The 118988-nt window shown below is 47.4% G+C and overlaps 3 protein-coding genes across 7 annotated transcripts; 2 read left to right on the plus strand and 1 right to left on the minus strand.

Moving 5' to 3' along the window:
- Window positions 1-719: 719 nt before the first annotated feature.
- Window positions 720-23534, plus strand: ABR (ABR activator of RhoGEF and GTPase; the record flags this gene model as incomplete). Of its 3 annotated transcripts, none has more annotated exons than XM_082294540.1 (22): window positions 720-827; window positions 5352-5456; window positions 5932-6117; window positions 6525-6632; window positions 7259-7319; window positions 9391-9443; window positions 9575-9715; window positions 10039-10160; window positions 10248-10413; window positions 10527-10649; window positions 10723-10798; window positions 10944-11048; window positions 11501-11575; window positions 11714-11811; window positions 11924-12055; window positions 19333-19392; window positions 19486-19595; window positions 19834-19973; window positions 20437-20571; window positions 20832-20937; window positions 22585-22732; window positions 22896-23534. In XM_082294540.1, the coding sequence occupies 22 exons, from the start codon at window positions 720-722 to the stop codon at window positions 22983-22985; spliced, it is 2448 nt and encodes an 815-aa protein (XP_082150666.1). In that variant the 3' UTR covers window positions 22986-23534. The 3 variants fall into 3 exon arrangements, with proteins under 3 accessions (XP_082150666.1, XP_082150665.1, XP_082150667.1); XM_082294539.1 differs by lacking the exon at window positions 720-827 and adding an exon at window positions 3372-3672; XM_082294541.1 differs by lacking the exons at window positions 720-827; window positions 5352-5456; window positions 5932-6117; ... (10 more) ...; window positions 11714-11811; window positions 11924-12055 and adding an exon at window positions 14947-15262.
- A 2185-nt stretch (window positions 23535-25719) lies between these two features.
- TIMM22 (translocase of inner mitochondrial membrane 22) lies at window positions 25720-29930 on the minus strand. Its single transcript, XM_082294503.1, has 4 exons — window positions 29661-29930; window positions 29093-29289; window positions 28036-28108; window positions 25720-26964 (listed from the first exon to the last, which is right to left on the minus strand). Exons 1-4 carry the CDS (start codon window positions 29884-29886, stop codon window positions 26888-26890), a joined length of 573 nt encoding a protein of 190 aa, XP_082150629.1. The 5' UTR covers window positions 29887-29930; the 3' UTR covers window positions 25720-26887.
- Window positions 29931-30161: 231 nt separating this feature from the next.
- Window positions 30162-113501, plus strand: SPECC1 (sperm antigen with calponin homology and coiled-coil domains 1). 3 transcript variants are annotated; one of them, XM_082294401.1, is made up of 15 exons: window positions 30162-30234; window positions 50340-50514; window positions 52494-52629; window positions 81156-82714; window positions 84533-84740; window positions 85381-85454; window positions 85812-85990; window positions 93464-93609; window positions 93800-93900; window positions 94689-94770; window positions 97172-97322; window positions 98240-98342; window positions 111870-111986; window positions 112512-112571; window positions 113219-113501. In XM_082294401.1, the coding sequence occupies exons 2-15, from the start codon at window positions 50368-50370 to the stop codon at window positions 113306-113308; spliced, it is 3153 nt and encodes a 1050-aa protein (XP_082150527.1). In that variant the 5' UTR covers window positions 30162-30234; window positions 50340-50367; the 3' UTR covers window positions 113309-113501. The 3 variants fall into 3 exon arrangements, with proteins under 3 accessions (XP_082150527.1, XP_082150525.1, XP_082150526.1); XM_082294399.1 differs by lacking the exons at window positions 93464-93609; window positions 93800-93900; window positions 94689-94770; ... (3 more) ...; window positions 112512-112571; window positions 113219-113501 and adding exons at window positions 88070-88131; window positions 89465-89893; XM_082294400.1 differs by lacking the exons at window positions 93464-93609; window positions 93800-93900; window positions 94689-94770; ... (3 more) ...; window positions 112512-112571; window positions 113219-113501 and adding an exon at window positions 89465-89893.
- Window positions 113502-118988: the final 5487 nt, after the last annotated feature.

Raw genomic sequence — 118988 nt, forward strand, 5'->3', positions numbered from 1 at the left:
TGGGGGGTTGTGGGTCAGCGTGAGGCACCCAAAAATAGGTGCTGTTCTGGGGGGGTGGGGGCCTCATCCTGCGCTGGGAATGCAGCCCCCTTCTGACCCCCATCAGGGAGGCAACGGAGCCCTTGTGCCGGGGGGGTGGCACTGCCCTCCGTGCTGTGGATCCAGGCGGCCTGGCGCTCATTCCCACTCTCCAAGGAGTGTGTGGGCATGGGCAAGCGGGGAGGACGGCGGCTGTGGCTGCCAGCCCAGCTCATCTCTCCGCGGGGATGGCACAGGGATGGTGGCCGGCGGGCAGGCAGGGCACAGCCACTTGCATGGGGCTGGAGCGTCTGGCAGAGCAGCTGTCCCTGCGCAGACGAGGCCGGCGGCCTCTCGGTTCCGTTAATTATTCAAATATAGGGAAGTGTGTCGAGCAGAGGGTGCCTGCGGGGCCGGGGATGCTCGGTGTGCTGTCTGATGTCTTCTTGCCTGCTTGGCTGAGCAGGCAGCAAGGCTGGGCTGGGCTGTGCGGGAACGTGTGGCCCTGGGACGTGGGGTCAGCTGCCCTCGGGTAACCACAGGCTGGGCTGGGTGGCCGTGGTGCCACACGGTGACCTTGAGCCGTGCCCGGATGCTCACGGCCACCCTCTCTTACCCCGGCAGACTTCAACTATGGTGCGGACGAGTACGACGCCGAGGGCAACGAGGAGCCCAAGGCGCTGCCGGAGGGCTCGGAAACCATGCCCTACATCGATGAGTCGCCCACCATGTCCCCCCAGCTCAGCGCCCGCGGCCAGGAGAGCGGGGACGGGGTCTCGCCCACGCCCACCGATGGCCTCGGCACAGGGGTAGGTGCTGCCGGCGCGGGGCTCTGCACCGGGGGCGGGGGGCTTCGGGGCTCTGGGTGTTCAGCTCGGGTGTCAGCGGTGTTTGTGATGCTGCTCTGACCTGGGGCACTGTGTCCGGCACCTCAGTTTCCCGTGGCCGTGGCACTCTGGGCGCCGGGGAGCTGCAGTTCGGGGCGTGCCATGCCCGTGGGACATGCCGTGTCCCTGCCCCGCCGTGTCCCTGCCCCGCCGTGTCCCTGCCCCGCCGTGCCATGCAGAGCCCGCAGGGGATGGGCTGGCCGGAGAGCGGGGTCCCGGGTTGGGAGCACGGCCGGGCGTGCTGGAAGCGGGGAGTTCCCGGGTCCCCAGCTCCGGGAGCCCTTGGGGACAGGGCGCAGCGGCTCCGCCGGGCTGCCGGCTCCATCTAGTGGCACTCGGGGACCGGTCACCAGCAGGGGTGGGGACACGCGGTGCCCCCCTCGCTGTGGACAAGTTAGATGTAACCCCTGCTGTTCCCAGCGCATCCTTGGGAAGCCCTTCGGTTTTCCAAAGCAGGAGGGGTGCCCGGAGAGCTGCGGGGCGGGATCCAAAGGGAAAAAAGGGTTTTTTTCTCCGGAATGAAAGTTTCCATAAAGCCCGGGAGCAGTGGGGTCCAGGCAGGCACCTCGGCCCCTTGGGGTTGGTGCGGGGAGCAGCCGCACAGCCCCGAGCTGGGGGATCCCCTGGCGCTGCCACTGCCCGGGCTGGGGAAAGTGAAGTTTTATTTTTGTCGTGGAAAGAGTTAAGCTCCTGACCCGGATGCTGAGGCAGAAGAGGGAGAGGTGTGGCTTCCTCCCCAGGGTCGCCCTGCGCAGCATCGTCGTCCCGGCACCCAGCGCCCCTGGGGAGGGCGAGGAGGGTGCTGCCATCCCGGAGCTGGCTCTAAACCACTCGGGCCCAGGGCTCCTTGTGCCCCAGCCCAGCCCTTCGAGCCCCAGCCCTGACACTCCGGTGCCGGGGCTGTGGGCGCTGGGCTCTGACCCCGAGGCCAGCAGGGACAGCAGAGGGTGGCTCTGGGGAGCAGGGCTGGGGGTAGATGCTGGCAGAGGGGTGGCCCTGAGGGCTGGTGGGGCCCGCTGGATCTGGGCACAGGCAGGGACGTTGGCTTGGTTGTCGCTGACAGGATTGGGAAGTGTTGGAGCCCAGTGCCAGCTCTGCTTCCATCTCTTTATCTGGAGCTGCTTGTGCTGGGGCTTGGCAGAGCCGCCTCGGATACAAGCCCTGCGAGGGGCACAGGCTTGTGCTTGTGTGGCTGGTGGCACAGGGTGCCAGGTTCACCCCACTGCTCTCCTCCAGTGAGGCAGGACTGGTGTCACTGCCTTTGAGAGGGCTGGAGGAAGTTTCTGGTGGGGCATCTCATCTTGCAAGCTCCTGGGGCAGCTGGAACCATGTCTGGGGCCTGCGACTGCTGGGTGCAGACACGTCTTAACCCTCCCTCTCCCACTTGGGAAACATGGGTCATGCTGTGGAATGGCGTCCCAGCCCCTGCTTGGGTGCTGCTGGGTTTGGCACTGTGGGTAGCGTTCCCCTGGACAGGGACCATTCCCCACTGGGGTTGGGCAGGGTTGTGGTGCCCTGGCAGGGCAAAAGCTGAGCTGTGACATGGACACATGGCTGGACACGGGCTCTGGAAAGTCCCTGTGTCTGTCTCCCTGCCCACATCTCACAGCAGGAGTTTGTTGCAGGCTCAGATGGGTGCAGGGAGAAGAGATGGCTCCTGTGGGCAGAGCACATGCAGCCGCTGGTTCCCCTTTTGCTTCTGAGGAGCCTGGGGGAAACTGCTGAAACAGCTCTTGCATTGGTGTCCCTTCCTCCAGCCTGCTCTTGCCCCGTTTGCCAAGGCCCACAGTGTCCCCATGTCCATTGCTGGTGTCCCCATGTCCTGGCTGCCCCGGGTTTGGTCAGGCTGGGGCAGCGGTGATATGTGCGGCAGATATGCGTGAACACACACGGCTCAGCTGTGTGACACTGCCCCGAGTCCCCTCTGGGGCAGGGAGAGGTCTGATACCTTCTGGGGGTGCAGAGCCAGGTCCCCATGTGGGACCTGGTGATGCTGCTGCCCTCCAAGGTCACTTCTCGCCGGTGGCAATCCCCATGGTCCGACTCCGCCTTCCCTCGGGACACGGGGCTCCAGAGGGCTACAACAGACGGGATGCTCTCCCACTGCCGGGTGAGAGCGCGGGGGGCCTGGCAGGGGACCCCTCCCCGCGGCTCTTGCTGGACACACGTCGGGAAAGCCGGCCGGGGAAGGCGGCTGCCGCTCGCCCCAGCCTTGACCACAGCCGGGCTGCGGCGGCGGAGCAGCCCCACCTCCATCGCCGAGGAGCATTTCCTGTAGCAGCGCGCAGGGCGGAGCGGCGGGGCCGGCTGGGGCGCAGGGCGCGGGCAGCGGCCCCTGCACCGCCCGCGGCCCCGGGGCCGAGCGGAGCCGGCCGGGAGCGGGGCTGGCCCCGTGCTTGCGGCGCTGCCGAGCCCGGAGCCGCCGCCGCCGCTCGCAGGCGGCCCCGCAGCCGCGCCGGGAGCGCCCGGGCCGCCGGGGACTGGGAGGCCGGAGCTGGGTCAGGCTGGAGCACCGGGGATCCCATAATGGCTCCTTTCATCCCGCGCTGGTGGCCGGCGTCCAGAGCTGAGTCAGGCTGGGACAGCTCAGCCGCGTGAGCCCCTTGCCTGGAGCCTTGTGGGGTCCCCTCTGCGCCCCGCTGCCCGGCCGGCCATGGAGGAGGAAGAGGAGGCCATAGGGTACCTGGATAAAGTGCTGGAGGACGAAGATGACTCTGAGCCAGGAACTCCCACCAGCCCCGTGTCTCCGTTTTCGGCCGGCGAGAAGGTGGGCAGCGGGGGGACCCTGCTCCCGTGCTGGGCAGTGGGTGTGGGACAAGGGGCATCCTGCTGGTGCAGGTGATGCCCAGGTGTTGGTGCAGCTCCTGGGGCAATGCGGTGGGTGCTGACGAGGGGCAGAGCTGGGGGCAACGGGAGCATCACTGCGGCCCCACCACTCCCCCAGGAGTGTGGCCAGGGGCACAAGGCAGGGCTGTGCCAGGCTCCAGGTGTGAAGGGTTCGGAGTGGGGTGACCACCCAGCTGTCCTCCCAGGGGGGAGTAGGGCCACACGTGCTGCTGGTGGGGGCTGCGTGGCTCAGCAGAGCTGGCACCGGATGCTCAGGAAGGGGCTGGTTTCACACTCTGCCCCACTGCTCGGCCACCAGAAACTCCTCAACAGTCCCAAAACAGAGCTGGGGAGTGGACCTGGAGAGACCCCTGTGCTGGCAGGTGTAGCTCAGCATCCTTCTCACGCCTACCCTGCCACGGTGCTGGAAGAGGGCTCCGGCCCTGCTCTTCTTGGGGTCTCCTGCATGGGGCAGCCGCAGAGCCCTGAGTAAGAGTCACTGCTCTGGGTCACGGGGGTCCAGTTGACATCGTCCCCGTGGGGTGTGCGGGCCCCGGCCGTGGGTGGGCCCCTTATCTTCTGAGCCCCTGCACAGGGCCCAGGCTGGGGGAAGCAGGAAGAGCCCGTGACTAATCTGTGGCAAAGAGCCCACGAGCTCCCAGTGAATAAAAGTGGCCCCCCCGCACACCCTCCTGCTGCGCTGGTCACCATGGCCCAGCCTTAATGGGGCAGCGTGGCAGCTTGGACACCCTGGTTGTCACAGCAGTGCCCAGGGCCGGCTGATGGACACGAGAGTGGGGTGGGGAGATGCTGATCCTCAGCCATGCCCACTCTGGGGCTGTGCCCCCCCCAGGTGTTTGCAGCTGCCACCTCCCCTGGCACAACAGCCAGGGCTGTCATGGGCAGAGGTGAGACAGGACCAATGTCCCCCCCTAAACCATCCTGAATGGCCTAGAGTGGTGCTCTCATGGCTCTGCTTGGTCCCTGTCTGGGTGGCAAAGCCTGGTCCTCAAGTGTGATTTTTAAGGGGAGGGGCCAAGGCGTGACCAAGGATGGTCCAGGGGCTGGGGTGTCCGTGCCTGGGCACTGGCAGATCCTTGCCGAGGGTCCCAGAGCCCCCCAGCCCAGCCATCCCCCTGCCATGAGGGTCATGCCACCGGAGCACCAGCGCTGCAGCAGACCTGGGCACTGGGACCTGCCCCAGTGCCACTGGGCAGTGCCTGCTGGGGTGGCACTTTCCAGGGGAAACCTCAGCCGAGGGAAAGGGTGGTGCCGCGTCACGTGGCAGCACCATCCAGCGCCAAGCATGATTTCACTGGGCGTCTCTGGACTCTGCCCTGGGAGAGTCCTGCCATGCTGTGCGCCATCCTGGAGCGCTGCCAGCGGCGCCGGGCTCGTGGCCAGCCTGGAGCAGGGAGGGGAGAGAAGCCAGCGCAGCTCGTTGCTTTCCCAGCTGGCTCCTGATGGGCTCTGCTGCCCATCAGGCACATGCCATGGAGCTTCCCTGACACTGGCAGGGAGATGTGGCCATGTGGGGATGCCAGGAATGGGTTGGTGGGATGAGGGGTCTCCTCCTGTGCCATTTGCTGGCTCAGCCAGGCTCCTTGCTGTGTTCCACAGGGCGAGCGGGATGCTGGCAAAGGCCTGGAGATGAGGAAGTTGGTGCTCTCTGGTTTCCTGGCCAGTGAAGAGATCTACATCAACCAGCTGGAGGCCCTCTTATTGGTGAGCACAGCCCCCAGACTGGACACCCCCAGCAGGGATGGATGGATGGATGGATGGATGGATGGATGGATGGACAGACGGACGGACGGACGGATGGATGGATGGATGGATGGATGGATGGAGTAATTTCTTCCTGGACAGCTTCTCCCAGCCACATCAGCCTGGGTGGGAGCAAAGCTCCAGAAGCCACACCACAGCCAGCTTTGCTCTGTCCTGGCTACCCCCATCTCACCTCCCCTGCTGCCCATGTCCCTGTCCCTGCTGGGGACATATTTATAGCCCTGCTTCCTCTTGTGGACTAGTTGACCTTCATGGCGAGACGCTGTTGCACAACACAGGGTCACCACCGCCACGGGGAAGTCCGGGGATGCATGAGCCCGGAGTGCCCCTTGGTCCATCTGTCCCAGCCTCAGATCCTCCTCATCCCCAGCCTTCCTCTCTTAGCCTTCATCTCAAACTCTCCCTTCTTTGGCAGCCCATGAAGCCACTGAAGGCCACGGCCACCACGTCGCAGCCTGTCCTCACCCTCCAGCAGATCGAGACGATTTTCTACAAGATCCAGGATATCTATGAGATCCACAAGGAGTTCTACGACAGCCTGTGCCCGAAGGTGCAGCAGTGGGACAGCAACGTCACCATGGGCCACCTCTTCCAGAAGCTGGTACGCACCTTCCCCAGGTCTTGCTCCACTTGGAAGAGGAGAAGGGCTGGAGCTGTGATGAGTTTGGAATTGCAGTGCCAGCAGGGGCTGTGCCCATGGATGCCATGACCATGCTGGGGAGAGGAGAAGGAGAGGCCAGGTTGAAGTGCTGTAGCTTCAGCTTCTGCTGTCCAGGCACTTGTTATCTCTCTGCTGGATTTCGGAGGTTTATGGAGGCACAGGGCTGGGCAGGAGCTCCACCATCCTGCCCTGAGCAGGAGCCAAGCATGTGACCCCCAGCTGGCTGAGTGTCCTGCCAGGAGTGGACAGCTCTGGGCAGTGTCACCTCAAAGGCTGCCTGAGCCCTTGGGTGCAGTGGGGGGCTTCAGCACCCTGCTGGTGCCCAGCTAACCCCCCACTCCCCACAGGCCAGCCAGCTGGGGGTCTACAAGGCCTTTGTGGATAACTACAAAATCGCCCTGGAGACTGCAGAGAAGTGCAGCCAGAGCAACTACCAGTTCCAGAAGATCTCGGAGGTAAGCTGGGATGTGGCTGTGCCAGTGGGACAGGGCTGTGCCTGGGCTGTGCCACACAGGGCAGAGAACACTGTCCTCGTGGCTGAGCTGACCATGTCTGCCCCGCAGAGATGCTCTCCTTGCCCTGGGGACTCGCAGGGACTGTCCCCAAGGGCTGGGCCACAGGGGGCTCTGCTGGAGGGCCATGGTCTTTGGGCATTGCACAAGTTTGTCCCCACCTTGTGTAAGCTCAGGTTGGGCTTGTCCCGTGCTGTCACCACCCCATCCAGTGTCAGTGGGTGCTGGGCACCTGTGGCTCATCTCCTGCTGCCTGCATCTCCATGCCTGGATCCCCTACAGAAATGGGGACCTCCGTGGCTACAACCTGCCCCCCCTTGTCCTGTTCAGCTTGGTGGCATCACCACCATGCCCCAGCTGCTGGGCACAGCCAGAGCTGCTCCCAGCCAGGCAGCATCCCCCACTCCTCCACCCAGCACCCGTGTGTGGCCTCCAGCACGGCCAGGCTGGGCCCGGGGGGAGATAGCAGGGTGCAGGAAGGCTGGGGGGGACCCCATGACCTTGAGCCATGACCTTCCCCCCCTCCCCAGCCCCCCGCGGGCTGCGCTGATGGCCCTTTCCCTCCGTAGGAGCTGAAGGTGAAGGGCCCCAAGGACTCGAAGGAGAGCCACACGTCCGTCACCATGGAGGGTACGGCGGGCGTGGGGAAGGGGACGCAGCCTTTTGTGTGCACGGCATCGGCGTGGGTGAATTGCTGAGCCCTTTTTGTGCCCGGAGCCGGCGGGGAGGGAGGGTCGCGGCTCTTTAGGATGCTGGGGGCGTGAGGCAGCCCCCCAGCCCCTGCCCACCGCTCCTCCCCGCCCGCGGCCGTACCGGGAGCCGTGCGGAGGGGCCGGAGCTGTGCCGCAGCCGGGCTGAGCTGCTGCGGGGCGGCAGCGATGGCTGCGCGGACACGGGGCTGCCATGGAAATCCTCGTCATTGTCCGGCTCTGCTGTAACTGCACCTATGGTGAGGCGAGGGGGGCGGCTCCGCTTTGGGGTGCCGGTGGGGAGTGATGCCGCGGGGTCTTTGCCGGGGGGGTGGAGGCTGCGTCGTGCTCTGCAGGCTGAAGTTGGGAGCGTCTTTGTTCCAGGCTCGATTGAATCATCTTGGCTCCGGCACACGCAGCCACGCGCCCGCCGTCCCCGCCGGGCAGGGGCTCGTGCCGGTGATGGGACAGAAGGAGCTGGGGTGGGCAGGGGGATCCTGGGCTGGGGGACCCCCTCTGCCCGCGCTGTGCCGTGTGGGTGGTGATGGGGAGGGGTCCCTATTTGCCCCAGCATCGTGGGGGCTGGAATGTCCATCTCTCCATGGCTGGGAGGAGAGGCACCAGACGTCCCTGCCTGCTGCTGCCCGTGGGTCCCAGGCTGGTGCGACTGTGTGCACAAGGAGCCCGTTGCTCCTCGCTTGTGCTGGGACAACCCCTCCCGGGGCTCCCCGGAGCTTTGTGTGTGCCTGTGGTGTTGGCAGCAGGAGAGTCCATCCTTCCTGTGGGTCTAGGGTGGTGGAAAAGGGGGGATACCCTGGCTGCCCCGCTTTATCCCAGAGCAGGGTTCTTGCTGGCTGTCACAGGGAGCAGGGCTCTTGTTTTACCCTCTGGTGTGGAGTTGTGGGGGTGCAGCCTCTGGTTAGGGTTCAGGCTGGCATCCTCACCTCCTGAGCAGAGACCCCTTGCTCACCCTCTCTCAGAACCGGGTGCTGTGAGGCAGCACCCTCTGGGATAAAGGGGATGGGAGCTCCCCACGACTCAGCCCAGGATGAGGAGGTAGCATGTTTCCCTTCTCTCCCATGGCCTGAAACCTGGCTCCTCTCAGCCCTGGCAGTTTAGGGAAGTGCTCCAAAGTGAAGGGAAAACACAGAGGCATCAGCCTGGCTGGAAGCAGCCTGGGAAGACATGAATGTGGCCAGGCACAGGGAGCAGCACTGTGAGTGGGCTCCGTGCCTTTTCCTGCCCAAAGAGCTGGGGAGGAGGAGAAGGGTCTGTCTGCTTCCACTGAAATGTGCCTCTGAAGAGCCTCTGGGGCTGTTTCCTGCTGGGAAGGTGCATGGCAGGAGAAAGGGCTTGTCTGTACCCTGTGTGTGAGGCAACTCTGCTCCCCTGGCCGGAGTGGGGCCTCATGTGCGGTCATGGGGGGCTGTGGGGAGGGACACGGTGTTGGGATGATGCCTTGGCCCCCGTGTTTTCTGTAGGTGGGAGTTTTGCTGCTGCTGGAGCAGCCTGGCTCCCCTTTGCACCCAGGGCTGGCTGGGGTGGTGCACAGAGGTGGGTACAGGGTGTCCCGTGGGGTGGCAGAGCACGGTGAGGGACGGGACCCAGCGCTGAGCCAAAAGGGAAACTGAAAAAGCTGCTGAGGGTGATGAGAGGCTCTTCCGCTCCTCAACCACTGCACAGCAAGCGTGGGTGCACCCCTCCCACGGAGGCCCTGCCCTCCTCCTGCAGTGCCAGTGGTGTTCACCACCCACAACCACACACCAGCCTGGCTGTGGTTCCTCGTGCCTCCAGCACAGCAGGACACGGGGCTCTGGCACTGGTGGCTCCCCACTGCTCCTGGCACTACCATGACTGTTGATCCCAGATGCTCGTCCAGAGCTCTGTGCAGACCAGGGGGGCTCTCTGGGCATCTGGGCTCCCCTCCTTGCCCCTGTGCTGTCTGTGACAGGTGGGAGAGGGGCCAGGGCTCCAGCCACAGGTGGCTGCTGACACCTTCTCTCTCCCCTCAGCGCTGCTGTACAAACCCATCGACCGGGTGACACGGAGCACCCTCGTCCTGCATGTGAGTGTGATGCCAGTCCTTGGGGGATGGTGGTGAGCTCTGTCTCTGCTGCTCCTGGGGATCTGCAGTTGATGAGGGGGTCTCTAGGGTGGGTGCTTTCGAGCTGCTCACCTGTGCCTGTCTCCTTCCAGGACCTCCTCAAGCACACCCCAGCTGACCACCCTGACTACCCGCTGCTCCAGGATGCCCTCCGCATCTCCCAGAACTTCCTCTCCAGCATCAATGAGGACATCGATCCCCGGAGGACAGCGGTCACCACCCCCAAGGGCGAGGTGAGCCCGCAGGGTGGGCAGTGGCTGGGCACAGGGTGAGGGCTGAGCTCTCTGCCAGCCCCTGGCCGGTGTCTCCATCCTGAAGAGCTCCATGGTGCCTGGGTAGGGCTTGGAGGGGTTCCTCCAGATACAGTTCTAGGTACAAGATTAGGGCTCTACCTGGTCCTTGCTGCTTGCTGGTACCTTATTAAACATAGAGGACATGGACCTTTCTATGCTCCTGGTGGCTGAGCCACAGACAGGGACAGGATTGTCGGCCTTTCCCCATGGATTGCTGGCCTTTGCTCCCTGCCTGCTCTCACAGCAGCCCCTCTGCCCCACAGACCCGGCAGCTTGTCAAGGATGGCTTCCTGGTGGAGCTGTCGGAGGGCTCGCGGAAGCTGCGGCATGTCTTCCTCTTCACTGACGTGCTGCTCTGTGCCAAGCTGAAGAAGACAGCGGTGGGGTAAGGAGAGTGCTGGGCCCTCAGTGGGCCAGGGGCTGTGCCAGGGAGGGTGTCAGGCATCAGTCAGCATCCGTGCCCTGCCTGCAGGAAGCACCAGCAGTACGACTGCAAGTGGTACGTGCCCCTGGCCGACCTGGTGTTCCCCTCGCCGGAGGAGTCGGAGCACTGCCCGCAGGTCCACGTCATCCCCGACCATGAGCTGGAGGACATGAAGATGAAGATCTCAGCCATCAAGAGCGAGGTGCAGAAGGAGGTGAGAGAAGGGTGTGGGACTTGCTGTCGGAGTGGGTGCCTTGCTCGGGATCAGGGATGGGACATGGGGGACAGGGGCACCTGTGGAAGGTCCTCTCTGCTCCCCGTCTGCAGAAAGCCAACAAGGGGCAGAGCCGGGCCATCGAGCGCCTCAAGAAGAAGATGTTTGAGAACGAATTCTGGCTGCTCCTCAACTCACCTGCCATTCCCTTCCGCATCCACAACCGCAACGGGAAGGTGAGGAGGGTGGGCTGGGGCTGGGCTCAGCCCTCCCTGCACACAGCCTGCCACATCCCCCTCTCTCTTATAGAGCTACCTCTTCCTGCTCTCCTCCGACTACGAGCGGTCTGAGTGGAGGGAGGCCATCCAGAGACTGCAGAAAAAGGGTGAGTTTGGGGCTGCCAAGGCCCCCTTGGGCCTCCTGGCCCTCCCAGAGGTCACAGGGAGGTCCTGTAGGATCCCAGTCTGGTGCTCTCCAGTCTCCGTGACCAGCACTGGCTGTGTTCCTCTGAAGTTTCTGTCCTCTCCCAGACCTCCAGGCCTTTGTCCTGAGCTCAGTGGAGCTGCAGGTGCTCACGGGATCCTGCTTCAAGCTACGCACTGTCCACAACATCCCGGTCACCAGCAACAAGGACGGTGAGTGACCACTGGGCTGGTGGGTCCTGCTTTGCTCAGGATGATGCTGGGCAGGAGCTGTGGGGTCCCTGGGCTGGAGCGGGGACCCTGCTGTGCAGGGAACAGCTTCCCACCAGGTGGCACTGCTAGAGCAGCGTCGGGCTCCCAGACAGCACAATCCCGGCTGCAGCATGGGGCTGCTGTTGGGCTCTCTCCAGCACCCCCGTGGGCTGGGCAGGACCAGTGTCCCCAGGGTGAGACCCAGCCAGCCCCACTGGGAACCTCCCCCAGGACTGTCCAGCAGCAGGAGAGCTTGGGATATCTGTCAGTGGGGGATACAGAATTTAGGGATGTCCCTCCAGGGGGTTGGGGGCATTTGGGTACCACTGCAGGCACCATGCTTGCTGTGGCAAAGGTGGCCTCGGGGGTGGCCAGCCCCAGGCCCTGACACAGCCTCTGCTCTCCTGCCACAGATGACGAGTCCCCAGGGCTTTATGGGTTCCTGCACGTCATCGTCCACTCTGCCAAGGGCTTCAAGCAGTCAGCCAGTAAGTCTGGGTGCCCACCCTGCTTGGAGTGGGCTCAGAAGAGTTGGGGTCCAGCACGTGACCCCGCTCTGGCCACAGTGATCCCCTGGGAGATGGTGGGGATGTTCCTGGGGTGCTGAGCAATGTCTGCTCCCCCAGACCTCTACTGCACGCTGGAGGTGGACTCCTTTGGCTACTTTGTCAGCAAAGCCAAGACCAGGGTGTTCCGAGACACCACGGAGCCGCAGTGGAATGAGGTGAGGGAAGGTGGGATGCGGGGAGGGGGCTGTGCTCCCCATTTCCCTTCAACCCCTGTTCTGGAGCTGCTCTGGGGTGCTGGGGTTGAGACACCCTCCCTCCACACCCCAGGAGTTTGAGATCGAGCTGGAGGGCTCCCAGTCCCTGCGCATCCTTTGCTACGAGAAGTGCTATGACAAGACCAAACTCAACAAGGACAACAATGAAATTGTGGACAAGATCATGGGCAAGGGGCAGATCCAGGTATGCACTGGGACTTTTGGGCATCTTCTCACCTGAAGGTGGACCCCTTAGGGCCTGGCAGCTGGGCTGGGAGGGTTTTCCTGGAGTGATGCCTGGGATAGAGAGCTCTGGTTTTGGGAGCAGGGTACAGCAATTGTGGGGTTGAAGGCAGTGAGGTGGGTGGGCATCAGGCATGGGGGGGATGGTCCTGGGGTCCAGTGGCTGCAGGAGAAGGTGGGACAAAGTGAGAGGGGCCTTGTGGAGATGGCAGAGCCAGACCTACCCCGCAGAGGTGCATCCAGCCCCAGCTGGAAGTGTTTCCATTCCGCTGCTCTCTGTGCCATGGCCCCAGGGGGCTGCAGGGAGGGGCTGACAGCTGCCCCAGGGAGGGCTCTGCATGTGCAGCCCCCCGTCCCTCCTGTGTCCCCCTCTGCCACCATCTGCCTTCCCTGTGCTTCCATCCGCTGCTGTTATGGCAACAGGGGTTTCCAGGGCAACAGCTGAGCCGCCTCTGATTGGCGGTTGCCAGGCAGGGAGGATGGAGGCCTGGGCTGCCCTGAGATGCTCTCAGGTGAGCAGGACCAGGAGGATGGAGCAGGGGGCAGGCAGCCCCCAGACCCCACAGTCCCCCTGCACCCACCTTGGCCAGGCTGCAGGGAAGCCTAGGGCAGGGGGACGCAGTTTGGAATGGGGGTGTCCCTGTGTTTTCCTGGTGGGCACCACAGCCTGGCTGCCCTCCTGGCAGTACTGGGGATGGGGCATGCCTGGGACACAGCCCTCGACCCAGGGCCACTTCAAAGGGCCCATCATGGCTGCCTGCTCCGTGGGAAAGCAACTGAGGGCAGGTCCCAGGGGAGCAGAGAGCAGCATGGAAATGCTGCTGGGAAGGGGATGCTGTGGGGAAACAGCACTGGAGGGGGGCACAGGGAGGGAGGTGGGGGCTCAGCTTCACCAGTGGCTTGTTCATACCTGGAATCACCCGTCTGTTGCTGTCTCCCCCAGGAAACAGTGGCGTGGGGGTGGCATTGGGCCAAGTGGGAAGGCCAGGGCAGGGAAGGGGCTCGGTGTCCCGCGGGGATCAGTCCAGCTGCAGTCTCGGAAATAGCCTGGATCAACAAACATGAGTCATGCTGGGAGATGCAGGGGTCGGGACAGGGACAGCACAGCTCGTACCCGCTGTGCAAAAGTTGTGGGGGAAGAAAGGGAGAGGAGAGGGCCCTGGGGCTGCTTATCCCAAGGAGGATCTGGATGGATGGAAGAGTGTCAGGGTTGGGGCTGTCCTGCTGTTGCCCAGAGCCACAGCTTGGCCTTTGCCCCAGGGGTGGGCTGGGCGACAGGGCAGGACAGGATGGGCAGTGGATTGTAGTCAAGCCCCAGAGCTGCCCCCCTTCTTGTCCTTGATCTGTTTAGGCAGAGATGCTGCCTTGGATGTTCCTCACCCCAGCTGGTCCCTGGGCTCATCATGAGCTGCTGCTGGTTCCACATAGCAGCACTGGCTGCTCAGTGGAAAGGTGTGACTCCTGGTTGGCATTAACCCTGCTTTGTTGTTGTTAACCCCATTTTGTCTGCAGTTTTTAAAGCTGGAACATGCTGTGGACAGGGCTGCCACGTTTGGCTTGTGTCCCCATGAGGGTCTTGTGTCCCCTGCGCTGCAGGGCTCAGCTCTGAGCTGTCCCAGTTGCTCCCAGCAGCTGGGCCATGTCTGCTGGGTGCTGGCAGGGGTGCGTGGTGCTGTGCCAGGACGGCAGGCAGATGTTGTGGTGGGCAAAGCAGGCTGTGAGTGCTTGTGCTCACATTGCAGAGGACAGAGGATGGATCTGGCCCCCATGCCCTGGGGCACATGAGGAGACAGGCAGTGGGTGCATGAAGGGGGTTTCAGGAACCCCTTCCTCAGCTCATTTGATGCACAGGAGGGCTGTGGCTGTTGGAGCAGAGCCTGTGTTGTCATGGGCATGGTGCCTGCTGTACTCTCAGGTAATAGCTGCCTGTCTGTCTGTCCGCTTCCCTGGGCTGGCAGAGACTCTGGATGGGGGGATTTGTGATGTTGGGGCACCCCAGAGCTGCAGGGAGTCATAGTGACCCATGTGGACTCCAGGGGCTGCTGAGGGATGGACTGGGGGGCAGTGCAAGTCCCCCCAAGCCAACGCCTCACCATGTCCCTGCCTGTCAGGAGAAGCAGCAGGCAGGGACCCTTCCAGGGCTTCCCTGCCCACATCACCCCCTGGCAGCGGGGCTGACAAGGGCCAGGATGCACAGAGGGGTCATGGGGGTCCCCAGCTGTCCCTAGGCATGACAACAGACCCCAAAAGCCTCATCCCCGTGCCCCTTGCTGAGAGCAGGAGAGCCAGCCTGGCTCCTGCGCCGAGCCAGGAACGCTGCAGCCGCCAGCGGCGGTGCCTCGGGGCCGCGGCTGCCGCTGGCGCGGCGAGGCGGATAACGGCAGAGGGATAGCGGCGGATAACGGTGGATAACGGCAGAGGGATAACAGCGGATAACGGCAGAGGGATAGCGGCGGATAACGGCAGAGGGATAGCGGCGGATAGCGGCAGAGGGATAGCGGCGGATAACGGCAGAGGGATAGCGGCGGATAGCGGCAGAGGGATAGCGGCGGATAGCGGCGGATAACGGCAGAGGGATAGCGGCGGATAACGGTGGATAACGGCAGAGGGATAGCGGCGGATAGCGGCGGATAGCGGCAGAGGGATAGCGGCGGATAGCGGCGGATAACGGCGGCGGGGAGCCCGGGCACCCCCCCAGCGCTCCCGAGCGGCGGCGGGCGGCAGGGCGAGAGTTAAACGCGTGGGGGCCGCCGGCGGGGGGGGGCTGCCTTTGAGTCACTTCCTCGCAGGGGGAGGGAGGTTTTTGGGGCTGCCTCGCCGCCTCGCCAGCCTGGCTCACACCCTGAAGATGAGCCCTGCCCGCTCGCCGCCCCGCCGCCCCAGTAGGGCTCCCCTGGCCGGCCCCCGCTGACCTCTCCCCGCCGGCAGAAGGGATGCGGGTGCTGTGCTGACCCAGCCGCGGGGACGCTCCCGGCCAGCCTCGCGTCGCCTGCCCGGAGCCGAAGCGATCGTGGCGATGACGGAGGTGTTGGTGCAGCCGGAGGGCAGCCCCGGCCCCGGGGGCGAGCAGCAGCCGGAGCGCGGCGTGGAGGAGCCCGAGGGGAAGCGGCCCCCGAACACGGGCGCCCGGCTCTGGGGCAGGGTGCGCAGCAAACTGCTCCGGCAGAAGGTGCTCCGGGTGCGGGGGGTGGCTGCAGGGGACGGTGCTGGGCTCTGGGATGGCTCCGCCGGGCTCTGCTGTGCGTGGTGACCGTGGCTTTTTGGTGGGGGGGCTCTGATACGGGCGGCTGTGTTGTTTGAGTGGAGAGTGAGTGCTCTGGAGTCTGTGCACGGAGCAGGGAGGCTGTTTGGGTGCTTCAGGAGCTCTTCGATGCAGTTGGCAGCCTGTGAGGTGTTCGTTTTCCTCCTTCCCTCTCCCTCTGTGTGCAGACAGGATCGGGGAGGCTGAGCTGTTTGCACCGGCGGGTCCTGCACAGGCAGGGCAGGGAAGCCCCTGCCCAGCCCTGGAGCTTGCCCAGGGGGCAGTGATGCTTCTGGGCTGGCTGGGGCCGTGTTCCTGGGGTGCCACAACACCCAGTGCCTGCGTCCCCCCTCCTGCAACCCGGGTCGATCCAGGCTTTCCCCAGCTCACAGCTGTGTCGCAGCCACATCAGCCAGTGCTGCCCGTCTCCGTGGGAGCACAGAGTGCAGGGATGTGTGACAGAGGTGACAAAGGAGGGGGACAGCGCCCTTGCAGGCTGTCCCAAAAGCCCTATGGGGGACTCTGGGGGTTTCCCTCGGTGGCGTCCCCCTGCGCAGGGAGCTGCTGGCTCGGGGCTCAGCTGTGGCCGCGGGCAGGAGCTGCCTGGGCCCGTGGGGGTTCGGTTTGGCAGCGGCGGGGCCGCGTGTGACGCAGCGGCATTAACCTCGATTCTGTGCCACCGCTCCGCACAGGGGATTAAGGGGCAGCTAGGCCTCTGTGGGGAGGCTGCCCGGCCGCTGTTGCTGGGTCAAAACATGAAGGGGTTTCATCTCCCGTGCCCATTGCGGCCGCTGGCTTCCCTGCCCACTGCTGCCCGGGAGCCCTGGGGCTGCAGGGCAGGATGTGGCCCCCGCAGGTCTGTGTGGGGTCCTGGTGGGCTGTGGGTGCTGCTGCTGCTCCTCGGGTCGCTCTCAGTCGGGTCTGTGAATTACTGCTTTTTTGGGGGGCTGTGCTTTGCTACTGGCAGCATTTGGTGGTGTGGGGGCTGCTCTGTCCCATGGCGCCAGGGGCTCGGGCACTGGCTGTTCCCTGGGGAGGGAGCTGCTGGCATGGAGGTCTGGTGAGGGATCTGCTTGCCTGGGCAGCCACAGGAGGCCAGGCTGGGGAGTCTGTGGGTGCCACACTGATGGGAAGCAATGCTGGCTGTAGCAGCTCCTCCGGGATCCCGCTCCCCAGGGCCCTGGCAGAGATGACCTCGCTGATTGAGTCACCAGTGTGCTCCTGATGGCTTCACCCAGGCTGATGGTTGGCTGACCTCATGGGTCTGAGACATGAGGAAGGGACGTGCCCAGCCTGGCAGCCCCTGCCCCCCACCACAGCATCCCAGTGTTTGGGGCCCTGAGGAGCCACCATAAAGATTTCGAGCCCTTTCAGCTCCTCACCTTGGACCTCTGCCTGGGTCTGTCACAGTGCCATGACCTGGAGGTGTCTTGAGGACAAAATTCCAGGACATGGCCTCATCACCTTAAGTCTGGAGCTGTCCCGTGGACAAGACAAGCAGTAGGAGAGGGGGTCAGCACCAGCCGGATCTCCCCAAGACACACAAAGTGCTGCAGGACTGCCAGGATGTTTGTCGTCTGTTCCTCCACATCCCAGGGCTTTGTCCTACAAGTAAACACCTTAAGATAATTCAGGAAACCAGGATGATGGCACATCCCTGTGGCAACAAACAGAGGGTGTTTCACCTCGCCATGAATGAGCGTGGCACCGCAGCGGGCATGGATACCACCATGGCTGAGAGTCCCTGAGACACAGGAGGGAGCAGCCTGGAGACGCGACCTGGCTGAGATGTTTCCCCAGGCACAGGCTGGTGTTTGAAGCCATCTGACCTTCCAAAGAAGAGCTGACAGCTCATCCTGTACAGTGCTGCCTCGGGGGCTGTTCCCCAGGGCTCCCAGCCCAGGAGTTCCCTGTTGACCTGGGATGTCCCTGCGTCCTGCTGGAGCAAGGCAGCTCCCTTCGGAGGAGAAGATGGTGCTGGGAGCTGGGTGTTTCCCAGCACTGTGTGGGCAGGAGCTGCCTCTGGCTCTGTGGGTGGATGCTCCCATCCATCCTCCCACACCTGGAGACGCGGCTTTGCTTAAACTGGGGAGTGGCAGCATTGTGTGCTGCTGCTGCTGCTGCACAGGGTGCTGGCCAGGAGGGTTAGAGAACACCAGGGCCAGGCCACAGTGAGTGCCCCAGAGGGGCACAGGGACCTGCCCCAGCTGCAAGGGGGCTCAGGCCCATGGTGCCAGCAGAACTAGCCCAAATTCGGGCCCTGCTGGCTGCTGTGGGATGGTTCTGCCCATGCAGGGGGAAGGGGCTGTGGGGAAGTGACGTGCTCAGGGTAAGGTCTGCGGCACTGGCGGCAGCCAACCTGGCTTTCATTAAAGCTTTCTTCAGAGCTCTGCTAAAGCCCTTCCAGATGTGAGCTGCCAGGGCCATCAGAGCTGGAGGGACCCAAGGGATGGGGATGGGAAAGGGGAAGGATGTGGTGGCTGCAGTTTAAATCGCATTGTGGAGCAGGGAGGCTCCTGAGCTGGCTGGGGGACGCAGGGGCTTCGCTGCAGTGAGTGGGACAGGGATGGATGAAAGTCCCTGGGACAGGTGGCATTGGCCGTGGTGGCTGCATGGCAGCACCGTGGGGGATGCGGTGCTGGGGGGGAACACAGAGGAGCTGGAGCAGCAGGACCGGGGTTGGCTGTGGTCTGGCTGCAGTCTTGTGATCTCAGTGTCCAGACCTGCTGCACGGTCCCATGGGAACCCAGGGCAGCTGCAGCCTTCCTTTTCCTGCTCTCCAGCAGCCGCAGGGCTGGCACGGAGGAAGCAGCGTGGCACTCTCCGGGCTCTTGCATGTGCTGGGCTGGAGCATCAGGGAGGGCTCCGTGTCAGGAGCCATTCCTGGGCTGTGCTGGAGACAGCAGCATTTCTGTCTTGCTGGGGACCACAATTTTCCCATGGCTGTGGAGCTGCTCGGGCTCACTGTGACACAGGGCTGGGCATGTGGCAGTGCCACCGTGCTGGGTCTGTGCCAAGAGCCAGGGTAGCTCGAGCCTGTCCGTGGGACTGTGGGGTCTTGGTGTGCAAGAAGGGACATGAGGGACCCCAGAGTGCCCCCCATCATGACATGCAGTGACTTTATGGGCAGGGGAACAGCAGCTCCGTGGCTGGAGCAGCAGCTCTGGACATCTTTACACTCGCCCAGAGCATCTCCTGACCCAGCAGCTGCAGGAAACTCCTGTGTCCTTGCGGAGTGACCCCGTGTGCCTGGCGCAAGTGTGGCCTGGCAGCTGCATGTCCCCAGCCCTGGGAGCCCCCACCAGCTCCCACATCCCCTCCCCTTCCCCAAGGGGACATTAGTGCCTGGCTGCCCGCCCCGTGCATTACACGGATCAATGGGGCCGGATCGATACCACCAGCTGGGGACCAAAAAGCCCCAAAAGGCAACTGCACCCGCCTCTGCCCAGCCCTGGAGCCCGGAACCCACCACGGCACGTGCCGGAGCCTTGGGAATGCCAGCACCTCACCGCGGCACCCGGGCGCCGGGGCAGCGTCACCGAGTCCCCCGCTAGCCCCAAAGCCAGAAATAGCAGAGCCTGTCATTCCCAGGGGTTATAAATAGCCTTGGCTATGGGGAGATGTTGTTTTTCTGCATGGAAAATGCTGCCCTAGTTCTGTTTCATCAATCTGCCGCCAGAAATAGTCCTAATTTCTTGGAAGTTTCTTGCTTCTTGGGTGTGGGTTAAAGCACTGCCTTGCAGGGGCTCTGGGGAGAGGGCAGGACAGGGGGGCTGAGCCCATCTGGCTTCAGGGCACAGCCAGAGTGACCCCAGACCCCAAAGGGGAACGAACCTCTCCACCCTCGGGTCATGAGCAGCACGTTGCCCAGGAAAAGCATGTCCTGTGCCCTACATCATCTGCAGATCAGGGGCTTTGGGGGCCACCAGGTTGGGATGACAGCGGGGCTGGCATGGGGCTGTGTCCCCACAGAAATCACAGACCATCTCTCCCCACAGCTGGACCCACAGGCCGTGCAGACAAAAAACTGGCACATGGACGTGATTGAGATGAATGGGGTAAGCAGGGCCGGGGGACCCACAGCCCCTCGCTGTGAAGGCAGCCCCTTCTTGCCTTCAGGCCAGCCAGGACTCACCCCCTGTCTCCCACAGATCAAGGTGGAGTTCTCCATGAAGTTCACAAGCAGGGACATGAGCCTGAAGAGGACCCCATCCAAAAAGCAGACTGGTGTCTTCGGGGTCAAGATCAGCGTTGTGACAAAGTAAGCGCAGGGCTGTGGGGGCTGATGTGCTCTGTGGGTGTGGGGTTGCACTGAGTCCCCTTGCTCCCGCCAACACCGGGGAGCTTGGCCTTTGCTGGGGACCTGCCCGTTCCCTTCACCATCCCCATCCTTCCCACCTGCATGCCCATCCTGCTGCTGGCCTGGGGTTTGCAGGGCTGGGCTGGCTGCCACGGGTTCCCCTGGGAATCTTTGCTGAGGGCTCCTCTCCCCGAGCCAGGCGCGAGCGCTCCAAGGTGCCTTACATCGTGCGCCAGTGCATCGAGGAGGTGGAGAAGAGGGGCATCGAGGAGGTTGGCATCTACAGGATCTCTGGAGTCGCCACTGACATCCAGGCGTTGAAAGCTGTCTTTGATGCGAGTGAGTGTCCTGGGGGAGCTTGATGTTCCCATGGGAGGGTTCACAGGCACCGAGACCCCCCAGCCCTCTGCAAGGCCAGGGTTTGGTTATTGCACTGAACAGATGAGCTGCTGTGTCCAGGGAGGGGCTGGGGGTGAGGAGGGACAGAAACACCCAGAGATCCCAGCCCTGTTTGTGCCTCGATGCCTCTGAGCTGCCGCCGCTCCTGGCTGGCTCCTGGGAGACACTGAGTCAGGGAAATGTTGCAAATGCATTTGCAAATCGTTCCACGTCCTGTTGCCCAGCCAGGCGGGAACCACTCGGCTTTTCCCAGCCTCAGCCTGGCTAATGGGGCTGTGATCCCAGCAGTGCTGTCCCTGCCCTCCAGCTGGCAGCCTGTCTGGATAGCTGCAGTGACACAGAGGGTAGAGACCCAGAGGGGAAGGAGGGCAGGAGGTTTCACATGTGGGTGCTCTCTGGACAGATAACAAGGACATCCTGGTGATGCTGAGTGACATGGACATCAATGCCATCGCTGGCACGCTGAAGCTGTACTTCCGTGAGCTGCCCGAGCCCCTCCTCACTGACAGACTCTACCCCGCCTTCATGGAGGGGATAGGTAAGGACTTGGGGATGGGGAAGGCATTGATGCACAAACGTGGCTTTGTTTGGCATTGCCTGCTCTGGGATGGGAGACTCCCAAGGGTCCTTCCCAGCTCAGCCCACTCGGTCCTGGCTGTTCTTGCCACCTCCAGGCCAGCTCAGAGCTCGTGGTGCTGCTCCCCAGTGCTCACACACTGGCTGCCAGGAGATATCTGGCCATGGTGGGTCCTGCTGCTGCACCAGATCCTGCCCTGAGCCCTCTCTCCTTGCCTCCAGCCCTCTCGGATCCTGCTGCCAAGGAGAACTGCATGATGCACCTTCTCCGCTCGCTGCCTGACCCCAACCTCATCACCTTCCTCTTCCTGCTGGAGCACTTGAAAAGGTAATGGCTCAGGGGCTGCCTGGGATGGTTGGGAGGTGCAGGATGGGTCTGTCTCACTGCTTTGCTGTGGGGATGGGACATGAATGGAGTTAGAGCTGCTGTTTGATTCCTGTGGTGCCTGCACAGCTGCAGGCTGATCTCAGACTGGAGGCAGATGGTGCTGTGCTGGTGCAGAGCAGGGCTGTGGGCAGCAGCCAGGGCCAGCAACAGCAGCTCAGTGTTGGGCAGGCACAGAGGGGTCCTTTCCCAGGCATTCCAAGAGGGTACAGCTCCAGGTGTGTCCCACTTGCCCTGTCTCCCTGGGCTCTGGCACATTCCCCAGGGTCCTGCCAGGCTGCAGCTTGTTCAGACCCTTCGCCTGATGTCGGTGTTGGCTTTCCACATCTCCTCTCCTTGGGCCCTGTGGGATGCTGGGGGGATCCTGGAGCCATTCTGCCCCTCCAGAGTAGCCCCTGGTGTCCCAGGACCACTGGCCATGGTACCAGGAGGGTCTGTGCCGTGCCTGGCCAGTGATCCGGGTCAGCTCTGCAGGGAGCACACGACCTCTGGAAACATGGAACTCTTGGCTGCTGCAGCCTGTGTGCAGCTGGTTGGATGAGCTCTGCAGGGAGCAGCTGGCCTCGGCACAGGATGGGAATCAACTGGGAGCTGTGCAGTGTCCCCCTTAGCAGGAAAACAGCTCTGTGTCCCTCCCCACCAGCCCAGCAATAGCCCTTGCAAAACAAGGTGCAACAATGCCTGTCACTTGTCAGCAGCGGGTGGCCAAGAACCAAGGATAGTCAGCTCTGTGGACGTGTCCCAGAGCTGCAGGTGACACCCCATGTCACCTGTCCCAGAGTGAGTGCAGCAGTGTGTGGTTTGACAGGCTTTGTCTTGGCCCACATGAGGCACATCTGAACCTGGGGACTCATGGACTGGGGCTCTCTGGGGGGCCCAAAACCCGTGGAAGGCACAGGGCTATGGGAGGGCAGCAGAGCAGCACACAGAGCCTGGCCAGAGCTTGGGACTGGGGCTCACAGCTCATGTTACTTGCATCATGAAACTTTTTTTTTTTGTTCCTCTGGTTTGGCTAAAACCAAACAGAAAAAGTGATTGATGCTGGGGGATGGAGAAGGAAAAATCCATTTCCATCCTGAGAACCGGGCACAGCCAGTTCCCACATCTGCTCCCCTGGCCGGGGCTCAAGCGAGCAGCCTGTGCCGGGGAGCACAGCTGCCTCCTAACATGGCAATGTTGTGGTCCTGGTTCCCTCGGTGCTGGCAGGGCTCCCACAGGGTTGTCGGGGCAGGGAGCCTCGAGGGGAGTGGGTGCAGGGGGCACGGGCTGGTGCAGAGTTCCCCGTACCCTGCAGGCTCGGGAAGGGTGGAGGCCCTGCAGCTCAGAAGCGAGCGAGGGCTTGGTTGCTGCCACATCACACCCAGGGCTCCCGGCCAGGCCCGGCGGCTCCAGCGGAGGCCGTGAAGGGGGCAGAGCTCCCTGCCCTGCACCTGGGTTTTCTGAGGGCTGCAAAGGGCAGTGGAAAGCTGGAGGTGCCGTGCTGCTGCTGGGAGAAGGGAGAGCAGCCCTTGCCCCCCACTTCACCCCATTGCTGCCCCGCTCCTGAACAGCGTTAGGGGCTGACACTGCCTTTCTCCCTGTACCCCACAGGGTGGCTGAAAAGGAGCCTATCAACAAAATGTCTCTCCACAATCTGGCCACGGTCTTTGGGCCAACACTGCTGAGACCCTCAGAGGGGGAGAGCAAGGCACACCTCACCTTGGCCTCTGACATCTGGTCCCACGATGTGATGGCCCAGGTAAGAGCTGGGTAATGGAGGGGTTCACCTGCCTGTATGGGTAGACTTGTTACTCTTTGCTGGATGGGACAAGCTGGAAGGTGGCTTTACAAGCTGTTACTCCAGAAAGGGAAAGCTCTTTCTTTCCCTTTCTGGAGTAACACCCCCCATTTCCCTTCTACAGGTCCAGGTCCTTCTCTACTACCTGCAGCACCCTCCCATCTCCTTCACCGAGCTGAAACGCAACACACTTTACTTCTCCACGGATGTGTAGCCTGCAGGCAGAAGGCACCAGCTGCAAACACTCCAGCTCCCTGCTGGGGGACACGGACTGGATCACAGCCCCCCAGGGAGACCAGCCCAGACCCAGGACGGTGCCGCCTGCAGCTCCTGTACAATCGCGTTCCAGTGGCCCGGTCCCACCAGGTGCCAGGCCCTCTCTGTAAAGTAGTCGTGTCTTATGTCCCTTCTTGTGTTCAAGAATTGTTTTTATGTATATTTGCTCAACGGAAGAGGTAGTGACTGACAAGGGCTGTGGACACAGGCTTCCCCCTTGGCTAGTTTTCTCCTGGACTCCTTTCCACCCACTCACTCCTACCAGGCACCCCTTGCCTGAAGCCTGCAGTGCCCCACGAGTGCCTGTTTGCTGCCCAGCTCCCCTGCCCACGCCTGCATGTGCAGCACCGGCTCGCTCCAAGGCCGGCAGCTCGCGGGCCTCCCTCCCCGGTGACGGTGACGACCAGCTCTGCTTTGGCTTTGCTGCCTGTGCAAACATTGGACCCTGTGCCTGGATCCTGCTCTGGCCCGAGCAAACCCGCGACCACGAGAGCAGAGGAGCTGCTTCCTCCCTGCCATGGCTCTTCTGGGTGTTTTCAGGCCAGTCCCCTCTCCAGCCCCAGCCCTGTGCTTTGCCTGTGTGTGTGTGGCATGGCGGTTCCTCCCCTTGCTGGATTTCGCCTCCGAGTACGTTTTGGGGTAACCCCTCACACAAGGCTGGACCCAGAGGTGCTGTGCTGGTCCTGATCCACAGCAGGCTGAAGGGACGGCCAGCCAGGCAGGTCTGCTTCCATCACCATGGGCTGACCCCACATCTACTCTGGCACTGATGGGGTCCCAAATTTCCCCAGTTTGGAAATTTGGTGGGGAGGTCCCTGCTGTACAGTTCTCTCTGCCATGGTGAGGTACTCACACCCCTGCCAGCCCAGCACTGCCATGCACCCCGTGGCAGAGCCTGCCAGGGCACCAGCATTTCTGCCATGGCCATGGGGACAAGGAGGGGTTTTGTCCCTCCTTGGCCTTCTCTGCTGCACTGGGCACATGGCAGCACATGGCCCTGCCTCGGTGGCAGCCTGTCTGCCAGAGGCAAGTGCTCTGCAGCAGCTGGATGGTCACCCAGCCTGGGAACCAGCACAGAAGGATGGGAGGAGGAAAGCCTTCATGGCCCTCATGATTGAAGGCAGAAATGCTTCGTTCTGTCTTTCTCCCAAAGCAGTTGCTGCTGGATTAGCCGTGCCCGGCCAGCTCAGGTCTGTTTCTTAGTGGCTCCAGTTCTTGACCCCTCCCAAGCTGATGGCTGGAGTTACCACGCCATGTCCCAAGGCAGGACAGGCTGCCCGAGTCCCCGGTTCCCCAGGCATCCCCCACACTCCCACGTAGGTGTTGGTACCTGTTGGGACACGAAACCTTTCGCTCTGTGAGCGGAGTCCGTGTTCTTGTGGGAACAGCCCCCCACCTCCCGAACTGCGTTGGCCCTGCACTCTCCTGTGCCAAACAGAGATGGATGAGAAGTGACCAAGCGTGTCCCTCACAGCGGCGTTGCCTTTACCCTCCCAACTATGGACTGTTCCAGGTAGAGCCCGGCCACCGATGCACCAGGTATGTCCTCAGCCACCTCCCTGGGGAAGGCAGCACCTGCCAGCCCTGCACCAGCAAAGCAACCAAGGAGGGGTGGTCTCAGTCCCCCTCCAAAGGGCTCACACTCCAGACCCTGCTCCTCTTGACTACCAGCTAAACAGAAGGGAAACAGCATTGCAGAAAATAACCAGGTGTCTGTCTTGGCCCTGGACCCAGTAAGGAGGCCGAGCTTTAGATCTGACTGCACAACAGACCCCTGTGTGTGTCTGATTTGTTACATGTGTCCAAGTCTCTGTCCACGACACTGTCATTCCAGATGGAGACTCTGTACAGCCAAATCTCCCCCCACGACGGTGGCTGGAGGCCCGGTCCCCACAGCCCAGCACAACAGGCTGTGGCTGACCCCATGACTGGCTTCTGCTTGTCCCTACAGGAAGGAAAAGAGGGGGGTGGACTCTTGCAGCTACAGGTAGAATAGAACTGTTAATTAATATTTGACTTTCAAAAGTTGTTAAGGATATATTTTTGTTTGTGTTCTGTTTCAATTTCTGTAGATTATAAACTTTAAATGGCTGTAAAACCTCGTGAGGAGAAAAAAAAATGTTAATAAAAATGCAAAGCCCCGATATTTGCACAAAAGAAGCCCTGTGGTGTTGCTGTTTGCACTAACTGATCACCTTGGCAGAACAGCTTCCTCTCTTTCTGTCGTGGAATTCTTGCTAGTTGCACTTCAAGCCAGTGGTATAAGCACAGGCATTATGCCAGGCAATCTTTGAAGAGACTTCTTATGGTTTGGGCTACATCCTTGCATTTTGGAGGAAAAAAACCTGGACTGTCTGGAGCCAGCCTGTTTAATCAGCCTAGAATTACTCAAGCTTAAAATTCAGCTGACTTGCACAGCTTCTGGCCTGAGGATACTGAACAGGCACGGCAAGGGACATCAGGAGATCTGGAAACCTCATCTGATAGATCACATGGTGCTATCTCCCCACTTTTTTCCATGTGGGAATGGGAGCCAGCGTGCCTCCAAACTGACCACTGACCACCCTATCAGCCAAAACACACTGCTAGTACTGCTCTTCCAGGTAAACAAGGGCTGTCACTGTTCTGGGATGTCAAACTGGGAACGCAAAGGAGGGGAGGTGGGTGGGAGAACCCCTATTGGGTGTGTGCACTGCATCTGAAATCCCACTGCCTCAAAGAGATGAGAGGGAGTGCTTGCCTTTATGGAATGGTTCAATGAAGGTTAAAAATGAGCCTCTGAGGTCTGAGAACAGAGCTTGGTTAGAAGAGCAGGAGGGCAGATAGGAACAGCGATCGAAGATGCAGCAGCTCCTTGAGCTAACAAACAGATGTGTTGATTTCAGCACCAATGTAGTGCAGAAATAACACTTCACTTGCCCCTGTGTAACGCTGGGGCATGTGGTGGCACAGGGACACGATGGGAAGCAGGCTGTATGCTGAGTGAATGCCCAGTTATCTGTCAAACACTGGTTTATTTTCACAACTCTGCTTTCTAAGTCTCCTATCAAACTGCTGGAACTAATGGGGTGAGCCTGGGGCAGTTAAAGCAGTAGCAAGATTTTTTGTACTCCCACAGTGAGGTTACATCAGGCTAGCCAAGTGGCTACAGAGAATTATACTTCAGCAACAACCTCTTTTTCCCTTAAAACTGTTTTGTTCATCTGCCAGTAACCACACAGCTCTAAGGCTAAGGATTCCTTTCTGCTTTTCCCTTTAAAACATGGTAAAGAAATCTGGCGCTCATCTCTGTACTTGAAATAAGACAAGTTGTACAGATGGTGGTTTGTCTTCAGATGGTATTTTAAGAAAAGCCTGGAACAAACTTATTTCTCCACAGGATCTTACCTCTCCCCAACAAAGTAGCAAGCTGCAAACTGGTGACTGTTAGAACACTTGCAGCACCTTCAAATATGTGGTAACCTAAATCGGTGCGTTTCTCTTTGAAGATTGTCCTCCTGCCTTCTTTTGATGCCAGCAACAGACTTAATCAAAATCAGCCCCAAAGGATCGAAAGAGCTCAGAGTCCAGGCGTGTTTCCTGGAAACTGACAGTCAGCTGATCCGTCCTGGAGATGCTGCTCTGTGCCTGGCTCCATCCTCCCGTGCTCCCACAAGCCTGCCTGGAGCAGCTTGCCAGGGCTCGGAGCCAGATTGCTGTTAGTCATTCAGAAAGCGGCCAGCGCCGCTCCGCTCGCACTGACCAGGACTCCAGAGGCAGTGGAAAGGTAAGCCTGATGGTTGTGCCGTGATGCAGGCTCTCAGCAGCAGCAGGGAATGTTGCTCCCGAGGGATCCGGCTGTTACCGGAGGTAGTAATCGACCGCAGCGGAGAAAGCGGCGAACCCTCCGCAGCCGATCACCCCGGCCTTCAACCCAGCTGCAAGGCAAGGGTGGGAAACAATGAGACAAAGTAGGAAATTAATTCTTTTTCCCACTAACTTGTGCTGGCTCAAAGAGCTCACACCAGCAGGAACCTGGCAGTGCCCTCCCAGGGAACTCTGGCACTGCCACTGCCTGACGTACAACCCTCGGCAGGGCCGGCAGGATTTGCTCTCTGGGTGCTGTGTCCTCAGCCTCACCCACGGGACAGAAGAGAACCCTCCAGTGGCCACTGCTGATTTCAGTGTGCTCTGATCTGAGCCCTACAAGTGGCTTGGTGGGACTAGGGAGGGATAGGAAGAGCAGCCACTGCTCTGACAACTCTAAGAGGATTAGGTCGAGGACAGACACAACTTAACAAGCTCAATTAGATGCACTTGCAAGAGCTTTCTTTTCTTTTATGCTCCATGGACAAGTTTTTTTCTTAAGGAGAGGTGAGAGAAATTTGATATTTCTGATGAGCAGAGCAGCTCTCTCCTACCTGGGGATTTTCCCAGATGCTGTTATCACTAAAGGAAAGTCCCCACTAGTGCTGCTGGACCAAAACCCCCGTGCTCCTTCTCTTTCACATGTAAGTAGAATTGTCTGTTTGAACTGATACATGAGAAAGGAGAAAAGCATTTTACACATGGTACAAAAGAAGAAAGTAGAGTTCTTTAGTCCTAATTTCAAAGGAGAGTAGCAGAGACAGTGAAATGGTAGAGCTAAGTAGACCTCTGCTAACACAAGAGCTTCTCAGTTGCTCTGTATTTTTGGCTCTCTCCCATGACACCACAGAAGAGTGTGGACAGCCACCACCATCTGATTTTTCTTTCAAGTGAATTTTGCTAATTTTCCTCCAATCTCACTGTCTTGTATGACCAACCCTTCCTTATCCACATTCATCCTTGGAGCTGACAGGAAAGCGAGGGTGCAGTTCTGCCAGTCTGAAGCGGGCTCCCACATTCACCACAACCCCATGCAAAGAGGTTTGCAGTGTGTGTTCCTCTAAGAACATTGTGTGCTCCATAACCAAATTCAAGGTTTATCACAGTTACCACAGAAACAGTTCCCAGCAGGCACCACCAACCTCTGAAGCCGATGGCTCCTCCTGTGATGCAGCCACTGATAACGCTGTTCTTCCAGTCTGACTTCCCACGATACTGTGGAATTGGAAATCAGAGTCAACAAGTAAACACGGAATAACCACTCAGTATCTGTGCTAACAGCAACGACCTTCTATCCCCTTCTCAGCTGAGGATGTTCTTCCCTCTGCTCTCAGCAGATGGCCCTGCACTCCCAAACTTGCAGGCCCAGGAGGCGAGGAAGGAGCAGGTAAGTGGGAGAGGTAAGACAAAACCATATGGTGCAATGCAGTGCTGTGGGAAGGATCCTCAGGTGAGCCAGCACAGCCCACAGAACACAGCCCTGAGTTTAAAAGGGCAATAACTACATGAGAGCAGCCCTGAGCCCAGCCAGGCAGCTGGTCCTTGGCCCAGGTGAGAGTCACAGCACCTGCTGACAAAGATGGACTATTTCCATAGCCAGGACACACTGGATTTTCACCAGTGCAGAGATCTCTTTGTTCTGCTCCATTGTGCAAGCAGATGCACTTTTCTTCTAGATGAGTTAAGAAGTAATTGTGACTTTCAATTAAAAGGCAGGACTCAAATTCATAACAGGGTAATTTTCCTATTTTAAAAAAGCAGATGATAGATTTACCACTGAGCTGCACAAGGTCATTTCTGGCTGTAGGGGACAGATGAAAACTGGTCTGTTACTCAAGAACTTTCATCAAACGATCCCTTTCTGCGTGTGGAACTTTTGCCATGTTGCAACTCACAGTGTGACGTTTTACACAAGCACTTGTAGCTAGGGTTTTAAAAAGTAATGCCTCTGCTTGCCAATACATTCAGGACTTAAAGTGAAAAGGACTTTGCTATTGCAAAAGAGATCTTCATTCTGTCAGAGAACAGCAGCTCTGAAGACAGATCCCAAAGCCGAAAAGCTTTGCTAGCCAAAAAAGAACAAAGTAGCCTATTCCATTGCCCTATTGCAAAGGGGATATACGTACTTACTTGGATCTAGTAAAGATTTTTAAAGAGTACAAGAAAACATTTCTTAATGGTTGAGAGGTTTCCACTCACCGACTCTACCACGCATTCTGTGCAGGAGAACATGGCACCCACGATGGCGAAGTTCTTGGCATAGGAGATGCCTCGCTGCCCCATGTCCTTGAGCACCTCTTTAGCCGTGGGAGTGCGATAGGGATCCTTGGGATCAAACCCCACGTTGGTGTCAATACCAGCTGTGAAGATACCAAATGCACCTCCCAGAACAAATCCTGCAAAAGATAAACAGTATGAAATGAACTTGGCTGGATTGGAGCAGCACATTCCCTGAAGGCAATGAAGCGGCTCTGCTCCCGTCCCGCTGCCTGGGAGCGCTGCACCGTGACAGGGGCAGGAATCGCTTGGTACTATGGACACTTCTGACAGCCTGGGCTGTGCTGAGGAAAGGCCATGAGCACCTGTGCCTCTCCAAGGAAGGCAGACAGAGATCGCTCCCTGGGACACGTCACAGGCACCGGAGGAGGCTTAGAAGGAAAATCAAACACGGGGGCTGCAGCCTCTCCTCCATCCGCCCCTTTCCCGACTCCAGAGGGACCCCCGAACCATCCCACAGCTGCCCGCCCCGTCCTTCCAGCCGCCGCACCTCCCACGCAAGCCAGCGCCGCCTTGAAGGGGCAACTCTCCATGACCCGCTCCACCATCTTCTGCTCCTCGCTCTTGGGCGGGCAGGGGATGCCGCCGAGGGCGGCGGGGTCCCAGACGCGGGGCTGCCGCTTGTCGCCCACGAGGTGCTGCAGCAGGAGGCTGTACTGCAGCGGCGGCGGCGGCGGCGCCGGCTCTCCCGGGGCTGAAGGCGGTGGGGCCGCCATGCCGGGCTCGCACACCCACAGGCGCTCGGCGCCGCGTCCGGGCCCGCTCCAGCTGCCGCGGCGGGAGGGCACGGGAGTTGTAGTTCCGCAGCGGCGAGACGCCGGTCGCGCACCGCAGCGCTGTGACTACATCTCCTAGAATGCCTCGCGGCGGCGCCGTCGGGGAGAACTACCACTCCCGGCATGCTCCGCGGCGCGTAGCGTGGATTGGCCGTCCGGAGCAGCCCGGGGACTACATTACCCGGCGTGCCGTGCGCCAGCCCCCTGGCGGCCGGTGCGGCCGGTGCAGGTGAGGTGAGAGCTCCGGCTGCGCAGCATCCCCGAGCGCGGCGGCAGAGGCGGCTGCAGGTGAGCGCCGGGAGGCGAGGGGCAGCGCGGGGGGACCGGCTGGGCTGGGGAAAACCGGCAGCCTCGCGCGGGCCAGCCCCGTGCTGGGGGAGCGCTGAGGTGCCGCAGTGCGGGACCGAGTCCCTGTGCCCTGGCTGAGGTGCGAGGAGGGAGCGGGAAGCTCTGATGTGTCGCGGTGTCGCCGCCGTGTCCCCGCAGCCTCCCCACGGCTGGCTCCGGCCCCGCGCCGGTGTCTGAGGGCAACAGGTCCCGCACGGGCGCTGCCGGTGCCCGCAGCGTCCCGCCGGAGCCGAGCCCGGCAGGCGCAGCCCCCGCGGGGCTCTGAGGGCAGCGGGAGGACGGGCGGGTCGTGCCCGCAGCTCCGGACAGCCCAGGGCACCCGAGGCTCGCAGAGGTGTCCCCGCTGTGCCACGGGCCGGGCGGACACAGCGGAGCAGCGGCTCATCCCCGGCTGCCTCCCTGGGGAGAGCTCGCTCTCTTCTGGCGTAGAGCAGCGGTGTTACTTCAGGACGTGCGTAGCTCAAAAGGGCTCTGACAATATCCACAATCGGGTTTTCCGTCGCAAAAGGCAAACTTGGCTCGTGTCAAATCGTGCAGGAGCCTTGGCTCTGGAAAGCTTGTAGTGTTTGGTGATAAGGTGAGAAATGTTGCTTTTCCCTTTGGTAACCAAGGCACAGTGCGCATTAAAAATCTACATTCCTTGCTTGTGTTGCTTTTTTTCTTCACCTGTTTTACTTTCTTGTTCTTGTGGACTAGAACCAGTTTTCATCTTCACAAGTGACGATAGGTCTGCCTTAAAAATACCTCTCTTCTTATTTGATGTTTTTCTATTTTATTTTTAAGTTCCCATAGGTTTTTAAACCCGTGAGAAACAGCCGTGTTGGTTTCAATAGGATGCGTGGAATTGTTGTATTTCAATAATGGAAAATTGCTTAAAAATTTGAACACATGATGCGTTGGTACGAAATCTTCCTGATATCCTGAAACACAGCTTTTTAGAGATCCCAAAATAATACATTTTCTTTCTTACTCTTGTCCTTCGCTCTCTGTCCTGCTTATGTCTTAGTGTAGGTAGGTTCAAATAAAGATTTAAATGGATGGTTTTATCACTTCAAATACTTCACTAGACGAAGTTGAACAACTTTCCTCTAAATCCCACTGCCCTCTACTGGCTGCACCAGCGGGGCCCACCTGCCCGCTGCTATTCCCTCTTTTTTTATGTCCTTGGGTTTTTTTTAATTGATTGTTTAGGGGTGTTCCGCCCCCCCCCCCCTTTTTTTTTTTTTGGTCAAAACCCGTGAAAAAGCACTTCATTTAAATCTACTACCGCAGAATCTTTACAAGGTAGGGGAGGTTGCTGGCAGGATGATCTCCCTAAGGAACCCTGAATTTAAGATTTCAATCTTCTCCTTGATCCAAAATAACCTTGCTGGGCTGATCTCGAAGTCACACAGCAAAGCCTAATTTCCGAAGGCCTAAGGGGAAAAAACCATATATGTTGGATTGGCAATTTCAGCAGTGAGAGTTTATATGTATAGTTGAAATATTGCTTTGACTTTCTTTCCCTTTTTCCTGAGTTTTGGAGAAAATACTGGGTTACTATTTGTTCGTAAATAAAATATTTTAATAAATATTTTGTAAATATGATTATATAAAATATACTTATTTATAGATGTTAGTATGGAATTACGTGTTATTCCCCCCCTTAGATATTTAATAGTTTCCTCCTTTTCCCATTCACGCTGTTCTGTGTTCTACATACGAACAAATTCTTGTGCCTGAGTATTTGAACAATCTCATCTGCCTGAACAGATTTTTCGTGTGGGTGAAATCAGATGGAGGATTAAGGATTTGTGAGGGAATATGAGAGTTCAACACATCTTTGATAAACAAGTTGTTCAAATGAAACTTTCAGCTGTTTCTTTTTCACAAGCCTGTGAACCTTCATGACCGCAGAGTGCGCAGCCCATGCGTCCGATCCTCTTCCTTCTCCAGTCCCTGGCTGCTGTCCCTGAAGCCGCTCTTTTCTCCTGGAGCTGTTCAGTCCAGTGCAAGAGCTTAGGTTATTTTTAACCTTGCCTAGCCCCATGAAATGAAACATTTTGAATTCGGCTGAGTGTGACGGCAGCAGCGGGTGCAGATGATCCCGAGCTTTTGTGCTGCTCCAAGGAGCTCGGTGTCTGTTTTCAGCAGAGGGCAGCACATGGCGACGCTGAATAATTGCGTTTCACTTGACCTTTACAGTGACTCAGTGACTCCCACACTTCAGTATTCTCCAGACAGGGTAAATCTTGGAAATAATGCGGGTTTTGTCAGAAATCCTGGTTTTGCATATTGTCTCAGTTTTAGAGTTCCCAGGTTTTGAAGACACTCTAGCAGTGCTATTAAAAAATTAAAATAAGTTTTCACAGTCCTCAACTTTATTTTGTCAAACTGCCAGTTCCAGAGTCTTTTCTGAAATTATACAATTGGGCAGGAAGTGGCTGAAGGTGGAAGTCAACAAGAATTAAATAAAGTCCATTCTTTTTCACTCATTCCCACCTTTTTTTCCTTATCAGAACTGTCATAATGTAGGGGTGAATGAGAAGAAGAGGAGATAAATTAGTGGATATTTTAATGACAAAAGGAAAAGCTTTCAATTACCACAAGCAGAAGAACGTGTGGCTGCTTTGCAGGTGGTCACACTGCTGATCTCACCTGTTGTGTACAAAGAGGTTTCCAGTGGCTGCAAAAGGAAAGGTGCTGGGACCTGCTGAGCTTTGTTTCCACCCTATGGTATTTTCATCTATACATTAAATGTGATCCTTTCCTACTTCACTCTGAGCTTGTGAATGTAGTGCTTTGTCTTTTTTTCTTTAAAGACTTCAGGTTTGAAAGCACACTGGAGAAGTGCTTTGTGAAATAGATCTAAAATCGGTGAAGGAAAGCTGCTTCAGCTTCTATACTTTTCTTGGCTTTTGGGTTTAACAAACTTATTTAAGTGTGCAGTTGGGTTTTTTTCTTCTAAGGTAGCTTTCAGTGTTGGAGAATACTGTCACTACCATGGCAAACAGCTAAAGTACTAAAAAAAAGGTTAGATCGTAGGTAGGCGGCAGGTATATTGGAGTTAAAACTCAAAAGACATCCTGACTCACTGATTTCTCATGGTTTTTTGGGGTTTTTTTAATGCTTTAGGCCAATATAAAATAGATTGCAGAGAGAGATCTTTGGCTAAAATCCCCTGTTAGGATCAGCAGACTTGTTCCTTGTGACTGTGCTCTGTAATTCAGAGAAAAGGAACAGGATGTGGCTTTTCAAGATGAGTGTTTGATCCTGTCTGCTCTCCTTAATGTCTTAGATATCAAAGTCTGCACCCCTTTTGAAAGTAAGGTGGTTTCGTTGTGTTTGTTCCACTTCAGCAAGGTACTCCTTCTCCTCTTCACAGTTTGCCCAATATTACACATTTGTTTTCACCTATAAAATTTGAAACACACTTGTGTGGTCTAAAAAAAGATCCGGGTAAAGTTTCAGGCATCATCATCTCTCAGGGCTTTCTGCTGTTGCTATAGAAGCCTAAATTCTCTTTGAGAGACCTTTCCAGTATAAAGAAGTTGATACTGCAGGAAAGTTGTCATGGAAATATGCAGTAAAAAGAGGAAGGAGATCTTGGTTTGATGACTCTTACACAGGCTTAGGCAAGCTGGTGAAGTGGCTCCCTATCTGGAGATCTGATTCTGCAGATTCTCTTAGTTGTGCTCCAGTGGATTGGAACGCTGTGGACTAGAACCTAAAGAAATGAATTCTTTAACGTTTATATGACTAAACATACCTCTTCAACTCAGAGAGCTTTATCCAGATTCGAGTTTCCATCGAGTGATGGCAGACCAGGAGATTCCCAGCAGCCTGGTTCTAATGGGGGATGGAGCTGTGGTACAGCTATTTGTTGTATTTCTGGCAATGACCACTCTGAAAGGATTTATTGAAGTACCACTATTGAAATGAGGCTTTCAGAACCATTTCTTAAATGACCAACTAAAAATAGTTTATTCTGCAAGCTTTAGTGCCATTCCAGATTTGAACAGCAGCCCTTTGTGTCCAGCTAAATGATGGGATAAGCAGATCCCTCCCCATAAATTTCTTATACCATCACCAAGCCTGGTTGGCTCCCTGGTTTCAAGCTTTTTGTGCCTCTCTTACTAAAGCCTCCTGATATCTAATAGATGTGATTATGAGTGAGTTGCCTTTAAATATCTATTACCAGTGTCACCATGGTAACTGCTGTAAGAGTTTCTTGCTGGTAAGAGGTTTCCAGCTCCCCAAGATACAGCAGGGCAAAATGCTTAGGCTGTTGTTTTCACGGTTTGGATGAGATCAAAGAGGACAAAATAACATATTTCTGATTTTAACAGCAGTGCATATTAGTGGAACTGAAAGGAATAAGATTGGTTTGGAGCCTGTCCTCAGACCAGGGAATAGAGGACAGTTACACAGGCAGGGACAGCCCAGGCTTTCCTTGGACAGCAGGCTCCTGCAGGAGTGGGAAGACGTCACTCCCTCTGACTGAGCCAACACTTGGCCTTTCTTTCAATACTGTCACCAAGAGAACTAATTAACCCTAATGAAGGATGCAAAATTGTGATATTCCACCTACCACAGGAGCAGGCAGAGTTGCTGAGTGATTCAATGTGAAGTAGAAAGAACAGAACTGGCTTGTGCGTTTTCTTCTTTCTTGGTTTTCTCAAACTGCTCCTTCTTTTTCCTCTTGGCCTTCAGCTGCTGTATACCAGGGCAGTGGTGTTAGTGGGCGATATTCAGGGTGACTTCCCTGCTGTCCTGATTTCCAAATCTTCCTCTTCCCTTCTCTCACATCTGCTTTCTTTCCCACGTTCCTGTTGTGTGGCCAATCAATCCTTTGCTCTGCAATGACAGTTGTTTTATCAGCTTCCACGTGACAGAGTCACTGATGTCCCTCATGTAAACTCTGTCACCTCAGGGGGTTGTTTTGCTTTCATTTATTTATTTACTTATGGTAAACAGGTCATAAACTCCATAGGGCACTTCTTCCTTTTCATGCAGTCTGTTCTCTTGCTTCATTGCCCTCCTACTTTAATATCTGCTGGAGATTTTAAATTATCACTTGCTTTTATAGAAACATGGAAAGCTGAGCACCTATTCCTGCTGCTTTCCCACTTCATTGCCTGTGCCTCCTGCTTCTGGCATTTAGGCCTTTTGGTGAGGGAGGCTTCTGCTCTGGTAATGAGCTGTTTGGTGTGGCTGTGCTGCACGAGAAAGTGAGACCTTGAGGAGAGGAGCAATTTGCATCCACTTTCTGTGTGTGTGGGGACAACTGGCACAGCAGAGCCAGCACGAGTGGCACTGAGCACGTTTGATGGGAAGATTGTGCCTGCAGGATGAGCTCATGCTGGTGGTGTTGATATTTGTCCTTACCTGCCTCGTAGGCAATGTGAGCCACATACCAGGATTTATTTTGCTGAGCTTAAAGATGCTTATAGTTCATTTTAGTTATAAGGTTTATTGAATGCCAGATTTGCACTGAGGGTTTAAAATCTGAAGTGATTAGGCTAGCCAACCAAGAGATCCAAGGAAATAATTTCCTAAGAAGTCTTGAAAGCAGAACCTGGGTCTCAGAATGGAATTTGCCTGCATTATACCACTACTTGTTTCTTAATGGTTCTTCTGTAGCATTGTGGTTAACGCTGGGAGGATCTCTGTGTTTGGGCACTTCAGATTTCAGCTGCATGGTTCAATTTCTCAGGTCTGCTAAGCTGATTTAAAAGTTTAAGGGGTAGCAGACATGTTTGTTCATACAAGCTGTCTAGAAGAAAGGAATTGTTGAACTTTAATTTAGATTCTCCCTTTTTTCTGGATTTGATTACATCATCAAAGCCAAATTTCTATGCTGAGTTTCTGGGTGCCTCTGTATCACAGTGTGCATGTCTGTCAAAACTGCTGATTTATATGGGAGTTAAAATCGATGGGCACTGTAGACCCTTGCTAATTTGTGATATTTGGTCAGTAATTTAGGTGTTTTCATTTGCTGACCTGTAAAATAGATGAGTTATTAAGCCACTGCAATGATCAAGTGTCTGTAAAAGACGCCGAGAGGAAACACGAGATGGGAACTCCAAGGCATCGCTGTGTGGGGAATCAAACCTTGCCAAAAGCCTTCTTTTTTAAATCCTGATCTGCGTTAGAGGGCTTGTTCCTCTCCTGGGACTTGAACTCCTCGTGCTTCCTGAGTGCCCTCTGTGAATGTGTCCTGGTTTGGTTGCTGCTGGGCTCCCCGTGATGCTCCGTGTGGGTCTGGGCAGATCCCACAGCTCCTCTCCCGCTCCGGCTGTCGGCACTTCCAGCGTGAATCCCTCGGAAACAAAGCCGATACCTCAGGTCTCTCGTTTGCATCCCCCTGAAACGCACCAAGAAGTTCAAAGCAGTGGGGCATTGCTCCAGAATCCCGTTGGGGTTTTTAATTCCAAGGCAGCCTCCAGCACACATCCTCTCCAGTGCTTAATTTTGGTGTGCAGCTCTGCATTGTCAGTGATTTCATAGAATGTTTTTCTGTTCAGGGTTCCTTGGAGTGCCGAACCTTTTGGGATTCCTTTCCCATTAGGTGATAAAATGCCAGCTTTTCCAGCATGAGATCCCTCTGGGACAATAAGTAAAGGGAGCAAGTAGGGTTGTGCAGTATTTTGCCTGGCTAGGTAGTAAAAACTTGCTGTGCTACTTGAATATGGTAATTCTCTATGAATTGTTAATGAGTGCCACATTATAACCTATCTATCAGAAAACTAACAGCGAGGAATAATAAAATAGAAAGTTGCTCCCTTTCCCTTAAGTCTTTCTTTCCTTTAATCAGTGAAATAAAAAAAAATCAGTTAGTAAAAAAGAACAGTGTAAGTGTTATCTTCCTCTTTCAGGGAAGAGCACTGACTATTGCCTTTCTTGCACGTTTCGATTTATCCACATTTTGAATAGCAGGGTGACTGCAGGAAAGCTGTCCTTGGTTTGTTGATGATGCCTAAGGAAGTAGAGACATTTGAAAACTGCAAAGAATAATAAACTTCACATAAATGTGTGCAAAAGTGATCAGTGATTTTCATTTAAGTATATGAAATATGATGAGTGTTCCTTTGGTACATAGATTTCCTTTCTCATTTTGCCTTTTTCTGTGGGTTGGCTTTTATTTTTGGTAGATAAATGTGTGTTAACTCTTGAGTGTTCTTCTCGGAAATGACAGAAATACTGAAAAATGCTGGCACATCTGACAGACTCTTACTTTTGAAACAGTCAGTTTCCTAATTCTATTTTTGACTGACTCAGTGGCTGTTCCCTTGGAAATTCTCAAGTTGTTGTCTGGTCTTCTGAAATTTTGGCAATAGGCACCAGAGGAAGCTGTTCTTCTTGTCTCCTATAGCACTCCATGTTCCATAAAACATTATCTGCCTTCCCCCTGCTCCCCCCAGTTTAATTATTCTAGTCTCTTCCAGCAACAAGCATTTCCTCCAGTTGCAGGTCAAAGATGGTAGCCACAGGCTGAGCCCCTCAGGTGTTGAGTAAGAACATGAAACCGTGAGTATTCTCTTAAGAACAGGGAAGAAAAAATAAATCCCAGTTCTCCAAGCCAGCACACACAGCTTGCTTGTGCTGGTGGAGGCTTTTTGGCAGCAGTTGCAGGAGTTCCATCCACCCATTCGATCAGCAGCAGCTCGTTGACTTGAGCAGCAGTTGTTTTTGTCAAAATGGAAAGTGGTGCCCCGTGATTCACTCTGCAAACGTCCACCAGCGGAGTGAACTTCCTGACATCTGCACTGCAACTGAGAAAATAAAGAAGTTTGTACCAGTTATGTCCAAAAAGGAAGACAGCACAGAGTAAATGCTGTCCCAAAGCCATGGCCTGACTCCACTAATACCCACTGTCTGATGCAGGCTTGCCTTTGTAATTACTTTTGGTTTTATAACTCCAGACAGCAATGTTCCAAGCCTTATAGCTCAGTTAGAGACTTGCTTTAAAAAGACATTGTTATTGACATAATAGCCTTGTTTATGGAATTTCTCTCCTTTGTAATTAAGATTGTTTCATGCACAAAAGCAGTTAAATATGGCATAAATATCTGTAAATGCAAAGATATTTTAAGCCTTGTTCCTTATGTGAGCCTTTTTTCCACATTATGCATTTGCTTCTCAAATGAGCTGTGCCACTCAAAATTCTGCCCTTTGCCAATTTCATTAAGTTCTCATCCATATTTGTTCTTGTGGAATTGTACCATTACTGCAGTTTGCAACATAAAGCCTTTAAATTCCTCAAATGCAGTATTTTGAAGGTGTATTAATGGTGAGGTTTGATCTTATTCTCTCATACCTTGTTGGGAAGTTGTGGGAGCAAGTGCATGGAGCAGAATGCAGGCAATATGTTCACTGTTATTTTGTCTGTCAACCAATTTTACCAGCTGGGTGAGAACCTGGCAGATACTTGAAAAAAGTTTATATTGCTACTTGGAATTGTTTTCTCACCCTGGCTGTGTGAAAGTAATTATGGTTAAGGCCCTGGCTTTCTTTGAGCCTGGCCAACTCATTTTAGCTGTTTGTTTCTGAGCTGTTTTTTCATTAAACAGAAAGGCAATTTATCAATTCAGAAGGTTTTATGCTGAATAATTCTTTGGTCTAACTAAAGAGATCAGATAATTATAGCCATAACTGCTACCAGAAAACCTCTAAATAAACAAATACACTGTCTGGTCTTTTTGGGTTTGGGGAAGTTCTCCACCACTATTCCAGGCTGTCTACCCAAGCTGAAGTATGTAAATGTTGTGACTGTCTCCTTACAGCCAAGCATTTCATTTTTAGGTTTCGGTCAAGTTATATTTATCAAACATATCCCAAGGATATTTGAGAGTGCAATACAGTAGCTCATCTTGCCTCCCCACTCCCTCATTTCAGTTCTTTATTTCTCTTGGCTGAAGGACAGGAAAACCTATCAAGCTGCCAACACTGCTGTGTCCTTCTGAGCCCAAACAAACTCACCAGCAATGGCAGAGGGGCAGCACGCTGCAGTCCAAAAAGGGTTTGTTTTCTTCAGACAAAGAAGCTTCTCAGCAAGGTGTCTGCACATCATGTCCCCTTCATTTGTGAGCTCAGGGTCCAGGCACCTGCAGCTGTTTGCCCTGAGCTGGTATTTTTGTGCTGCATCTGTTTGGTTTTGAAGATGGTCCATACTCAGAGCAGAAGGAGTGAGTTGCAGTCCCTCCCCTGGCTACCTAAGTGACTTTATTGCCTATGCATGCATCATGTGTGGGGTCACTTCCTCAGGGAGGAGGAACACTGCATTCAGATCAAGTATCTACAGGAACTTCCTCCTTATCTGAGCTGTGAATAATCTCAAGAACTCTAAATGTGGAAAAATACAGAATGGGTGAGTTCTACCAGTGGGCACACAGCCTGTCCTTGGGTATTGAAGAAGCTGTCAAAGTGGGCTGGACAGAAGGATTGGTACATTGTGGATGCTGGCACAGTTGGAATTGCACCTGACTGAAGGTTTAGGGACTTCAATAATGTCTGCTTGAGACCTGCCAAACACAGAGCTTTGTCATGTGCTAAATAAGTCATGGTGTGCTCTTTTGTCTTGTTCTGGCATTTTAAGATAAGGCAAGAGTTTGTTACTCTCAAGAATATCATAAAGTTGGATCCCAAATCTATAATTTTCAGAGGCAATTTGGCTTGCACTCAATCTGTTTTTAAGGTTTGGTTACTCTGTGATAACAGTAGTGGTGCCAACACTGAACTGAAACATAAATTTACTCTTGGCATAACATCGGCTTCTTTCAGGCCCCTTTGGCACCTGGAGTAAGGAGGGTGCAATAATGTTGGACTATTCAGATCCAGCAACACATTTCAAATATTAAAAATCTTCCCTATTTCTCTACTAGAAACTTCTCCTGTAGTATCAACATGACTTATATATCAGGTTTCTGCTGTTGGGAGGGAGAATTCCTGATCTGTAGTCACAGTCTGAATGTCTTTGGTCAAAGACACCAGAGGTGATCAGACCCTCTCTAGACAGAATTGGACAAAAACCCCTGTTTTAAACATGTTCGTTTTCTGTTTGAAATTTGGATTTCATGTCTTTGCATCCCCTCTGTCTCCCTCAACTTGATACTATCTTTGCTTGCTTTAACTCTGTTAAGACCTCTGGCCTTTTTCTTCCTGTTTTCAAACACGAAATTCTTTTCAAAAATCTTAAAGAGGGATGTTCTCAAGCATTTGTTCACTCTTGTCCTTTATTTGCTCTCTTCTAAATAAAGAACAGATTGACCCTTCTTGGGCAGCTCGAGTCACTCAGGACTGATTCTGGTGTTTTGTAAAAGCTTCTGTCTTAGTGCATATTCCTTCCCTACACCCACTTTTCCACTTTGTTGAAGCAATGATGGAGGCAAGGGAAATGTCATAAGGTGTCCTGGCTGTGACTGCTGGCACTCTGGGGGATGTGTTATTGTGGAATATAAAAGCTTCTGAAAGCTGCTTCTGTGTTTTCCTCTGAAAATGCCTTTTTTCTATGCCACCTCCTTGCCCTTTCTCCATGGTCTGCGCTGCATGTTTTTGCTTGATTGGATCACCCAGACCAATCTGGGGTTTTTGCTCTGCCCAGTGTCCAGTTCTGCTCTTGGGGATGATGGGACCCTGAAAGAAGCTCTTCCTCTGCTTTAAGGATTGAAGCATCTCAGTGTTTTGGACGTAGGCTACAAATTGCTTTCTTGCATAAATCCTCCTTGCTTTGATGAAAATATAATATTTGTCATTCCCCTGAGTAAGCGAGTGCCTGTGTGTGTGCTGAATGCCGAGGCGCCGGTGGAGCCAGCTCGCTTCCGTGTGTGAATCATTTCTCAAGCAGCTCTCTGTGTCTCTCTGCAATGTGGTTTTCCTCTCAGGGAAGCACTCAAGCCCTGAATTTTCAGTCTGGCTTGCACATGCTGTCAGAAGCTAGTGGGAGACACTTTTCTTTTTAACGCAGAAAAGAGAACAAGCTTTTACTGTAAGTATTTTATTATTTTATTTATTTTTTTTAAATGTGGGAACTGTGTTATCTCTAGAAGGATTCTTGGGTCAGTAATGTATTCACTAAACGAATGAACCTGCTTTGCTCAGCAGCACTTTTTTCATAGTATCTCAATGTAAAACTAAATTGAATTAATAAAAAGTATAGTGTAAACAGGTCTGTGTTAGCTGAAAATGGGCTGGGGGTGGTCTAAAAGCCATTGCAACCACAGAAAGAAATCCCCCTCCCTGTGAGAGCTGGCTACTGTATTTTCTGCTCAGCTACATACATTTAGAGACAGAAGGGGTGAAGCTGTTTCTGTTCCTGCTTTCTCCTCTGGCAATTTACGGTTGTTCCCCGTCAGTGAAACAAAGCAGGAGCACAAGCAGAGTTTCCTCTGCTACTGCATGTGCACAGTCCAGTCAAGGAAGGGCAGAAGGGAATGGGCTGCTAAGCCAAGAGCTTTGGCAGCTCCTGTCTGTGGGAATCAGGGAAAGCATTGGGGCACTCGAGCAGGTACCTCTTACAGCCCCACAGCACAGAGCTGGTCAGGTTCTCAGCAGGACCCTTTCATTATAGCACCTCGACTGTTGTCCTTAAAATTGTGTTGTGGATGAAGATTGGTCATAATAACAATTGTAATAATACCAGCATTTATGGAGTGGGTAATATGGCAAAGTTGTAGAGATGTTAATTAAGCCCTGTGTGTGTAGCAGTAAAGGATTAGTGGTAGAACTGGTTTGAAAACAGGGATTCTCTACCTTTTCTCTTGTGTACAGTTCTAGATATCCCCTACTGATCCTTTCTGGTTTGCATATTTCATTCTAAATTGAAGTGTTCTTAGCCCCTGTAACCTCAGCAGCAGAGAGGATACTTGATTTGCTGAAACAGTGTTGTTTGCACAATTTGACACGTAACTACCACAGAAATTCCTCATCCTAACGTGCACGTGGGTATGTGCTACCCCTTCCCTTTCTTGTGCAGTTCTAAACCAATTTAATTTCATTATGTAGCCCACCAAGGTGGGTCATTAAGTCCATCAGTGGCCCCCAAAGTCACAACTGCAAACTGTTGGCACTGTTGCTTAGGTCTGTTCTGTTCCTGTTCGTTATGAATATTTTTAAAATGCAGAAGTCCTCTGGTTTCTCCTGCAGCTTTGGAGTTATGGCCTCATCTTTGCAAAGAGCCCTTTCTGTCAGAAGTTCACACTGTCACTCATAAACGCTCAGAAGTTCCCAGTTTATTAACTTCAAGTGAGCTATTCTGCACTTTAATGGGAGATAAATATCTCCTTAAGGGATAGCTTCCAAATCTCAATTATTTCTCTGCACTGTGATGGATGGAAAACGGGAGTCAGGGAAACATCCCAGCATGTGGCAATCTGTGAGGCTGCTCGCTTGCGTGCTGCGTGACAGATGTTGATTTATCTAATTTTTGCTTTCTTTTCTGTGGGGTTCCTGTGCAAGGCAAACGAATGAGTCCATCTTCATAAATATCCTATTTAGCAAGCAATTATTATCCCATTTTTACAAATAGAAAAACTAAGGCATAGGAAGATTGCATGGCTGAGGGGGTGTGATGACTCTGTGCTGAAGCTGAGGATGGAATCAGGTGGAATTCCACGGAATGTGTTGCCTGTGGTATCATCCCTCCATGCTCTGAGGGGACAGGGAAGCTGCCAGTCTCTGCACTAGACAGGACCACCCTCTATCCACATGCTGTGCATCTCTGATTTTCCAAAAAACATCATCATTCCTTTTCCTTCTTGTAGTTGTATCTACCCTCTATGCTACAGAAAAACATAATGACAGGTAATTATCAGGCAAACCACTTGTAATTATTCTTAATTTCTTCAGCAATTATATAGCTCTTTCTGTATCTGAAATGAAGCCTCCTTTTCTTCCTTCTTGTGGGTTGGCAAAACATGAAGTGACCGTATGTGTCACTTGCTTTGTGCTGTATTCACTGGGACAGTAGTTCAAAGAACCAGGATTAATGAGCAATAGCTGCCTTGAAATGGCTCTAAAATGTTTTTGTTCTCCACCTGCAATATACTGAACATGAATTAAACCCATCTATTTGGGACAGAGTCATATTGGGTAAAGGCCAGGGTGACCTAATTCTTCATGATTATAACATGGTTGTAACTTCAAAAAGGGAGTTTGGAATCAATGCATCATTTTTAGCCTTCCTGAATCTTCCTGTGCATCCTTCAGTAACATGATGTTTGTGATTCAGAATTGCCACATCATTGCTAATGGGTAGAAAATTACAGCTGGGCTGGGATTTTTGTTTCTTTATCCTCACGTTTATAAGATCAGGGGTCATAAGGAGGTAGCAGAGTTTCTCTTCTGAGCTGTGTGATGGTGACTGGTTAGATAATCAATGTAAGGAAGGAGGAGGAGGAGGAGATGGAGAATCCGTGTACAAACAGTGTAATTCAAACTACAGGATGAGCATGTTCCCAGACATCTCCAAGTACAGCTTTGGCTCGGTTTTCCAGCATCAGTCACTGTGCTGGATGACAGTAAAGATATCTGTATTTTCCTGCCTCATTAATGGCCAGTAGCATGGAACAAGGACAAGGGAAATGCAGCCCAACCAATTCCTTGTCCATGTGTACACATGAGGATTTTGTTGTGATTTCTGCATTTTTCTCATGTGATCTAACGATGAGTGAAAGACTGACAAATCCAAAACTCCACGGAGAGCTTCTGTGGAGGAGGGTGGGCAGAAGGTTTTGCAGTGCTCTCCACGCCTGGAAAAGTCATCAATGACTCTAATGGTTGCTGTGGGAAGAGGATTTTATTTTGAATGATGTTGAGACATGGAGTTTTGCAGTTGCTGACCTGGCCTCTGGCAGCCTTGTTGGGATGGTTTTGGAGGCTGAGTTGATGGCTGTCACATGTGGCTGCCTGGACCTGTCCTTGCCTAGGCCATGTCTGATGTACTTCAGACATCCTTGGAACCTTTTAGTACATTTATGTACTACTTAATAAATACCAATTGTAGAGAATTATTGAAAACACACTGAGGAAAAAAGCAAGAAAAGCCTTAACACAAAAATGTGAGCTGATCACATTATCTGTAACCACAGATAAACTTTGTCTATGGGAAGTTCAAGGGAGTTTCCATTATCTGTTTCCATCTGACACCATGGGGGGAAGGAAAGGAACTGACTCTGCAATAATTGATTATAGAGGAGAGGTAGAGCCATATCCCCTGGAAAGAAAATTCTCATCTGATGCCACAGTGGAAGTGCTCTTTTGATGTTTAGGAGTTCTACAGAAGAATCATTAAAACAAAATGCAAAGCAAACTACAACACGAAAGAGTGACTGGATGAATGACCTTGGGAATGTCTATTTCTTAATTTCTGTGTAGTTCTGTATCTAAAGCTTAACAGCATTTTTAACTTCTTGCAAAATCACTTGTATCCTACAGCTGCCTAGCTGTTTTATTGTAGTACATTTTTCTTCACTCTTGAAAGCTGAAAAATAATAGTAACACTAAAACCACCTTTGCTTGAGGCATGAATAAAACCAGCAGAATCTGCCCTGCTGTCTGGACATGAAAATTTCCAAGTGATGTCTTGTCTCCGGGTCCTCTACCAGCAAACCACGAAAATTCAGCTGCAAATGAGACTGGAAAGTGAGTCTGCTGAGGTAGACCAGAGGAAACAGTGAAGTGTCTGGGGTCAGGTTTATAATGGATTCTTTCTGGGCAGCAAAAGCAAGAGGAGCCTTAGAGATGAAGTTTTGGGAAATGGGTGGTTTTTTTGTCTGAGTTGTGTTAGGGTGGAAGCAGGTGTTCTGGCTTGGGGGTTTTTTGTGGGCTTTTTCATCCAATTCTAATTAAAGATGAGCTTTGTACTAGCAAGAATCCAGCAAGTGTCTGCTTGGAGGAGTGATGGAGGAAGGTTGCACTGAGAGCCTCAAATACACCAAAACCAAGGTAATAGAAATTAAAGCAAAGAGAGAATGAATAGTCACAGAAATACTACTGAGAGAAAAGGAGCAGATGCCTGAGGAAAGCTGCTAGAGGTGACAAAAAGAGTAAGGAGTTTGTTTTTATTTGTTAGCTTGATCTTATTTCCAAATGGATTTTTGTTCATGCTATCTATCTCCAAGTTACCAATTCCTGTATTTGGACTATCAGCTTCCCTGGTTTGATTCCTAATATCAGTTAAGAAATCAAGATGAGTCATATGGAAGCATCTGTCAAGCCTAAAAATTTTTGTTTAAAGTTAATTGATGTGAAAGGCAGAAAAGAATTCTATTTCAGCCCAGCTGTCTATCCTGCCATAGAGCTTCCTACGTGCCACTAGAAAATGCTTTACAGTTTACTGAACTTGTTAGATATTTCTGTGTTCCAGTTGATACTTTGTCTGAAAATAGCAGAAGCTGATTAGAAGGAAAATAGTAGAAGCATGATGCAGATTTAACCAAAAAAAATGTAAAAAAAAATAAAAGAAATCAGTGCTTTGAATTCGTGAGTGTGTGTAAAAAAGCTTCTGGAATAGTCTGACCTTTGGATGTAATGAAAAGTAACTGAATTACAGGGAAATGGCACTGGGGACTGTGTGGTTTAACCCACCAAAGTCACACTTGTGTCCTTTGAGAGCCTTAAGCTGCAGAGTTGGGACTTCGGCCTCATTCTTCAGAACTGCTGGGCATTCCCAAGTCCTGATGAAGCTACCATCTGGCACATTCCTGCCCAGATTCAGTAATGAGTTTTCATAATTCTTTATTTCACTCCTTTTCCCAAAGCATCTTTGTTGCATGACTCTGCTTTAGTTTGAGTCTCCTGCTTAGTCCTGACACACAGACAGGGGCACCAAAACCTACATTGTGTAAAGTATGTGGGGCACAGATCATTTCCATCCCCCATCAGGGATTTTCCTGTGTAATTTCATTTCTGCAGATATGCTGATAATTTTTATTTATTTAACAGTATAACTTCTAGGTTTCTTGAGTGTGAAATAATATTGCTCATCATCACTCAAACCAACCTATTTATTATTTTTAGTTATTCAGAATAAAATAGCCTTTAGTAGTCAGCAGAATTCGTATCCTAGAAGTTTATTCCAGAGAACTGGTGAATTCCTCCTTTGATCCACAGCCAAGTTTGAAGATCCTGGAGCCCTGGTGTTGTTTCTGCTGATGCTGACTGCCTGTGAGTTAGGATAAATTCTTAATCCAGTTTTTCTAGCTGTAAAATGGGAATCATTCTAGGCTGGTTCTAAAGACTTTTATTAATAAATGCATGTGGACTGACTAATAAAGAAATGTCTGGATTCTCAGCCTTTAATAAAACAGTAAAATTTCAAGTAAAATGGTCTGCAGAACTTCTGCCAACTGCCAAAATAGTCCTCATCAAAATATTCCAAATACCCTTTAAAAATACCAGTAAGAAAGCATGAACTGTATAGCATGGCCTGAATTTTTAAAGGCTGATGCCTGCAGGGAATTCTGAGGATTACTGAGAGAAAAAGCTCTGTCAGGACCAGCTTTACATTTTTGGTAAACTTCCTGATTATCATTTGCAGCACCTGTTTCAGGGTAGAAGTGTATTCAGACATCACTTTTGGGTGTAAAAGGTTTTTAAAAAACCAACCCCAAACCCCTGCAGTCTGGAAGTGCCTGGCAATAGAACCAATTTTGCTGCTCTGATGTTCCATCTTGCTGAGTCCTCATTTATTTCAGCATGGGGTTGCTTCCTCATGTTTTCAGAGTACAGCTCCAAGCAGGGCATGCTACAGGGATTTAGTTTGTCCAGCTGAGTGCCCTGCTCTGCCTGATGCCAAAGAAAGACTTTGAATCTCAGGATGGCACTAATTCTGTTTGCTTCTGAAGGAAAATTCCCTGTGAGATATGAAAAAATGAAAAATAAAACCACAGAGCTCCAGGCATTGCTTAAAGCGAGTCATTTTCCCATGAGAGTGGACAGAAGCAGCTCTCATCTGAAACTGCTGGAACAGAATGGGTGTAAAACAAGTGATTTGTGTCACTGTGTGCGCAGAAACAGCTTGGTTGTGTCTCTTGTGGAAAGCTGCTTCTCTTTCAAGTCTCCTTGTGTGGGTAGCCTAGAGATCAAATCAATCTCTCTGGGGTCCTTGTGGAAGGAAAGGCTGATATTTACTGAAAATACAGTAGAGTTACTTCTAAGACAAGTAGATAAGAGCTGGATCTGATGTTTTTTATAAATGTGCTGTTTCTACACCAGGATTAGAGAAACCTCCTTGCCAGTGTTTGCTGTCCTGATTGCTGCGGACATTTGGGATAGCTAAGTTAATCGTTTTTGTTCCCTGCTACCATGAGCTCCTTCCACGAGCAATTTTATGATGCTGAACTGCAGAGTTTTCTGTTGTCCCTACTGCTCACCACTTCCACGGAGCTTTTTTTTTTGTTTTGTTTGTTTCACTGTAATGCAATAAATTGCATTTGGGGAAGGGGGAAAGCTGATGTTGACTCTGAGAATGGATTTTCTGCTCTCATCGAAGAACAGCAGGACTTTTTTATTTCACTTTTTTCTTCTTTTTTTCTTTTTTTAACATAGTTTTATCTTGCACTATTCCTGAAGCAGTACTTCTAATAACTCAAATATGTGTCACCTACTTAGGAATGAAAGCAGCTTAGGATGTGTGCAACCTGGCTTGATCCTTTGAAGTCCATATAAGGTTTGTGGAAAGTCTTGGAATCCCACTTCAGAGATAGAAATCTTTATCTACAAGGCAAATTCAGGTTAGCCAAATACCTGAGAAATCTTAACTCCATCTTTTACAAATGCCAGTTCTCTTATAAATACATGGAAAACTAATAATAAACACTAATAAATCTAGGTATTTCTTCTCAATTTTAGTTTCATCTGCTTGGTGCAGTAAAATGTTATTGAATCCGCATGGTGAATAATTCAGCTCTCTTTACATGAAAAAGCCAGTTTGCCTCAGGCTACTGGCTGGATTTCTTGAGCTGTGGTTTGGGTTTGTTTTTTTTTAAAGTACCTCTTCCTTTTACCCCTAACATCATGGTCTAATGAGCCTATCAGTCCACTGCAACTTTAAAATGTCATGGATGACTCAAAATTAAATTCCTTTGGATATCAAGACAGCATCTGTACAGCTTAAGGCAGGAAAATGAGGTGCAGTTATGAAGAAAACCGGAGGGTATAATAAAGCAATGTATGTGCAACCACTGGATCTGCAAAAAACCAAAATCTGCATAATTCGGAGATCTAATCAGCAAGAGAGTTTGCATGTGTAGTTGCCTGTTCACCCATATAAATACAGTGAATGTCAAAAGCCTGTTAAAAGGATTAAGAGCCTGTTAAAAAATAGGTTTTTAAATACTGTAAAGCACCAAAGCTTGCTAAGGTGGATCATGAGCTGTGGGAATGCTAAATAATATTATCTATTGTAATATAGTTTACATATCTGTCAGGGCTTTAAAACAGTGATCAGCATAATCATCACCAAAGATTCTTAATGAGATCAGTGGATGGCTCCTCACTGGATGCGTTAAGAATTTTAATGGAGTAACGACTATGCTTAGCAACAACTAGTAACTTTTTTATTCCTTTATTTAGGAGCTGCTAGGTTGCTGCTGTGGAGAGAGTAAACAGCCCTCCCTGCAAGAGGCACCAAGGACGAACAGAGGCAATGTCACTCGCTGGCTTTGTTCTCTCCAGAACAGCAGCAGAGCACTTGACATCGCCTTTGCCTCTGTGCAGAAACATTCCCTGAACAGACCGTGGTGGCACCTGGAGGCTGCTGTCACTGTCAAATCCACCTTGGCCCCAGACAGATCTGTGTCCTGGGAGTTCAGTGAATGTTCTTACTTATGAATGTGAAATCAGGTACAAAGCAAATTATGAGATGTAAAATGTGACCAGAGCCACTCCTGACTCAGCCAGGAATAAATTGCTTCGGTGTCTCTGTCAAAGTGATGTTGTCCAAGTTCACTCTTCCTCTGTGAGCACATTGCTGAGGCACTGGGCTGATCCCTGTGGATATTCTGGTTACCTGTTTAACAGACACGGAGCAAGTTACCCTCTGCCTACACAAGGCTGAGCCACAGCTACATCCTGTGTCTATTTTGGAAAGTGAAGAAAAGTGTTGCTCATACTAAGTGGAGGAGGACAGGAGATATCAGGCCACCTCCCCTCCCTCACATTCCCAGCCCAGCAGGCTGATGAGACTTTGAAAAAATATCCAAATAATTCCTTTATTCTGCTCATGGTTTGGATTGGGCAATGGCTGGTGAAAATAAATGGGTTTAAATCTCCAGGAGTTGAGGGAGTTGTTTAATTGGCAGCTGTCAGCCTACTGAGAGAGACAGGCTAGTTGTTCCTGCTGGCAGCTGAAATGTGTTCAGCTACGTCCAAAAAAAGGAAATCACGTCTATTTGCTGATTCCTGGCAGGATTTCTCTCTTGCATAAGCTTATCTCTGAGGAATAGTGGATCTGGATCTTTGTTTGCAAGGAAGTTGGTATTTTTTTTCTAGGTTTTGTGAATCTCGGTGTTGTGAAACATCTTTTTATCACTGTGGCAACATCAACTGCTGCTCCTCTATAAGACTCTGATAAGTTAAAGATATCTTTTAAATCCATCTGAGGAAACTTGCTTCTCATGTGACTTTCTAAAAGTGAGTGTTATTTTGGTTGAAGACGCTGGATCTAACGGTAAAATAAGTAATTTTCTTTTTATCCCAAGGTTGCTTGAAATTGCTGTGGACTTCAGTGTTCTCAGTTCCTCTTTCATTGTGCTTCAGCATTCACAGGTGTTCTGCTGTGCCTGAGAGAGGTTTTTGGACTTAAACAGTCCCTGGAAAAGTTAATGTTCCTTCTGTGGTGTTCTGTTGGTACAAAAAATAAAAGTGGCTGTAGCCTGCTCTGAAGGTTTCTCTGGGCTGAGTTCTGATGTGTCTGAGAGAGGGAATCAAGTTTACCACAGCCTTTTCAGCCCTTCAAACTTGTGCCAGATATCTCTGTTGCCCTTTCAGGTCACATAAAGACAACTTATATTTTTGTGAGAGTGTATAAATACATATAAACATTTTTTTTTTTTTTTTTTTTGGAGTCTGTAGACGGAGTTACTTGAGAAGAAAATGAAGAGTAGTGCCAGGCCTTGGAGCACAATAGCAAAGCAAGGGAGCCATGGGGTTGACAGAGTAAAATCTCTTTCCACCACCTCCACAGGAATGAAGACATCCAAGTCCTCCACTTCCCTTGCCTTTGAATCCCGGCTCAGCAAGGTACTAATCCATGGAGATTGTTCAAGCATTCCAGTCTTGTTGCAGGTCAAAGATTTGGTTTAGTCCTCAGACTACTACATCCACTGTATTAAGTGTAGGGAGACCTAAATTTTGTTGTATGTTAGATTAATACACATTTCTGGAAGTGTTTTGCATGTACTGGGGGAGACACTGCTTCTGTACACTCTGTGGGGGAGGGAATTGCCTACACTTTGAAGATGGAGAAAAACAAATGGCAAATTCTTAGTTCAGCTGATAGTTACACATGTAAAGAAATTCAAAGAGATTTATTAATGAATTTCCAGCATTCCTAAAAGCCTGTGCCTCTCCCTTCAAGGTAAAAAACGTATTAACAGCAGATATTGCAATGTAACAAATGCATTTTATGAATCCTATTTTTCTATACAGATATATTTTAAAAATAGCAGAAACTTCTGTCCAAGTAATGTTTTTAAGGAAATGGAGTAATACACCTGAAATGCTGCTGCATCTGCACCCTTGCAGCCAGCAAACAGAAATAACCTGGTCATCCAAATCCAGACCAAGGTTGTAACCGTTCCTAGTAACAAAGTTTAGTGAACAGCACGTAGCAGGGTACAGCATTTAGATCTCCTCTTGATTAAATCTTCATTAATTGTCACAGTTTTTCAAGGAAAGGATTAATTTATTTAACTTGCTGTGTAGACTCCCAGATGCACTCATTAATAGGGTGTTTCACTCTGGTGCTCCAGGCAGGTTGTGCAGTGTGGTTGAGGCAGCATTTCTGAAGGAATGCTGCTGAGGAGACTAATCAGGAAATCTGATACGATTGATTTGTTAAATTTAGTGTTAATTGTGGAGAGATTTCTTCCTAATGACAGCTAATACCTTCAAATTGTCGTCCAGCTGCAAATTCCAAATCATCAAAGTGGCTTTCTTGAAGAAAGGGAGTAGAAAAGACACCATAGTTGCTGCTATAGGAAAGAACACATTGAAGAAATTACTTCAGAGAGACTGCAGAATTCTCTAAAGGTCAGAAAGTCAGGTTGTTCCATTCTCCTCCTCAGAGTGAGCTGACAAAACCTCTGCCAGAAGGCAAAACGTTCATTGTTTGGTATCCTGGAGCACATCAACACTTCAGCTATTGAAACTTATGGGCTCACAGGGTCCAGGAAACCACAGACTCTGAGTCAGAGGAGGAGATGAAAAGGAGAAGGAATTAGAGTTGAAAGATTTCATTTTGCTTAAATGTTTCACATTCAGGAACCACTAAATAGGAACAGTGCTTGTTGTGTGCTCTCTTTTCTCTTAACCCAGAAGTGGTTTTCAGCCTGTGGTTCAGGGACCCCCGGGTGTCACTGGACAGCTTCAAAGAAAGTGACTTTCATTTGAGAAAACACTTTAGGTGTCCACAAACTCAAAAGTACAGAAAAACTACTGCTCTAGGGATACTCTACAAAGCTTTGGTTTTAAAATACTTTAAGTTTTTTTCCTGAAATTAATTAGAGGCTGTTACTAGAGGCACACAAATGGGAAATCAGCTGACCAAAGTTCTGAGATAAACTACAACTTCTGCTTGCTGAAGCAAGATAATTTCAGTGTTTCTCCTTGAATCTTACCTTGTACTTGTGTTCCATGAGTTTCCTGAGTAGGCACTTAGAGCAGACTTGTGTCACCAGAGATTCCTTTCCAAAAAGTTGCCAGTTGCCAGTAGACTACTCCTGTAAACTATTTTCTCCTTGCTTTCTAATTATTTGCATTTTTGAACAGTCTTTCCTATTTTCATTCTTCATCGTTGGAACAGTGTTTTATCTCTTAACCCACTTCACAAAAACCTGGAATGCAAAGCAAATACAAAAATTATGTAGTCCAGTTATCAAGGCAATATTCCCATGGGGTTACGTTATGGAAATGTTAATTTTTTTCCAAGGAATCTTGCATTTTGAACTAACTGATGGGAATATTCAGGGTCCTGACCTGTTCCACCCTCTGTGTTGCAGCTGAAGCGGGCGAGCAGTGAGGACACGCTCACAAAACCTGGGGCAGCAGCAGCTTCGGGAGTCTCCAGGCTGAAGAAGACCATCACAACTGGAGCCATTTCTGAGCTTGCTGAGAGTCGGCTGAAGCCCAGCCCAGGTAGGCACAAAGACTCTGGAGGACAGACCCGTGCTCTGAGTGTCACTTGGTGTGCCAAGGTCCCTGCAGTGTTCCCTATCCCCCGTGCAGCACAGCCGTGCCTTTCCCTCTGTCGCAGGACGCTGTGCCTTGCACCCTACACCCCATGAGCCAGCGAAATGAGCTTCAAAGGGAGGCGCTGGATGGTTTTAGGAGCCTGGGCAGCCCCAGTAGCCAGGCGGTGGCGCCGGTGGCCCGCGCTCGTCCCGGCTGTGGGTCCGGGCTGGGCCGGGGCGCGGTGGACCCAGCCCAGCCCCCCGTCTCCAGAGCAGTAGTGCAATGGAGAGCTTGCTCTCTGAAGTTTTCCCTATTTATTAACAGCATTCTCTCTTCTCCCTCTACTGAGTGAGCAGAGCTGGTTCCCCGCTCGCTGCTCCTGGGACACGGCAGAGGCGTGAGAGCAAAGAGCCAGCCCTGGGCATCCTCATGTGCAGCCCGAGCTACCCCGGGGCACGCTCTCCCCAGCAGCCTCAGCCCCATCAGCTAATTCCCATAGGTTTCAGACCTAAGCCTGTTTCGAGAGGCAGTGACACCATCTGCATACCAAGGGCTTCAGTGCAAACGCTCTGCTGTCCCCCAGGAGCTCAGCAAATGCTTGCTTTTGTCTGCTCCCTGGTGGCATTTCCAAGGGAATGTGAGCTCTTATTAAATTTGACCATGACCTCCCTATTTGTCACAGCCTCTGCAGGTTTTGGCTGTGTGACAGAACAATGTTACTCTCAGAGAGAGATTTCTTTAAGAAAAGAAAGTATAAAAACCTTTATATACCCCTGGAAGAAAATGATGTGTCTTGTAACAGCACAAATGTTTCATAGTAACCCAAGGACAGACCCCATTCTGCTGTTAATCAGTGTGTAAATCCTCTAGTTTAAAGACTAGCTGTATCCGAAGGAATTTGGGATTCACAAGCCAATAAAGAGGCATGATGCTTGGGAGGAGCCACGCAGGGAGAAGAAAACCTGTACAGATGATGGAGCACAGGATCCTGGGAATGCAGCCAGGGAAACAGCACTGCAGGGATTCCAGAATGGAATACGTATGTCAGATACCAAAACACAAGCACTGGAATAGAGAGCCCTCTTCTGCATGCAGCTATAATAACTGGGATTGGAGGAGGGAGATTTATGATGATGACTACTTTAAATACAAAGCCTGAAATGGTTTATGGAGGTCAAGTTACATCTGGGTATTGCTTTGCCACTTTAAATTGCATCATTGGATATAACATCATCTATTGCTTGGCATCAGCATTTCTAGAAGTATGAATGGGAATATTAACACAGAATGAAAAGAGTACAAGTGTGTAGATAAACACTAAGAATGTATGTGCTACCCCTCTAAAATTTTTTTTAACTTAGAACTGTCCCAGCTCTTATGGGGATTATTATAAGTAGGTGTACAGTGCCTTACATGTCTGTTTTTACAGTGGTTCCATAGTTTAAAAGAGTGCTTGGAAATCCAGCTGTATTCTGAGAATGTGTCACTGTCAGGGCCACTGGAAGGTGCTTGATCTTAGTAAGCAAGGTTACAAGCTAAATACTTTGTCACACTGAAAAAAATACCAATAGTCCCACTAAAATGGTATATTGTTGCTAAGAGAACTAACAGTGAGTATGACAGAGGGCACAGCGTGTTCCAGAGAACAGAAGGAGGAAAGGAGAGAACATTTTCAGCTGCTATATTTTATTGCAATGGCATCCCAAATAGTCTGATTGTGATCAAGATGCAATGCTGACTGTAGAGCTAATCCAAGTGAGAATGTTCCAGTAGCTGGGAAATGCAGATGTTTGTGTACGTAGCCAAATGTGTAAATCTAGAAATTTATTCTGAAACCACTTTCTTTGGTTTCTTTGACGGCCTTCATCTGTTCTGTGTTTTCATTTCATGTCCTGGCTGCAGGCATTATTTCTCCCCTTTCTTTGTGCTTTAGGTTGGGCTCTCTTTGTCTGTTACTCAAGTGAGTGAATTGATTATTTTGCTGAAATGATATTCTGTTAGTTCCAGCCACTCTGGAACGAATAGAATACTGATACTCTGGTGGTACTCAATTGGTATTATAGTCTCATGTGAGAGAAATTAAAGGGAAAAAGGTATGGAAATAAAAAAGCTTAGGTTTCTTTCTTCTTTAGGTGTGGCTGTCCACCATTTCTGTGTTGACCTTGAGCAATAACACATGTGCCAAATGCTGCAGATAATAAATAATTGACCTCAAGAGTGGTTGTTTAAATAGAGCTGTTTCTACGCTGCCCTTGGTGGAGTTTCAGTTATTTATTCCAGCCTTTTATTGATGGAATTACCCCTGTCTGTCCTGTTGGGAGCTAACACAGTAAATCATAAACAACCTAAAGGGGGATGAGGCCAAGCCCACGTATCCATCCTTGGCGAGTGGAGTTGAGCAAATGGAGCTGGAGACTGATTCTGGCTGGAAGTTCTGTGCTGTGATGTTTGGTTTTGTAACTCCTTGGCAGTTTTGAAATCCCAGGCAGTGGGAAATGACACACAGGGAGAAATAAATGTCTTGTATTCAGCTTCCTTATCTTCAGTGTAATGTCTTCCCATGTGCTGTCCTGAAGTAGCCATTTGGGTTTGTTAAAACTAAGCTTACAGGGCTCTGGCATTGTTTTTAGTGTCTCAGTAGATGAAAAAGAGCTGTGAAAATTGTGAAACAGGAGGAAGAGTTCACTGATCTTGGAGAATATTGATTTTAATGCATGCACTTGTAAAGCCATCCAGGCTATGAAGCCGTATAGTAAAGAAATGATTGTGAAATGTATAAATAGAGAAGTTTGTATTTTCATGAGAAACTAGGACTCTCTTCTCCTAAGGTTCAGGGTTGTAGGAAATCAATGACTTCAGATTCTGCTCCCTTGAGGTCTGCAAGCCAAATAACCTTAAAAAATGCAATTTCACAGAGAATTTCAAAGCTTCTTATGTGATCATATACCTCTCAGGAAGAGCACTGCATGGCAGGACTGGTATGCAAATGGAAAATTTGAGGTTCAGGCAGGTGAAATTACTTTCTCAATGGAGCCTGGAAGTCATTCCAAATCCTTGCTCTGTCATTCAGTCCCTACAAACTCCCAGTTCAAGCACTTTATGAAAACTTCCCTGGAGGCTGTCTGGTTTAATCATGTTCCTGTGCTGCTTTGATGTGATTTCAGTGACAGCTGCTATTATCTGTCAGGTTGGACAGGAACCAAAAGGAGTCTTATGCTGGACATCAGAAAAGAGAGAGAGCCAGGATGTGGGCATGGCACAGTCCAGTCACACATCATCCAAAAGCACTGAGAATATTTCAGCCATTCCCATTTCTCAGAAATATATTGATTTTTATATCGAGTGCTGCCAGCTCCAATATGAGGTATCAATTATCCTTGAAATGTAATTAAGAGATAGCTGTACTTTGTTTTCTCAGGCTGCTTCATCAGCTTATTTTTTAAAGCTAAATAAAGGCTAAATCTCTATAGACAGCTTGATTTTTGCCTCAGAAACAATAGGAAACTGTCAGTAACAATGCTATTATCACCTACCTCAGTATTTTCAGAAATTCTGGTTGTTTTGCTGACAAGCTCAGGTTCTCTCTAAAGCCCAGACCAGGAGACAGGTGCCACACCTTCCCACAGTGACAGTGGGATGTGTTACATCTTTGGAGGCTGGGAGGAGCCAAGATGCCAGCAGGACTGTGAGGGGTGGCCTGCTGTGTCACCCCCTGCTCCATCAGAAATTACCATTTATTTTAATGCATAAAATGGGAAAAATCAATACTTGGCCTGAGTTTTCAGCCAAAATAACAAAAGCCTGTTGCTTTCTGTGTGTTCCTGCTGAGTTGATCCACATCCAAGGCTGGAGATGGTGCCAATCCAGGAGCATAGGGGAGGGGAGCTCAAAGATATTAAGAGTTTCAATTATCTCCTCAGCATCTCACGTCAAGGCTCTGAACTCTGCAGGTTACCTGGACAAAAGCTGCTAATCCCAGAAAGGAACATTGCCAGCATTGGAAATGAAGCTGCTGTGCAACACAGGCTCTTGTAATAAACCCAGCAAATTAAACAGGGAAACAAAAGTATCGAGAAATGTGGCGTAATCAGTGCAAGCTATAGAAGGGCCTGAAGGTTATATTGGGTTGAACAATCTTCAGCTGCAATAAGGAGGGGCTCTGTTTTGATGAGTTTTTCTGTGATTTGTCATCCACATTCCTGCCCAAGAATCAGAGTTAATGTCCCAGTGACTAAATATGATACCTGTGTATTTTCAATTCCTTCCTAGTGCTAGTAGAGCACATGCCATGACTCCATTTGTCCATCATTGTTTGCTTTTCATGTAGTTTATGTGAAAAGTCTTGATTTCCCTCTAAAACAGCTGCTTGCAGCTTTTCTGTGTAGATAGTGCTGATATTCAGAAAAGAAAGGCTTTAGCTAAATGAGGCCAACTGGCCCCTGCCAGCACTGCTGTCAGTGCTGGGAAAGCTTGAATATCACTGGTGAGACTTGTTCACCTGTGGCTGATTCCAGAGGGGAGACTGGTGTATGTTTTATTGCACACAGCTCATTAGATATGCTTCTTTCCCAGCAAAATTGAAAATGTGGCTCACTGCAGGTTTCAGAGCTTCATGCACATTCATAGAATTGTCATTTTCATCTTGCTATTTGATAGTAATATATGGACTTCATCAAATTTACTGTCTTCTTTCAGCTAACTTCCCTGCTTGGTGAGTGTGTGCCACTTTCTGATGTAGGGTAAAAATTCAGATTAATTTGAAGCTAATCCAGACCAGAAGCTGTCCCTCTGCAGCCAGAAAATGCAAGAAATTATCTTTTAAATAAAAGCTTTCTTTAAAAAAAAAAAAAAATCAGAGGAAAAAAAATCTAACTCACAATTTAGTAGTTCCTAAGATGCTAATGCACCCCAATTAGGACAGGAAAAAGGAAAGTGATTGCTTTTGAAGGACAGCTCTCTGACCTTGGGGCCTTTTTACTCTGCCATACATCAGCTTTTGACAGCGCCTGCTTTTTGTGATCTGTCACATCAAAGCACTGCTATAGGTTTGGGAGAGGTTGCTGCACTTTGCATTGAGGCTCGTTACTGTCTCATTTTTCTTGTGAACGATAGTGCCAAGTGTGAGGGACGTTAATGAGATCGGTATGTTCTGTTCCACCAGGCTTCACTGCAACCAAATGGCTGAGCTCATCTGGGCTTTCCCAGGAGCTGTAAATATGCTTCAAAACCTCATCTGGAAAGCTATTTGCATTTTGCCCCCCCTTCCAGGTACAAGACACAGATCTTGCATAATTATTCTTTCTTACAAAGAGATTCTAGCTCCAAAAGTTGTATAAAAAGGAAAGGAAGACTCAAAATATTGCTTTGTCAGGCTGGCATTCATATTGGCAAGAAGTGCATCAGGAATTGAACAGGCAAAGGAATGGAAATGTGTCTGCATTTACATCCACAGCTCTACATGCAGCTGGATATGCATATTGACATCTACACACACCTCTCAATATCTGCAAGGATGTTTTAACATATTGCTACAAACATAAACCTGAACCTCCCCGACATTCCTTAGCAAAATGTTTCCTCTCTGTGTGATTCCCCAGGTGTCAAGTAGTCCGACTGAGTTTCAGCACCAGTTTAGAAGATTTCACTCACTATCCTCCAAAGGGAAAGCTCAAGATTTGAGGTATATCAAATTTGGCATTCCAGATTTAGGTTATGGCTGCTACTTGTCAAGTTTCTCTTAGTTCTTCTCACAAGGATTTTTTTCTTGCCATAGCCTGCAAATACAGTTGTTGATTGCTGATGCCTTTGCTGAAAAAGTTCCTGTATGTTTTTGTTTTTCATGTTCTTTGAAGCTTTGCTCTTTCCTTCCCTAAGCCATGGATAGTTCTGCATCCCAGAATGGCTGGGAGTGGGGCTGTTTCACATGACTGTTCTTCAGGCATCTTTTTCCTCTTTGATAACTGGGAGTGTAGTGAGACCAGTGCATTTTAGAGGCTGTCTGGTAGGATTTCTGATACCTGATCCTGTTATGGATAACAGGCTTTTTGAGAGGCATTCACAGGCTGGCTGCAGTCATCTTGCATTATTAAACAAGTAGGAATTAACTTCTGCTGACAACACTGTCTGCAGAATGTACCTTTTTCAGTTTTCTTGCTGTCCTAATCTACTGCAGAATTTACATTTCCTGTGCTGAATCTTTATTAACACATTCCAAGATTCTGCAGCCAGCTTCTTGTTAAAACCACCTGTGACAGAGACACTTTCCTCTGTGTATTCCCCTGAGAATGACTTTGTTGGCACACGTGGGCCCCTCTGGGACCTGAGCCAGTTAAGAGGATTCAGTGTGTGGTAGGGATACTGAAATGCTAAATCTTGAAGGCTGTAACGACTTAACTCATTAAATTGTTGACAGTTAATTGGCTCAAGCCAACATGTATAGGGAGGATCCATTACAGATGTAAGGGAACTGTGGTGATCCCAAAAGCCTTGTTAGGGACACCTAAACAGAGAGGGGAGTATGCCTGGATGCTCCAGGAATAGCACAAATCTAGGCTCTCTCAGCTTGTTTTCATTTCTTTTCAGGCTTCTTTACTGAAGTTGTTCAGCAAAGTCAACACAACCTTGCTCTGACCACCTGCCCTAGGTTAATTATCAGCTTTCCTTCAGCTGGTTTGAAGAGAAATGATCCTTAACACAAATTCTCTGGGCCTGAATGTATTGCAGCCAGAATGCCTTGGCAGAGAGCCATTGTGTTTGCACTTAAAGAATGGGAGGGAGAAGGAAAGGAGTGCAAAGCTGGCCTGGTCTGACAAGTATGCAGATCGGGGAGGGCTTGGCATTTCTTGTAGTATTTTTTTTTTCCCACTGTTTTCTTTTCAGCAGCTTTTGGCTTACATTAGATTTTAATACTGTAAAGCAAGAGGAGAGGGATTGACGGCTTCATCTCAGATGGGTTTCTAGAAGGCTGTTGGTCTGTGCCATGAACTGTGACCTCACCAAATATCTTCACTACAAAAAATTTGTTTCTAGCATGGTTAAAAAAAGCTATTGCTCATCTGGGATTCAGCTCTAGATGTTATATTCCTAATCTTTTGGGGTCCACTACTGGGAATGATACACAAATTCTGTAGATTTATTTTCCCTGCTACTTAAGTACTTGGTGCTCGTAAAATCTTTAGCATCAGTGGAAGAAGGAGAGTGTGATAGTGTGAACTTTGGTGTTCATGGTGCCCATGCTTAGGGCCCATTCTGTTTACTCCAGCATCAGTATCTGTAACTTGTTTAGACCTCAGCCTTCTGGAGAGACTGTCAGCTACCTGGCCACTCCAAATCTGAGATTTGGTGGCATATTCACACTTGTTCTTGTGAGCATGGATTACAGTTTGAACAGAAGTTACACTCATTCATTTGCTGTGTTGTGAGTAGGATGCAAAGAGAGGTTATGCCTGGTAAGTAAGTCCTGTCATTTGACCAGAGAGATGAAAGAATTATGTATGTCACACCTTCAGTAATTCATTCCTATTCTCACTATATAGGAAAGGAGTGTTTGTGAAGTTTTATTGGCAGTTCAACAAAGTGCAAAGGGATGAGTCAAGCTTCACGCCTAGGAAGAGACCAGCTAATCTGCATTATAGGGATGAAATTCATTCATTCATTCATTTTTATACCTTTATTACTGAAGAGGAAGGGAAAGTAATGTAAAATGTTCAGGTAACAAATAGTTGCCTAAAGATTTAGCCATGCATCTCTTGTAATTGATTACCTAGTCCCCATGCCATGCTTGCTGTTCCTCCTTTTTCTTTTTCCTCAGCTTGAGCTGCAAGTTCCCTAAGCAGTAATCTCTTATCCATGCCTTCTGCTCATGCTGTACCTGTATTTAAAAATTTGTGCTTTACCTTTCATTATGGACCTGGGCTACAAGTCTTTGGCCTGACATCATTCTCCCTATCATGGTGTTAGAATGTTCTGACTTATGTTTTGTGCCACTGTCAAAAGTAACAGATTGGTTCTTGCAGTCCTGACTCTTCTACAGTGCTCAGATTTCAGGTGTGTTTGCTCTGACTCAGTGATTATATTTTATAATTACTCCAGGCTTGCACCAGTGCTGCACGGGGACCTTGTTAGACTATTCCCTTTTGTGATTACAGAAATAGAAAGCAGGTGATGAAGTAATAAATGCTCAGCTTCAGGATTTATCAGCCCAACAGACTCCCTCAGCTAATGCAGCCTCTCAGGTGAGTCCTGTTGAAGAAAAGCAGAAGTCTATAATGGAAGAAAATCTCTGTGGGAGATACTTTCAACAGCAGTTGGAGGATGTTTGCATCTGTACCTTGGAAAGGGCAGACTCAGTACCCACCACAGTAAGATATAAGACTTAAGAGGTCATAAGACGACTTTTAGAGAAAGAATGAAGTATCACTGTTTCCTTTTCCTAGAACTTTGATGGCTTATTCATTAAACAAAGCATTTTGTGTTTGACATGTCATAAGACAGCAGCAGACAGGAGTTGTTTAATGTCATCCAAATATAGACAGCTGTATGAAAACTTTTCACTTCATCCATAAAGTGTCAGAAGAAGAACAATGGAAAGCTTAAGACTGACAATGAGCTCATCCTATTACACTGAAATATTAGCAAAATTCTGCTTCTATCATATTGAAAGGTCCCCAGATATTTTATTTGAAGTGATGGATTCACAACTAGATTAATTCTCCATGTTTTATTTTCAGGATGTTTTGAGTCTGGGAGACACATTAGTTTATTATTTCTGAATTTGTTTTTAACCCTCTTGTTTTTCAACAAGCCTCAAGATGTTTCTGTTAATTATCCACATAGTGGAAACTGATCACTGGAGTCATTCAGTATCCTAGTTCCCCATGTACATCAGGGCTCCATGAGTGTGGAGCACCCTGATTTTTTTTGAAAGATGGGCTGTTGTCCAGGCTCTGGGTGGGCTTGTCCTGTGCAGCTGCTCTTGCAGTGCCAGTCACAGGCAAAAATATTGATGATAGAGATATGATATGAAATCTGCTCCTCTTTGTGGCTGTAGGTCTAGATGTAGTAGTGGCTGTCAGGTTTGATTGTTGTTTTATTAGTGCTTGTATGAAGCAAGTAAACAAGAAGTGCTTGCTTACTAGTATGAAGGGAAATTCGGAAATTACTTCAATAAAGAGCAATAGGCTTTAGTAGTATCCAGTGTATCCTGTATATTGTTTAATATAATAGAGATGTGAACCTGCTGTGCTGTTCTCAGCACCAGTGGAGGCTGAGAGCAGCTGAGAGTGCTGGGCTGACCCAGGCATAGCCCCAGAGGATACCAGAGCAGATCTGATAGATGGGACTTGTCAGAAAGGGCTCATGCTCACAGTCACGGTCAGGTTTTCAGAGGAGTCCAGTCTTCATTTCAGCATCCTTTGGGTATCTATGTTTTCACAAGATGCTGAGCATTTCTGAAACTGGGTCCCCTCATTTTTGTGACGGTTAAGAGCTGTCCTTGCCCAGACATGTCAGTGCTGTGCTCAGCAGTGCAGTTAGATCTGTGGGCAGGGTCTGTTTGCTCCATCGTAAGCATGCTTCGGGTGGTGGAATTGTGGAAAATTAATGTTGGTTTTGCTTTGGAGGCATTTGGCCGCTCAGGTCTCTGCAGAGGGTCCCTCTGCCCTCCTTCACTCCCAGCCGCATTTCAGCCTTTTGCTTAGAAATATCCTTCTGTATCGCCCGGAACGGGCTCTGTGCGATCCCCCCGTCCGCCACGGCTGTTCCAGGGCAGGCAAGCTCCGCTCAATCCGGTGCCGGAGCGTCGCTCCCGGCTCGGAGCCCGGGGACCGCGGCTGCAGCGGCGCTGGGCGATCCCCGCGCCCCGGCCGGAGCGCTGCAGTTCCCGCGGCGGCCGCTGGGTGTCCGCCGGCGCTGCCCCGCTCCGCCCGCTCCCTGCCCAGCCCGGCCCGCCGAGCGCGAGGTTGGAATGAGGGAGGAGGCGGAGGCGCAGCTGCCTCGGCGGGGGCCGCAGCGCGGCTCTGCCGCCAGCTCCTAGCGAGGCGCTGCCTGCCGCGCCCCGCTGGAGTTGGCTGGAGCAGGGGCAGAGGGAGAAGGCAGGTCCGCGCTGGTACCGGGCATGAGCGGGGCGCCGGGGGCCTGAAGGAGCTCGGGAGGAGCCCGGCGGCCACCGGAGATGGGCAACCAGCCGGGCAGAGCGGAGGAGCACGAGCAAGGTGCGTGCGAGCGGCGGGGGGCGGCGGCAGCCGCGGGGATGGCGTTTTGTTCTCGGGGGCTGAGCCCGGCGCCCGCTGAGCCGGCACAGGGCTGTTGTCACAGCGAACGCTGGTGGCTTCCAGCCTGCTGGGGACACTGCTGCTGTTTGCCTTGTAAATGCGCTTTACTGCCGTTCCGTACCTGAGATCACAGCACCGTCCTTAGGGAAGCTTTTCTGAAAGGAGTCCTTTGGAACAGAACGCCTGCAAGGGAGGGACCCTGTTCGCTGTCAGATTTTTTTTTTTTTTTGCATAGTCTGCACGATGCAGCTAAAAAGTCCAAAGCCGATGTAGTGATATACACAGAACTTGTCAGGATCTGCTGCTTGGCTGTGTTAGCCTTCACCATTGTTCGTGGCCTGAGGCCTGAAATTTTCCAGGCCTTAGAATTTAAAATGATGCCTTTGTGGAAGGTCTCCCACCATTGTCCTTTCAGAAGTGTAGTGTTCTGCATGTTAATCAGGAGCAGATTTCATAGAAAGCTGAGAGCTGGTATCAGGTAGATCGCATTCCCCGTGTGCCAAATGTCTGCTCCGTACCCCAGCACGGCTGCTAATTTGTTCCTGATGCCGAAGTGCTGCTTTGGTTGCCTTCTGGTTTATTTTGCTTGTTTCTCAAATGCTGAATGAAGGGGGAAACCCCGTGGGTCCACTGATTTCTGCTGCTTATTTCTTAGTTTCTTTCCGAATTTAGAACCCTCTAACACACATAAAACCGCAATCGGTTGTATTTCCTGGCACTCTGTTTCTTGCTGTTGCCATGGGAATTTCATTCACAAAATCCCGTTAAAGTTGTTATTGCTTGGTCAGGGGTTTCTATGACTTCGGGTAGATATGTAGGTATTAAGAGTAAATACAAATGTACCTGATCTCTGGTATTGTTAGCTAGGGCCGCATTGCTGCTCAGGGATCTCTCACAATAGATCTGCCAGCGAGTGCTGGAACAGCAGTGAGGTGTAGTGAGAACTCTCTAGCACTATGTTAATCACCGCACTAATGAAGAACACAAAAGCTGCCAGTATCCAGTCACCAGAAGAAATGCTGCCCTAAGGGAAAGTTAAACTTCAGGCTGAAAAGTGTGGCTGCCTACATCCCCAGTCCCCGAAATCCGCTGGCCACTGCCAGCTAGCGAAGTTTTGCTGGAGCTAAACGTGTTAATGTCATTTAGGAGGGGTACTACTGATAATTAACTAAGGGAGAGCTGGATAAATAGCCCGGCAGATACACTGCTAACTTCTGATCAGTTGGAGCAAACAGCCTCTGATTTCACAGGGCCATTTGGACAGCTTATTGCTATTAACACGGATGATAAATGAGTGTGCAGACCCCCTGTGGGTTTGAAAAATCTCTTTCATCCTTTGTTTTTTCTTGATTTATTTTTTTATTGAAGAGGAAAGAGTTATACTTCTGCTGCACCTAAGCAGTTTTTAAACTATTCTGGTTTTAAGTGTAGGCTGCACTAAGTCCTGTGTTAACATCCTCAATGTTCACAAGGTATGAACAGGACTGAAGAGCAGTGTTTTGTATTGAACTACATGTTCAAAACTCTGATGTTTAACCATGAAAAAGTGTCAGGAACTTTCCTGCTGACAAAAAAAAATTCTGACAACATACTCCTTATAGTGTGTCAGAGCTCTGGCTTTGGAACTCAGAGTTTGTGTTGGTTTTTGACAGCTAGGATACGAAAACCTGCTTCTCACACCAGAATGTGATACGTCGTAGTATCTCTGAGTTTTGTTTCTGCTTGAGTGAACTTAATTCAGCTCTCATTCAGGAACACCAACATTTTGAACAACTGTGGTACTCCTAAGCTCGTGTTTTGGAATAACCAGGCTAAGCCTCAGGAATGGGTTGCTTCGTTGATCTAGCTCATGAACCAGCTTTAGCGACAGACAACCAAATTGCCCTGTTTCCCTGAGCTCGACATTCATCTTGTTTATCTGCCCTCTTAGGAAACTTTATGGACATCTTATGGCTCCTCTCTTTTACCCCAAACTTACCATCTTGGGGTACTGGGGACAGCTTTGTTCCTCCTCTTGGTGTCAGTGGGCACTGAAGTCTTTAAAAATCTGATCCTGTTACGATACAGGTTATAATTTAAAGTAAAATACTTACTTTCACTTATTTATGAGAGTATTACATACTTTAATGGGTTTTCCTATTAAGTGTAAATTCTGGGTGGGCTGGTCAGTGCTGTCCAGGAACAGGAAGGAAATTGTTGCCTCCAAACTGAGCAGTTGAAAGTAACGCATTAATACAAAGAAATGGGACTGCCTGAACAAGGGACTGTGGAAAAGGGAAGACAGAGGAAAGAAATCCACTGCTGGTGTCCGATGGGAATGTTTTGAACAGAAGGCAAGACTCTAACAGCCCAGTATCATCTCAAATTAATCTCTGTCTTCCTAAGAGTGAAAGAGTGTCTAACAAGGATTTGAGACGATTGCTTGTAATAATATTATATTCTATAGGCTTTTCCTGGCTTCTAATTTAAAACTTATTTTAAACAGCTCTTACAATCATTTGTGAGAACTTTGTGGGGTGTGACCCAAGTTTGCATCACTTGTTTGCCAAAACTCTGCTTCTTGCAAGTGGTTGGTGTTCCTGCTATACCCCAGTGCTCTGAATATTCTTATTTTTAAAACCAGTGGAGGTTTTAGAATGAAAACACTTATAAAGTAGTGTAGAAAATGACGTGAAACAAGAGTGAATATTGCAGCAGTTTGTCAGCAGAATTAGTTTTCTGCTTTTGAAGCTGGCTGCCCAAGCTAGAGGAAGTATTAGTGTATACAAACACAGGCCAGAGCACCTGTGGAATAGCTGGAACATTTCCTGGGAGCTGTACGGAAGAATCCAGCATTATCCAGTGCACTGTATTTGTTGGGAGAAAGCCTTTCAAACATAGTTTGCCTTGGAAACAGGGAGGCCTCCTGTTATTTCTGAACAGGAGCACTGACATTCTTTGACACTGGTTGACACGGTGATGGGGGGTGTTTATCCTCTAAACATCTGCAGGTGATGGATGATTAATATCTTTGGGAAGAGGTGGAAAAAAAATGACTCAATACCCACAAAAACTTGGGTGAAAGAATCGCTTGAATGGGAAATGTTAACTTCTCTTGTTGGAACAAGGTGATGGGTGGGGTTATCCAAGGGTTAGGCTTTTTTTGGAATTGTGTTTATTTGTAAAACATGCTTACATGGCTTGGATGAGAATATCAAGTGTCAGTGCATGCACTGAGTCAGTATTGATCTGTTTTCTTATGTCTGTTTCGTCCTGGCCCAGGGGTGGCTTCGTTTGAGGAAGGGATTTTTCAGTGTGAAACATAGAAGAATTTCAAGATAAATGCTATTGTAGAAATACATGTTCTTGTCCTTTCTGTTCTTTGTTTTCAGGGTGTGCAGTCAGATCTTTCCTGGGTGCTCTCTTTAGTCTCCCTCATCTGCCTCCCTCCCTTTCTCTCAAACATGGGAGCCGTTCATTTTAACTCTGTTGGATGTCAGAACACCATTTCTGCCAAGAAGGAGCTCAAGAGACCAGATGAGTTTAATGATGGTGTTGGGGGGAAGGGAGGGAGGAGAGAGGGGCCAGCAAAGCTAATGAATCACGTTACAGCTTTCATGGAAATACCGACAGCAAGTCATGTCCTCTTGGAGCTCGGGCAGCGAGCCATAGACCTTTTGTTCCCAGTGGAGCCAGCAAACCACAATTTGCTCTCCACTGGATAGTTTAATTCCTTAGTCACCTCTTCCTCCCACAAGTCATTCTTGCATGGGGGGGTTTACAGATGCTCTCATTTTTCAGAGTAGTAACACACTGCTGATTAAACTGGTATTGAAGAAGTTTATTTTCCCCTGGAGGGTAATTTTTACTTGACTTAAGCTTTTTTTCCAAGACCAGTGAGGGCTGGCTCTGTTGATTGGTCTTGTGTGGTGACTTGACAGGACTGACATGATTAAATCATTTCAGAAGGACTGACAAACACCTCAGTCAGGGGCAGAGTCTCCTCTGCTCCCAGGCCAGCGAAACGGGAACAGCCAGACACTGTCACAGTCTGGACTGGCCTCTTAGAAGAATTTAGTCATGAGTGTGAATAATTTACCTCTGAAATTATCTGAGGCAGCGTTAAGTGATAATCTGAGGCCCCCTGATTCCAAGTTGAAAGGCTAATGAATGCTAAATTAATGGAAAAGATCATCAATAAGTTCTGCTATGCTACAGGGCCTTCCCAGCAGTTTTCTGCATTGGCTGGGAGGATGTGCTGAGTGGGAGTACTTTCTCCATGGGCAGGACGACAGCTTTTACAAGAAGAACTTTTAGGGCATGGCAGGCAGCAGGATGTGGTTTATGCATTTTGTGTGAGATTAATTTCCATCAGCAAAACAAGGCCATTTTTGGATGAAGGCAGAGAGATTCTGGGAATTCTGCTGAATGAGCTGGTCAGCAAGAACTTGTCCTGTGAGTCCAGAGCTGTGGACTGTGCTTTGCCCCAGTGCTGATGGTGTTTTAGGACCTACCAGTGGTAGATCTAACATGATAGTAAATGTAAAAGCTAATTTTCTTGATGATTGTTTCATTAGTTTAGTTAATGTGCTTGACAGCTGCAGAGTGATGAGGAAACAGCCAGGGGATAGTTGTGATTGTGTTGGTTCTGACACAGTATTAAATTACTTGAAAGAGGGGAAAGGGTGAAAGGAGAAGGGAATAATGCTTTTTGGAGAAAAAGAGAAGCTTGCTTCTTTTTATTTGGGCTGTATTTGGCTCCTCAAGATCTTACAGTTGTAGAGCTGGCCAAAGAAATTTGAGCAAGTATTGTCCCTTGGTCTTCCTGCTGAAACCTGTCAGAGCTCTGGAGGTACTGAGGAGTTTATTCAGAAGCAGTCCTGTGTTCTGGACCTTCTACCAGTATTTCAGCAAAGTAATCGATCTTATTTTTTTCTCTTTTCAATTCTTCCCCAATTTTACTAATTTACTCTTCATAAAATCTGATTTCCACAGGGAATGTAGTTTTCAGCACACCATGAGGCTGTACAACTGAGGCAGAGTACTTCTCTGTTTTCATTCGTACTGCACTGCTTGAGGAGAACTTAATTTGACTTTTCTGTGATTGTCGCAGACTGACACTAGAAGATTGACAAATACTTGATATTTTCATTATTTTCTGATACTTTCCCATTCTGTATCTCCAAACAGTTTGAGCATGGTGATTGAAGATGATCTAAAACTACTATCTCTGATGATGGTAATAGACACTGTTAGATTTTCCATGCATCAACTTTTTTCTTCCTGTAATCCAAAGTAGGCGTGTGTTCACAGGTCTCTTTGGAATGTTCCATCTATTGTATTTCATCCAATGTTTTTCCACAAGCATCAATAGATATGGATTGCATGTTCTGGGGCAGAGCACTCTGTCCTCGTGTGCTGTGTGATCATCGGTCGGTTCTCTCAGGCTATAAATTACATCAGAGCTGCAGCTTTCTGCCCTTTTCATCAGGCTCTGTAGCACACAGCTAACAAGCTCTATGTTTTTCTCAACAGCAAAATTTACATTTGAAGTTCTTACAGGCAAATTTGGTATTCATCACTGGAAAAATGCACTCTTGGGAAAGCACAGGGCTAACAGGAGTTTGCAGGGTTCAGTTCTGAGCATGTGTAGGGGATGTGTTGGCTGAAACAGGGATGTATATTTTCCATTTGTTACCAGCTCTGTAGGTTTTGTATCTTGACTGGAATTTGTTCAGTTGCTTAGGAAAGCTATGAGGAGCAAAGCAAATGTGTCCATATCCCATGAGCAGAGTTATGTTCCTCTCACATTCCTGTCCTGGTGGATGCTTTGGTGCTAAGTGTTAAAAATCATTGCTACTCAGGCAAGGAAGAATTTTACCAGTAACTCCAATGGAATCATATTTATTAATGTATGGGATGAAAATGGCTCTAGGGACGGGGTGCAGTTAATCCTTTGACACATTTTACTTACGTTGGATGACTTTTCTTTCTTCCCCAACTGAATTAAGGAATCCCATCCCTGTACTAAGGATAGAAAGCTGTTTTAATTAGTCTGAACAATGTAGAATACAAAGGTGGCTTCTTCCCTGCATCTGGAGGATATTCTTTTGTATTTTTCACATCCCAAAGGTCTTCTTCATTTTGCCATTGCAGAAATGTAGAAATCCTTGTGATAGCAAATAATTATGCTCATATAATCACTTTTATAGGGGTTGTTTCCACAAAGGTGTGGATAATGATACATTTGTTGGCAGGAACTGAGTTCTCTGCAATACGGGAAAGTCCTTTGAAAGTATCACTGAATACTTACTCTCATAGACAAAAATGGTTGTGATTCTTGAAATAAAACAGAGGTAATTCCCTGTGCTCGTGCAGAGCAGAACCAACTCAGCAGAAGGTTCATTAGTCATAATTAACAGCTGGTAAGTGAGGATGACTGAGTTTCCATGAATAGGAGTCATTCCAGGGACTGGTATTCTCTGCTTGGAAAGCTTCTCCAGAGTGCAACAGCCCTGGTGTTGTCTATCTCCAGTAAAGTGAAATAGTCACTGAAGTGCAGCCTGTAGAGAACATGTTGCATTTTACTTATTTAAGGATAAATCCTGGATTTTTTCTAAATCCTGGATTTTTTTTTTTTCAGAAAAGAAAAAGCATTAAAAAATTCTGTGACCAAAGGGAAGTGGTTCACAGTCTTGTTCCCCAGAGCATGTAGTGTCAGCAGTAATGCTGGGAGGGGATAAGGTGGTGGTGTCATGTCCATCCCTGTCTGGAAACATTCTTTGAATGGAAAGAGTGTTCCAGAAAAGTGATGCAATTCATTTAAACCTTCAAAGGCTTTTCAGCCTTTGTCTAGTGGAAGGCTGTGTGCTCAGTACAGCCTGTTTTCAGCTGACTAGAGCAGTGTACAGAAATATTTCAAGTTATGTTGTTCAGAAATATTTCAAGTCAAGTTTCCAGGCCTGCTAAAGTCCATGGCAATAACTTTGCTTAACCCAAAGCCATGGGTCCTAGGATTACAATCTATCTTGCCACAAGGTGGGAGGCACAGAGCTCTCATAGTTTATTTCCAGGCTTTTCCAGTGTGAAAGCTGATGAAGATGGAGGTGTCAGAGGGGAAGAGCCCCTTTTTGAGGGGCTGGGGATATTTCCACAATCCTTATCTTCTAGATCTTGAGAAATGCTTTTATAAAACCTTGTTGAGTTTGAAGAATGGACTAATCATGTTAAAAATGACTCTCAGCCTCCTCCACACATAGTTTCTTTGAGGCTGCTTGACTGTGGAAAATCTTTGACTGATCTTTTAATTAAAAGCTCTTTTTTTTTTAACCAAGGAGTTGAAGCTCTTCCTGCTTTGAAGTGGGCAATGTTTTATAGATAAACATCTCATTATGTTATGAGCTTTCTCCTCTCCCCTTCTGTCTCATTTCTTTTCCTGATGTGTCTCATCCTGTGTTGATAGTTCTAATTATTTCAGCCCAGTTCCCAGTATTGGCTGTTCCAGCTCCCTTAGTGCTGTGCTGGGCTGAGCTGAAGCTCTGGATGAGCTGTGGAGACTAAATCAGAGTCCTCTCCCCACCCCCTCACAGAAGCAGGCTGGAAGTGACAATAAAACTGGGTTTATGGTGTGGTCATCACATTTCAGTAAACAAAAGGAAGTTGTAACACCGAGGCAATGCAAACTGGTTATTAAGCATTAAGCAAACAATTTAGAAAGAAAAAGTCTGTAGCTTTTAAGTTCTGCCCTTTTAGGGAAGGAGGAGGAACCTCTTTTCGTGTTTCCATTCTTGATCCCTTTCCCCTCCAGTCTTTCTGGATTAGCAGGGTTTGGGAATTCATGAGGAAAGAAGTTATTTTGGCTCGGTCAGCGCTGGCCTTTTGGCCGAGTGTGGGGCAGCATTCCCGAACTGAAGGTTGGGATCATGGATTCCTGACACAAAGCATTCCACAGCAGTGCTTGGAGAGGCATTTTCAGCTTCTTTTCCTCAGTGATGGCTCTGCTCCCTCAGTGGGAAGGACAATGAATTAGAGCAGGATCCACCTTTAACAAAGTAAGCAAAAGGGTGATAAAGCCTCATGCAGGTATCTCTATCAGTTCTGTGATTCAGTCCATAGCATGGGCTCCTGAACAGTTAAAGGCTGAGTAAATGACCCTTGTAATTGTGAAAATATTGATATTAAGCATTTCCCCTCTTAAAATCTACTTTTGGTTATCCTTTGTGCTTGTGGACAGATGTCAGGTGTATTTGGATGGTTAGAGGAGTGATCCACAGCACCTGGCTTGTCTGGAAGGAGCAGGGTTCTCATTGTTCCTTCCATTTGGATTCTTGGAGTGGGAGGTTTTAGGCAACTCCTTCATTAACTTGAACCACAGATCACATTCAGTTGTAAAAACCACTGTACATGGAGAAACACATCTGCTGATGGCCACTGTCAAGTGAGTTGGTAAGGTTAGATTTAGGACTGGTTAGTTTTGTTTGCTTTTTAATTTCCTGTACTTCTCGAAATACTCAACACTAGTATTTTATCCCTTATAGTTGTATTTTCCAGAAATGGAAGTGCAGATGTTTTATCACCACTGTTAACCCAGCAATGGCTGAATGAAGAACTTCTGGGCTAGATTAGCTGGGAAGCTGCTGTGTGCGCTGAGGAGAATTAGCTCCTTGTCTGCAAGCTAGAATCAAGGAAAATCCTGGGATTCTTACTCTAGCTAGTGGTCATTTATCTCAGGAATATTCCTAGTACAGCCATAGGAGTTGACAAATGAGTTCTCTGCTTTATCTTGGAGGAAATCCCTGCTTTTTCTGAACAGCACGTTCTGTTAGTAACTCCAAGGATGTTCCCCACAGTAGTTGCTGAACACCTTCTGGACAGCTGAAGCCTCAGAGCTAACAGGTAGGAAGACAAAGGAAACGCCAAACTAACCAACCAGATCAAACAGAAAATCCCTTACTGCAGTGAAACAGCAGTGATTTTGTCCATCTTCACAGAAAAGTTCACATTCGTCAATATTTTTCTCAAGATTTTTAAACAATTGTTGTCTAAAAAACCACCAGAATAGAGTCTGGCTTAAAATTGATTTTGCTTTAGGTATGAGATGATTCTACCTGATTCTGTCTTGTTTTTACAGGTGCATAGGCAGGAAATGTTCCAGAACAAACAAAATCAGGAAGTGTCATAGTACACAGAAATCCCAATAATTTTGGTGTGCTAATGTCACAAGTATATAGAGTCAAGGCCCCCCTAAGGAATATAAAAATTATGTATTTTTTTTTTAATAATGAGCTATGATGGTTGTGGAAATTACAAATTTGCATTAAAACCAACAAGTAAGAGTACTTCATTTTAGAAAGGGAAAATTCTCTATTTCTGTAACTTTCACCAGATAAATTTGGAGATAATGCTATGTATTGAAAGTTTCAGTCATTCTTTTGTGGGGGTAGACAAGGGGTACAACTTGTAGATGACTAAAGATTTTGGCAGGCCCAGTGGTATTAACAGTTCCAAAAAAAGTAGTGTTGAGTTTACCATAGGGATATTCCAGCAAGTGTGGGATATAGAGTTTCCCTGAACATTTGCTTTGGGTGGCTCAGTGTTTGTTATGCCAGGTTGCTGGGTACTCCAGAAATCCAAAGCAGCTCAGGGGTAGATTCCATCCCACTTGGGACCTGCACCCATGTTGGCAATGTGGGTTTGTATCCCTCACTTTGGGGGTGAGCACAGCAGCACCCTCATGATTCCCTTGGTGCCAGAGCCTTGTGGAGCCCTGGAGCCCCTTGGATGCTTCTTGACTCTTGAGCAGATTGGAAAGGGAGGTTTGTATTTGTGGGAGCAAAGGTTGGGCATGCACTGAGCAGTTCTTGTCTCTTAACTCAGCCAATGCACTTTCCAGATGTATCTTTGGATTTGGGAGCTAAAGTTCCCTCTTTTACAGTAGAGCCTGCACTGCTTTTGTACTTCTGGGTTTAAAGTTTTATTCAAAGCAGAGATATCCAGGCTTGAGTTTTCATTTGAGACTTTAAAAACTTGCAGGAAACTCAAGTAAATAGCATCAGAAATGGTCAGAGGGACTCTTTTGTGTGGACACTGGCAAGTCTCTCAGGGTAAAGAGATTTTAACTACTCGTGCTGTTTTTCAGAGAGGAATTGTATGTGAACAGGCCCATAAAGAGCAGAGAAAGTCAGCTGAAATTCACAATGAGACTTTGTGAACAGGGTTTTGATCAGATCTCGTCTCATTTACCTTCTGAATGCGACCTTGTTTCCACTGTAACAGAATTGAGCTGTGGCAAAGTGAACTTGAAATTCAGTTGTTGTGGCTGTGCTGAGCTTGGAACTACCAGATACTGAGTAGAGCTGACCTCTTTCTATTTTCATTTTAACACTTTTCTGGAAGAGTTAAATGTGACTTTCTGTGCAAGGATAAGATGACAGAGTTATTTATCAGGTGAATCCAACAAGCTGAAAATAAAACATGTGTGATCATTCCTTAATTGTGAGCAGACATTTTTCTCTTCTAAAACCAATATGAAACTTACTGGGGGCTTTTCTGGATCTTGAGTACTTGTTTAGATGCTAAAATTTGAACTAAATGAAGATGCTTCAACTATAAGGTCATCTCTACTATTGGATTACATTCCTGCCATGGGAGAGTCTCTTGTGGTGGCCACCCTTGAAAAGAATGTCCTACCAATAGTTCATCTGCAGATTTAAACCATTGACAAGTAGTTTGATCATGACTTAATCTTTAAGTTACCAAAAGTGCCTTTTCTTGTGTGTTTTTTGCACTCCAGATTTCTAGACTCATATTTCTAACTAAAAAAATCATCCAACCTTTACCAAGTGTTCAGCTCAAATGTCAGGGGTCTCTGTAAGTCTTAAATTAGGAATTACTCAAATCAAGATGCTCATTGCTGCTTTTTCATTTTCTTTGCTAGTGTACCTTTTTCAGTACAGTCATCTGTTGTTCCCTAATACTTTGTAATATAATTTTTATTTCTTTTCAGTCTCTTACTCTTTTCCTCCATCTCAAATCTCAGTCCCTGAATTGCTTTCCTACACTCTCCACAATGATTACATAGATCAAAATCTTTGCATTAAGCCTTTTAGCTCTTTCCTCCTGTTGCATATTGTGCCTGTTCCACAGACAGTGCAATCAGGGAGGCCAGACAGTCCAACAAGCCATTAAAATAATTCAGAAAAAAAAGTTAATGTTTTAATTACTCTTAGTCTGTGTTGCTAAGTGAGTAAAAGGCCCTTTTTGAGCAGAAGCTTCTATATATAATTAGTGCTGGATTATCAAAACCACATTTGTTGTTCTGGAGCCATCTCCTTGTCTTTTTTTAAAGCTAGGTGGAGTACAAGTGAACCTTCCCAAGGAGTTGCTGACCTGTGAAGGTGTTGCCTCTGTGACTAACACTCTGCAAACACACTGATTAGTTCAGAACCACCATGACTGGCCAAGCCTTGGTTTGCTTTGTTTGCTGCAGAGAGCACTGTCTTTCTGTAGGACAGCCCTAAAAGAGATGGAAAACTGTGTGCTCCTCTGAGTTTTTGAGGTTTATCTGAAGGAGTATCCAGTGCTGTTGTCGTGGAAGAATGCTGACATCGATCCCGTTCAGCTCGTTCCCTTTGTGTTTCAAGCAGATCAAGCCGTGATAGTTTGCCACAGTACAATAGTGTCATTCTTTATCCTGACTTTTGCCTGAGCCGATGGTGGAGCAGAAGTTTCAGCCATTTCACTCTCAAATATGAAGTTCTAAACAGCTTAAGCAGTTTTGAAAATATTAGTAGGTGCTGGTTGGTGTCTCTTTGCAAATCCAGCCTTTTGCATCCAGTGCCACTCACATTTCAGCCCCCGGAAGCTCTCAGGACTGATTCAGATCTTCCTCATGGCTTGGTTTAGTTGTGTGCATCCCTGAAGTGTTTGTTACCAAGCTGTCTTACCATTCCCAGAGGTTTAAGGATAGGAGCATTAAGCAGGGTGGCAGAATGTGTGCAGGGATTTTGTCTCTGTAGGTTTGCTATGAAGTAGCCCAGCACTGCAGGTAAGGGCTGCTGTTATATCTGCCCTACTTCTCAATGTTTGCTTTTCCTCATGCCACCGTGAAATGTGTCATCTCTGGTCAGCAGGGAAGTTGTTTTTTAACTGTTTCATTTGCTTTAAACAAAGTTTTAAAAAAGGCAGTAGATAATAGGGTGTTGCAATAAAAGAGATGTGTGCTGAAACCTTTTAATGAAAAAGTACTTTAAAGAAGTCCAGTGTACAACAATCCTTCCTCTGTGCTTTACAGTCACCATTTCCCAAAGGACATCCCTAGCTGACTCTTAATCAGTCTCAGTATCAATCTCAGGATCAATGCTGGAACAGAGTGAAAGGGATCTGCCAAGTCCCCTGGGCTTTCAGTTAAGCTTCGAGGTCTTAGTGGCTTATCTGCTTTTGAAAAATGGATTTTAAACACCAAGTTAATTAGGTTCTTGAAAACTTTACTCTGAGTTGACAAAAGAAGTCAGAAAACAGGTCCAGGCTCCCTGTAACATGTGCTGCTTTATCATAGGGAGTCAACAGAGAGTGTGGTGACTCCAAACTAATGCCAGCTTTTGTGACTTGGCTGTGACTCCATTCAGATCGATGATGTCATGAATCCCATATTAATCCATTGTGTTAAATGGTTCCTTGTGTGGCTGGAAATCAGCTAAAGACTGCTTGGGTACTGGAGGAATTCTGAATATAGCACAAAAAAAGCTGCTGTTGTCTGCCTCCTAACATCAGTTTGTAAATCTGTTGTGAAAGTCTGAGTGTTCAGTTTGATGTCTGGTGGCACCTAAGGTGTCTTCAGACATCCCAGTTGCTCTGTCTGCCTCTGGAGGAGGGGACACATCTCCCTCAGGTGCCGTCAAATCTTTCAGTGCAGTGAAACTATTTTAAATATACCTAAAGGTCATCTGAAATGGCACTAGACAGCTGTATTTTGGTGTCCTAGACCAGGTGTCATAAACCAGGTGGAATTAAGATGCTCCTGTGACTCTGGTTTGTTTTACTGAGAAACTAAAAGCAGTGACAGGACCTTTCCCAGGCAAAGCTGAGCACAGGGTACCTGCCTGCCTTGCAGGGCTGTCACTGTCTGTTCCTGGTGCTGCTCTGGATTCTCAGCACATCCTGGCAAAGCCTGAGGAAGTGCTCTCATGCCGAGTCCAGGATCTACTGGAGTCACAGCCAGAGGATGAGCTGAAAACCAGAATTGATAAGAAGGACATATTTCAGCTAAACCACAAGTGCTAGAGCACAGTAAAAGTGTGTGGGGTGGTTAAAAAATTCTTTTTATTTGCTGAACAAGCGTGGGCTGTTAATATTCCATTTACTTAGCCATGGTGCTAAGTGCTTCCAGCCCACTTGATTCAGGCTGACCTTTTCCTCAAGGAACCCCTTCTCTATCTGAGGCTCAGGAGTTCTGTTCAGATGGGAAATTGTATTAAAACATCATGGTGTGTGAGAAGAGAATTCCAGAATGACAGAGCCACCCCAGTCTTCTGTTGCCAGGGAGGCTGTGAGTTAGTCCTTAATTTCTTGTTGCAATCTCTTGCTGCACTGTCTTTTCTGAGGTGGATTTAGGGATGACAGACACGGGACAGTGAAATTGCTGATCTGTTACAAGAGCAGGAGCTGGAATAACAAAGCTGTAACATCCCTCATGAGAGGCCAAACTTGTCTGCAGGCAACAGTTTGCCTTTCTGAAATGTATGACTCGAACATTGCAGAGTGCTATGAATAGCTTTCTTTTATTTCTTGTTAGTTATCCTGCTCTTGCAATTCAAATAAGGTATCCATTGTTTAAAAGCATCACAACACGGCTGCATCTGTCTCCATGCTTTAGTCTTACATGACTGAAATGCTTTGTGAGATGACTCCGTGATCAGTGCTTAAATTACCTAGATGGGCTCTGCATGCAGGAGGCTTAGTACCTGCTTAAACTATGGAACAATGAATTACTGACGTGGAATTTTGATCATGTTGAAGGAAAAAATGTGTTTTTATTGTTGTTTGCTTAAGAGATGACAGGATTAAAATTGAGGAATAAGGTACTAAATGGAACATTCCCTGTTAACTCCACTGTGGAACAGCAGAAGGCCATGGCATTAACCTTTGGGTTATTAATATGTTGATGGAGGGAAGGATTAAGAAAAGGGCAGGTTGTGGGATACAAATGGGACAAAGGCCAGAGGCAAATAATTTTGTATTGACTCCAGTTCTAAAAAATAGATTCAAGGCAGGAATTAGAACATTTTCAAAGATGTTTATGTAGTCAAATGTTGTCACTTCCCAAGTGAGATTCTTCCTCTGCTCTGGGACTGAGGAAGCAGGTGTTTGAACTGTTAGTATAATTAAGGGTCAAGTAAAATAAATGTAAATTCAAGGCTGGTGCTTTACTGCAGTGATATGTGCTATCTCAGAGCACATGGAATGTAAAGGCAGACGAATGAATTGAATCTTCGTTCCAAGGTGTCACATGTGTCCCCCTGTGACTGGTAAAATGTTTGTCTCCTACTCCCCCTTACCCTGCTATCACTGTAATTACATTGGCTATACTGCCTGGATGTTACTTCTGGTCAAGAATCCTGTGTGTTTCACCTTGGAGGATTGGGAAATGTTCCCTTCTATTCCACAGTCCATTTTCTCCTGGTTGTGGATGTCCCTATGGAAGCAGCTAAGAGCTCAGATCAAAAATACATCATAATGTGTAAAAACTGAAGAGTAATCCTGATCCTTCTGTGAGAACCATCGTAGTTGTGTTGAAAATGGGATTAAAATGTCGAAAGATCATCTCTAGGGGTCAACTTTTATCTCATTAAAGTGATACTTTAGCTTTTGATGCCAGTGGGAAGTCAGGAGTGCTCCCTAGCAGCAAGTGATGTATGGAAAGCTGCACAGCAGGGCATGAGCCCTGGTCCTAATCCTGATTTAGTGTGCCCTTGGGTGAGGTGTTTCATTTCTCTCTGCTTCCCTGTCCCGCAACCTAAACTTAATTATGTGTTTCAGAGGATTTGAGTTAAATAGCTGTTAATTTTAAAGCACTTGGAAAATTATAAGCTCTATCTCTTGTTATGGTTTAATGCCTCACACCTGAAAAGTACAGCTGAAAATGGAGAAGCTCTTACTGGGCACCCAGGTGGGAACATGGTGATGAGGTGACCTCCACTGAGATTCAGGGCTGGTTGTTTTTCTCTGCCCTGCTCAAAAGCAGCAGTGAAGTTCTGCATGATTCCAGCCACCTAAAGCAGCAGCATAAATCAGGGCTGTATTGGATTCAGCAGCCTGGGGGGCACGAGTCTGTCTGGAGTCTCCCACAGCCCATCCCAGTTAATCAGGTCACCAGGGGGACTTGCACCGAGTTCCTGCCTATGGAGCCTCGGGCTGTGGGGTTGGCAGTCATTGGCAACTGCTACACTGCTCAATTCCAAGGTCATTCAGAGGGGGGTTGCCCATAAAATAGACTTTAAAGTAGTGTTTGTACTTGATTTGGTGTTTTGTGATCAACATACGCACTTAGAACTGGGGTTTTTTTTTGGGCTCCTTGTGACTTTTTAGTACTGTGTGGTGCTGGTGGAGAGTGGAGTGAGGAAAATGTGTAGGTCTTTCTACATCATGAAAAAACCAGGTTGGTTAATGGTTATTGGTGAATAGCAGAGGCTCTGTGATTTATGACAGAGCAAGTCAGCAGAGCATGGAGTCTTGCAAAACACGAGGCACATTGAGTAAGCTCAAAGCCTGCAGTGGTTGGCAAACTGGTGGAGTACAGATAATCCCAGTTAAATATCATTAATTGTTATCCTTATGTATATGCCTTCCATTGCTCAGGATCATGTTGCAGTTGTCATCTGGTGCTGATTAGAAACACGCTGGCATTTCTACAAGTGCTGCATATCTCCTAGGAAAAGGTGGCTTCCTTAGTGCCAAGCGATTTGTACTAATGTGTGATTGCCTCACTGTTTCTTGTAATGTACAGAATACCACCCACTGTATATAGAATACTGTGTAGTCATGTACTGACCAGTTCACAGTCATGTTATTGAACTGGCTTGGGCATTAAAAAAGTTTTTAGAGCACTTCGTTTGTCATAAAATTTTGTGTGAAGGGTAGAAAAGCCTCTTGGATCAAATAAAAGCCCAGGACATAGAGAAGGCTTTAAATCACCTCTTAGACTCCATTGAAGAGCATCTCTGACCATTTGTAATGTGGATTTTACATCTTAAAACTGTAGTAGGGTTACAGCTTGTGTGAAAACTGCTTCTGTACTCTGGACACTCATCCTACTCCATGGTCAAGATGCATTCAAGTGCTCTCCCACCTGGACACCTGCCTTTGCCTAAGCTGGGATTTCTCTGCTGGAAGTCACATCACATTGTGGTCCTTTCAGTGTTCCGCATGTCCTTCATCTCACAGCGTTGGCTGCATGAGCACCAGGAGCTTTGCTCGTGTGCTGAGCTCACTCTGAGTACCTTTTACGGGTGCCAGATCCTGGTTTGGGAAGGGGATGATCCATGAGCTGGGGCCTCCGGATCTGACAAGCAGGAGAATTCCCATCTCCGCTCGCGTGGTGCTTTCCACCAGAGATCCCGGAGCTGTGCTGTCCCCTCCAGCTGTAGGTGACTGAATGAAGCTGCGTGGGCCTGGCTGTCCCTGTAGCTCTTCCCAAAAACACTGGAGCCTTTGTCTCTGGCCTCACCGTGCCCCTGCCGTGACAGAGGCTCTCTGTGCTCTCCTGCCAGCGCTGCGCTGGGTTCAGGGGGCTTTTCTTCAGCTGCTCTTTGTCTCGGGGTGTTTATTGTGCTGCTGCAGAGAGTGTGTGTTTGGGGGGGAGGAGGAGGGGCTCCTGTTTGTGTGGGCTTTATAAACCCAGTGCATTCTTCAAAAGAGATGCTGAGCAAACGGGGTGGTGTTAATGTTAACCCTTCCGTGCCCTGCGTCGCGGAGAAGGCTGTGGGAGGGTGATGAGGTTGCTGTGTAAGGTGGGGGATCTGCTCCCCCTTTGCTCTTAATGCCTTTTGATTTTCTGTGAGCACTGCACATGTGTGTCGGCAAAGAGCCTCCCGAATGTGGGGAGATGGAATTCATTCTAGGATTTCCCCCCAGAGTCCTTCTGGAACTTGTTTTTATTGCAAACACTGGCTCACAAGCCCTTTCTGTTTGCATAACTCGTTCTTGCATCCTGTTTATGTGGCTACATTGGACAACATCTCCTCATTGTGCCATATCCCCACACTTTATTCCTGTACTTCAGGGCTTTTCTTTTTGAATAAGATCCTGAAAGCAGGATTTTCTTAAATTCACAGTGTTGTCACTTGCAGTGGCATGTCATACCTTCCTTTTGAACCAGCTTCTTCTCTTTAACCAGCTTGTTACAACTTCCATGGTTCAGATGTCTCTTATTGTTTCTTCAATGCCTGGGGTCCTGTATTTCAAGAGAACTTTGAAAGATGAAAATCAGCAACTCATAAACTTCATTTCCCTTGTAATCACATAATGCTTTGCATTGTTTGGTGGGGAAAAAGCCCAACCAATGACCAAACAGAACAGCATCAACTCTCTAAGCTCCTTTTGCTCTCCTTCCATAAGAGGATGGGAATTTATAACATGGAAAATCTCTCATCCATCTCTGCAAGAAGCTGCAGCAACACAATTGTCTTAGTGTTGGAAGTGCCAGAAGAGTTTTATATTTCACTGAATCTGTGCTCAGCATAAATGTTTCAGTCCTCCTTTTGTGATGGTCTGCCTAAATAGAGAATAATGCAAATAGTTTTGTGTGTGATAAAAATACATTTTTTTCAAAGACAGTGTCTTTTCTTAAGTTACTGAACTTTTCCCCAGAAGTGATTAGAATTAGATCCAGCATTTCACAAAGTAGTGTGAAGAACTTTTACTTTCAAATAATTAATAACCTTATATCTTTACATCAATTTAATTAATAGGGGGTTGTAGTTCATGTATTGCAGCATTTACGTATTACATTATTACACTGGGAAAAAGTTCACCAGGCTGTGTTCCTTTGCAGGGGGTGGGAAAGGAAGAAATGCAGAATAATACAAGCCTTTGAAACATGAATCCACACACTCAGTCATGACTAAACCTATTCAAACACTCAGGTGTTTTTTTCCAGGACTGCTCTAGGCTCCAGTATTGTTGTTGTGAGACTAGTTTTCTTCATGCACTAACTCAAATTCACTTCATCCCTCGTTTTTGAAGGAACAGTTTCGGCTGCGAAGCGCACAGGGATCCCAGCACCCCGGGAATTGTCCTCCTCCGTGTCCAGGGAGAGAGCTGTGCTGCGTGGTCAAGCCAACACCAGGAAAACACAGCCCAGCCCCACCTCTTCTGGTGCACCAACTCCTACCAAACACGTGCGCCCCACCAGCAAGTCCAAGCAAGAGAATGAAACTGGTGACAAGGCTGTTCTGGAATCTCAGGTTAAAGAACTCCTGGCAGAAGCAAAGACGAAAGATTCGGAAATTACCAAACTTCGTTGTGAGTTGAAGAAATGCAAAGAGAAAGGGTCACTGAATGCTGAAGGAATGGGTGCTTCCAACCAAAATTTAGAATCAGTATCACCTGCTGACATAGATCCATTAATAAGGACCCTTCAGGAAAAAAACAGGACTTTCCAAAAAGAGCTTGCTAGCCTGGGAGAAGAAAACCGTGCTTTGAAAGAGAAATTGCTTTATCTGGAGAACTCTCCTCTCTCAGACACAACCACAAGCAGTGGGGGTGACAGCAGCCTCCCAACCCCAACTACCCAAGAGTCCAGTTTTGGAAGCCCATCCAAGAATGTGTCGAGGGGTGAAGTGGAGGAGCACAGGCAGCACGTGAACGGGGGTGCCCTGCGCAATTCCGGTTCTTCCAGCAGCGATGTCACCAAAGCCTCCCTGTCCCCCGATGCATCCGACTTTGAACACATAGCAGATGTACCTTCCAGGCCAACATCTGCCAGCAGCAACCACTTCAAAGGCTCCAAGTGCTCCACTGCAGGAAGCTCTCCAAACAACATCAGCGACCTCTCTGTTGCATCTCTTACAGAGAGAATACAAAAGATGGAGGAGAATCACCACAGCACGGCAGAAGAACTGCAGGCCACTTTGCAGGAGCTGTCGGATCAGCAGCAAATGGTGCAGGAGCTGACAACAGAAAATGAGAAGCTGGTGGAAGAGAAAGCTCTCCTGGAGACTTCCTTCCGTCAGCACAGAGATAGAGCTGAGCAGCTGAGCCAGGAAAATGAGAAGCTCATGACTCTCCTCCAAGAGAGATCCAAGAATGAAGCTCAAGAGGGGAAGGTCCTCGAGCTGGAACAGAAATGTGCAGAAGTGCTTGAAAAAGCACAATTTGAAAGAGAGAAACTGCTCAACATTCAGCAACAGTTAACCAGCAGCCTGCGAAGCTTAGAAAGGGAGCATCAGGATGCCCAGCAGGTGATTAAAAGCCTGAGAGAAGAAAATGAGAAGCTGCTTAAACTTCTAGAAGTGGAACAGCAGAGCAACAGCACAGTGACAAAAAGTCTGGAGGACTGTAAAATTGCCTTGGAAGGTCTGAAAATCGAGAACGGCTCTCTCAAAACTCAGCTGGAGAACGAGAAACAAAAGGCTGCAGAAATCAACGTGATGGGCTGCACCTCTGACAACTCCGAGGTGCAGGAGATGCTCAAAGTAGCCCATGCAGAAAAGGCTCAGTTAGAAGCCTCTTGCACTGAGCTGAAACAAGAGCTGCTGAAGGCAAACAGTGAACTGAAGCACATCCAGGGGCTGCTCTCTAAGGTAAAGCAGTAACAGCTCTAAAATAAAGTGGCTGTTTCTGTCCTTCCATAAATAGGTTGGTCTTTACATTGTTGTTGAGCCATTGATTATAAGATTTAAATTGTATGATTAACTTTGAATAGAAGCTGGGGTTATATGGTTATATTGTCTCAGTTTCTGCTGCTATATCCGTATTTTCTCAGAAATAACTATTAGCATAGCTGTGTTTATAAATTCATAACTATTTTGTCCCAATACCTTCTGTAGAAAATTACTCTTTTAATCAATAGAGTTGTGTCTGTCAATTGGAGCAAAGAGCAGATCAGTAAAAAATTACTTGGATATTATGTGAACAAATAGTGTAAATCACTTGCTAATCAGATGGAGAGAAGGGCGTGAATAGTTAGCTGTGAATACTAAATTCTGAATAATTAATCATAATTAATTGGCAGTGAATTATAGGTGTCATTGGTCCTGAGACCACAAGGACATGAGTTAATGCTCAGAGAAGCTGATAGTTGCCAGCAACGTGGCTAATGATGAACAGTCAAGCTTCAGATGAGATAATTCTCATAAAACAAATACTTCTACAAAAAAGAGAAATACTCTGTTTTGGGATAGGTAAAGTAATGGGAAAAAAAAATGTTTTAGAACAATTTACCTCATTTGTGAGTTCATAGCTTTGCTGCCAACAAGCTTAAGCAAGTTACTGTCCCTATTTTCTGTGTGAACCTGGATATTCAGAGGAACTGCAGTGTGAGGCATCATGCAACAAGTGTTAATAAAGCACAAGCAGTGATAATGTCCCAGGGCTGCAGAAGGAGTGAGAGTGTGCAGCCTTTCCTGTATGGGGAAGGGAGCATGAGAAGAATGATAAAATTGGCTGCAGAGGAAGAGAGCATTGCCAAAAAGCACCTCCATGGTTTGAGTGATTTAGAAAATCCAGATGTCCTTTCAGCTAAAATAGGTGACCACAGCAAATGGAGTTAGTAGGGGAAGCTCCCAAATGCTTTCTGGAGCTGCAGCTCATGAAGAATAAATGAAAAACTGCTGACTCTGAACCAAACTTTTTATTGCTTGGTTTGGAAACCACAGATTTCCGTCTTTTTACTCTTCCCTTCCCTTGAATTAAGCTGTTTTGAATCACTGGCTATTTGTGACACCCAAACAAGACCACAGGCTTCTGTAAGGCTGCCCTTTGGTGAGGCTGTGCCAGTGCTGCTCACTGAGTTGGCAGCCTGCACCTTTTCCATAACTTGTTCATACTCAGAGAGCTCCCCCCAAACCTGGAAGCATTGATCAGTGGGCTGAGCCAGCAGACTGAAGTGCAGCAGATTCCCCCTTCAGTAATTCCAGATGTCCCATATCCAGAAATACACTTATCTGCAGTAGCTGGCTCTGTTGTGTGTGTTTTCACAGTCCATTGAAAATGCACATGGTAAAAGCAGCAAAATGTTAATGTGGATGAGCTGATCATCATCCTGGCCCTAAGGCAGTGATATCACTTTCATAATGTGAATCAGAAATAGATGTGGAGCTTTCTGGGTATATAATTCTTCTCCCTTCATTAACTGCAGAGATTGGTTTGGAATTGTGGTCATCATATAGAAAATTTCATTTCCTTTGCAGCATGTATTATCTTTATTGCCAGGAAAGAAAACTGACATTCATAGCTCATCTCTGCTTCCTCAGACTCTCATTGGCATTGAAACTGGGTGTACACAATGCTTAGAACACAGGTTCAGCTCTTAAATCCATGAGGTGCCCAGTGAAATCTCTAATGAGTGAGATCTCCTAAGAAATAAGGACAAACTTGCAGCTTTCTTTCCTCCCTCCCAGGCTGAGAACGAGTATGGTCAGCTGAAGGAGGTGTGTGACCGACAGGCCGAGCAACTGAGCAGAACCAGCCAGAAGCTGCAGGAGAAAACATCAGAGAATGAAGCAGATATCAAAAACCTGAAAGAGACCATTTTCGAGTTGGAAGACCAGGTGGAACAACATCGTGCTATAAAACTCCACAATAACCAGCTCATCAGTGACCTAGAAAGTAGGTGGAGCTGGAAAAAGGGATTTTAGTGAACTTATTTGGAGGGCTCAGTATGGCTGCAACAGGGAGGAGGCCTGCCCTTTACAAATATTCCAGTTTGGGATATTCCCTTCTGTTCATGCACAGAAGTGCTACTTACACAGATAGTGCTAGAGATGGAATATTGGAGACAGTCTCCAAGCCTCATTCTTCAGTGAAGGAAGTATTGCCCATTCTAGAAACTGGAATCATTGCTCTTTTAAAGAGCTTTTAGGGCAAAGCACTGGGAAGGGCAGTAAAGCTGAGGTTGCTGTGGATGGGGAGCTGCCACCTGGTGGAACCAGTGGCTGTTCTGCACATCAGTGATCCCTCGGGATGTGTGTGCTGAGTAAGTGAATCTACGTGGGATTCTCTAAATTTCAGTCTGGTTTAATACCTGAAAATAACAGGATGTATTTTGGAGATGTTTGAGTTCTGCTGTTGGTTCCATTCCTGATCATTCAGTTTAGTCCATATTAATGGCTTTGCTAAATTTCTGTTTAGTCTGTTTTAGTGGCATTACCAGAAGCAAAACCAAATCAGCTGCTCTGCCCTCCCATTTTCACTTTCACTGTCGCCCTCATGTGTTTAATAATCTTTTCACATTTTTTATCATTCCTAGGTAAAGCAATGAAGCTGGAAGAACAAAAACAAGATACAGAGAGGCAGCTGAAGGCTCTGACTAAGCAGATGAAGGTAAGGTTTAAGGTCCAAGACAAAGCTAAGCTGATCTTTTATTGCAATACTGGGTTTGAGAGAGGCATTGTGTTTTCCTAGAACAAATGTGGAAATTCTTTCTGCACCCTTTAAGTCTTCATTCTCTTCACTTTGGACTTCTTGGCAGTACTGGAGTGGAAAGCTTAGCATAAGTTTCTTTGGCAATGTTTTTGGTACTATAAAGAGGCAAGTGTTTAGTTTGACCCCAGCACCACCTTAAAATTGTGGGGAAATCTTGGTTGCTTGTGATCTCTGCAATAGAGACCAATAACTAAGTGCTCAGCTCGAGTGGGTGCATTTTTACAGCTGTTTGGGGTTGTAATTGCTCCCTTCCAGGAGGACACAGAGGAGTGGAGGCGTTTCCAGGCTGACCTGCAGACTGCAGTGGTTGTGGCCAATGACATTAAGTGTGAAGCTCAGCAGGAGCTCCGTGTGGTGAAGAGGAAGCTGCAGGAGGAGGAAGAGAAGAGTGCCAGACTACAGAAGGAGCTGGATGAAGTGAAGGGCAGCAACAGGTTGGTTGTTTATCATTTACCAAGGCCAGGAGTCGATCTGTGTGCCTGCTAACACGCATGCAAACAGTGCTTTGTCAGTAACTGTTCACTGCCTTGGATGTGCATCTTGTCTGTTTGTAACTCTTCTGGCAGATTTTGTTGTCTCTTATTCTGAGAGGTTTCTGTTCTTTTTCTTTTTGGCAATCTAGTTCTGTCAACTAAGCCACGAAGGTTTTAATCAGCAAATATTAAGTAGTAACGATTGCCAATATCCTCTGATAGCTTTGCTCTCAATATGGTGATGCCTTCATAACTCTGTGCAGCTGTATTAAACCATCTGTGGAAAGGTTGGTTGGGTACAGATATTCCATGGGACATCCAGAAGAGAACTTCTAACCTGAGGAGAGTCAACGAAGAAAGCCAAAGTAACACAAGCAGTCATCTTTTCATCAGAAATGCATGTCAAATTAATTTTGCTCCCCTGGATTTTGCCATTTAATCTCTCTCCTGGTAAATCCATGGCCATTGGCAGAATGGCCACAGGAACAGTGTGAATCCTGTCATTTCTTTCAGGTGAAGTAGCAGTCTGGCTCTACATTGCACTTACTTGCTCAGTGTTTTCCACTGAGGAGTTTCCACAGCAGCTGTACAGTACATGGGACTAAAAACATGGGAGAGCTTTTTTGTGGAGGTGCATGGATCAGAATTCCTGGATTGAACAAACAGAAAAACTTGAGAAAATAAAGGAATGTTTTTAGGCTCTAGTTTACTTAGAAGAGTCCCAAGTGGATGCACAGAAAAGCTATTACAGACTATGTACTCAGACAAAATGATTACCAGACAGTATTTAAGTTCTGGGCTCTGTTTCCATTCCTAATTTGTTCTTAATGAAATTTCTCTTGTTGAAAGCAGGGTTCCTATATGAGGGTGGGGAATCATATTCTTATAGTTTCCCCTCTGTATTATTTTGGCTTTTGAGGTATGTTTGATAGTACTTGAATAGAAGATGACCTGCTAATTTGCAAACAGGAATATTTATCTTCCATATAGAAGGAGCGTTATCAGCTCTCTGCTATAAGAAGCGTGAGCTGCAAATAGTCCTTTTTAAATTGGAACCCCAGAATCCATACAGCTGTAGTTCCAGGACGAGGTGTTCAGATGTGTGTTTAATGAAGTCAGTTTTGGCATTTGTGTCTCCCTCTGTCACACACACACACGGATTTGTCTGTCTCTGTCATGTTGACTCTCTGTGTGGCTTGCTTTGAGTATTGCCTTGGTCATGGAGCCAGATATGCTGTCTGCAGTGGGCAATATTGATTCTCTTTCAAAGGCAGGTAATGAAACCAAATTTTGCATCTGTCAGGATAATTAATTTGACTCTCAGAGTGTGCAAAATGTCTGTACTGAGTGGTATGGGGAACATAATGAAGCTTGTTGAAGTCGCTGTCTAAACAAACCAGTGATCAGCAGCTAAACACTGGAATTCTAAAACTCTGCTGACCTATGAAACAAATTCCTGAAGTCGCCAAAGCTCCTGCTGAGAGGCAGTTCTACACTCCCAGATATTTTTGCATTCCTGAGGTCTCTGTCTTCCCCACCACCTCAGCTTCTTTCACCCAGGAAATGCTGGGGATATTCTCATTGTCACTTTGTCGGCTTTCACAACTGCCACTGCTCAGAATCAGCAGTAGATTCTGGTACCTGTGGTGATTTTGATGTGTGCTCAGCACTGGTGGAAGCAGTTTGTAGCATGATACCTTAGCAGAATCTATAAAGTATTCCTCATGTTTGCTAATGCTGAGCAGCTGCATGCTCAGCTGAATGTCTGACAGTCCCTAGTGAAAGCTTCCTGTCTGATTTTTAAGCTCTTATTGGAAAATGTACCTTCCAAAGAGCTTGCTACTCAAAGGTTTTTGGCAAAATCTCAGCCATCTCTTGAGGGTCATTAGGCTCCACCTCATAAATTCATCTTGAAGCCAATTTATCTCCTGCGACATCCTGCCATTTTAATGTTTGCCTGTGGCTGCCTGAGTTCCTGCATCCAAGTTTGATTTCACCGTTACGTTCTTCTAATCAGACAAAAAGTCATTTTTGGTTTAGGAACAGCCAAAGAACTTGCAGAAAAAATCCTGATGAGGTCATCAGAGTTCAACTGAATGAAGGTAAGAGCCTCCCAAAGGCATCTTTAACACGGATTAAATGTCTAGTTCTATGACTAAGAATGTTGGGGAGGAGGTTGGACAAGCATCAACCAAATGGAGTAAGGGAAAAAGGAGTTAACTTGTCCCAAGTTTAGGACTGGTTGAAGCTACAAATTGATTAATCCATGCTTCAGGCAGTCTTCTATGGTATTTTACATCCTAATTAATGTTATTTCTCTGCAGTAAAATGCAGAAGCTTACAGTCCACTGTTGTGTAACTGTATCCTCACAGGTAGTGGAAGTTGAAGTTAAATAGTCTCCATCCTTGGAGATTTTCAAGACCAGACAGGATAAGATCCTGAGTAAAAGTTTCAAGGTCTTGCTTTGACTCTTTGGCTTCAAATTTTCAAAATTATTTTGGCACTAAAACGTTATGTGCCTTGGACCAAGAACATGGAGGGAAGACAGTTGGGCCAGGAGTAGTACTTAGAGAAATTAAACCTGTAATTAAATGAACGACTTCTTAGAATAATAAAAAAATTAACCAGCTCTTCAAACGGAAGCCTAAACTGAACATTGTGATGCATTCCACTAATTTGCTTCTGTTCTTCCTCCTAAAGTCTCAAATGCCACAGCATGGCAGTGTCACATGCTTTTCTCCTGGAAATGAGCTTGTACTCTGTGTATTAAACCCCGCTGTCAGTCTGTATGTGCTGATGTGCTGCTCATTTGTGCCTGTGTTTGCAGCTGTTCTGTCGCACAGAGGTTTCATAGTTCACCCTGCTCTCACAGCAAGCAAAGGAAGATGGCAGAGCAGGGCCCTCAAAGCAGGGTTTGTTGGCTCAGTTTGCTCCTCAGAGTTGTTTGGTGTGGGGGTTTGGGTTTGTTAGGGAGTTTTTGGTGGGTTTTTTTTACACTGGGTGAGGTTATTCCATCCCCTTTAGTGCAAGGACCCTGAAACTCTGGCTGAGGTAGAGCAACTCAGCTGCCTGGATGGGTTTATGTACTCCTTTTGAATGAATAGTCTGAAATGACCAGAGGAGAGGAAAGCAGGAATACTACCATCCCTGTCCCCTACATTGATTCCCTGGCTTTAAATAATTAATTTCTTCTGATCTGAGCAACATAGATTTTTTTTTTTTTTAATTTTGTATTTTCTACTGTTGTTGCTCATCACGTCTCAAAACCAAATTAGTGGAGTGTTAAGGCATTCCTTTAACTGTTCTAGCCACACCACTGGCATTTCCCCCTTAATTTAGAGATGATGGGATGATGTAAAAGAGAGAGCTGTACCTCAGGGTGGGCACTGTGTGGCTTTTCATAACCTCCCCGACTGCTGTCTGTCTCTCCACAGGTGCCTGATCTCTGCCAGCTAACACAGCCCTGAAAGGAGGCACAGCCAGGCCTGTGAGACACTGCAGGACTTGCCTTCAACTCCCAGCTGAAAAAGGGAAGTTTCAATTCAAGAAAGCATCTTGGGTTTTTTTATTATCCTGCAAAATTCAAGTGTATTGCAAAGTGTGAATGCTCAGGTCCACCTCTTCCCCATGGGCAAGAGCTTCTCTCTTTGTTTCAGAAGGCTTTTCTCTTCAGAAGACACCAGGAGGCAGAAGAAGTTCTGAATTATTCTAAAGCCAGCTAAGCCATAAGAAGTAATCAGAGATTTGGGGATCTGAAATAACTGAGAGCTTTTTTTTTTTTTTTGAGGGATGGGGCTATTTTCCTCAAAACAACCATTCAAACACTCTACTTTAAGCTTAAACAAGAACAAAACTGAGTGTGTATGTCTGATTTGTAAAATTTAATGGCATATACATGAATTCTCCATACAGTATTATATTTTATGATCTATCTCTGTGTGTCTAAATACGTGTAAGAGAACAGATGGTTTGTACAGACACACGAACTTGGTGATAGGTCACTGAAATCCACCAGCAAAACTGAGTAGAAACACGGATTTCCTGCCTCATTCTCAGCTGCCCTGCTGGTTTCAGATTTTCACTCCTGCACTGACGAGGCGCTCGCCACTGGGTGGCACGGCCGACCCGGTGGTGTTGGGAAGGGACAGCCACGGAGCGTGTCCTGCTGTGACCTTCCCGGAGAAAGTTCCCTGCGAGGTTTCTCCTCCTGTAAGAACTGCAGATGGAGAGAACAGAAGGAAAAGGAACGAACATATCAAGCCCTTAGTAAACCCCCTCTCAGAAAGGAGTCGTTCTCATGCCTTTAACTCAGGTGAAGTATATGATGATCAGGGAGAACTTGAAGTTCAGCTCTGCAGCCGGAGACGCCTGGAGAGAGCTTTCCATGGATGCTGAGGAAAAACTCAGAGATCACCATCTTTACCAGGAGATTCCCACGATCTGGTCCAGGACTGGAATTCTGTGTTTTGGCTGTGGGATTTCTGTGCTTTTCTTCGGGATGTGAAGACCTAGCAAGGGCCTGGTGTGGGAGCAGGCTGAGCTAGTGGAGAATTCCACAGGATGTCCTGGCTTTGGCATGGCCCCCACCTTTGTGCCGTGCTACTGGAGTGTTTGCCTATATGCACACTTGTGTTGCCTTTCTTCGCTGTGCTGACAGCTGCTGAATGTTGTTTTTTATGTTTAAGAAATATACATTGAAGTGCCAAATAAATGTTTAAGTGTTTGGAATTGTCTGCTGCCTGCCCTTGGCCTCTCTTCTGTTCTGTGCATTTGTAGCTGTGTGTTCCTACTTTGTGTGCCTTGGAGTTCAGGAGGAGTCACAATGACAGGAACTGGGAGAAACGAGACTGGGGAGTCATTATTTCTGAAAATGTGGTCCTGTGGCCTTAGGCCTCCTGTAACAGTCATCAGAGCAGTTTAGAAATGTTACAAGCATGAGAAGGCTGAGTTTGCCAAAAATCAAAACATTAGGCACAGGAAGACTTGCACCCTGTTGTCAGTCAGTTGTCCACATATTTCAAACCTAGAAAACAAGGAGACTCGCTCTTAGAGAAAAGCTCACTGCATCTACTTCTCTCACCAGTGTATGAATGAAACTCGGTGGTTTTGTGAAAGGGACTGCACAATTTAATTCCTTTGTGGCTCCAGTGCTCTGCTTCCTCCTGGAGCTGCTCCACTTCAGCCCAGCTGCACGTGCAGCATTTATCTGTGTGAACCATTCATTCTTGTTTCCAGGAAAGCATACAGCAGTTGGTGACATTTTGTTCAAATCCCCCATTTTTGTAGCAGAGCTTGTGTAGTCTCTTGGATGGCCTAAGCTGTGCTGAGCTGAAGAAATTCTGTGCATAAGGAGGAGTCATTTTGGGTTTGGAGTTATGGCTTGTCATTAATCTTTCTAATTTGTGCTCTGTACTTTACTCCTGAATTAGCTACTGCAAGTTAAGCTCTTGCTCTTCTGCTTCTCTGTTAAGAAGCCCATCTCTGTACACACATGTGCATTCCTCTATCATACAGATTGTTCTTTTTAAGGTTGGAAAGTGCTCACCAGTTTCATCTCTCCATTGCTTGTTGGCTGGCACATGTTGTTTTAGTTGAAGCAAGTGGCTCTCTGGACTATTATTCTTCCCTTTTATGCCAAGGTTTGCAGCATGGGAGGCCTCAGTTTTCTGTTGGGATTGTGTTTAATCAAGGAGGTTGTTTCAGGCTGCCTATTACAAACATACAGATGGAAGATTACAGGAAGCATCCTAAAAAAAATTGAAACTGGTTGTAGCTCCAGCACTTGAATCTCCATAAAGACAGAATAATGGCACCTGATTCTCAGTGGACTCTTCTGTGGCACAGGGACTGGTCTAGTTACTCTGTTTAACGTGTTTGCATCCTTTTGCAGTCAAAGGCTAGACTGAAAGTGTAATAGTTTGCACTGGGTGGTTTGGGATCTTGAGGTAGAAATTTATCCTTCCTCTGTACTTTGCTAGAAGCAGGACTCCTTTAGCTTTTGTGGTTTGTGTAACTCAGGTGCAGATGCTGTCACCTAATCCTTTGTTGTTTATGAACCGCAGAACGAAAAGTCAAGGCTGGAACTTAAAGCTAGCAAAACACTGGCTTGCTCAGAGCTCAGTGAATCTTATCCAATCTGCCTTTCCTCCTTATTGGATTAAATAAGAACGGAACTGAAATGGCTTTTCCTCCAGCCATCTGCCTCTGGCTCCCCTGGCACACACGGAGCTTCCATGAATTAGCAAAGAAATAGCAAAAGTCTGCTTAAAGAAAGCACCTCCTTAAGCTCTGCCAGAAATAGAAACTTGAGTCACTCTTATTCTCTTACTCACTGACACCCTTTAGCCTCTTTCATTTTCTAATGGCTGAAGGGAAAGGAAAAGGCTCTGACTTCTATTTTTAGCTCACAGAAGTTGTTCAACCCCATAGGCACTTTCTGGATGGAGTCCTTCAGACACCTTATGAAATAATTTCTGGTTTTGTGTTCATGTAACTCTTAGTGTGTATCAGACATTGTAAATATCAGCAGCTCCTGTGCAGGTTCTGAGCAGGTGGGAGAGGTACAAATAATCTCTTTTTACATGACTAGAGTTTATTTGCTTGCAGCTTTCCTAAAGTAAAGCTAGGTAGTTGCACTCCAAATCTACCTGAGAAATACAGGTAAGTGTCTAAAAAAATCATATTAAATACTTGACCAGAAGTAACAGTATGTACATAACTGTATGATTGTGTTGATGTTTAACACAGCTCTGGGCTTTCCTGTAAGTCCAGCACCTGACCTTGACTTCAGAATTTCTTTTCGAAGGAGTAACTTAATATCTGTCCTGTTAAAATATGAAACCCTTTCTGTTTGGTTTGTCTGTCTTCCTTCCAGCCATTGGATTTTGGCATTCTTGTGTCTGCTATGGTGAAGCATGTAACAGTTTGATTCCCTTATAAGTCCTTATGGATTGTGATTGAGGGTTCATTTATTCAGCAGATGTCTCTGTTGATAAGGTGTAAGTGTTGAGTTTTTACTCTGAAGTGTATTTGCTTTTTGGTTGCTTTCTTCATTATAAACTGAGAGCCACAGTAGCCTCTTGGCACCTGTGCTGTATGGAAAGCCCATCTTCAGGTGATTGATGAGACTTTTGAGTAATCATCAGTAAACTGCTTTGCTTTTTTTTCCCTATGAAAATCCTCCTTCCTGTGTGAGGATTGGGAATGGGGATGAAATGTTTAACAGTGCAGAAAAGTTTGTTAGACTTGGTGATTTAGTGTTTGCCAGGCACTGCAAGAAAAGAACCTGAATATTCTAAGAGTGAGTGGTCCCTGTTTTGGGCATTGCAGAAAAACCTGCACATTGTTGGATTTGCCTCGCTGCCTGTGAAGACATTTAATCTCTGCTTGCACTTCCTGTTGGCCCTGACTTTGCTGTGGTTTGTGCTTTGCAGGCTGGCAGCTGAAGAGGTGGATTCTCTGGAGTCAGACACAGCCAACCGCTGGCAAGGGGTCTGCCTCAGCAGAGCATCCCCCACGCCCCCAGAATCTGCAGCCACTGTGAAGTCACTGATAAAGTCATTTGACTTGGGATGCTCAGGTATTTGAACATTGTAGTTTGTCATAAAAAGTTTTCTAGCAGTGAGCAGGCTCTGCTTGTTGCTTCTGAATGGGTGTTTTCTGTCAGTGCTTGGTGCATAAATACCTGTGGAGTATCACTACACAGTGGTTCCCTGTTCTGACGAGAGTTTGGTCTGAAATCCAGATGTTTCCATGTTATTTCCTTGCAGGTAGCAGTGGACAAAATATCCCTGTTCACAAGGTGCCCAGGAGCCCTCTCAGTGGAATTCCAGTGAGGACAGCCCCAGCAGCTGCTGTTTCCCCAATGCAGGTACAAGGAGCTCTTTCTGTCCTTGTAGAATCAAAAGAGGTGGACACAGTGCTGTCTCCAGCATCTGCTGACAGGGGGAAGGGGAAACTCATCTGTTTGTTTGCTGTGGAACATCAAATGCTGTGGTCCTAACAAAGAGGATCAAAGTGAGTTTGTCCTGACTTCAGCTTAGAGGTCTCAGTGGATGGATGTGAACTCTGTGGAATACAGTTCTGACCTTTTCTCACCATGGACCAGAAAAGAGGTTTCAGTTATTGGGAGTGAGATTCGAGAAATGTCACAGTGAAGAAAGGAGCTGGCATGTGAGTTGGGAGACATGGGATTGAAGTTCCAAGATGTGTGTTCCCAATTATCCAGTAAGATCTGGGAACTTTGTATTAATGCCTGATGATGGGACATTAATGTGAAAACTGGTGCTGGGGCCGCAGAGACAAGAATCCTCCTGACATACAACTCAAGGTGTAGGGAACAGAGTCAGGGTTGAGCACAGGCATCCTTACTTTTGGTTTGTGACACTAAATTGTGTTTGACAAGAGAAAAAATTGTACAAATAGAAGTGTGAAATGGTTCAGGAGCAAATGTAGTACCAGGTAAAATATCGTCCCTTTGTCCTTTTACTTTTCATGATTATTTACCCAGCTCTAGGTCTAGCTGATACCCTGCTGAAAGGTTTTCATGTCTCTCCACGTGCTTTGTGATCTTGAGATAGCAGAAACTTCTTTCTGCTCACCTATTTCAGCATGATGGCCAGTACTTCTTTAATTACCTTTTGTGCCTTTGTTTCACAGAGACATTCTGTGTATAACAATGCCAAGCCAGCCAGCAAGGGCATTGCCAGACATGCAGATCTGTCAGACCTCCCTCTGGCAGGTAAGTTGTGATAAATATACAGATACTACCTCTTTTTGTTAATTAAACTTGTTATTAACTGTTGGCCTCTGCCTGAGCCATTTTTCCTTTTCTTACATGGTCAGAGGGAACCTGGAAAGTGTCTTTGTTTTACAGACCTTATTAATTTTGTTGTGCTTCTGTTCCCATCTTGATCATAACTAAAAAATAGCTGATTTATTGTGGTTTGCCAACACAAACTCGCCTTCTTTCTTCCAAAGTATCCACGGCACCTCTCTAATCCACACTGTGGAACTGGAGAGGGTTGGATTTTGTTCAACATGTATGTCTCTGGAACAAGCCCAAAGCACTGTCTTTTGAGGGTTTATTTGTTTTTAAATTGAGCTTCATTTGAAATACATCAAACATTTCAGATACCGATGTGAGTCTTTTAGGAGCAGTCATATTTGGGCTGGAAATAATTTGTTTTAAGAGTTCTCAAGAGATGATTTTGTTTTCATTTCACACTTTGCTTTTGTTCTCTTGTCATTTAATATTCTTTTCTACCAGTGTTTGTTTCCCATTTTCTCCAGGGCCCTTTATTTTGATTATCTGGTCCTGAATGTAGTTGTTGCATTGGAATCAAAGCTAGCAACAACAGGTTCTTGAACTTTTAAGGACAGATGAAATATTATATTCCTGTCGTGAAACTGCAGGGATGGACAAAAAAAAAAAATCAGTCACAATTTCTTGATTGGTAGCCCGGATTTTCTGCAATTGTTTGCTAATACAGGGGAGAAATTAGAACCTGGCTTCATTTTTAGACTCTTCAGATGTTCTGCCAAGGCTCCACTTCCATCACTCAGAGATGGAGAACAGCAAAACAGATTATAGGGTAGATGGCAGCATAAACAAGTAACATCTTGTATGTGTTACTGGCTTCTCCTGCAGGAGCAAATACTAAGCAAGCAGAAGTGTCTGCTTCTGTCTAGGGGAATGGATAGGGTTTATTTACTTGTATCAGTTGGTTTCCAGGAAGTATTGCATGAGTGTATAGATCCCAAACACAACATAAGACCTTTTTAATCTCTACCAGTTTACTGTAGAGTGAAATAATTTATCAGCTGTGTAATATAATGCCAGTCCTTGACAATAAATATCCCACTCTGGGCCATGGATAATTTCTGTTATTACCCATAGACAGTTGTTCTGTGAAAATCTGTTAAAATCAACATATATTTTATAAGCCATTGTATGGTAAAAATTTATGGTTGCTTATCTAACAAGTTCCTGTATTTACAGCTTCTCTTTGTACCTGGATTTAATTTAGTTCCAATAATCCATAGCAAAGGCTTACTCACTGTAAAGCTATAATAGCTCTGGTTCCAATCTAAATAATCATAGAAGGCAGTTGATCCAAGCCCTATGCAAACAACACTGAATCAAAAATTATCCCCAAGGAAATTCAGAGTGAAGTAGTCTCCATAATAAAAATCTTCTGGCTGATTCCATCTGACCAGTGTCACAGCAGGGTTCTGTGATGTCCCTAATATGACCCAAATGTTACATAGTTGGAGAGGAGCATGGATTACTTCACCCAGAGCTGGTCTTTGGCTGTGATCTTTGAGAGTCAGAGGTTTACTGGCTCCATCTGAAATTTCTAGCACCCAGAAGTAAGTCAAAGGGAGCTGAAGCTAAGAGGGAATTCACACCTTGGTGATATGGCATTAATTGATAATTATTATAGGGAGGTGACTGAAAAAGAGAAGAAGAAGTGGTGTCCCATATTCAGCTAATTTCTGACAACATGGTGTGCAGTCCTGGCTTCTTACATCACCTCATGTATTGATGGGCAGTGATTTCCTTTTGACTGTATTACAATATGTATCATAAATACTGTCTGTAAATATACATAATGTGTGTAAGAAAAATACAGATGCATCTGATGGGGATATATTGAACCTTCCCAAAGTTTTGTCAGAGTGGATGCCAGACACCATGTGGAATAAGTGCCTTTCCCTGGGTTGTATTCAGGAGACAAGAGGCTTTCTTGTTACAAGTCTGCTAATGGCAGAAAAGAAATCATTGTGCTAGGGCTGTTCAGTCATCTGGTGAAGATATCTGGTGCTCAGCTTTTGAACCTTGAGGACTGTAGATTTTGGTATTTCCCTTCATTCACCTGAGGCCCCTACCCCCCAGCAGGAGTATCAATCACAGGAAACCAGGCAGCCTGTACTGTTGAAATCATCAAAGCCATTCCTTGTTGTGGTCACCTCTAATCTGCTCAAGGTTTCCTAGCCCCATGTGTGTTTAATGAACAAATGAGTACATTTGTTTAGAATCAAAACAACAGACTACATATTGTGTGCTGGGGTGGCAGCACAGTGATTAATCAAATTCCTCAGGCTGCAAACTGACAGCTGTTTTTTTTTAATTCCCACAGACCTTCTGAAGGGGAGAAATGAAGAGCTGAAACCAGACCATTACCTCCGCAAAAGCCCCTCCCTGGAATCCCTGAGCAAACCCCCAATGGCCTTCAGCAGCAGGATGCTTTCCTCTACTCCCAGCTGCTTGAAACCCCAAAGCAAACTCAGGTACCAGCCCAGTTTCCTGGGAAAAACAGCAAAGACCAACAGCATTACCTTGTCACCAAGATAAATATTTTAATCTGGAGGATCCTGTCTCCAGAGCAGACTCTGCTGGCTGGTTTTTGGGAATTACCAGGTTCTGTCAGATCTAGATAGCAAAATTCAGATTGTAATGATCACAGTTATCTGTAAGATGAGAAATGAGGAAATGAGGATAGCAAGCTTTCAGGAGCTACTGAGTTGTACACAGGAATTCCATCGTGTACATGTGGTCGGCCCTCATTATCTTACTGTCATTTTTCATGTTGTGGTGAGCTAAAATCCAAAGGCTCTGAGGGCTGGAGGAAATTGGACACATAATTTTCATCTCTCCTGAGAAAAAACATATATTTTCCTCGTGATCTCCACCATTATTTCCACCAGTAGAAGCTGTAGAGTGGAGACAATTGTGGGTGTTTTGATTGTTGGCCTTCAACTGTCCTCAGCTTTCACATTTTTCATTTTCTTCAAGAACTTGTTCTGCAGCAGCTCTATTGGGTGTGACCTTGCTGTTACAGATTCTTTAGGCAGTTTCTTTCAATTTCACACCCTAAATCCTAGTTTTCAATATATAAAATAAAGAGATTACTTGAAAATTGTACAAGTAAAGCTGATGAAAATAAGAGCAGAAATGTTTGGTTAACACACACCACTGGATATCCACAGGTTCTGTTTTTTCAGCTCTTTGTGTGCAGTGACATCACCTGAATTTGCCTTGTGTAAAGGAAAATACTAAATGCAAGCTCCAAAAGCTAATTCAGTCTGGTTTATGTTCATGTTCTGTGCTGCCATTCTGCTTTGTCATACAGATATTATTTACTCACTGGTAAAAATGAAGAGATTTCAAATGTATTTATTGTTTTCTCCCTTCTTCCCTGGTTTAGTGTGGAGAGGAAGGACCCTTTGGCAGCCCTGGCTCGGGAGTATGGGGGTTCCAAGAGGAATGCTTTGTTGAAATGGTGCCAAAAGAAGACTGAAGGTTACCAGGTAAGGGAATAGGTACCTTTCTACTTAAATCACTTTCCTACAGGTGTGCAGTAAGCAATGTCACTTCAAAGAAATATGAATATTACTGTGTGTTGGTTTTTGCATGTTTAGTTCCATGGGGTGTTTCCATCCTCTTCCTTCAGATTTCTTTGACACTGCAGTCCCCAAAACTGCCTTGTCATAAGTAATTTGTGTACAGCCACCAAAATATTTACTGCACCAAAGGTTGCTGATGGTGAGAAGCAGAGTGTGTATGTGCAGCAGCCTCAATTTGGCATCAGTTTTTGAAAGTACATCCTAATATTTTTTCTATAGGTTTCTGTGGGCAATACATTACTGTGTGAGTTTGTTCTTTAGTCCTGTCTGCAAAGCCAAAGAAATATTTCATTGTGTGGCCTTGACCAAATGAAGTTTGCACCTTGATTTTACAAAGACTGCCTGAGGCTGTCTCATTTCTTTGCAGAGTGATTTTCACTGTTCAGCAGCAATAATGGTTTGTCCAGGTCTTGCGTGGCCATTGCTGTGCTTGCCTGGCTCGTGTTGGTGTGCAGTTGAGTTAAGCCTTTGGTTCTGCAAGGAAGGCAATTACAGACAATATTCCATCCTGTGGTAGGTGCTGGGTGTGCAGGGAAGTCTTGGTTTGGTATAATGTTGGGAGGTTTTTTCCTGAATAATAATATTGTTTGTTACTTGGAGCAGAAGACAAAAGCAGTTATCACCACGTGATGTGCACCCTGGAGCAAGTCTCTAATAAAAGCAGACTCCATCTTTTAAAGTCAATAATAAAATATTTTTTTTCTTCCCAGCCAGCTCTTTGTGAGGCATTAGCTGCAGGGTGCAGGAGTTTGGAAGAGAAGACAGTAGCTTTCCTTTCAGTTGTTTCTTAGCACTGGTGGGTTCATCTGGCTTGCAGCAGTTCCCCAGAAGGACAGGTACTGGAGAAAGCTCTTGACTTTAGACCCAGCTTCGAAAGAATAAGGCCAGGGTGAGAGTTTAGCCTCCAGTTCTGTGATACTGCCTCAAAGGCTACAGTGCTGATTGTGTGTTCTACGCTGCGATGATTTATTTTGTCTCCTCTACTCAAATTCTCCTGGGCTTGGATTTGAAAGTATGTGGGAACATTCCCATGCAGTCCTCAGAAAACAATTAATGAAATACAACTTTTCCAAGTCTAATTTCTCTTAAGCCAGCAAACCCTTCTCTCAAATAACACTTTCTCCTGGCAGTGTTGCCCTTTTTTGTTTGAAATGGCACCCGTGGTGAGCTGCTTCCACTCTCTTAAAACAATCTAACTCTGATGAGTTCACTGTTAGAAGTGTTCTCTGAGCATCAGCCTGTAGGTTTCTTACTCTGCTTTACACCCAAGTTCGACTAAATGAATTTAGTCAATTAGAAATAATTGACTTTAGAAATAATGATGTGGCTTTGCAAATATAGAGGCCCATGTGACATCTCAGGGTAGATATTAAAGGCAGAAGAACCAAGGCCCAATCACAGTTTATTTATGGTGAGAATTTTGCCTCTCTACCTTCACTGCTTTGTTTAGAGGGATTCTCTCTTGGACATTCTTCCTCAGCTTCTCATTGCCATTGCACTCCTTGCTGTGCATTCACTAACTCGTCATGAACTTGCTTTTCCCAGACCCTTGCCTTCCCATGATAAGGCTGATGTTAAGCTCCACAGGGAGTTTTTATCATCCTTGTGTACAAGAAGTGGAGTAAAGAACGTCATCCTCCTTCCTGCCTCAGCCAGTGCAAGGGTGGAATGAGGTAATGAGCTGCACAGAGCAGAACCCCGATGACGTGCATGACTTCTTTCCCAGAGATAACACCCCTGTCTGTGAGGCATCATCTGTGCAAATTCCAGGATTTGTACATTACAATTACATTTGTCATGTAATTCCTCACATGAAGCCCAGAACCAGGGAGAAGTTTGGATGCAAACTCTTTTCAGCCCTGTGACACAGTAGAATGAGAGCATAAAAAGCTTTCTGCTTGGCTGCCTAACTTCTGTTTTCAGTGGCAAAATGTGTGATAGCAGTTCCTCATCTGAGCTGAGGGGGAAGAGGGGGGATTCCTTTCTGTTTAAATTACGATTTCATTAAGCAGTATGAGCAAAATGGATTAGAGTAACTGATACTTTCATTCCCCATGTCCCAGATTCCCTGAGGAAAGCTGAATTAGGGACCTAGGAAGGTATCTGGGGATGAGACCTAGGGACCAGCACACTTTTTAAACGCTTTAATTCACACAAAACTTATGCTGTAGATAGAAATTGTCATCCTGCTCCTGGCAAACATAGAATCATTTAGTTTAATTTAGTTTAAGATTGAGTCCAGCCATAAAGTGTCCTTGCATGGACTACAGTGGGAACATTCCCTGGCTTTGAACTTCAGCGTGTTCCCCAGGAGGCAATCTTGTAAAACAAACCAGGGACACTGGGGTGAGTTGGGAGAAGTGCAACACAAATTAGCAGTGGCCTGGAGGGTTTTGTTTGCTTTTTAAAAAAAGAAATTGCATGAGTTTACAGTAACTGAAGGGAAACATTGAAAGCAGCTATGTTTCTGTAACTGGCTATGTCAATTCTAAGATCCCTGTTTAAACAGGGATTTGATATCAAAAATGTATGCATACTAAGGAGAAAGAGTATTGGAAGCATGAAAACAGAATCACTAGAGTGAAAATAAAGTGGAAATTCAATTTAATGACTGGGAGAAAAGAATATGAAAGTGGGATTGCATAAACTGGGGTATGATCCATCATGTTGTTTCAATTGTCATGTTTTGGTGCCCAGATGAATATTATCTGGCATTTTGGCCACTGATTCTGAGTAACTATGCGGGGGAGGTGCTAAAAAAGTCTCAGTAGTAACAAGAATTGTGGTGAAATCAGGCTTTGGGCTCAGTGTCTTTGTGCAAAACTTCCTGGTGGAAAATCTCCACCTTAAGGAACTAATCTAACCTATGGTTCCCTATAAGAATATGGCACAGGCTCTCTTTTGCCAGCCATACACAGGCTGTTCCTTCTGCCTCTCTGAGTTTGTTGACATTATGGTGTGTAATGTAGGGCCATGAGGTGACCAGGCTTGAGAAATGCTTTTGTGGCTCTGAAAGTCATTTACCACAAGTCCTTTAAACCACAAAGCCTGCTGAGAGTATGCTATTTGTGTTAAAATAGCTTTTTCTCTGTTGTCTTGTGGGTTTTTTTTCATCTGTTTAAAAAGATGATACATCCCAGAAGCAGTGTGAAGTAGGAATTGGATGCCTCTTTTCTAACAGGCTCAGTTCCTGTGAGCTGGAACTCCTGGAAGCTGCTGAGAGTCATTCTTGTTGCATTATCACCTTCCATAATCATGTCATTAGTGACTGTGGTGTCATTTAAGTGCCCTGATTCTCTCTGTGGAGACCATCTGTCAAGGGGCCAAACCTCTCTAGATTAAAGTCTATTGCTATTCACAGATGTATTGCGAAAACACAGAACTTTAAGAGGCACTTAACCCATGATCATTAGAATTGAGGATTATTGTTTCTGCCACACACACTCTCTCCAGAGGGGAAGGAATTGCTACCATGTTAATGAATATGGTTTGCTTAAAAGAACTATTTTCATGCTCTTTCCAACCACTACACACCCTTCCTGTGGCACAGAGGAAAAGAGGATCTGAGACTGGCTCTTCCCTCCCATGCATTTTCATGGTTATTCTTTTGTTCCAAGTTACATTTGGTTTAACAGGACCTATTTGGGATCCACCACTGGTTGAAGATCCACCATCTCTTGCAGTAAAGCTCTGTGGTTATTTCAGGTAGAAAAATGATAAATAGGAGCAGACAAGGAGTGTCCTAGACTGATAAAGGGAAGTGCCAGCTGTAGCTCTGAAGGTGTTTGTGTTTCATGTATTCTTGAGCTGTGCTTTCAAGCCATTGCACTGTATCACCTCCCTATGGCAGTGTCAGTGCCCCAGCTGTGGATCAAGGCAGCTCTTCATGGAGCAGAGATACAAAAGCTTAGGAAGGAAAATAAAGCTGTTGCAGTATTTGCTGTTTGTCGAGCAACTATAGCAAGAGACTGCTCGACTGATGGTTTGGCAGTGGGTGTAATATAAAGCTCTTTATCCTTTTGTGTTCAGTTTAAGACTAATACCAGCTTTTTGTTTACGAATTTGTGGCTTGCTTTTTCTCACAGGAATTCACATTCCTTTTCTTTTTATGCTAGGCAGTATTTCCTCCAAAGCCTCCTTGTTCTCAAGCCCTATTCCATGTTGTTAGCCCCTGCTTTTTCTGATGCTTTTTTTCCTTGTTTGCTGCCTGGATGAGATCCAGCACGGATTAAGCGTGACCCAAAGATGCACAAAGATGGACATAACATATTCCCTCTGGTCAGGTGGTCATGGGACCATTCTCCTTTGGGAGATGGACTCTGCTGGGTCACACAGCCAGGATGGGAATTTTTGGACTGCTCATGCATCAAGCAGGTGCATTCCTGGGGCTGCACTTTGTGAGGACCTGCTTTATAGGCGATCCCAGCTGATCTCAAAAGATCCTCCTTCATGGCCAGTTGTACTTCAACACATCCATGTTTGAAGATTTCTTCTTTATTCTGGAAAATAAGGGTTATATTTAGAAACAAGAAGTCTGTTACGTCTTTGTACGTCATTAGTGTGAGGAGTTGACATTCTCTGTGTACTTGGGCATTAATCTTTCCTAGCTGTCAGCTGAGCATTCTGCCTCACAGGCATCATCTTGGGCTGCAGAGAGTGAACAGAGCTGTGTAAATAATGTAAATATATATATATAAGTATATGTATATATATATATATAAAATATATAAATGCTACCACAATCCTCAGGGTTGGTGATCAGGCTGGTGGTTCCAGCAGAGTTGATTCTTCACCAGAATTAGAGCTGAGTGAGACAAAACCCAGGATCAACCCTCTGAACCTGGTCAGAATGTAGTTCCTGGGACTTGGCTCGCACAAACACTTCCTTTGACACCAGTATAATGGAGCTTAGTTTTAAAGCCTTGAGAATCCCAGCACAGCTGTGCCCTGTCCTAAGGAAATACAGAAGAGAACTCAGTGGTTTCTTAATCACCAGACGTGCACGTTCTACATTACATTTTGTATTCCTGTCAACAAGTAGCCTAAAACTGTTTCAGTGCATTTCCAAATTGTATCAACCTCTCTCTCAGGTTTCTGTCTAAACTAAACAGGTTTCTATCTAAATTCAGCAGCAACACTGAGGAACACATGAACAGGTTCACTTTTCTAAGCAAGGAGCTAAATCCCATCTGCTGTTCTGCACAGTTTATGTGCAGCCTGGAAAGGCTGGAATTCCCACAGTACTGTGGTCTTGTGAAGATTAACAGCAAAACAAATAACTCCTGGGCTGTATGATGTGGGTGAAGAAAAACACCTGCACAGAACCCCCCTCCAGACTGGCATGACAGCCATCCATTCATTCTCAGGTCATGGCAAAGTCTCTGTTCTGGGCAGAGCTGGAGAGATTCCGCTTGTACCACACCAACCTGTGTGCCTGAGATTAGAGCCTGCTGAGCTAGCAGGAAAAAGCATTGAGTCACACCAGTGACACAGCCTTGTTTGGTGCACAGTGACACGTCCCCTGAAGTCCCAGTGCCAGCCCTTCTGTTCTGAGAGGCTGCACAAGCTTCCAGAGCTCTGTGTCCACAGCACTTGTCCACAGCACTTGTCCACAGCACTTGTCGCATTTTAACATTTAGAAGCAGGATATGCGAGCAATGGGTTTTTCCCAGGAAGTTATTAGTATATTCTGGGAGCTTCTGAGAAGTGGATGAAGTTTCTGGCTCTCTCTGTGTTTCTCTGATCTTTGATGAAGAGGAGGATGTTGACTTTTCCTATCTGTACAAAAGTTGAAAGGAGTTTTGCTAATAGCTCTTGAGATAGGAGAGATTTTCCTGTGTTTAAATAAAAATTGACAATACATTGGTGAGGAATTCTGCTCCCAAGTCTCCTATGGACCATCTTTGTGACCTTGGTATTCTTATATTATAGCATTGCCTTGATCTTCCTAGCAGTTAAAATATAGATCATAGAACCATATAACTGGATGTAAACTGCAGTAATATTTGGAAAGATGCTCTCTGATAGAAAGGGCAATCTTGAAAGATTTTAATTCATGAAAATACAGGCTGAAAACATCAAGATAGTCCCATTTTTTTTTCCAGAATCAGAGGCTGCTGGCCAGAGCCTGCTGAGCAAGCAAAAAAAAGTGTTCTTTTCCTAAATAAAAATACTTATGGCTGGATGTGTACATGCAGTTTATCTGTATGTCCCAGCTGGACCCAGGGTTGGTGTCTGGAATTAAAATGCAGCAGCCAAATCTTGGCATGTTGGGAATAACCAGGCTGATGACCAATGTGCAAACCCCCTTCTCAGTGATGCCAGTGCACAAACGTGCTTCCCTACGGTAGCCAAATAACTTGAGCCAAGTTCTGCCTTTTTTCACACAGAGGGCTTTATCCTGTAAATGAAGGCTCTTGATTGGAGGGATAAAATAAATGCAGCTCTCTCATGTGTAACTTTCTGTCCTGCTGGGTGATTTTAAAAATAGCATTTACATTCTGTCCATCCCAAAGTCCAAGACGCTTCCCTTGTGTTGCCTGGATGCACGGACAATCAGTGAAAACACTGAACTGATTGGTCACCAGCTGGAACAGCTCCAAACTGGGAATTCAACTGGCAGACAGCTGGGCCCTGCTGCTGGTCCACCAGTAACCTTTGCTGGTGGGACCTCTCCCCACCTTGTTTCCATCCTCTACCCTGAGCCTGCTACAGTCTGCAGCCTGCCCCTTGGCCCAGGAATTCCAGGACATGCCTAATCTCTGAATTCTCAATACAGATAATTAGAAAGGGCTGTGGGAGCAGCCAGTGTGGTCATTAGCAATTCTGCACCAGGGCTCCAGGCAGGAAGTAGCTGTGTTGCTGTCTTGGACACAGAGTGGAGCTAATTCCTCCCTCCCTCTCTCCCTCCCCTCCTCCCCAGAGTATCTGTGTGGTCCTTGGAGCTGTGCTGCTGCATCTTCACTGCTGCAGCCTTGGGAATGAAGGGGCTCAGCCCAGCCTGTTTCTTCTCCGTGGCATTCAGCAGCGGTGTCATTTATAGGAGCTGGTGAGAAAACTGGTGGAAGTGGCAGTTGTGTGGCAAGCAGGGAGTTGCCTTTCAGCATCACAAGGGTCATTTAGGCTGAAGAGCACAAGAGACATGCAGAGCAAAACCCAGAGCTCATCAGTATCTAATGGGATTGTTGCAAGAGGGAGAACTCTTTAGCCCCTGGTCTTGCTGTGTAATCCACCTCTGCCTCTCCAGACAGAACTGACTCTTGCTCTGCCTTTTCACGGAATGTGAGTGGTGGAAATTACAGAAATACCAGTCACACTTGATAAATATCTTTTGTCACCATTACCTCATCTCTGAAATGACCCAGACACATCCATAAAATCGCTTCTGCTTAGACCAGCTCTCATTTGGTCCTGTATGTTTGTGCAACAACCAACCAGCTCCCTGTAAATCAGTTTTATACATTTTCTCTCTCTCTCTCTCGTGCAAAGCAATACATTGAGACCCAAACTGAGGAATATGTACAAACCCCTGTAACTTTACTAACCTTTAGTGAGACCTTTGAAGTAGGTGTCTTCTAGTAATGAGGATGTTGTCACGGGGTTATTTACATTCAAAACAACTCACATTATTTGCTAGGAAAGGTCCAAATTCATCCACTGTGTGTTATATGCTGTGCCAGCAGCTACTCTCAATCCTTGTTCACTAGAACTTGTTTTCATTATAAAAAGTCAGTCTTTATATATAAAAATGCAAATAAAAAGGAGCAATAGACCTGAAGGCACAAATAGAGCTGTTTGGTTACTCACTGCATGGTTGCAGGGATGGTTTCAGTGTCAGCAGGATCTTGCCTTGCAAGCAAAGGAAATGGGAGGTTCCAGAATTACTTTATCACTATTACCTTAACTGTCTCCCATTTGCTACTACTTTCACTTTTTAGTCTCATGAAAATTTCAGCTATTTCAGCACCACCTCTCTTTTGTAACCACAATAACCAGAACTAAGCTGCCTTGGAGAGGTCCTGAACCACAGGAAGAAGGAGCTGAGTTTGAAGAGTGCACAGATCATTTTACAATTCACTCTGAATCGTGTCTGTAGGACAATTCCTGTCCAGATAACCTCGTTCTAAACACAGAATTTTAGAGAGCATCATTCCACCTATTCTTGCCAGTCTGCCTCAAGTAGGAAAGTTGATGTAAGAAAATTGGATCTGCCTGACTTTTTGGTGTCTTCTCTGGCTTTTGAGACTGAAATAGTTGGGAGCTGAAACATATTTGTGTAGGATGCATAATATCCTTTTAAAATTTCCTCTATTTAAGTGTCTCTGCTCTATGTGAATTCTGTAGCAAATGGATGTTTGATGCTTTTGCAAAAAAAAAAAAATACAGCCATAAATCCTCTAATATCTTGTCTGTGCTAAAGGGCTCATTAATTCACTCTTACTGAAGCAAATGATGAGTGGTAAACCCAAAGCAGCACCTGTGGCAGCAGTGGAGGAAGGAGCAAACAGAGCCTAGAATGTGATGGGAAGCAGGGATTCTTTATAAAAAGAAATGTAGTAAATGGCATGACTTTTAAAGAGCTGGCATCAGTTCCTTTTCAGTTCATAGTGCTGTTATTACGTGATTTAACTGCATTTTCAGAGAGCATTTTGTGATCTGAGCTCGGTTGTTCCATGCCTATGTAATCAGCAATAAGATGCATGGCTTACTGACATGCTGAGAGAAGCATTAGAAATATGGATTATGGGATGGAAACACAAAGTTTCAAAGACATTTAGAGCAATTCTTATGGAGACTGCAGTTGCCTGAACCATTTGAGCCAGGGATATTAATACAGGCTGGAGGATAGGAGGTCACCTGGCTTCCTTCCCAGTCTTGGCTACCCACTTAATCTTCATACAAAACACAGCACTGCTGTTTTGATTTCTTTTAATCAAAAGGCATTACTTTATCCTGTATTCCATTTAAAAGAAAAAGATTGGTAAGAGAATTCAGAAAGGTTCCTGGCATAAGATGGACTCAGTGTGATATGCAAATCACTTCAGACTTGCAGCTCCCCATTGAGAAGAGCTGTGTGCAATTGTCATCTGAGTGCAGCCTGCAATTACACAAGAATCCAGGCAGCCTTTAATTTCAGGCATTCATGCCTTTCCTCCCTGTTAACCAGACCTTACCACACTTCTCATTCACCCATATTTCCAGTAGATTGCCCAGATGTTTCATATCTTTGCTGAAGCATTTCTGATGAACAAGAGTGTTTTGTTTGTTCAGAAGGCTCGGTCATGCTAAAAGGAGCCATCCTTCCCTCATGTTGTTTCTTAGGAAGTGTTTAGAACTTTTCTACTCAGAGCCTGAAGATTCCTATGAATGGAACCTCTTTGGCTGAACCCTATTAACATGGCCCCAGCCAGTTAGGGTGTAATAAATCAGATCTGCAGTTTCGTGCAGCTGTTGTTAAAGATGGGTAGGTTTGGGTCCTCTTTGGAAGTTGCCTTTCAAGGTACCTTGATCCATTTTGCATTAGAGAGGTCAGATGTGCAGAGCTGTGGCTCCTGTTCAGACATGTGTTTAAATATATCCACTTAAAAACACTGAGCTGTTCAAGAGGAGTTGTGGGGGTGTGGATTTTGATGAGCTGGAGGGACAGCAGGAAGCTGAGCCACTTGAGGGAGAGCTGCTATTAAAAACAAGGCAATTCTCTTTTATTTATTCAACATACTTATTTTAAAGTATTTAAGTTTATATTCTGCATGGGCTGAACCTCCATGATCAGCCACCCTGGCAGGTTCCTGGTGTGCTATTCCATACCAGTGACTTGGGAGAGGCAGGAGGGGATGTTGGATGCTGAGGGGAGGGTGGGAATAATGATGCTCAAGTCATATTTATTGGAGGCTTTCTTCCACAGAGTTCCAGGCCAGCTTCAAGCTGATTCATGTCTGTAATTGATAATTTTGAGTCTCAGGGAGAAAATTATGACTCAGAGAGCCATTGCTGTGGGCACAGTAACATGTGCATAGTGGGAATATCTTGTGTCGGGATTGTAACGTACTCAGACTGTAATGAGGAGTGCATGATGTCACTGTTGCTTTTTGCTTGGAGTCGAAGATCGAGTGAAATCTAATGGGGTGGTGGTTTTTTTCTCAGACAAACAAGGAATTGTTTTTAATGAGAACAGATCACACAGATTTCCCTGGGTGTCTTTACCATGGCTCTCTGAGGGCTCTGTTATCTGCAGGCAAAGGTCCTGTTCCCAGGATGGGGGGCTAAGGTCAATCACTTCCAGGTGTTTTGTGTCTTTTAGGCTTGACCTGACACTAATATCCTAGATTGTACATTTGTTGTCTAAACAACATTGCCTGGATATTCTTTTTTAAATTTAGTTTATGTTCATAGAAACAAACCGTACTGGGCACTTTGGAGCCGTGCTTCCAGATTCCAGTCTCTGAACATTCCCAGTGCATGTAGAGGAGTTCACTTGTGAGCTTGAAGAGAATTAAGTGTTTTCACTGATTGGTAACACTGCAGGTGTGCTGAGGACAGACCCTGGAGTACCAGTGACCACAGGATGTACTGTAGCCATATGACAGCAAATTTTTCTCCCCTTCCTGGTGAATGCTGCAACTCAGTTTGATCTGAATCCCTACTCCATTTTCCCATTTCTCCCTGCACTCGTTCTGATGGTGCATCTTCCTCCTGAGTGGTGCCATCCTTTCTGGGTGTCTCAGGAGAAGCCACGTGTTGTTTTTCAGAGCTCAGGGTAGGGGTTCTGCTGTGAGCACACTGGGACACAGAAATCACCCTCTTGCAGCTTGGGCTTGTGCATTAACAACCAGCATGGACACAAATAGCTCCCATATATTCTGGGACTGTGTTGAGGAATAGGGAGAGAGGTGTGGCAGCAAGACTGAGACGGGTTCCACTGCCAAAGTAATCAAGAGAAGGGAATAGTTTCCGAGGTGTTCATTCCCTAAATTGTTTTCCTTTTTTTTTTTTTTTTAAATGGCTTCAGGAGAGCCAGAGATCTTCCGAGAAATCAGAGTTGGCTCTATTTTGACTTAATTCCTCTTGGTGTGGTGGAGTGGGAGGTATTACAAATAAAGCTGCAGTGTAGCAAAACACAGATCACTTTGCATTTACCATGTCCTTATATCCCAAACCAAAAAGTATCTAAGAAGCCGAGGTGAAGTGCCAGGGAGAGGGGTTTATACTGTGTATGAAATGAAAATGCCTTTGTTTAGAGAAAAAAAAACCCCAAAAAACGAAATTCATTGATTCTTGCTAGATGTAAAAATGGAACTAAGAGGGCTTGAGTATGCCTAGGTATTTTTTGTTGTACTGTGAACTGAACAGTTGAGCTGAACCTTTGAACGTTCGTTTTGGGTTTGCATTTAGGACAAAAATTCAGATTTGAGTTCGTTTTGGCTGTTGATTATGGCAAACCACTTTGCAGCAGATTTCATCTGTGGTTCAGATATGGTCTGCAGAACCCCATCCTTGAACTTTTGCTTGTTTGTAAGACTTAGCTACAAAAGTTTCTGAGGATGACTGACTGTACAATGCTGTTGGGGAGGTGAGGATTTTTGGACCTAGTTCTGACTTCCGTAGACATTAACACTTTGTAGATACTGTGATTTGGGAAGAGGAGAAGAGTTTTAGGTGGATTTAAAATTACAAAGGTAAGTAAAATTATTAAACTGATGCTGGGATAGTGAAACGCTGTGTGAAGGAGCAGTTTTGTATCTCACATGTCCCCTAATAGCATCGTGAAAATGAGGATAGATAAAACGTTCCCGCACAAACAAGCCTTGCCTTTTTGTCTAGTCCTATTGCTTAACTAAGGCTCTGTTTGTTCCTGTTTCCATGGCCTTTGGCAGAGGGGAGGAACAACCTCCATTTTCCATTTCTATCCTACAATATAAAATGAGAATATTGGCATTTGATGATAGGCTATTTGCTGATAAAACATACTGGCCTCAGTAAAAACACTTCTGTAACTTGGCAGTCAATCCTTTCCCACTAACTGCAGATTGATAAATAGAAAGGAACTTGTTTGTCTGAAACTTCAAGAAAGCAGAATAATCCAGCTTCAGCCAATTCCATACACAACAAAGATGGGCTTCCATGGTGCAGCTTTATGGAACAGGCAGTGCCAAAGCAGCTTCAGAGCAGATTATTTTTTTATCTTGTGATGGTGTTCAAGCCAGTGCCTCATTTTTGTATTATCTCCACTGATAGATGTTAACAGAGCCCAGTACAGCATGGTGGCTGGTGCAGTGTGGGGATGTCAGCTGCTTTCTGAGCCCATTAGAGTTGTACGTTTATTACAGCCAGAGTATTGTAACCTGAAATATTCTGTACTGCTTCAATTTGAGTCATGTTTGGTTATGGACATTTATTACTAATTTGAAATCCTGTCTGACTGGATCAAGTCCAGGTTGGACAATTAATCAGGGAGGCATTAGAAGCGAGGAGCACATGCTGAAATAATTCCTGTCTGGGCTTTAGTGTATCTGCATCAGCTGTTGTACGGGAGATGCAGTAAAAGCCTTGTCTTTGGGGGAGTCTTGAAAGAAACCAGGAAATAGCCACATAAAGAAAATGGAGGGGCAGGGGGTGTGAAGGGAAGCTGAGCAGACAGGAGGAGGTGGCTGCTGAGAAGGGTTGGAGGTGACTGCACACCTGCTGTAGTGTGGGAGATGGTGCAGCTCCATCGTGTCCCGGAGCCTCCCTGCTCCAGCAGCTCTTGCTCTTCTGAGCTGTGTCAGTTCACTGTTTCATTTTTAGCTGGCATTTGGAACTAAAGCTGCTACTCCAGCAGTGAGACTGGGCCGTGGGAATTCCTTAGTGTGCTGGTGTGGCCAGTCAGGGCAAACAGGAGCATCAGAAAGGTCACCTTGTTCACAGGAGCAGGACTGGGCCACGGGCCTGTTTTAACTGCAGCTGTGCCCCATGAGAGCATCCCAGGGAAGAACCCCGAGTGCAGTCTGTACCCCCAGAAATATCTTGTGTTTTAAAGGAGTTCTCTGCAGATGGGCTGACTTTAAAATACCATTTTCTGTTTCTGTAGTCACTGTAACCCCCATGGTTCTGGACCTCAGCTGTCACGGGCAGGGAAACTGGGCTTGCTCTGTGCACCTGAGCGCAGCTTTGTAGTAAGATATGTGGCTGGCAAAGAACAATCCAAGTGTCTAGAAAGAAGGGGAGGAATGTATTTTTTTGTCCATATAAACTCCCAACTGTAATAGACTATTTCTTTCCAAATTTTTCTTCTTCACCTCCCTCCTTTTGGAGCTGGCAGTGGTGGTCGCCACAGATGTTTCTAGCTCAGCTCTGGGGTTTTTGTTCCATGGCTGCATAAAAACTATTGTTTGGAGAATTTTTTGTTGTTGTTGTGTAGCACTGTTCAAGGGTGGCTTATGTTTTCTCTTACAGAATATTGATATCACCAACTTCAGCAGCAGCTGGAGTGACGGGCTGGCCTTCTGTGCTCTCCTGCACACGTATTTGCCTGCACATATTCCTTACCAGGAGCTCAACAGCCAGGACAAAGTGAGTTGTGTTGTACATTTGCAGAGTTCACAGTGAACAGGGTGAATGGAAAGGGGAAGGAAACCAACAGTGAACTCCCAGAGAGAAATGCAGGGTGAGAAGTCAGTGACAAGTTGCCTGAGTCCAGCAACTGCTGCAGATAAACACAAAGTATCTGTTACATTAAGAATTACATGATGTACAGGAATGCCTTGTATTAGTTAACACCTCTGCAGAAACCTTTTGCTCATAGTAAAGACAGAACTTCAGTGGGTTTTTTTCCCAGTTGTAATCAGATTCACAACAACCTCTTTGTCAAAGACAAACAGAGGGTGTCATCCAGACAGAAGAAGATGAGCTATTCAAAGACAAAGAACTTGTGAGTGTGCCTGACTAATCCAAAAAAGAGTCTGTGTGCAAGTATGGAATCCAGTAGTTTAGTTTTCAAATATCCCTGCTCATTTAAACTTACTGATTAACCAGATGCAAGGAAAGATTCAGGAATAGTGCTTTGATATTAATCCTTTTGGACTTTTATTTCTACAGAAGAGAAATCTGCTGTTGGCATTTCAAGCTGCTGAAAGTGTGGGCATCAAACCCAGTCTGGTGAGTAACCTTTTAGCAAGGGAGCATTTACTGCACGCACCATTCCCACACCTTTCCTTGCTGCCATGTGGCCAGTCAGTGACCTTGCCCTCAAAGTGTCACACAGTGCTGGGGAAGGCTGCACCACCATCAGAAAGTTCACAGTGTTAGGAGAACTTCCAGAAAGAGTTTGTAGAATCACAGAATTAATATAATTGGAAGGAACTGCTGAAGGTCATCCAGTATTAAAATGAGGATATGGATTATGTCCTTCTCTTGTTTTAGTGCTTTAAGAAACAGAAAGATAATTTGTTTGTTGAACTGTTCAAAAAAACCTTTTCCAAAATTAACTGTATGACAAGGGAGAGAGAATTTTAATATGAAGGGAAAACTCTTATGGGGTTCATGAGCTAGATACAGAAGCAAAGAAGCAGCAACTTAAATGAAGTTACATAGAGAACTGATCTTTGCAGAGGGCAGAAGTCTTTTAGATTGTAGAACGCATTAACAAATTCCAGAATTGCACTTGACCAGTGGATCATTCCAATGGCCCTTTAAGTACATGGCTTTAGAGGGCTCTGGAGTAGAAACAGAAGAGTTCAGTGGGCTCAGCTGCTCTCAGAGGAGCCGTGGTGGGCTTGCCTGAGCGTGGTGCTGTGTCTGTGCAGGAGCTCAGCGAGATGATGTACACGGACCGGCCCGACTGGCAGAGCGTGATGCAGTACGTGGCCCAGATTTACAAGTACTTCGAGACCTGAGCTGCAGAGCAAGAGCTGGACAGAAGTGGGGAAGAGAACAAAGAATGCTACAGATGCACTCGATCACTTTAAAAACCCGCTTGCTCCTCTTCCACAACCAGCCCAAGCTCTTAGTGTGAAAGGAAGCTCTTCCGTAGTTTTGATTCCATCTGGAACTGCAACCAAGTAACTCCCTGTTGTCCATCTTTGCAAACCAAATCCATTGGTAAGTTTACTCCCACATGGAAATTGCAAAGCGTTTTCAAGCACACATGGGATATTTCTGAAGAGGATCCCTTGGGCTAACAACGTTTGCCTCGACAGGAGACCTACAACACAATGAAGTTCTAAGTCAATGTGGACTATGCTGGCACTCAAGGGAGGCTGGGAGATTCATATTAATACAAACGTTCACAAAAATGCTCTTCTTGCCAAAATATGCTTAACTCATCCCAAGTACATGTTGTTTTCTTGCCTCCATATATTTTATAAAACACCTTGACAGATGCACTTAAGTTGTAGAACCTTAACTGAGTTATTCTCACACATCTCACCCAATAACTGCACTAATTTACTCGTAGCATAACCAGCAGGATGGTAACAGGATCATTTGTAACTCAGAAACCACCCTCTGTTCATCACTAGTTAGTGAAATAACTCTGAAAGATCCTGTTAGGTGCTGGGACTTCATTTCAGCTCAAACAGAAGTAATCTCTATGAGGAAAAATAGGTTTATTACTCCAACTTCATTACTTGATTACTCTGGGAAGCCAGAGCTCAGTTTCCCAGCTGACTGTGCAGGCACAGTTATCACAGGAACATTGCAAATGCAATTTAATAGCTTTAGTTTAGAAGGTTCCAGTAATCAGGTGAGCAGTACAGTGACATCTCATATTTTTTGTGGAGTGAGTGGAGTAACTTCTTCCTTCTGTATTGCTGCTGTCTAGTCAGCACAGCTATGTCACTGGTGCCTAGAGGCAGGAATCCAGAGACAGCCTGTGCCCTGGGCCATGAAATACAGTCCGTAGGGCACTGCTACATGCTTGGAAATGATGTTATCCTGCAGAGAAACACAGTCATATATCAGTACCAATGGAAGTTGCAACTTCACTCCACAAATTACAAACAGCATAACTGGAACCCGTCTCTGTGTCTCTGTAATCAGGCGCCAGAGAGTGGCTTCCCACCTCAGTAATACTCTTAGGAAAATGTCTGATAGACACTGTTAAATGTCCATTATCTGTTTCTCTTATTTCACCTGATGAAGTTAATTTTTGTGTTTGTCTCCAAGGATGGCAGGATCCAACAGGCTGCTGGATTTGTTCTAGGAGCAGGGCTGGGAGAGCGTGTAAAGGCTGCCTGGCTGCTTTGGGGCATGCTGGTAGAAGAAGGTTGAATTTAGTTACTGTGTTTAACCCTGATGCTTTGTGGACATTAGGCCTAGGGAGCTAGGGATCATTTCTCTCTTACAGAAAATACTAGTGCTCACTGCTCCTACCTCCTGGAAAAAGGTTCATGAAATGGAAACAAGAGATTTTCACAGAACAAGATTGGTTTCAGGCTTTCAGGGGCTTTGCAGGTGGCTGATTCAGGCTCTGTCCACCCCATAGTGCTTTGTTGTTTGATTTGATTTTACTTTGTAATGCTATTTCATTAATAAACAACGTATTTCAGACTTTGACTTTCTCACAGCAAAATACAGGATTCAGGAATAGATGGTAGAGCCCACGGCCAGTGAGTGCACTGAACAGAGAGGATGCTGGAGGAAGGCAGTGTGTGCCTGTTCTGGAGGAGGACAAAATCATCACTTGCTCTTGGTTTTAATCTGAAGTATATTCTAATCCATTGCATCTGGGAAAGTCCAATTCCAATCTTTGGAGAGGCTGTGTGATAAAAATGGACAGGGGAGTGCACTGACAGTGCCCCTGCACACTGGGTATCATCCTGTACTGTGAGAAAGCAGCTGTGAAATGCTGCCACAGGCAGGGGAGTCCTTTCTAGATGGGATTCACTCTCCAGGATTTCTCAGCACACTCTGCTCTCCATAGAGAGCCCAGAATGAGTTGCTCTCCATGTTCTCAAATACTGGATGAGATGGAAGAGGAGAATTCTGCTGAGCAGAGTTCCTTGAGGCACTTACACTGCAGAGCTCCATTGCCTCATGGATGCAGCAGCTCTTTTTCCCTGGAGGTGTTCCTTGGCAGGGATCCCAGTTCTCCCCAACGAGCTGTAGTTCAAAGCTGTAGTGAAGTCAGCACAGAAAATTCCATATTCCTCAGTGAGCTTTGAATCGGGCACTTGCAGGGATGAGAAAAACACTTTTAATTCCCAGGGTCTGGTAAACACCTCAAAGTCAGAGTAAATGATGTAAAACAAGGGAATCTTAACCCTGTGGTCACTGGAAGGGTGTCCAGTGTGGCTCAGTGTCCACTGGCTGTGTGTTACTTCCTGGGTCAGCATCCTCTGCTCTGTGGGCTCCAGCAGTTGGGTTTTTTTCCAAATGGTTTGTGCAAAGCAATGTTTCTGTCATCTCTTTGCAGCTTGCTCTCCCATGCCCCCCAGCAGCATAGACCAAACACTAATTCTATCCAATTCTAGTGGTGTATTCCTAAATTTTTTACTTTGCTAGGAGTTAGAACACAGAGGTATAGTAGGGAAGAAGATACTTGGTTTTACCTTTCCTTCAGTGTTACTTTTCAGTCCTCAAACCTGCAAAACATATCATTTTTAAAAAGCTGATACTTTGAGAGATGGTTTTCCAGATTATTTTTTTTAATTAAGGATATTGTTTATTTGTTCATTTAACTGTTACAGCATGGGGGGGGTTCTTCCTTTTAAACCTTGCACAGTTACATTTCTAGACCTGGATTTTCACAGGTCATTATTGTTTTTTTCATGCTGCCTTAAAATTTCAAAATGAATTTAAATTTATCCTACTCAATGCTGCAGACTGGCCTGGTTTTCAGAGACTACAGGCCCTTGTAAAACATCTCAGATAGGAGCTGCAAAATTAGAGTTCAAGCTGCCTTTAAAGCTAGGGAATTCAATTAAGTTAAGCAAGAAGGTGTGTGGATAGTCTTTATAGAAGTTCTGAGAATTCTCTGGAAATGTCCTGGATGTGATGATATGGCAAGGATGGTGTTGAGCAGTAAGTTTGCCTAAACTGCCTAAATCCTTTCTGACTTTGCCTCTTAGGATTAATGGATCTTTCCCTGGTGTGCAGGCAGATAAATCTCTTCCCTTGCTCCCTGAATTGTCACTCCTAGGCACCACCTGCACCTGCCTCTGGGTGTACCTGGGGAGTCTGTGGGAACCAAACAGCTGATTTGGGATGAGCACGTGAGAAGAATGGTTAGGAAGGGGGTTTCAGTGACATTCCATGGAGGGATATGGCAGCGTGTGACTGTTGTACTGTAGTGTCAGAGAGGAAAGGAGATTCAAGTGTGGGAGGTACAATCTGGCTCCTGGAATTTCAGGTGAGACAGAGAAGGTACAAATGGTTTCATGGCTTGGGAAGGTACAGAGGTGTGAGGAGCAAGCCCGGAGTCAGCCCTGTGAGAAGGTTTTCTAGAAGGGCTGAGGAGCTGTTTCAGAAAGTTCCTGGTGAGACTGAGGGAAAGCCCAGTGTGTGAGGAGAGGGACAGGGGACAGACAAAGGACATCAGAGAGTCCTTGTGGATTGTCAGCTTGAGGGGCATTCCTCCTACGAGTGCAGCCTGGGGGGTCTCAGAAGCTGAGGAGGGGACACAGCACAGAGTTTGCTGCCTTTGCCAGGCTCCCCTTCCTGTGCCAGTGGCAGCTGTGGCAGTGCAAAGGGGACAAAGACTTCCTGGTTCTTCCTGCACTGCAGCAAGGCAGCCATGCTAAGCAGAGGGATTTTGGGCTTATGCAGGGTCCCTTTGAGTTTTGGCAGTTTTCTTTTTGTTATTCGAAGTCGGTTTTTTCAGGTTTTCTCTCTTGTTTTGTACATGCAGTGAGTTCTGTGCAAGCTTTCTGTCTGAACCAAGCACATGCAGGCAGAATGACTGGTTCTTCCCAGTTTGATTCCTGACCTGGAACTCTTCAAAAATCCACCTTTTTGCTTCCCTGACGTTCCCCCTTCCTTGGCAATGACCACACAAGCCTGGGCTTGTTGGTTTGTTCGTACCTCCCTCATCCTGCTGTGCTGGGGGTACCAGCAGCAAGGATCTGACTGGGCCAGCTCTTGGCAAAGCTGAGCCTTGTGCATCTGATCACAGGCAGGGTCTGTATGGGATGAGATTATGCATTTTCCTGTCACAAGAGGGCTTTTGCCTAAAAAGACTCAGGGCATGGAGCATTAAGACATTTTTAAACCCAGCAATAAGTTCTACTATGCTCAGCTGTGTTGGTTTGTACCAACCCCAGTGCCATCGACGCTCGCTCACCGACACGGTGCAGAACCAGCTTCTCACTGAACTGCAAGTAACTTTTTTTTTCTCAGCTGATGGTCTCTCCATTTTTGACTTGCACGTGTGCCAAGTCCCATTGGTCAGTGCTGGACACAATGTTTTTATTGACTGTTGGTCCAGGCTTGAGTTTGTCATATGGGATGATCACCTCTGACAGTTTTAGCTTTCCCTGTTGGGTACAGATGTTACATCGTAACCTAATTTATACAAAGAGCACATTAGAATGTACATACTAAGCATTGCAGATTTGGACATGCTAATATTTAAATATTAACATTATTAAAATGTATGATGCAAAAATCTGTGTAATATTTCTAATAAATCTTTTTCTGTTTCTGAGGTTTGTTGAAATGTTTCTGTTACTTTGGATTTTGTATTGTATGTAGGTATCTCCTATCCCTGGAAGTGTTCAAGGCCAGTTTGGATGGGGCCCTGAGCAATCTGGTCTAGTGGAAGGTGAGATTTTTTTAGTGCTAGGCATTAAATGATGCTCCCAGGCTCTGCTGTCTCTTTTCAGAATACGCTCCTGGTGCTTTGATTCATTTGTTGGGAAAGCTGGATTGTCTGTGGAGATTATCTGTGAGTGATATCCATGGATAGGTTTGGTTCAGCAAGAGAGACTGAACACAAAAGCCGAGGCCAGTTTTTCCCAGGGTGATTCGTGGGTGGTTGTAGGTGGGGTGAGATTACAAGATCAGGGCTGCTTTGTGGCTCAGTGTGCTTTTGTGACTCCTGATGCTTGGAGAACATGGATTGGCGTGGAAAGAGTAATTCCCTTCCTGACTGGTGAAAGATGGAAGCCAGAACAGATGGAAGAGGAGCATAAGCAATGTGAGTAAAATAAGAGAGTCTTCCAGATGGGCTGCAAAGGTCAGAACCAGGTGGCTGAAGCCTCACAGAATTATTCAGAGTTTGATACTGGAATGGAGTGGGACCCTGGAGTAAATGTCACCCAGGAGGGGCAGATGATGGGGCAGTCACTGGTTTTATTGAGTGTAACAGGAAGAAAATGAAGCCATAAAATGCCAGCGTGGGTAAACATCATTCACATCTCCAGAAACTGAACTGCTGTCCCCTCTTAAGTACACAGCAATGACCGAGGCTTCATCCTCAACCCCCAGCAAGACTTTAAGCTGGTTAAAGTAACAGGATTGAGAGAATTAGCGTGGGAGTAAATGCCTTTCTTAACCTGCTCCACGCAGACAGCTGCACACCTGCTGTGCAAAACTCCGTGTTGTCACTTCTATTGGTTTAAAAAAAAAAAAAGACTT

Source organism: Coloeus monedula (genome assembly GCF_965178545.1).
Source record: "Coloeus monedula genome assembly, chromosome: 20".
NCBI lineage: Eukaryota > Metazoa > Chordata > Aves > Passeriformes > Corvidae > Coloeus > Coloeus monedula.

What these genes read in the sequence shown, in the direction of transcription:
- TIMM22 (XM_082294503.1), bottom strand. Translation starts at nt 29,886, where the DNA reads ATGGCGGCCCCACCGCCTTCAGCCCCGGGAGAGCCGGCGCCGCCGCCG. An exon ending in GGCGCTGGCTTGCGTGGGAG is followed by an intron (nt 29,290 to 29,660) that starts GTGCGGCGGCTG and finishes TATCTTTTGCAG; the next exon opens with GATTTGTTCTGGGAGGTGCA. An exon ending in AGGAGCCATCGGCTTCAGAG is followed by an intron (nt 26,965 to 28,035) that starts GTTGGTGGTGCC and finishes CTTGCCTTGCAG; the next exon opens with CTGGGTTGAAGGCCGGGGTG.
- SPECC1 (XM_082294401.1), top strand. Translation starts at nt 50,368, where the DNA reads ATGAAGAGTAGTGCCAGGCCTTGGAGCACAATAGCAAAGCAAGGGAGC. An exon ending in CTCTGACTAAGCAGATGAAG is followed by an intron (nt 85,455 to 85,811) that starts GTAAGGTTTAAG and finishes GCTCCCTTCCAG; the next exon opens with GAGGACACAGAGGAGTGGAG. An exon ending in GAAGTGAAGGGCAGCAACAG is followed by an intron (nt 85,991 to 93,463) that starts GTTGGTTGTTTA and finishes TGTGCTTTGCAG; the next exon opens with GCTGGCAGCTGAAGAGGTGG.